Below are 144179 nucleotides of genomic sequence, written 5' to 3'. Positions count from 1 at the left end.
AGATGTGGTATGTTTGATGGAAGGTACAATTCTGAAAATGAAGTTATTTATAAAATTTTGGCCATTCAGATTTGCGAAAGAAACTGTGGTGTTGAGAATTTCATTATTTCTGTCCACATCCACAGTAAGAAACAGATTGACTCTGGGACCACTTCACTAGCACACCGGCATGGGCACAGATGGCACGGTTTCACATCATTATCTCTTGTGACATTTGATTAGAGTTTGTCTCTTACCAGCTCCGCCACCATTCCTGTTCCACAGGGCACATCCAAAACCAGCGCACTGCTTCGATCTTCCGAATATACTGAATTGAGGGTTTCCACACCATGACTGGGAGCTTGGTAATCCATCACACTTACGTCCTGTGGAGAGACAGAGATTTTGCTAATGAGGTCCGATGGTTAAAGGATTTTACCCTGTGCAATCCATACCTTGCAGTTAAGGATGGTAGGAGGAGGACTAATCTGGAGGCCACAAATTGCTGGAGTAACTCAGCTAGTCAGGCAGCATCCCTGGAGAACATAGATACCTGACATTTGGGGTCGAGACCATTATTCAATCTGGAGTATGCAATGGGGTGTCTGAAAACCATGGTGATGTTGCAGATAAATAAGCCGATAAATAGGCTGCCATTCTCTGAATGGGAACATTTCAAATACTCTTAAAATTGTGGAAATGTCTACCAAAGTGCTAGTATAAATTCAATGGGCTGAATGGTCACCTTCTGCTTGGCAATATTATTTGTGGCAAGATAGGGCGGCACGGTGGCACAGCAATAGAGTTGCTGCCTTACAGCACCAGAGACCCGGGCTCAATCCTGAGCACGGGTGTTGTCTGTACGGAGTTTGTACGTTCTCCCTGTGACGTGCGTGGGTTTTCTCAGAGATCTTCGGGTTCCTCCCACACTCCAAATATCGACAGGTTTGTAGGTTAATTGGCTTGGTATAAATGTAAATTATCCCTAGTGTGTGTGTACGATAGTGTTAATATGCGGGGATCACTGGTCGGTGCAGACTTAGGGGGTCGAAGGGCCTGTTTCCGTGCTCTATCTCTAAACTAGACTAAACTAAACTAAATATGACTGCATATCAAGTTAGAGAAATGAAGCAGATAACAAAACAATTCAATTGGAGAAAACTTAGGGAAAAAGTTTCCAAAAGCAGGACATTTTGTTCATCATTGACATTTGTACAAAAGAGTAACTGGCATTATAGAGGATACATGGTGAGGCCCTAGGAACAGTGGCAAAGTTACTGCACAGTTGGATGGCGAGAGTCTTAGCCCCTAAAGTAAACATGTATAGACGTTACCTTTTCATAGTTCTCTGCCCAAGAGTTGTAAAAATTAACTTTCTCTTCTGTGTCCATGTCACTGTATAATGTGAGGAGGTTCTTGGTAGCAGCAGCCACATTGACTCCATCCTTATTCATCCTAAAACAATTAAAAAATCCTTGTTGGTAATATCCAGTTATGAGGGATTAAAATGAGGTATACCTTCTGATGGAGATACAAAGAACTGCAGATGCTGGTTTGCAAAAAAAGACACTAAGTGCTGGAGTAGCTCAGTGGGTCAGGCAAGTATCTCTTGAGAACATGGATAGGTGACATTAAGGGTCAAGACCCTTCTTTAGAATTCATGTTCTCCAGAGATGCTGCCTGACCTGTTGACTTTCTCCAGCACTTGGTGTCCAACTTACCCTGCTGCAGTACAAAGATTGAAACAGCACAGATACACCCTGCACCAAAACAATGTGCAAAGATTGAAACAAGACAGATGGACTCGGCCCACAAATGCTGCAAAGAGACTGAAACATGGATCCTACATACAAATATTGTGCAAAGTGTTGCCCCTCAGTAAAACAGCGCATGAATGTTAAAGCACGCAAGAAGGGAAATGTATAATTTTAACTGTGCTGCTAGAAGGCAACTGATTTTAATCTGTATATTGATTGAACTAATCAATCCGGCAAAGATATCAGGTAGAAACAGAAAATGTAAGGATGGCACAGTGACATAGCGGTAAAGTTCCTGCTTACAGCGCCAGAGACTCAAGCTCGATTCTGACTACGAGTGCTGTCTTTATGGAATTTGTACGTTCTCCCTGTGATCGCGTGGGTTTTCTCCAGGATCTCTGGTTTCCTCCCACATTCCAAAGACATACAGATTTGTAGGTTGTCTGGCTTCTGTAAATTGATCTTGTGTCCCTGCTCAGCACAGACTCTGTGTGCCAAAGGGCCTGTTTCCACACTGTATCACTACACTAAACTAAACTACACTGCAGTTGCTGGTGAATACACAAAAAGGGACACAAAGTGCTGGAGTAACTCAGCAGGTCAGGCAGCATCTCTGGTGACGTTTCGGGTCGAGAACCTTCTTCAGACTGAGAGTCAGGGAGACAGAAACTAGAGGTCTGAAAAGGTTCAGAACAAATTAGAGCCGGCACCGATGACCAAGGAAAGGTAGCGCCAACGGTGGTCCATTGTTGGCTGTGTAAGAGGCAATAATGAAGGGATATATAGATGCAAATAGTAGGCAGCAAGCATGGTTTCCAGAGAAACAAGACTGCACCCTGATCTCCCACACCTGATAGGAGGCAAATTTTTATACTTTGTGCCAAATACGTATGACTTTACTGATGCAAATTACAGAAGTACTCGAGGACGATTTCCAATTTGCAAGTTGAATCAGTAGTGAGAAAGGCAAACGCATTTATTTCGAAAGGACGGTTATAAAAACAGGGATGCAATGCTGAGGGTTTATAAGGCACTGGTCAAACCGCATTTGGAGCATTGAGAACTGTTTTGGGCCCCATATCTGAGGAAGGATGTGCTGTCATTGGAGAGGGTCCAGAGGTGGTTTACGAGAATGATCCCAGGAATGAGTGGGTTAACATATGATGAGCGTTTGATGGCACTGGGCCTGTACTCGTTGGAGTTTAGATGGATGAGGGGTGACCTCATTGATTCTTACCGAATAGTGAAAGGCCTGGATATAGTGGATGTGGAGGGTATGTTTCCACTGGTGGGAGAGTCTAGGACTAGAGGCCATAGCCTCAGAATAAAAGTATGTACCTTAAAGAAACATAGAAACATAGAAAATAGGTGCAGGAGTAGGCATTTTGAGGTTAATCAATATTCATGCCACTGGATTGTAAACTGCCCAAGCTGTTCCACCGGGTCTTGTGTGTCCAGCCGTGCGGCCTGCCAGGACAAGTGATCAGGAATATTGAGTGAAGTTAGACGATGAACCATGATCTTATTGAAAGGTTGAGGAGTTAATTGGCCCACTTCTGCTCCTATGTTTCTACATCAGTTCGTGATGCACCGTGGGGCATTGTTGAAGTACATTAGTCATAGCATTTTGCAGCATAAAATCAGGACCTTCAGCCCACCATTGTCTATACGACCACCATGCCCATTTGTCTCAGTCTCAACCCTGCCTTTAGAGATACAGCGCGAAATAGGCCCTTAAGACCACCGAGTCCACGCCGACCAGCAATCACCCCATACTGAGCAATCGACAGGATGCTGGCCATGGCCACAGTCATGGTCATTCTGTCCAACGCTTCCTGAACACTGTGATATCTCAGCGAGGGTGAGGTCATGTAGATGAGGTGACCACGCTATACAGAGATGGGAATGGACCAGATATACACATCCACACATATTATGTCAAGATGAGAATGGGTCAGATACACCCATGTACAAGTGCTGTAGAGAATGAAGTAGCTCAAAGACTTTAAAGAGATTGAAACAGATCGACCGATCCACAAATATTGTGCGGAGATTTTAAAAGGACAGATAGATCTCATTCATAAATATTGCACAAAAATTGATACACTCTGCCAATAAGATTGAAATTAGTTCTGGCTTGCTGCACACTTACTGAGCCCTTAATGACAAATGCCACTGCACAAATAGCAAAAAAGGAAATCTGCTAAATGTAACTGTGGGAACCTTGATTGAACCAAGGTCACTTACAAAACTCTGGCCTCTATATAACTTTAGTGGTGACAATGCTTCTCTAGAGTATTAGACCAGTAAACCAACCTTAAACTCTATTTGTTGTTTCAAATCTACCACACAAAAGATCCCAAGGCTTCGACGTGAGATTTAGGATGTGAGAAACTGAAGCAGCTGGTGGGAAACCAACATGGTCTGTAGAAAGGTCTCACCCGAAACATAAGTCTCAAGATGGTTCTCGACCCGAAACATCACCTATTTCTTTTCTCCAGAGATGCTGCCAAGTTACTCCAGCTTTTGGTGTCTATCTTTGGATCCTGAAACTGTGAGGCAGCAGCACTAACTCATGTTTATGCAATCTCTTTTATGTCTTGTTTGAGTCGTTGTTGAGATGTTTCCACCTGTAAGTTTAGGTTTAGGTTTGTTATTGTCAAGTGTACAGTGGTACAGTGAAAAGCTTTGTTTTGCATGCTATCCAATCAGTCAGATATTACTATAAATAAATACAATCAAGACAAACTCAAGTACAATGGGTAGAGCGTAGGAGAAGGCACAGAGTGCAGAATATAATCCTGAGCAATCTGGCATAACAGCTCCAAAGACAAAGTTCAATGTCCACAAATAGTTGAGGTGAATCAGACTGTACCTAGCCTGTGGAAGGACCATTCAGAAGCCAAATAGCAAGAAGATGGTCCTGAATCTGGTCGTGTGCATTTTCAACCTGCTGTATGTTCTGCCCAACGGGAGCAGGGAGAAGGCATAACCCGAATAGATCATGACTGAATTGGTGGTTCTGGCACAGAACCACCTCGATACTCTCAGAATTGGTGGTTCTGGCACAGAAGAGGAGTTGAGGTCAGCTTAGATCAACCATAATCATATTGAATAGTGAGGCAAACACGATGGGCCAGGTGATGGACACAAAGTGCTGGAGTAACTCAGCGGGTCAGACAGAATCTCTGGAGAAAAGGAATAGGTGATGTTTTGGGTCAAAACCCTTCTTCATGAGGTGGCCTATTCTTGCTTCCCTTTTCTTGTATGTTTTTTCTGTTCTCAATCTTAGGAACATTTCCTCAGGATCCTTGCAGGCTGCCTCTACTGAGATATGCTACATGCAATACTCACTGCTCACTGCAGGAATACAGGAGAGTAGAGCCAACTGGATGGGAAAGCCCACTGTTAACAACTGTGACCTTAGCATTCACCCGACATTTGGCTACACGTTATTCCACATTTCTGCTTCTCATATTCTCTACCCTTACGTCTAGACTTTTCTCTTCTTTTATCTGCTTCCTGACCCCCACCCACAAACTGGGGACACCCAACATCTTTACAACCATGTTTTTCTTTCTTTTATAAAACCACCTGCAGGCACTCTATTCCATGTGTTCTGTCAGGGGATAAACCTTTCCCCTTGGTCCACTCTGGTCATTTCTCTATTTTCGTTACACTCTCTGGTTCATAATGCATGTTCTGTACATATATCCTCGGAGTTCATTTTACATGGCTTCTCTTAGCATTCAGAATTACCCATATTACAATACTAACTCTTACACAGGTACCTGACTTACTCATACAATGAGACTCAAACCCACACTCAAAGTCCTCGAACCTGAACAACCAAATGTCATTCACGTTTATTCCGGCTTCGGCAGCGCCCTTCGCCCACCTGGATTCAAGAAGGTACTCGTGGCAGAAAAGACACGATGTAAGAGAAATCCTTACCTTTTTATTTAGTGCCGGCTGTCTCAGTTGTTACGAGAGCTGTGTTTGCACGAACCCTAGTCGGTGGAAGAGATTGTGATCTCGTCTGAACCTCCAAAACTGTCGGAATAAATTACATGAGATGCGAGTGACTATCAAACTGCAGCTACTTTATTTGCTATAATGTGTCAGACAAGGGGAGCAGTCAAGCAAGAGACTGTTCTGCATATTCAAAGCATATAGTATATTTATACCATTTTTGATAGCAGAAGAGCAAGGTTAGTCAAGTGCATTTTTTTTACATGGTTAACTATTGTGATCCAGCATTCTGTAATTTTCCACTGGAAACAGATATGTTCATCTACAAGGAAGATCAGAGTGGGTCTATGTGTAGCCTTGAGCTCACTAACATCCTTCTGTTCAGCAGGTTTATTTATTTTAACTCTATGGGTCGCCATTAGCAAATTTGCAGATGATACAAAGCTGGGTGGTAGTGTGAACTGTGAGGAAGATGCTATGAGGTTGCAGGGTGACTTGGACAGGTTGTGTGAGTGGGCGGATGCATGGCAGATGCAGTTTAATGTGGATTTGTGTGAGGTTATCCACTTGGGTGGTAAGAATAGGAAGGCAGAGTATTATCTGAATGGTGTCAAGTTAGGAACAGGGGACGTACAACGAGATCTGGGTGTCCTAGTGCATCAGTCACTGAAAGGAAGCATGCAGCTACAGCAGGCAGTGAAGAAAGCCAATGGAAAGTGGGCCTTCATAACAAGAGGAGTTGAGTATAGGAGCAAAGAGGTCCTTCTGCAGTTGTACAGGGCCCTAGTGAGACCGCACCTGGAGTACTGTGTGCAATTTGAGGAAGGATATTCTTGCTAGTGAGGGCATGCAGCATAGGTTTACTAGGTTAATTCCCGGAATGGCGGGACTATCATATGTTGAAATACTGGAGCGACTACGCTTGTATACACTGGAATTTAGAAGGATGAGAGGAGATCTTATCGAAACGTATAAGATTATTATGGGGTTGGACACGTTAGAGGCAAGAAACATGTTCCCAATGTTGGGGGAGTCCAGAACAAGGGGCCACAGTTTAAGAATAACGGGTAGGCCATTTAGAACTGAGATGAGGAAAAACTTTTTCAGCCAGAGCGTTGTGAATCTGTGGAATTCTCTGCCTCAGAGGGCAGGGGAGGCCAATTCTCTGAATGCATTCAAGAGAGAGCAAGATAGAGCTCTTAAGGATAGCGGAGTCAGGGGGTATGGGGAGAAGGCAGGAACGGGGTACTGATTGAGAATGATCAGCCATGATCACAATTGAACGGCAGTGCTAGCTCGAAGGGCCGAATGGCCTCCTCCTGCACCTATTGTCTATTGTCTATTGTCACCTGAAGCAATTACCTGGAGTAAAGTTTAATTCCCACAGAAGCAATTATTGCCCATGTTGAAAGACAAAATGGAAGAACAGCTCAGTTCTTCCCACAATTCCCATAGAAGGAATGCGTGGAGGTAGAGGAGAAAAAGGTGTGGGTCCAGATGGGGCACAAGGGAGACCAATGGGGACAAAGAAAAGGTGGGTGTGGGAGTAGGGGGAGTGGGGGTTTGCTTGTTAGAAGTTACCTAAAATTGGAGAATTCAATGTTCATACCTTGGGTTGTAAACTACCCAAGCAGAATATGAGATATTGCTCCTCAACACACAATAAGGACAATTTTACCAGGCCGATTAAACTACAAACATTTTTGGAGTATCGGAGGAAATCGGAGCACCCGGAGTAAACCCACACAGATCACGGGGGGAATGTACAAACTCCGTATGGACAGCCCCCGTTGTCTGTAAGGCAGCAACTCTACCGCTGCATCATTTGTTCCCCATTTGCACCATTTGCAGCCCAATTATTCGACCAAACCCAGATATTCTCCTACATTCACTGCTTAAAGATTAAGCTGACTGAATTATAACATAGTTCTTCACTTATAGTAAACACATGTAAATGTTTTTAAAAGTTCCACATAAACACCAGAACCGCTGAAATATCTCCATAAACTGACCAAGCTACCACATGTGGGGATGGTAGTTCCACATAATACTGCATGTGAAGGAAAGAAAGATTCTCCATTCATCGAACTTACTTTCTTCAAACCTATTGCTTTTATCAGCAGCGTTGGTGATAACTGTCTGATGGGGGTCCAGGTGTGATAATACTTCATCAGTGCAATGTCATGAGCAAACACGGAAACACCTTCGCCTTTGCTTCTTGTCTTGTCCTTTTACATCAACAACATTATTTAAATGCTACATCGCTCAAGGACCTGTTGTAAATAGATAAGATTGAATTGTGTGTTTAATGCTCAAAATGGCGGCACTGTGCAGCAGCTGCGGCTCACCTGCAGTCCGTTTGTCTTTTTTGTTTTTTCGTTGTTTCTTTGTCTTAATTGTCGTGTTTAGATGTGATGTAGTGTTTTTTGTGGTTGTGTATTATGTGGGGAGGGGGGGATGGGGAACTGTAAAATTGTCTCTTCCGAACGGAGACCCGACCTTTTATTTTGGGGTGGTGTCTCCGTTCCCGCTGCGGCCTACCATCGGCCAAACACCTGGAGCTGGCGGCCTCCACCTGGGACCACCTGGGCTCTGGTTCGCAGAGCCCGCAGACCGGACGTACCATCTGCGGAGCTGGCTGCCTTCGGAGGCTGTGGTGGCGCTGCGAGTGCCACTGCGACTCGCCTTCGGATGCTCCGGAGGCTCCGGCTGCGGGCCGCGTGGATATTGGAAGCTTGCAGACCCTGCCTTAGTTGGGGGCCGACATTGGGAGCTCCGGCAGGGGTAGAGTCTTTGCCCGCCCCGAATTGCGGGACTTGGGTCGGCTCGCCGCGGACCTTTCACCGTCCGTCTAGGCCTGGAACAGGCCGCGGGATTTTCGCTGCCCGGCGGGGGCTTCAATGTCGGGAGCCCCGACCGCCCCGACGTGGCAACTTCAACAGCCTGACCGCGGGAGAAGATGGCAGGGGAAGAGGAAAGACATCCTGGCCTTCCATCACAGTGAGGAGGTGACTGGAGGAGACTCACTGTGATGGATGTTTCTTTTTTTTTGTTTTGTGTTGGTTTGTAATTGTGTGTGTTATTACTTATTTTTATTGCTCTTATTGTTGGACTGTGGGTAACGGAATTTCGTCCAACAGAGTTGGGGGTTTTTTATGACAATAAAGGTTATTCTGATTCTGATTCTGACCTTCCCTGACCAAATTTACCTTTTTGTTGACTCCAGTAGAAAGAGAAATGGGGCTTGATAAATAATGGGAAGCCATACTATCTCCTATCACCATTAAACAAAAGAGGGCTTTAAAAGAGTAAATCAATTTGTTGAGTCTACCATGGCAAGGTACAAAGACCTCAAGCAGTGGAAGATGTTTATTTTTTGGATGCTGGGCCACATTAACAAGTTTTGTTTCCAGGCAGCAGATTAGTATGCAATTACAAGGGAATTTGAAATGGTGAGGCTTGGTGTGTATACACTGACTGATGAATAGCTTTACATTTCAGTCGTATCATCAGCAACGTCATTCATTTTAATAATAATAATAATAATGCATTACATTTATATAGCGCTTTTCAAACACTCAAAGACGCTTTACAGGGATTTCTAGAACATAGAGAAGTGAATAAATAGATAAATAAGTAAACGAGCAGAAAAAGGAGACAGAAGGTGAGGTGACCTTCAGTGGTTGAAGGCAGTGCGGAACAGGTGGGACTTCAGTGATGTTTTGAATGTGGTGAGTGAGGAGGAGTCTCTGACGGTTTGGGGTAGTGAGTTCCATAGGGTGGGAGCAGCAATGGAGAAAGCCCTGTCCCCCCAGGATCTGAGTTTGGTCCGGATGGGGGGGGGACAGGAGATTGGCAGCAGCAGAGCGGAGGGTGCAGGTGGGAGTGTGCCTGTGGAGGAGGTCAGTCAGGTAGGATGGGGCCAGGTTATGGAGGGCTTTGTAGGTCATGAGGAGGATTTTGTATTGGATTCTCTGGAGGATGGAGAGCCAGTGGAGTTTGTAAAGGACGGGGGTGATATGGTCACGGATCGGGGAGTGGGTGAGTAGACGGGCAGCGAAGTTTTGAATGTATTGAAGTTTACTGATGATTTTTGAGGGTGAGCCATAGAGGAGGCTGTTGCAGTAGTCCAGACGGGAGGTGATGAAGGCGTGGATGAGGGTTTCTGCAGCTGTGGAGGAGAGGGATGGACGGAGACGGGCAATGTTTTTGAGGTGGAAGAAGGCTGTCTTTGTGATGTTTTTGATGTGTTTGTCGAAGGAGAGGGTTTGATCAAAGATGATTCCAAGATTCCGGATGTGAGGGGAGGTGGATACTGGGAGACCATCAATATTGAGGATGAAGTTTTGGGTGGATTTGGTGAGCGTTTTTGGACCAATGATGATGATTTCAGATTTGTTGCAGTTGAGTTTGAGGAAATTTGATTGAAGCCAAGATTTTATTTCAGTGATGCAGTTTGTCAGTGTAGAGTGTGTGGTGGTGGAGATTGACTTGGTGGAGATGAGGAGCTGGATATCATCGGCTATTTTGCTATTCATTCTGTTCACTTTTATCAGTTAAAGGAACACCATCCCCATGCAAAGATCGCAATGGGATGATTTCTAAAATCATGCAACAGTCCCTTTGTCCACCTTGTACCACTCTGTACCTTTAGCTTTCCCTCTAAATTAGTCACTGTGATTTAGGAATATTTTGCTAGTCGTTCATCTTCGCTGGGTCATACTCCCGAAACTCCCTGTCCGGCCGCACTGTGGAAGCACCTTCTCTAGAAGGACTGCGAGACGGAAGCTTATTACTATCTGAAGAAGCTTCACCTATCCATGTTCTCCAGAGATGTTGCCTGACCCACTGAGTTACTCCAGCACTTTGTGTCCTTTTATTATTATCTTGTCAAGGAATGAGAAATGATGACAAATCCAAAAATAATAAAAGATTTTTAAAATAGCCTTATCACAGCTGAATGTGAACAAAACCTAATCTTGGCAATCATGTGGTTAATAGTGCAGTTACACAAAGCCCAATCTTTTCGTAGAGTTCAATAGAATTCCCAAAGATAGACACAGAAAGCTGGAGTAACTCAGCAGGACAGGCAGCATCTCTGGAGAGAAGGAATGTGTGAATGGGTTTCAGGTCGAGACCTTTCTTCAGACCCATCAATTTCCACCATGCTTTCATTCTCTGTTAATCTCTTATCAAAGGACGAAACACAATTTAGACAGGTCTATTGTTAACATTCAAGCTGCCATTCAGAATTATTTCCTGCATTGTGATCTGCACATCCTACTGAGGCCTCAGAAAAGCCACCAGCATCCACAAAGACTCTTCACACCCATGCAACAGTCTGTTCGAACTTCTACTATCGGGCAGACGATACAAGGCCTTCTACGCCCACACCTCCAGACTCAGGAACAGCTTCATCCCCAGGGCCATAGCTGCTATGAACCGGTCCTGCTGAGCCGGATGGTCACATCGCACAGCGAACCGGCACAGATCTACTTGCACTTTATTCTGTTTTAAAACTGTTCTAATTTGTTTAATTGTTTAAATTAATACTGACTAGCTAATTAATTTATTGCGTCTTATGGGAGGCTCATTCCCAATCTCGTTGTACTCCTGTACAATGACAATAAAGATATATTGTATTGTATTGTAATGCAAGGTCAAATAAACAGACCAAAGTTCAACTGTTTTACTGCACTTGACAACTCAGGTGAAACAAAACCTGATATTTACATGTTAGTTCCTTTCTGTCGTTCTTTCTCAACATCAGTAAATATCTAAACCAAGCTGTTATTCTATGTTCATTTGTCAGAAATCTATTTGACAGTGTGGGTATTGATGTTGGCACCAACATTTAGTGTCCATTCCTAATTGTCCCTGAGGAGATGGTATTGGCGGTAGGTTGCCTTCTTGAACTGCTGGAGACCGTGTAACAATGGTGCTCCTAGGATGTGGACCTATGACTGATGTAAAAATGGTTATCAATGTCCATATCAATTCTGTTGCATGAAACAAAATTCTGAAGGAATTAATGGGCCAGGCAGCATCAGTGGAGGGAATGGGAAAGTGATATTTTGGGTCTGAACCCACCTTCAGACTGATAGAGTAGGGGGGGAGAGAGGTGAAGACAGATGAGCCTGGCACAAAACCTGGCAAGTGATGTGGGTACAATTGAGGGGGATGATTGGTAGGTGTGTGGAGTAAGTGACAAAGGCTGGAGGTGAAAAGGAGACAGAAGGGTATTAGCACCCTTGCCACTCATGTGCCCCCTGGGGTGATATCCCTTCCCTCGTTCGAGGGGCATCTCCATTACCCAATGTACAGTAGAGAGTATATTGACTGGCTGCGTCACAACCTGGTTTGGCAACTTGAATGCCCAGGAGTGAAGAAGACTGCAAAAAGTGGTGAACATTGCTCAGTCCATCATGGGTTCTGACCACATCACAATCTAAGGGATTTATAGGAGTCCAAGAGGCAGCCAGAATCATCAGAGACCCACACCACCCTTGCCACATACTAATTTCACCCCTGCCATCAGGAAGAAGTACAGGAGCCTGAAAACTGTAACCTCCATGTTCAAGAACTGCTTCTTTCCTACAGCCATCAGGCTATTAAACACTACAAACTCCAAATAAGCTCTGAACTACATAATTTTAATTAAAATTTTATTAAGCAGACTCATGGTCCATTAGAATACACATACAGTACACAGTATATACATATAAAATTAAATTAAATTAGAAAAGGCAACAATACCAATGTTTCCACATAGGTGACAGGTATCTCACGGCACTGAAACCAGGATTTACCAGCAGCACAATGATGGAATTCTGAGAACCATTCAATCGGCATATAAATTTAAACATGAGATTCCTCAACAGGGCATGAAACGTATTGACTCCTGCACTACAAAACAGTTCACTTGCACTGCACCACCTTGGCTTTCTAAGCAATATGCGCATGCAGTCATTATAGGCAACCTTAAGTTTATGGATGCTTGACTTATTAAACTTTATCCACAAAGGAGCAGTGTAAAGAGGAGTACGGTATGCTCTAAACAGGTTTATCTTGACATTTCCTGAGCACCAGTGGAATTTCCTAACCAACATGTTAGCTTGTGCATACAACATGCGGCGCTGTCTATACATGTCCTCATCATCAGACATTTGATCTGTGATGACATGTCCCAGATACTTAGCTTTACAGCAGACAGATAGAACCTGCCCTGACAGGTAAAATGATGGGAAGACTAGATCTTTGTCCCCTTTTACTTTACAAATCATGACAACGCTCTTTTTAGCATTGTATTTCACGTCAAATTGGACACCATACTCAGAGCATATATTCAACATCTGCTGAAACCCAGCACTGCTAGGAGAAAAAACCGCCAGATCATCGGCATACATAAGATGGTTTACCAGGGTGTTACCAATCATACATCCTGTTTTACAGCCTCTAAGCTGGTCAGATAAATCATTCATGTACACATTAAAGAGGGCTGGTGAAAGTAGCCCCCCCTGGCGAACCCCATTACCAACACCAAATGGTACAGAGACTGCATTACCCCATTTGACCTGCATGCTCTGGTTGGCGTACCAATATGCCAGGACCCTAATTATACTGTTAGGCACTCCTCTTTGACTCAGTTTTTGGAACAGCTTATGATGGTTGACTCGATCAAAAGCTTTAGAGGCATCAATAAAACCAATTAACACAGAGGAATTCTGCCTTCTATACATTTCAACCATTTCCTTCAGGACATAGATACATAAATCAGTACCATGCTTAGCCTTGAAGCCAAACTGGTTGTCTGTAGTACCCAAATAAAAACATAATCTATAACATAACATAGACTTGGGGGCATTGGTTTTGTCTTTTTGCAGTATTATTATTTGTTTGTTTTTTATGTGTATGTATTTGTGCGTGTGTGTGTATATATGTATGTACATGTGTGTGTATTTATATATACATACACTGAACTTATTTTCCCCATTTATTATATTGTTTACAGTGTACTAAGTTTACATATTCTGTTGTGCGGCTGCAAGCAAAAATGTCATTGTTCTATCTGGGACATATGACATTAAAACACTCTTGACTTGGAAGGACCCTAGTTGTAGTCCTCCCCCCCACAATGCTTTGGTTGCACCAAGCTTCAGTGTGTCTCTCAGCACATATTCCTGCACTCTGGAATGGGCCAGTTGCCTCTACACTCTGCTAAATGCAGACAGATCCTGATGTCTTCAGCTTCACTACAGTTTCTGCAAGAAAATTGTGCCTGGAGTGTTTGTGTATCCAGAGAACCACCCCTCACAATACAGTGGGGCAGAAGGATATATTGGGCATCTAGATTATTTTTTCTAAAGATTTGAGCATATAAAGATAAACTATCTTGACTCCAAAAAGATGTTTGCATATTCCTCACTCGTATCTCCTCGGTAACCCGCAGCTCCGCCCTTGCTCCCCCCACCCCCCACAAAAGAGAGTCCCCCTCGTCCTTACCTTCCACCCCATCAGCCATCGCATACAACACATACAGTAATCATCCGTAATTTCCGCCACCTCCAACTGGCCACATTTTCCCATCTCCACCCCTTTCCGCCTTCCGCAGAGACCGTTCCCTCCGCAATCTCCGGTTTACTCATCGCTTCCCACCCAAACCACCCCTCCCCAGGTACCTTCCCCTGCAACCGCAGAAGATGTAACACCTGTCGCTATACCCCTTCCCTCGACTCTGTCTAGGAACACCAACAGTCCTTTCAGGTTAGGCTGAGGTTCACTTGCACCTCCTCCAACCTCATCTACTGCATCCATTGTTCAAGATGTGGACTCTGATACATCGGCGAGAACAAACGCAGACTGGGCAATCGTTTCGCGGAACACCTTCGCTCAGCCCACGTGAACCAACATGATCTCCCGGTTGCTGGACACTTTAATACTCCTTCCCATTCCTACACAGACCTTTCTGTCCTCAGTCTTCTCCATTGTCAGAGTGAGGCTAAATGCAAATTGGAGGAACAGCATCTCATATTTAGCTTGGGCAGCTTACATCCCAGTGGTATGAATGAATATTGATTTCTCTCTTTTCAGGTAGCCCTGGCATTCCCTCTCTCTCTCTATTCCTCCCCCACCCAAGTCACACTAGCTTCGCTCTAAGTGCATGGGTTTCTTCTGGGGTTCTCACATCCCAAAGACATGCTTTAATTGGCTACTGTAAAATGCCATTAACACAGATGAGTAGCAGGATTATTGAGGGAAATTGATGCAAAGTGAGAAAGAACAGGTTAGGGCGTAAAAACAGAGAAAATTATCAACTAGTTTACCAATTTCATTTGCTGATTTAAATTAGCAGCCAAATCCCTCTTGACCTGAAACATTGCTTATCCATGTTCTCCAGTGATGCTGCTTGGCCCACTGAGATACTCCAGCACTTTGGTTTTTTTTTGTAAATCACCATCTGCAATTCTTTGTCCCTCATTCTCTTTCCGGTTTAGATTATTCACCATTTCGCCCATCGTCTTACTGGCAACGCCTACGCCCTTGAGCAAAGGAAATGACAAAATGTTGTGGACACAGGTTGTGGGCCCGGTCCATCGTGGGCACTGACCTCCAGTGCCGGATTAACATAGTAGCAAAAGTAGCATTTGCTACGGGTCCCGCACTTTCGAGGGCCCCGCACTAAATGCTTGCAAGCTAAATACTTGAAATCGGCATCTAACTGAGGGGCGTCGTGTTGCGCGCGCCGCTCCCCAACCGCCGCGGTTTGAATGTGTTGGTGGGGCTGCACGGACCAATGGGCAGCTAACGCCTCACCACTCAACCGCCCAGTCTCTGGCTCTCTTACTCCACACACTCCCGGCCTCACCCAAACACCTCCCTGCCTTCTGTACATGCCCTTTAAGCTCCCTTGCGTCCACGTCTCTGCACAGTTTTTTTAAATCCTACACTAATCGCTGAAAATATGCAGATGTTTCTTTGCATGGAACATAGAACCTAGTACAGTACAGTGCAGGATGGAAACAGGCCCAAATGCTCACCAGCGATCAGCCGTTCACACTCGGCCTATGTTATTCTGTCTTCTCATCCACACCCTACGCACCAGGAAGCAATTTACCAAGACCAATTAACCTACAAACTACACGTTCTCCCTGTGACCACGTGGTTTTCTCTGTGTGCTCTGGTTGGCACGGACATTGGTTGGCACGGACTCGGTGGGACTGTTTCCACGCAGTATCTCTGAAAATAAGGGGCCAGACATTTTAAACTAAGGTGCATTGAAATTTCTTCTCACAGAGGTTAGTATATATTTGGAATTCTCTGCCCCAGAGACCGCTGAAAGAATATAAAGTGGATGTTGATACATTTTTGAAAGATTAGGGGATTGTGGGGGTCTGGCACAGAGGAGAAGGGAAGCAGTATGGGTTGGGAGGTTAAAACCGGCGCCCGTGAATTGCCACCAGCGTGTGCGTGAGTGGTGGAATCTGGAGGGGATCGATGGGGATTTAGGGAAAATAAATAATGGGATTCATTTTAGTTTAGTTTAGTTTATTGTCACATGTACTGAGGTACAGTGAAAAGGTTTTGCTGCACGCTAACTAGTCAGCGGAAAGACAATGTAGGGGAAGTGTGAACAGGTGGTTGATCAGCACAGACTCAGTGGGCCGAAGGGCCTGTTTCCTTACCACATTCCTCTATGACCTGTAAGGAGGATATTGGCCCCATCAAGTCTATGCCAGCTCCCATGCAGAACAATCCCATCAGTCCTGTTAAGGAGAACTCTGCACAGACACCACCTCCTGGAGTCAGGATCAAACCCAGGTCCCTGGACAGTGAACAGAGGCATCAACTACTGTGGCACCATGGAGCACAACGCTCATTCTATGGCGAGTCTGGAGGCTCGTTCTTTGTTGAAGAAGTTTATTGCGACAGCAACATTCGATTACAAAGTATAACGAACGAGATTACAGACAACCATTAATTCTAACTGTTCACTTCGAAGAACTCTCCTAACTGACTGGTTTTGGGCGCCAAAACCACACGTGACGTTGCTGTCCAATCAGCGGGCTCAACTCTCTGGACCAATCCCTACGGTCGCACTCACACGTGAACTTGCTGGCCAATCTGAGGGTTCGACTCCTAGGACTAATCTCTATGGTCGCTACAATTCCATCAATGTGGCATTGTGGACTTGGCACTGCCAGGGTGAATGGTGCCTTCTAATCCTGCATGACTGGAACAACAAGCAGACCAGGATCAGCAGGTTATAACTATACCAGTGTGAAATGAGGTGTTCTTTGGTATTTTATAATGGGATGAGATGTTGGAAAAAGTGTTTCACTTGTCTCTCTGCCTCTCTCTCTGCCTCTCTCTCTGCCTCTCTCTCTGCCTCTCTCTCTGCCTCTCTCTCTGCCTCTCTCTCTGCCTCTCTCTCTGCCTCTCTCTCTGCCTCTCTCTCTGCCTCTCTCTCTGCCTCTCTCTCTGCCTCTCTCTCTGCCTCTCTCTCTGCCTCTCTCTCTGCCTCTCTCTCTGCCTCTCTCTCTGCCTCTCTCTCTGCCTCTCTCTCTGCCTCTCTCTCTGCCTCTCTCTCTGCCTCTCTCTCTGCCTCTCTCTCTCTCTCTCTCTCTCTCTCTCTCTCTCTCTCTCTCTCTCTCTTCCCCCCCCCCCCCCTCTCAATGTGCACCCCTCATGACCCTGCCTGATCAACCATTGGCTGAAGAGAGAGAGAGAGAGGGAGGGAGAGAGAGAGAGAGAACACACAAGGAGGGACTGAACCCACACACAGAGGGAAAGACTGATCGCCACAACTCTTTCGAGACCAGGACTGAGCTGCCGGGGCAAGCCTGAAATCACCAGCACCATCTCACATGCGCTCTGATGGCAAGGGACAGGGCCCCCATGTAGTCCTGGACTGTCCTGTCACTGTAAATAAAACCTACCACGTGAGTTCACCCTACCGCGAGTGTCGGTGTGGTCACTGCCAAAACCCGCAGCATCCCCATTGCCATCGTTGCAACGTATCTCATTGACACATGGAAGGCTGCAGCTTTGAAAGTGGACCATTCATAGAAACGTAGAAAATAGGTGCAGGAGTAGGCCATTCGGCCCTTCGAGCCTGCACCACCATTCAATATGATCATGGCTGATCATCCAACTCAGTATCCCGTACCTGCCATCTCTCCATACCCCCTGATCCCTTTAGCCACAAGGGCCACATCTAACTCCCTCTTAAATATAGCCAATGAACTGGCCTCAACTACCTTCTGTGGCAGAGAATTCTACAGATTCACCACTCTCTGTGTGAAAAAAACTTTCTCATTTCGGTCCTAAAAGACTTCCCCCTTATCCATAAACTGTGACCCCTTGTTCTGGACTTCCCCAACATCGGGAACAATCTTCCTGCATCTAGCCTGTCCAACCCCTTAAGAATTTTGTAAGTTTATATAAGATCCCCCCTCAATCTTCTAAATTCGAGCGAGTACAAGCCGAGTCTATCCAGTCTTTCTTCATATGAAAGTCCTGTCATCCCAGGAATCAGTTTGGTGAACCTTCTCTGTACTCCCTCTATGGCAAGAATATCTTTCCTCAGATTAGGAGACCAAAACTGTACGCAATACTCCAGGTGTGGTCTCACCAATGACCTGTACAACTGCAGCAGAACCTCCCTGCTCCTATACTCAAATCCCCTCGCTATGAATGCCAACATACCATTCGCTTTCTTCACTGCCTGCTGCACCTGCATGCCTACTTTCAATGACTGGTGTACCACGACACCCAGGTCTCGTTGCATCTCCCCTTCTCCTAATCGGCCACCATTCAGATAATAGTCTGCTTTCCTGTTCTTGCCACCAAAGTGGATAACCTCACATTTATCCACATTATACTGCATCTGCCATGCATTTGCCCACTCACCTAACCTACCCAAGTCACGTTGCAGCCTCCCAGCATCCTCCTCACAGCTAACACTGCCACCCAGCTTCGTGTCATCCGCAAACTTGGAGATTTTGCATTCAATTCCCTTGTCCAAATCATTAATATATATTGTAAATAGCTGGGGTCCCAGCACTGAGCCTTGCGGTACCCCACTAGTCACTGCCTGCCATTCTGAAAAGGACCCATTTATTCCTACTCTTTGCTTCCTGTCTGCCAGCCAGTTCTCTATCCACATCAATACTGAACCCACAATACCGTGTGCTTTAAGTTTGCATACTAATCTCATATGTGGGACCTTGTCGAAAGCCTTCTGGAAGTCCAGATATAACACACCCACTGGTTCTCCCTTATCCACTCTACTAGTTACATCCTCGAAAAATTCTATGATTCGTCAGACATGATTTACCTTTCATAAATCCATGCTGACTTTGTCCAATGATTTCAACACTTTCCAAATGTACTGCTATCCCATCTTTAATAACTGACTCTAGCATTTTCCCCACTACCGATGTTAGACTAACTGGTCTGTAATTCCCCGTTTTCTCTCTCCCTCCCTTATTGAAAAGTGGGGTTACATTAGCTACCCTCCAATCCTCAGGAACTACTCCAGAATCTAAAGAGTTTTGAAAAATTATCACTAATGCATCCACTATTTCTAGGGCTACCTCCTTAAGCACTCTGGGATGCAGCCCATCTGGCCCTGGGGATTTATCGGCCTTTAATCCATTCAATTTACCTAACACCACTTCCCGACTAACCTGGATTTCACTCAGTTCCTCCATCTCATTTGACCCCCGGTCCCCTGCTATTTCCGGCAGATTATTTATGTCTTCGTTAGTGAAGACAGAGCCAAAGTAGTTATTCAATTGGTCTGCCATGTCTTTGTTCCCAATGATCAATTCACCTGTTTCTGACTGCAAGGGACCTACATTTGTTTTAACTAATCTTTTTTCTTCACATATCTATAAAAGCTTTTGCAGTCAGTTTTTATGTTCTCTGCCAGTTTTCTTTCATAATCTATTTTCCCTTTCCTAATTAAGCTCTTTGTCCTCCTCTGCTGGACTCTGAATTTCTCCCAGTCCTCTGGTAGGCTGCTTTTTCTTGCTAATTTGTACGCTTCCTCTTTTGTTTTGATACTATCCCTAATCTCCCTTGTTAGCCACGGATGCACTACCTTCCCTGATTTATTCTTTTGCCAAACTGGAATGAACAATTGTTGTAGTTCATCCATGCGGTCTTTAAATGCCTTCCATTGCATATCCACCGTCAACCCTTTAAGAATCAATTGCCAGTCTATCTTGGCCAATTCACGTCTCATGCCCTCAAAGTTACCTTTCTTTAAGTTCAGAACCGTTGTTTCTGAATTAACTAAGTCACTCTCCATCCTAATGAAGAACTCAACCATATTATGATCACTCTTACCCAAGGGGCCACGCACATCAAGACTGCTTACTAACCCTTCCTCATTACACAATACCCAGTCTAGAATAGCCTGCTCTCTCGTTGGTTCCTCTACATGTTGGTTGAGAAAACTATCCCGTATACATTCGAAGAAATCCTCTTCCTCAGCACCTCTGCCAATTTGATTCACCCAATCTATATGTAGATTGAAGTCACCCATTATAACTGTTTTACCTTTGTTGCACGCATTTCTAATTTCTAGTTTGATGCCATCCCCAACTCTACTACTACTGTTAGGTGGCCAGTACACAACTCCCACTAGCGTTTTCTGCCCCTTAGTGTTTCGCAGCTCTACCCATATCGATTCCATGTCCTCCAAGCTAATGTTCTTCCTTTCTATTGCGTTGATCTCCTCCCTAACCAGCAACGCTACCCCACCTCCTTTTCCTTTCTGTCTATCCCTCCTGAATATTGAATATCCCTGGATGTTCATCTCCCAGCCTTGGTCACCCTGGAGCCATGTCTCCGTAATCCCAACAATATCATATCTGGTCACGTGTGGCGGCGCCTAACGGCTGCGGCTCGCTGGCAGTCTGTTTGTCCTTTGTCCTTTTTTGTTTGTGTGTTGCTGTTGGGGTGTTTTGTTTTTGGCTGTGTATGTGTGGGGGGGGGGGGATCTTTCTTTTTTTAGGTCTCTTCCTCGGGGCGAGGCTCGGCCGCGGGACTTAACAGCGCCCTGTGCGGCTCGGCCGCGGGACTTAACAGCGCCCAGTGCGGCTCTGCCGCGGGACTTAACAGCGCCTGGTGCGGCTCGAACGCGGGGCCTTCCATCGCCGGGTGTGGCTCGGCTGCGGGATTAACAGAGCCCGGTATGGCTCGGCCGCGGGGCCTTCCATCGCCCGGCGCGGCTCAGCCGCGGGATTTTCCATCGCCCTGTACGGCCGTAGGACTTTCCAGAGCGGCGCGGCTCGGCCTCGGGACTTTTATCGCCGGTGCGGCTCGGCCACGGGGTCTTCCATCGCCCGGTGCGGCTCGGCCGCGGGATTAACAGCGCCCGGTGCGGCTCGGCCACGGGGCCTTCCATCGCCCGGTACGGCTGCGGGACCTTCCATTGCTCGGCCGCGGGGCCTTCCATCGCCCGATGCGGCTCGGCCACGGGGCCTTCCATCGCCCGGTACGGCCGCGGGACTTTCCAGCGCTCGGTGCAGCTCGGCCACGGGGACTTTCCATCTCCTTGCGGGGGCTGTGCGGGTCGGTCGCCTCAGTAGGGGTCGAGCTGTCTGTCCGTGGGAGGGGCATGGGAGAAGAGAGAAGAAGTTTTTTTGCCTCCATCACAGTGAGGGGGTGTTTGGAGTCGCCGTGATGGATGTTTGTGTTGGGGTTGTGTGTCTTGTGTTTTTTGTTTTTTTTGTACTGCTGGCAAATTAATTTCGTTCGGTAAAACGAATGACAATAAAAGCTATTCTGTATTCTGTATTCATTAATAACTATCTGCACATTCAACTCATCCACCTTATTCCGAATGCTCCTTGCATTGAGACACAAAGCCTTCAGGCTTGTTTTTACAACACTCTTACCCCTTATACAATTATGTTGAAAAGTGGCCCTTTTTGATTTTTGCCCTGGATTTGGCAAGAACTGCCTGCCACTTTGGATCTGCATGCCACTTTTACTTTTCACCTTGCTACCTATTGCTTCTACCCTCATTTTACACCCCTCTGTCTCCCTGCTCATGCTCCCATCCCCCTGCCACATTAGTTTAAATCCTCCCCGACAGCACTAGCAAACACTGCCCCAAGGACATTGGTTCCATTCCAGCTCAGTTGCAGACCGTCCTGTTTGTACTGGTCCCACCTCTCCCAGAACTGGTTCCAATGTCCTAGAAATTTGAATCCCGCCCCCTTGCACCATTTTTCAAGCCACGTATTCATCTGAAATATCCTCCTATTTCTACTCTGACTAGCACGTGGTACTGGTAGTAATCCAGAGATTATTACCTTTGAGGTCCTACTTTTAAGTTTATCTCCTAGCTCCCTAAATTCACCTTGTAGGACCTCATCCCGTTTTTTTACCTATATCGTTGGTGCCAATGTGCACCACGACAACTGGCTGCTCACCCTCCCCCTCCAGAATGTTCTGCAGCCGGTCAGAGACATCCCTGACCCTTGCACCAGGGAGGCAACATACCATCCTGGAGTCTCAATTGCGGCCGCAGAAACGCCTATCTATTCCCCTTACAATTGAATCCCCTATCACTATTGCCCTTCCACTCTTTTTCCTCCCCTCCTTTGCCGCAGAGCCACCCACGGTGCCATGAACTTGGCTGCTGCTGCCTTCCCCTGATGAGCCATTCCCCCCAACAGTATCCAAAATGGCATATCTGTTTAGGAGGGAGATGACCGCAGGGGACTCCTGCACTACCTGCCTACTGCTACGCTGGCTAGTGGCCACCCGTTCCCTTTCTGTCCGCTTAACCTTTACCTGCGGTGTGGCCAACTCACTGTACGTGCTATTCATTCAACCCATTGTGTCCATTATTTATTTCATTTAGTTTTTATTCCTTTGTTGTGCTATCCATCGAGCATTGTGTTTACAAACCTGTTCTGCTGCTGCTACAAGTATGAATTTTATTGTTCCGTTTCGGGACATATGACAATAATTCACTCTTGACTCTCTTCCACTTCCCAGCTGTCAACCCATCGAATTGATTTGTTTTTTTGAGTGCTCTTCTGATTAATTTTTTAATGGGACTGGAGATTCTGTCTCCACCACCCTTTCAAACTGAGAGTTCCCGTCCCCCATTATTCTTTTGTGCAAATATATTTTCATTAAATTCTTTTATCAATTAATTTAGATCTATAACTCTCCCTCGGCTGTGATGGCTGGGCCTTTAGACTTTACTTTGGACTTTAGAGGGACAGTGCGGAAACTGGCCCTTTGGCAAACCAGGTCCACGCCGACCAGCGTTCACCCTGAACGCTAACACTATTCGCTAACGCTAACACTATTTGCTAACGCTAACACTATTCTACAAACTAGGGCCAATTTACAATTTTACCAAAACAATTACTCTACAAACCTGTACGTCTTTGGAGTACACCTGTACACAGAACTCAAATAATGGCCTAACAGTATAATGTCTTGTAATGTCATATACTGTTTCAGCATATCTCTGCTCTTATAATCATTATTTCAACCAATAAAAGCAAGAATCCCACATGACTTCTGAACCACCTGGTCTATGTGTCTAACAGCCTTGAAGGATTTGCATGCTACGATCACTCTGTTTCTCTGCACTTCATAGTATTCCACCATTTATAGTATGTACCCTTCCCTTATTTTCCTTTTACCTCACACTTACATGGAACACAGAACAGCACAACACAGGAACAGGCCCTCAGTCGACAATGTCTGCTGAACATGATGTCAAGATCAACCCTTATCTGTCTTCACATGATCCATATTGCTCCAATTCCTGTAAGTCCTTATCCAAAAGTCTCTTAAACGCCACTATCGTTTATAGCTCCACCACAATCCCTGGCAGGCACTCGCCGCCCTCTTGTGTACAAAACTTGCACTGCACATCTCCTTTAATCTTTGCCCCTCTCACCTTAAAGCTCTGCCCTCTAGCGTTTGACAATTCCATCCTGGGAAAATGGTTCTGACCATCTATCCTGTCTACTTATCCAGAATGAATTTATTTTGACTACTTTTGTACTACTCCACATACCCAATATCATATTCCCATACCCAAGCACATCCTCGATTAGCACATCCTCGATTAGCAAGTGTACAGAAATAGTCCACCGAGCCGGCATGCAAGAGGCACCATGCAGCTGATCGAGCCCCCTGCCTGACCTGGGATCCTGCTACGCTCACCTGGCTGAAGTCAATGAGCTGGTGTGTGTCCCAGACTGGTTGCTGGTACTGAGGCCAAGAATATAATTGTGCAAATACTAACCGTTAATGCTGGTGGGGCAGGGGGGTTTCCGCAGTGAGTTTCCCCACTTCTGTTACGTCAGTTGAAAAGACAGCACAGTTAGAGCACAAATTACACCTCGTAAAGGCCGAGTTACTGTAATCGTTTGTGCTTGTTCAAAATGACATAACACTAGTAATTGACTCAAGCCATAAAACTGGGTAGAAATCAGACTCTCGGTCTGAAAAAGGGTCTCAACCTGAAACATCACCTATTCCTTTTCTCCAGAGATGATGTCAGACCCACTGAGTTACTCCAGTATTTTGTGTCTATCTTCGGTGTAAACCAGCATTTGCAGTTCCTTCCTACACAATTATCAGTTTCCACTAACTTTGTCCACTTGAAGGCTTTTAAAATAAAACTTTTCTACAAAAGCATAAAAACAGGTATGTGTAATTAGTAGCCTGTTCTGCATAGATTTTATAAATCATCTTCAGTAATCTGAAGTCAGATGATTTGCCTAGATTGATTAACGTTGCTTACTTATGTAATAAACACAATTTATCATATTAACAAGACTGAAACATTTCCACTCAAATTTAATGAATAATACATTTAAAATGTTGTTTTTAAATGACACTGTAAAGTATTGCCTGATTGTACTCTTCATGGAGAATTTTAAGTTGTGAGGATGTGCTAATTATATTAAGCAGAAACATGTGCAAAATCAAAAAGAAGAGCTTCAAATAATATAATATAATATAATATAATATATAATTACTAATTGTTACTTTAATAATAGTCTTAATTCAGCACGGTGCATGAACTAAAAACTTAAATGAGAAAGGTACCTCGGGTCAAACCATATTAACCAGTAGAGGTTTATAATACACAAGATGGCGCCCAAGCCAGATGACTCTCTTCATGCTGGTCCCAGAAGTGGATCTGCAATCATTCATTACAATCGCTCCACTATTTTAAACCTCTACTCCAATAGCTGTACACTCATTTGTAATTATGTATAGTCTTTCCACTGACTGGTTAGCAAGTAACAGGTTACACTACATTTTATGTATACAATATCTTATGTAAAATAAACCTCTACTTGTTAATACGTGTGTTGGACAATACTGGAAGAATAATTCATCTTTGGATGCCAGCATTAAATGTGTAATTTTCTGTTGGACATTGGTCTCACAATTCATTGAAGTGAATGAATGTAAAAGTGTGCAGTTGAGTGGAAGTTGACAACCAAAGTTAATTCCACTCCAATATTTATGTTCAATAAAGTCTTTGTCAACTTTTCACTCACAGGCAACAGTTGGTTAAAATTAAATGCCAAAAAATTCCTCAGAGCTGTTTCTGCTGGGATTGTCTTAGTGAAATGCACTGGAAACCTCCCGCTCCATCATAGTTCAGTAAGTGGGGTGTGTGTGAAGGGGGATAGTGGGACAGCTCAGCAGAACTTCCTTAAGATAGTTGGTGAACTCATCTCATAGATGTCCCAGTCAACACATGTATGAGGAGGAATAAAATTCCCCAACTTGGGAAATACTTCATGCAAAATAATTGTGTTGAAAGGTGCAATATATATTGTCTATAAATATGTTGTGGATAGGATGGGATTCTGTTTCTCCGAACAGTTGACCTCTGGATGACTGAAGGTGGGATTTTCCTGGCCCTTATCTTCTGCCTTGTGTGTCTTCTCCTTGACGTCTTTAACCTGTGGGCATGGAGAAAGAAACGCTGAAGAAGCAAGATCACAGACCATCACGGAGGCAAGACAGGTAGATGGGGTAATTAGAAGCCTTTTGGAAGCAACATTTCCATTTATTCAATCATTTGGAAATCTGCAGCTCCTTCCTACACTGGAAATCTGCCCAAAAACAGCGCCCAACCAAGGCGAATCTTGGTGTGTTAGTCACAGCAGTGGATCTGCAATCAGGCATTACACTCGCTTCACTCTTTTAAATCTCTACTTTAACTATGCTCTTCTTGATCTCCTCTCAGGTCTGTCCATTCTCCGACTCCCAGGACCAGAAGACATACCACAATGACTCTTGGTGCCATGAGGACCCGCCCTCATTGGAGACCCTCGGACTTTCTTTGATCGGACTTTACTGGCTTTATCTTGCTTTTTATCATTTATGTAATTCCCTTCATCATGTATCTGTACACTGTGGATGGCCCGATTGTATCCATGTATTGTCTTTCCGCTGATCGGTTTGCACGCAACAAAAGCTTTTCACTGTACCTCGGTACACGTGACAATAAATTAAACTCAAACTCAAACTCATCTCAAACTGTTGACTGTACACCAGCAGGAATTTTCTGAGGTTCTTTTCAAGAACTACAATCACTTCTATAAAATCCCAGTTCACTTGCTATCTCTGGGAGTTCTGCCGATCATCCCCTGAAGTGACGACAACGCATTGAGAATAACAAGGAATGTTTTCAAAGGCAGCTCAAAATGTGGGGTGATCTGCAGTATCACAGATTGCCTGCAGGTGGCAGTGCCACACCATAATGCTTGCGCTGAAAGGACATGAAGGATGCAGGTAAAGGCCTTACAGTGGGAAGAACAAATTCCACCACGCAATAGGTTCATGGCTGTTCCTCTTTCTTGGGTCTACTTTCATGCTCAATCTCCATATTATAGGATTTAGTCTCCAAACATCTACTAAATCTTGATCATAAAATCACTGTGTCATATAGCGTGGTAACAGACCCTTCGGCCCAACTTGCCCACACCTACCAACATGTCCCATCTGCACTAGTCTCACCTGCCTATGCTTGGCTCATATCCCTCTAAACCTATCCTATCCAGGTTTCTTAAACGCTGTGATAGTACCTACCTCAACTACCTCCTTTGAAAGCTTATTTTACATACCTATCACCCTTTGTAGAAGAAAGTTGCCCCTCACGTTCCTATTAAATCTTTCCCCCTTCATCTTAAACCTATGTCCTCTGGTTCTTGATTCCCCTACTCTGGGTAAAAGACTGGGAAATGGTGTTGAGGTGGAAGGGTGAATTGACAGTGGGCCTGAGGAGCAGCTTGGCCCGTTCTTGTCCCTATGATGTTATGATCTAAGTTCAGATGAGCATTTGACCAAATGTTGATTGCATGAATGAAGAGAATAAATGCAGTGCAATTGGCCGGCCCACGAGAGCCTCCACTTAATCGCTCACCATCATCATCAGTTTGTGGCAACATGAGTTAGTTCACACTCTCCCGTTCACATTATAATAATAATAATAATGCATTACATTTATATAGCGCTTTTCAAACACTCAAAGACGCTTTACAGGGATTACTAGAACATAGAGAAGAAAATAAATAGATAAATAAGTAAACAAACAGAAAAAGGAGACAGAAGGTGAGGTGACCTTCAGTGGTTGAAGGCAGTGCTGAACAGGTGAGACTTCAGTGATGTTTTGAATGTGGTGAGCGAGGAGGAGTCTCTGACGGTTTGGGGTAGTGAGTTCCAGAGGGTGGGAGCAGCAATGGAGAAAGCCCTGTCCCCCCAGGATCTGAGTTTGGTCCGGATGGGGGGGGGACAGGAGATTGGCAGCAGCAGAGCGGAGGGTGCAGGTGGGAGTGTGTCTGTGGAGAAGGTCAGTCAGGTAGGATGGGGCCAGGTCATGGAGGGCTTTGTAGGTCATGAGGAGGATTTTGTACTGGATTCTCTGGGGGATGGGGAGCCAGTGGAGCTTGTAAAGGACGGGGGTGATATGGTCACAGATCGGGGAATGGGTGAGTAGACGGGCAGCGGAGTTTTGAATGTATTGAAGTTTACTGATGATTTTTGAGGGTGAGCCATAGAGGAGGCTGTTGCAGTAGTCCAGACGGGAGGTGATGAAGGCGTGGATGAGGGTTTCTGCAGCTGTGGAGGAGAGGGATGGACGGAGACGGGCGATGTTTTTGAGGTGGAAGAAGGCTGTCTTGTTGATGTGTTTGATTTTTATTGCTTCAACCTGGATCTCCCAGTACCTCCTCCCCTCTTCGCTAGATTGAACAGCTTTGCACTAAGGTAAAAATCAACTCCAGGCAGTAAGAGGCTCAGAGTCTTTCGTCACAAGAGAATATCTAGTAGGGCTAATAACTCCACTGAAAATGTGCCTGGAGTCTCGAGATACAGCAAGGATACAGGCGCAAAGGCCCACAGAGTGCACGCCAACCATCAATCACCCGTTCACACTAGTTCTATGTTATCCCACTTTCACATCCACTCCTTACACATTAGGGGGAAGTTTACAGAGGCCAATTAACCTAACAAATCTGCACATTTGTTTGCGATGTGGGAGGAAACCAAGCACCCAGAGGAAACTCAGGAGAACGTGCAAAGTCCACACAGAGAGCAGCCGAGGTCAGGATTGAACCCAGGTCTCTGGTCCTGTGAGTCTGCAGCTTTACTAACTGTGCCACAATGCTGCCTACATGGAGAGCAGAATTTAACCCCACATCCCTGTTGAGTACCTCTGAGTGATCATCCTTGTTGGTAAAGTAGGAGAAGCACACCAGACTCTTCCTTGTGATCAGGAGCCTCTCATCCACCTCCTGCTTGCTTCTTCCTGTAAGAAATAGTTCCAAGATGCAGAGTGCATCAATTTACTGAGAAAAACTAAAACATCAGCTCCTAAAACTTACATCCATGATGATCAGGGCATTAAACAATTCCTCTCTGCGATAAACCATACAAATGCAATAGTTAGAGCACGGCTTCGGAAAGTTTTTAAAACAGGGCTTTTATTTAACCTATAAAGTGGCGTTATCTTCATGGGAACATTTTTCGCATCTTCTCCAAGACTTAGGAATTTCAAAGTTATACCTATTAAAGATGAAATGTGATACCAGCAATGTGACTTGAACTCATTCCTGTTGGGACGGTGATGGGAAATTCATGCTGAGCTTGAATCTCCAGCACGTTTCTTTAAAAATCTGGTGCAAAGTATAAAGTTCTCAGGGTGACTCCAAAACTCTTAGCATGTTTCCATAAGCAAGGAACGTGTAGGAAGGAACTGCAGTTGCTGGTTTAACCCGAAGATGGACACAAAAAGGAAGAAGGGTCTCGACCTGAAACGTCACCCATTCCTTCTCTCCAGAGTTGCTGCCTGTCCTGCTGAGTTACTCCAGCTTATGTGTCTGTCTTCCATGAGCAAGGAATTTGTTTCATGTTTAGAGTTCAATGGGTGTCTGATACAAAATACAAGAGGTCTATCATTCCCAATGAGACCTGATGCAATGTGCCACATTCCAAAATCATTCCAGCTGGGATGGATGTTTAGTTCAAAGTCCAGAGCTTCAGTTTAGGAATTTTTGTTTAATTTAGAGATACAGCGAGGAAACAGGCTCTACCGAGTCCATGCCGACCAGCGGTGCCCACACACTAAAACCATCCCACACACTAGGGACAATTTTACAATTATGCCAATTAACCTACAAACCTGTAAGTCTTTGGAGTGTGGGAGGAAACCCACATAGGTCACAGGAAGGACATACAAACTGCGTACAGTACCCATTGTCAGGATCGAATCCGGGTCTCTGACACTGTAAGGCAGCAACTCTACCGCTGCGCCACCGTGCCGCCCCACAAATACAAATATCTCTATCTGGTTGGCACCATTTGGTTGTTCATTTTTTTAAATGCATGCAGAGATCAAAATGTTGTTATGCCCCGTTAATAACAAGTTGCTTGTATAGAATGCACCAACCTGTTAGCAAGCTGACGATGAGCCCAAGAATCAAAACAATCAAGGTTGCTAATGGGCTCAAGTAGAGATAGGAGAGTGAATACCACGTGTTGGCGATTCCTGGTCTGAAATCGAAGAAGTGAGTTGTATTGAAATATGGCAAAGACCTCAGATGGAAAAGACTGTGTAGGAAATGTGAACAAAAAATGTAATAAAGAGAAATTTGCCCAAAATATTCTCCCAAGTACTGAGCCTTGGTTCCTATCCAAGTCAAGCCACCGGGTCTTTGGAGATACAACCTAAAATGACAACTATTTATTTGCCTAGGAAAATAACTGCAAATGCTGGTACAAATCGAAGGTACCACAAAATGCTGGAGTAACTCAGCAGGTCAGGCAGCATCTAGGAGAGAGGGAATGGGTGACGTTTCGGGTCGAGACCCTTCTTCAGACTGATGTCAGGGGGGCGGGACATCCCCACCAGTCTGAAGAAGGGTCTCGACCTGAAACATCACTCATTCCTTCTCTCCAGAGATGCTGCCTGTCCTGCTGAGTTACTCCAGCTTTTTGTGTCAATCTCTGGAGAGGGAATGGTTTTGAGATCTACCACCAGAGGTGAAGGCAATTGGAGTTGGCACTTGTTAGCACTGGAACTCATTAACTTGAATATTATTATTGACCACCCAGTCAATCAACGATGGTTTGACAAGAGGAAGGGGACAAGACTGGTGATATTTGGGTGTGTACAAAGAAATAGGGCATTGGAAGTGTTCTCATATCCAAAACCCATCTACCTGTTAGTTTAAGAAGATAGACACAAATTTCTGGAGTAACTTAGCGGGAAAGGCAGCATCTTTGTAGAGAAGGAATGGGTGATGTTTCAGGTCGAGACCCTTCTTCGGACCTGATAACTTTGTTTAGTTTAGAGATACAGTGTGGAAACAGCCCCTTTGTCCCACCGATTCCACACCAAGCAACACTAGTTCCATGTTATCCCACCTACACACCAGGGACAAGTTACAGAAGCCAATTAACCTACAAATTTAGACGTCTTTGGAAAGTGTGAGGAAACCGGAGCACCCGGAGAAAACCCATGTGGGAGAATGTGCAGATTCCACACAGACAGCACCTGAGATCGGAATCGAACTCAGTTATCTGACGCTGTGAGGCAGCAACTCTAGCGCTGTGCCACAATGCCAAACCTTGTACCACTGTGCTGCCCAAGGAAGATGGGAATATTAAACCATAGAAAGCAGAATTTTTATAAAAGGGAGAAGATGGAGAATAGAATACAATTTTAAAAGCAAATTCAAAATACATCCCTTAAAGTCATAGAGTCATACAGCATGGGAACAGGCCCTTCAGTCCAACTCATCCATGCTAACCCATCTGAAATCTGAAGACCTATTAACTCTATGTGTTGAACAATCTAAATCAGCTGTTACCTGAAGTCCGGCTCTGCAACATGGCTCATTGTTGTCCAAGTGCTTACGGTCGCTGTCCCCGTGGGCTCAGTGACGTTGAATAGACACCCCTCGATGCTGAGGGACAGGGGCTGTGTTTTCTCAGCAAGTGGAGGGTAGATCTGCCCTCCGATCCCAATCCAGAGCGTCAGCACAAGGCTGACAACGAGGCCAGATATCGCACCCTGCCATAGAATACAACAACTTCCATTTACATGGCTCCTTACACATCGCCCAGGAGCATTTGAGGCTGAGCAACAGGAGATGTTAGGGAAGAGCACCATCAGATGTGGTAAGAGGTGGGTTTTAAGGGATATCTTCAAAACGAGGAAACGGAAGAAGAAAGGAATTCTGGAACTTGTAAATTATCAGGCTGATTTCTGTCCACAAGGAAGGTGGGAATACTAAACGAAAGAAAGTTGACTTTTAAAAAATGGAGAAGATGGAGAGTAAAATACAGTTTAAATAGCAATTTTAATAGAACAAGATCACATCAACAATAAAAGTGTTAACTCCTTTTTAAATTAATTCTTCGGATCTGCGAGATTCTTTGGATTCCTTACTTAGTGACATGGGGTTCTAGGAATGTTTGGCACTGGGAAAGGTCCATTAAATATTGGTTTAATCTAGAGATACAGCACGGAAACAGGCCCTTCGGCCCACTGAGCCCGTGCCGAGCAGCAATCCCTGCAAACCAATACTATCCTACACACAGTCAGGACAATTTACAAGCCAATTAACCTACGTCTTTGGAGTGTGGGATGAAACCAGTGATCCCGGAAAAAACCCACGCAGGTCATGGGGAGAATGTAAAAAATCCGTACAGACAGACAGATCCTCAATCCATATTCAGGATCGAACCTGTGTCTCTGCCGCTGTGAGGCAGCAACTCTACCACTCCGTTACCGTGGTGTTCAACAGGCCAACAGTTTTTTTGTTGAGGCACACTGTTGCTAAATTCTATTGTGTATTAGGTGCAGGTTGTGGAGGCCGGGAAGGTTAGCTGGATGTTGGATTAGATTGCAGGTTACATTGACCGTTTGCATTTGTACATAAGGGCCAGAGGTTGCGAGGAAGCAGGTACTATGGGGATATCTCTTGGCCCTTTGGTTTGACATGATGTTTGTAGGTATTGGGCACAGGAGGCAGATGTACCCTGGAAATGTCAATGGGAATTTAGTACTGTCTACCCTCGTTATTCCAGACCTCTTTATACCAGATTTTAGTGGTTATAGTGGACGGAGGGACCCCACAATAATCTGACACTACGGTCTCTTTATGAACACAAGCTGCTAGTTACACTGTGGGAGGCTATGGAAATTAACAAGTAATTGATTAAAACGACACTTGTGCAATGATACTCTATTAAACAATGTAACAAACTGCCTTGAGTGCTTTTAGCTTGCAGTAACAAAATTACATTTTTTGTGAAATGAACTAATTTGAAAACAACTTGTTACCCACTTACTTGGTTATAGCGGAAAGTCGGCAATAATGGACACTATTCCCCCCCCCCCCCCCCATGTTTCATTATAATGAGGGCTACCTGTATTGACATTATTACTTTCTGGTCATAGTTACTGGTGAGGATCATTGGCACAATGATAGACACAAAATGCTGGAGTAAGCATCTCTGGAGAAAAGACACAATGATGATGATTGGCACAATGATGATGGTCGCCCCTCAAATTCATGACCATCTTGGCTTCTTCTCCTGGCCCTCAGTGTGACACATGTACCACTGCTAGCTCTGTACATCTTGGATATTCCTGCCTGCTTGCTGGAACTTTTTGCCACTCAGCACCTAAACAGAAGCAGGTGAACATTGCTCTCTTTGAAGAGAGAGCTTCTGTAACCTCACTTAAACAGTGAGCTAACAACCAATATCAACAGCCAGGAAGGAGCTGGAGGTATATGTAATTTGCAAGCACTATCATATTGAAAGTTACGAGCAACAGGTATGGGTTTCCTTTGTGGCTGCAGGGTGAGACAGATCTTCATGAGGCCTTCTGAGAACTGAAGCCATCACTCCCCCATTAAGATAAAGTGGGAAAATGTTCCTAGAAAACCCTCAACCCTCTCCACCTCTGCCTCCTCACAGTAATACTGAAGGTTAGCAGGCACGACCAGCAAAGCCAGGAAGTGAGTGATCTCAACTAACTGTAGCTTTCCTTCAAGTCAGGGGTAATGGGGAGAAGGCAGGAGAATGGGTTTGAGAGTCATGATTGAATGGCGGAGTAGACGATGGGCCGAATGGCCTAATTCTGCTCCAATCACTTATTGTGAACTTATTATTATTATTATTAGCCTTTTGAGACTCCAAAAGTCACACGACTGGCTGAATCATTTAGCCAGAATTTCACCAGCCATTCTATAAGTGGGTGAGTCAGGCAGACAATTTAAAAGCGAGTTGATATCGGAAACAAAAGATGCCTTGGAGCCCAGATTTCTCCCAGGTACTTACAGTTGAATTGGCGCAAGGGAATATCATGCCCAAGAGAAAGAATCCGAGCAGTGGACCTCCAACAACCCCAAATATTGTGAGGGCAGCCTGGAAAACAGGAGAAGATGCAGAACTGTTACATTTGTACTTCAAGTGGAACAGAGGCACTTCAAATGCTCTCAGTGATACCAATGAACAAATACTGGCAGCATCCTGTTTGGATTTTTCTCCGTCTTTCGTAACATTGGAATCGATCTGTCGACAAATAAGATAATGGAATATGGTAAATGACAAGAGCTGGGAAATATTTAGATGGGTAACCAAATTTTTTTCTCTTGTATTAGTTTAGTTTAGACATATAGCGTGGAAAAAGGCCCTTCAGCCGTCTTAGTCCGCGCCGATCAATGATCACAGCAGAAGAGTAGCTGCCTTACAGCACCCCAGAGGCCCAGGTTCGATCCTGACCTCGAGTGCTGTCTGTACAGAGTTTGTACATTCTCCCTGTGACCACACGGGTTTCCTCCGGGTGCTACGGTTTCCCCCCACATTACAAAGACATGCAGGTTTATGCAACAAAGTCATTGGTTGGCGTGGACTTGGTGGGCCGAAGAGCTTATTTCCAGATGCTTATTAAAGAGAATTCCAAGGCATTTTATCTATCTATTACTGAAACTCTGTGTTGCAGTGAGGGATGTGTGGATGTTTGTGAGGCTGTGAGGATGTTTGTGATTTTGTCTGCCTGTGATATAACCGTATTTGTCACATGTAGGGGGCAACAATATTAGGACCACCTTACTCGCCTTTGCACTGGGGACCCTTTCATCCAAGTCTCATTCAAATTGGTCTTATATTTTTAAAGTTAGAGAGATTTTAAAGTTTAAAAATCTGCTTAGTAAACTGAGCTAAACTGGCAAGTGTAAGAAAATAACTGCAGATGCTGGTACAAATCGAAGGTATTTATTTCACAAAATGCTGGAATAACTCAGCAGGTCAGGCAGCATCTCAGGAGAGAAGGAATGGGTGACGTTTCGGGACGAGACCCTTCTTCAGACTGATGTCAGGGGGGGGGCAGGACAAATGAAGGACATAGGTGGAGACAGGAAGATAGAGGGAGAACTGGGAAGGGGGAGGGGAAGAGGGGGACAGAGGAACTATCTAAAGTTGGAGAAGTCAATGTACATACCGCTGGGCTGCAAGCTGCCCAAGCGAAATATGAGGTGCTGTTCCTCCAATTTCCGGTGGGCCTCACTATGGCACTGGAGGAGGCCCATGACAGAAAGGTAATACTGGGAGTGGGAGGGGGAGTTGAAGTGCTCAGCCACCAGTAGATCACAGCGTGTGACATCACAATGGGAGGGGGGGGGGAGACGACCCATGAGGGAGGGGGGCGGGACCCGCCAGAGTGACGGCAGTGCCGGCCAATGAGGATTTTCTAATTTTAAAAAACGGCAGTTGAGCCTCAAGAGGAAAAAGACGTTGACTTCATTCCGTTGTCCGGCTCCCGCTTGTGCTGTCGTTGGTCAACTCGTACCGATAAGAACCTCTCTCATTTCTTTCGGGGGAAAAAACGCGTTCTGATTTAAAGAAAGAACTTTTTATTTTACAGATGACATTTATATGATTTTAAAAAAACACTTTTTCATTTAAAAAACCCCGAAAATATGAACTTTTTCATTTAAAAAAAAGCCGTAAAAAAAACTGTGTTTCAAAGAGTAGAGGCTTTATTTTACAGTTGAGATTTATTTGATTTTTCAAAATTCATTTTAAAAGAACCGTTACAAAAACCCCCCAAAAATTTCCATTAAAAACAAACCTGTTAAAACACCCATTTGCTTCACAGAGTAGACTTTAAAACAAAGCCGTTACAAAAAGTTGACAAACCCGAGAAAAGACCCGTGCGCAGTTGGGCGAGGAGGGGGGGGGGCGGGAGCGGGAGTGACGGGAGCAGCGGCCAATGAGGGGGGGGTGTGACGAAAGGATGGGGGACTGGAGTGGGTGGGGGGGAGGGGGCGTGGAGTGGGGGGGTGGTGGAGTGGGTGAGGGGGAGAGAGGGGATGTGGTGGGGGGGTTGGAGTGGTAATAGAGTGGGGGAATGGAGTGGGTGGGGGAGGGGGATGGAGTGGGTGGGGGAGGGGTATGGAGTGGGTGAGGGAGGGGGGTATGGAGTGGGTGAGGGAGGGGGGAAAGGAGTGGGTGGGGGATGGAGTTGGTGAGGGAGGGGGAATGGAGTGGGTGAGTAGGGAGGGAGGGTGGATGGTGTGAGGGAGGGGGTGTGGCGTGGGGGGGAGGGGGCATGGAGTGGGTGAGGGAGGGGGAATGGAGTGAGGGGGAGGGGGAATGGAGTGGGTGAGTGGGGGGGGAGGGGATGCAGTGGGTAAGAGGGGGGAGGGAGGCGGTTGGAGGGGGGGATTGAGTGGGGGGGGAGGGGATGGAGTGTGTAAGTGGGGGAGGTAGGGGGTAAAGTGTGTGAGTGGGGGGGATGGGAGAGAGGGATGGAGTGGTGAGTTGGAGAGTGCCGGAGAGCCCCCAAGAGTGCAGGGCGGGAAGTGAGGAGGGGCGGATGAGAGGGGTTGAGGGGGATGGTGGTTGAGGGGGGGGCGAGGGGGTGAAAAGGGCATTGAGGAGGGATTGAATGGGGAAGGAGAGGGTGCTACCCCAATGCAGGAGAGGTTTGGGCTCAACAGATGGCCGCCAGATCCGCACGTGCATGTTTGGGGGAGGGTTGCCATTTTGTGTTCAGCTCCGGCGCGTGCTCAGTTGGGGGAGGGTTGCCATGTTGTCTTCAGGTCCGACCACAAGCTCAAAGCCCGATTGGTCCGGGTCCCACGTGGGGGGAGTGCCAGCGCTCCCCACTCTGATTGGTCGACGGGGCATCCTGATTTGCTCCTGCCGATCACCCCCACGTGGGGTCCATTGATTGGCTCCAACCTCCCGCTCGATGCCCGAATGGTCTGGGTCCCACGTGGGGGGTGCGCCGACGCTCCCCGCTCTGATTGGCCCAGGTCTCCATGTCGGGTCGAATGATTGGCTCCGACCTCCCGCTCGACGCCCGATTAGTCCTGGTCCCACGTGGGGGGAGCGGCTTATTTCCGCTCAATGCAACTGCCGTTGCAGTCAAGCTGACGCCGCTGCTGAATGAGGGCACAGTCTCAAGGATCTCCAAGAGAGGATTTTAACCATAAAAAGCAAAAATATTCCAGATAAGATTTGTTTTATTTTTTAGAAAAGAACGCCATTTATTATAAAGAACAAATGCGATTTTCCCATGTAACGATGGGAACCCAACAAGGTTATGGGCCCAACTCTTGGTCTAGTATGTACGTTAAGGTAAATGTAAATTTACGGGTTCACTTCGCCTAGTATGTACATTATGGTAAATGTAAAAATTGTCCCAGGTGGGTGTAGGGCAGTGTTAATGTGCGGGGATCGCTGGTCGGCGCGGACCCGGTGGGACAAAGGGCCTGTTTCCGCGATGTATCTCTAAACTAAACTAAACTAAAACAAGAGAGTAAGCGGGGAGATGGTTGGACCTTCAAGGATAAAGAAGGGAATGTCAAGAGTCAAGTGGCAAGAGTGTTTTATTGTCTTAGGTTCCAAAATAGAACAATGAAATTCTTTCTGGTAACAGCACAACAAATATGTAAACATAGTACTCTGTAAACACCATAATAAACAACACAATTTCAGTATATATATATTTTTAAAACTTGGAGTCGATGTAAGCAAGGTATTAAATGAAAACATTGCTTTGATATGCACCAAGGAGAGGAACATGGAGAATACTGAGATCAGTGTGGAGTAGACTAATATGCTGGGACATTGTGACATCAGCAAGGAGGTGGTGTCGGGCTGTTCAACAACATTAAGGTGGATAAGTCTCCAGGCTTGATGGGATCTAGCCCAGGTTATTGAGAAAGATAAGAGAAGAGGCAGCTGGGACCTTGACAAAGAGTGTAGGAAGGAACTGCAGATGCTGATTTAAGCCGAATTTAGACACAAAAAGCTGGAGTGACTCAGCAATACAGGCAGCATCTCTGGAGAGAACAGGGTACAGGCAGCATCTCTGGGTGACGTTTTGGGTCAAGACCCTTCTTCACCCGAAACGTCACCCATTCCTTCTCTCCAGAGATACTGCCTGTCCCGCTGAGTTACTCCAGCCTTTTGTGTTTACCTTGTCAAAGATCTTTGTACCTTCTCTAGCCAAAGGCGATGTCCCTGAGGACTGGCGAGTAGACAATATTGTTCCTTTGTTTAAGAAAAGAAAAATAAATAATCCAGGAAATTACAGGGTGGTGAGCCTCACTTCATTGTACAGAAACTATTGGAGAATATTCTTAGGGATTGAATTTACTCATTTTTGGGAGAGAAGTAACTAACTGGGGACAATTAGCATGACTGTGTGGGTAGATCATGTCTTACAAACTTGGTTGAGTTTTTGGGGAGGTGACAAAGGTGAGTGATGAGAGTAGGTCCATGGATATTGTCTACAGGTACTTTAGTAAGGCATTTAGAGGGTGCTGAATCTGTGGAATTCACTGCCACGGAAAGGTGTGGAGTCCAAATCAATGGATATTGTTAAGGTGGAGATTGATAGGTTCGTGGTTAGTACGGGTGTCAGGGTTTATGGGGAGAAGGCAGGAGAATGGGGTTGAGAAGGAAAGATAGATCAACCATGATTGAACCAGAATTGAGAGTAGACGGTGCATTGATATTGCTTTCCTGTCATGAAAGTTGCACTGTTCACCAGGAGCAACAATACTCTTGATTACGAACGCTAAAATACATCAGCTTAAAGGTATAAAGGTTCTTTGTAATGCAGCTGAATCCTACCTGGAGCACACTTCCCATCAAGGAGGATAACGCAGCCATTCCAATGCAGATGAGTCCAAACATGACACCTAAGAAAGTACACAAACAATGGGCGCTCTTTTAGAAAGAAGGTGAGGAGGAACTTCTTTAGTCAGAGAGTAGTTAATCGGTGGAACTCATTGCCACAGAGGGCTGTGGAGGCCAAGTTAGTGGATATTTTTAAGGCAGAGATAGACAAATTCTTGATTAGAACATGTGTCAAGGGCTATACGGAGAAAGCAGGAAAATGGGATTAGGAGGCAGCAATCAGCCATTGTTGAACGGCGGAGTAGACTTGATGGGCCGAATGGCCTAATTCTACTCCTATAATTTGTGAATTTGTATGGAATTGTATCACCTTGGTAAATCCAGCCTGTCCTCACTCAAGACCACTGATTTGAAATGTTCTTAGAAAAATAAGATGGCTTTCAATCCACTGTTGAGCTCCTCGAATCAAGTGTAGAGGAAAGGGTTTTTGAATTAAAAGGTTGGGATTTTTAACCCTAGTTTTGTCCGATCGTCTCATCTACTTTGTGAGACAAACTCCTGACAGGAGTGTCGCAGCTGATAGATAGAGCTGCTGCTTCACAGCACCAGAGACCTGTGATCGATCCTGACCTCGGGTGCTGTGTGCACGGAGTATGCACGTTCTCCCTGTGACCACGTGGGTGTCCTCCTAGTGCTCCGGTTTCATCCCACATCCTAAAGACGTGCAGGTTTGCAAGTAAATTGCCCCCTAGTGTGTAGGGAGTGGATGAGAAAGTGTGATGACATAGATCTATGGTCGACATGGACTCGGTGGGCTGAAGGGCCTATTTCCATGTTGTATCTCTAATCTAAACTAAACTGAACTAAGATTGTTAACATAACGGACGTGCCTTTGCTGTCCCCAGAGAAGACCAGGGCAAAACTCCATGTAACACGTCAAGGAGTGAGCAGTGACATTGTAGGCACCTTTGTGCATTCTGAGGGATTGCACAGCACCTGCAATAGAAGCTCAGGGGGTACAGCTGACCACCTCAGGGAAGGTAAGTTGCTTTCAGGTAGTAAGGTATCTCTAACCAGGAGGGAGTAAGATTTTGAAGAATAAAAGGCCTGGATCGTGTGAATGTGGAGAAGATGTTTCCACTAGTGGGAGAGTCAGAATAAAAGGACATATCTTTAGAAAGGAGATGAGAAGGAATTTCTTTAGTCAGAGGGTAATGAATCTGTGGAATTCATTGCCACAGACGGCTGTGGAAACCAAGTCAATTGACATTTTTAAGGTGGAGATTGACAGATTCTTGATTAGTAAGGGTTATGGGGAGAAGGCAGGAGGATGGAGTTGAGAGGGAAAGATAGATCAGAATCAGAATAACTTTTATTGTCATCCAAAAAACAAGTCTTTTGGACGAAATTCCATTACCTACAGTCCAACAATAAGAGCAATAAAAATAAGCAATAACACACACAACCACAAACCAACACAAACAAAAAAAAGAAACATCCATCACAGTGAGTCTCCTCCAGTCACCTCCTCACTGTGATGGAAGGCCAGAATGTATTTTCTCTTCCCCTGACGTCTTCTCCCGCGGTCAGGCTGTTGAACTTGCCACGTCGGGGCAGTCGTGGCTCCCGACATTGCAGCCCCCGCCGGGCGGAGAAAATCCCATGGCCTATTTCAGGCTGCGCCGGATGGTGAAAGGTCCACGGCGGGCCGACCCAAGCCCCACGATTCGGGGCAGGCGAAGACACTGCCGCTGCCAGAGCTCCCGATGTCGGCCCCAGGGACCTGCAAGCTTCCGATATCCATGCAGTCCGCGGCCTGCAGCCGAAGCCTCCGGAGCCTCCGAAGGCGAGTCGCAGCCACACTCGCAGCGCCACCACAGCCTCCGAAGGCAGCCAGCTCCGCAGATGGTGAGTCCGGTCCGCGGGCTCTGCGAACCAGAGCCCAGGTGGTCCCAGGTGGAGGCCGCCAGCTCCAGGTGTTTGCCCGATGGTAGGCCGCAGCGGGAACGGAGACACCACCCAGAAAAAAAGGTTGGGTCTCCGTTCGGAAGAGACTATTTTAGTTAAGAAGATTGATGAATGAAGTGCTGATATACACTTCACACACAGTGAGTGAAAACAATGCCATTTATATTAGGTTACTAACAGCCATAATGTCTCACTTACTGAGTCCCTTTGTGATCCAAGTCAGTTTCTTCTCCGACAAGTTGAAGTTAGGTTTGAGGATGTCCTCCACTGTGACAGCAGCAAGTGCATTGATGCTGGAGGAGACTGTACTGGAGCGATCAATGGGAAAGAATCAGTGCCAGGAGACAAGAGGACAAAGTACCAGAGACAGGTCAATGGGCAGGAGTCAGTGTGTTGATGCGAGAGAGATTAATACAGTCAGAGAGTCATAAAATCATACATTATGGAAACAGGCCCTTCGGCCCAACTATCCCATGCTGATCAACATGCCCATCTACACTACTCCCACCTACCTCCATCTAGTCCATATCCCACTTAACCTGCCCTATCCATGTACCTGCTAAATGTTTCTTAAAATTGCGTCAAAAGTTAAAAGTCCCTGCCTCAACTATCTCCTTCAGCACTCATTCCATGCACCCAGTACCCTATGTGTAAAACAGTTACTGCTCAGGTTCCTATAAAATCTTCATTCCCTCATCCCTTAAACCTACTGTATGTCCTCTGGTTGTCGATTCCCTTACTCTGGTCAAAAGACTGTGCATTTAACCAATCTATTCCACTCACGATTTTGCACACCTCTATAAGATTCTGCCTCGTCCTCTTGCACTCCAATGAATAAAGTCCTATCCTGCTCAACCTCTCCCTAGATTCCTGGCACCATCCTTGTAAATCTTTTCAGCACTCTTTCCAGCTTGACAACATCTTTCCTATAACATGGTGACCAAAACTGAATAGAATACTCTAAATGTGGCTTCACCAACATCTTATATAACTGCAACATTACCTCCAAAATTCTATACACAATATGCTGACTGGCAGCACATTGGCGCAGTGGTAGAGTTGCTGCCTTACAGCGCTTGCAGCGCCGGAGACCCGGATTCGATCCCGACTACGTGTGCTGTCTGTTTATATGACCGCGTGACCGTGTGGGTTTTCTCCAAGATCTTCGGTTTCCTTCCACACTCGAAAGACTACAGGTATGTAACGTAATTGGCTGGGTATATGTGTAAATTGTCCCTAGTGTGTGTAGGATAGTGTTAATGTGCGGGAATCGCTGGTCGGCGCAGACTCGGTGGGCCGGGGCCTGTTTCTGCACTATATCACTAAACTAAACTAAACTAAACTGACTGATGAAGCCCATAGGCAGGAACCAAGGCCAAGAATGCATAGGAAAGTAACTGCAGATGCTGGTTCAAATTGAAAGTAGACACAAAATGCTGGAGTAACTCAATGGGTCAGGCAGCATCTCAGGGGAGAAGGAATGGGTGACGTTTCGGGTCGAGACCTTTCTTCAGACTGATGTCAGAGGAGGGGGTGGGACAAAGATAGGATGTAGTAGGAGATAGGAAGACAGTGGGAGAATTGGGAAGGGGGAGGGGAAAGAGAGGGACAGAGGAACTATCTGAAGTTGGAGAAGTCAATGTTCATACCGCTGGGGTGTAAACTGCCCAAGCGAAATATGAGATGCTGTTCCTCCAATTTACGCTGGGCCTCACTATGACAATGGAGGAGGCCCATGATAGAAAGGTCAGACTGAGTGTGAGAGGGAGTTGAAGTGCTGAGCCACCAGGAGACCAGTTTGGTTAAGGTGGACTGAGCGAAGGTGTTGAGCGAAACGATCGCTGAGCCTGTGTTTGGTCTCGCCGATGTAGAGAAGTTGACATCTGGAACAGCGGATACAATAGATGAGGTTGGAGGAGGTGCAGGTGAACCTCTGCCTCACCTGGAAAGACTGTTTGGGTCCTTGGATGGAGTCGAGGGGGGAGGTAAAGGGACACCTGTCCGAGCGGTATGAACATTGACTTCTCCAACTTCAGATAGTTCCTCTGTCCCTCTCTTTCCCCTCCCCCTTCCCAGTTCTCCCACTGTCTTCCTGTCCCCTCTACATCCTATCTTTGTCCCACCCCTTCCGCTGACATCAGTCTGAAGAAGGGTCTCGACACGAAACGTCACCCATTCCTACTCTCCTGAGATGCTACCTGACCCCCTGAGTTACTCCAGCATTTTGTATCTACCTTCAAGGCCAAGCATGCTGTTAGATTATATTCTGCACTCCGGTATTTTGCTCTTTGCTGGGGTAAGACTCTGGCAATGATTTTTTGGGGGTTGAGAGATAAAATTGCTGGAAAGGAGAGATGTTTGGGGCGGGTTTATACCCACTCTATTCTTCTCTATATTCATGTGTAGTTTATCTGAGTAGATTAGATAGCATGCAAACAAAAGCTTCTCTGTTATTTTTTCTCTTTGCTCTACCTGTTGTATTTGTGTTTGGCTTGATTCTATTCATGTGTAGTATTCTCTAAATTGGTTAGAAAGCACACAAACAAAAGCTTTTCACTGCATCTTGGTACACGTGACAATAATACAGCAAAACCTAAACCTGAATCGGGACATTGGAAATGAAGCCAGTTCGACGGAGGCAGACATACCTCAAAGTCCCACTGTATGCAGCTGCAACAAAGAGTCCCGGAACTCCAGGATAATCTCCTAGAAAATCCATCACCAGATATGGGAGCAACTATAACACAGGAACATATCACAATTAGCGGCCGTACAGTAAAGCACATCTTCAGGGCATTCTGCCTGTGCATTGTGATGCAAGATATTATGGGGAATATAGTCTATTCCAGTTTGCACATGGAATTCTACTTGGCTGTGAAACCATTCCAACCCACATGTACATTCCAGATTGGAGGAGAACCAGGATAGATTGGGAGGGATTGGGGCGGAGGACAGGTTTCTACTGACATTGTTCAGATTTTTTTGTTGAGGCTCCACAGAAACAAAACTAGGTTAAGCGCTGCAGATGGGATCGGGGGAAGGGGAGGAGGATTTGAGGATTGATTTTTGAGGATCGAGTTGAGGATTTAAGGGGCAATACTTTCCATGCAGAGGCTGATGACGATATGGAACAAACTATCAGAGAAGGTGGTAGAGGTGGATACAATTACAATCTTTAATATTCTCTAGGGACAGGAAAATTGATAAGAAAAAGTTGAGAGGAATATGTGCCAAATGCAATCAAATTGGATTAGTTCAGGAAGGCTCCTCAGATGAATTGGGCCGAATAACCTGTTTCTGCACTATGTAATCTCTGATTTGGGTCAAATAAAGGAGAAAGCCAGAGACAAGTTCTTCTTAGTGGAGGATGTACTTAGGACCAGATCCTCAAATAGGCATTAGGACCTCAATTTTCATAAGCATCTCAAACATTAGAAAGTAGTCCATTTCCAATTTGGCATTTGTATTTATTGGAGGATGATCAGGTGCAACAGATTGCAAAACAATTTTGTTTCTTCCTTTCTTCTTTCTTGCATCCAATAATCGGTACAAATACGTCCAATTTCTCACAGAGCAGCAGCGATAAGTAGTCTGAACATTGCTGTGGACTTACCTGATCTGCAGCTCTGACTTGCTTTGCTGTTATTGGGTCACACTGGTAATAGATGGAGTACATGGTCAATCCACTCAGCACTGCGCACACAGTTGTCAACCAGAGGCCAACCATGTTGAGGTAGAGAGATCTGGAAGAGTTCAAACAACCAGCCTGAGAAATGGTAGCTTCAATGTGTGGAAGAGGCACATCTCACACATGCTGGGGATATATTGCTTGTTCAAGCACAATATATAACAATAAAACTTATTGAGCGATTCCGGGGAGACCACCTTGGGTAATTCATATCCAGCCCTGGAGACGCCACCTTCAGAACTTGCACCACCAGTTCTCAGTGCGAATTTAGCCTTTCAGCCATCTCTCTTTCATCCAGCCCTTACCATGCAACGCTCAAAGCCCCAAGTGCCCATTAGTCCATACTGACCATAGATGTCCTGTTCACACTCGTTCTATTTTTCCCACTTTTGCATCCACTTTCTACACCTCTTAGGCCCACCTCGGTCAAGGCTGACCATGGTGATGCATCCTAGTTGTTGGCTGCTTGTTCCAAACCTCGGCTAGAGAAACGTCGCCTGTGGCTGAAGAGACCAATGCGGGAGTGACAGTCTTTGTCGCAAAGGTCACATTTGTGTGTGATCTCTGGTCTGTTGAAGTTGCTGCATTCCTTTCTGCGTGCCCGCTTGTCTGCCCACACCTGCTCAATTAATACAGGCAGGTGTGGGCTGTTACTTACAGTTTAGCTTCATACATGCTTCTGCAGGCAATGTACCGCTGGACCTGAGACTGATTGATGCCGTAGATCGCCGTCCACATGAAACTCCCACCAACCACAATTGTCCAGAATGTGTGACGTCTTAACGGATCTGGGTCAAAGCTATGAAGAGAAAAAGGCACAGAAGTGAGGAGCCATGATGTGGACTTGTTTTAAACCAAGAAATTAATTGCAATTAATTGTGGAGGCCAAGTCAATGGATATTTTAAAAGTGAAGATTGGTGGATTCTTGATAAATAAGGATGCCAGGGGCTAAGAAGGGAAGGCAAGAGAATGGGGTGAGAGGGAAAGATAGATCAGCCATGATTGAATGGCGTAATAGACTTGATGCGCTGAATGACCTAATTCTGCTCCTATAACTTATGAACCTATGATATGGTCCTCAGAGGTATTGGGGTCATTGAGTTATACCGCATACCCATACAATCGCAATTTACAATGGCTGATGAATCTACCAACCCATATGTCTTTGGGATAAGGAAGGAAACTAGAACACCTAGAGGAAATTTCAAGAAGTATAGTGGAATTCAAGCCCCAATCAGCATCAATGCTGCCGAAGTGAAAATGGCTGAGAGCTTCAAGATCCATGGCATAAAAATGACCAACGAACTGCTATGGACCACCTACACTGAGGTAATAGTGAGGGAACCACACCAGCACCTCTACTTCCTCAAGACTAACGAAATCTGGCATGTCTCCAATGACGATTACAAACTTCTACAGATGCACCACAGAAAGCATCTGGCTGGTAGCATCCCAGGTCTCAATACTATTTCCAACTGTTTCACCCGGAGGGCTCCATCCTATCTCAATACTATTTACAACTGTTTTTTTCTGGAGTACTCAATCCCATCTCAATATTGTTTCCAACTGTTTCACCTGCAAGGCTCAATCCTATCTCAATACTATTTCCAACTGTTTCACCTGCAGGGCTCAATCCTATCTAGAATGAACCCGGTCCCTGCCCCTTCACCACCACCTCCAGTCCTACCCAAAGGTCTTGAACAACTTTATAACTTCTGCTATCTCAAATGTTGAGCATCTCTTCAATCTAACTCCTGTGTCTCAATTCAAAATCTTTCCCAGCCTCATAAATGAGGCCATGTCTGCATCTCTTCAGGAGGTGACTTATGGGTGTAGTCAGAGATGTCTCAACCTCAATCTCTCACACGTATTTGGAGTGGAGGTATGGACAAAACTTATCTTAACTTTTTCACACACAGGTGGGTCAAGATTATATAAATCGTCGGTAATTCTGACAATTTTCTCAGGTTTCCGTAGGTAGTTTGTATGTTCTCCCCGTGACCTGCATGGGTTTTCTCCAGGATCTCCAGTTTCCTCCCACACTCCAAAGACATACAGATTTATGGTTAATTGGTGTGGTATAATTGTAAATTGTCTCTAGTGTGTGCAGATTAGTGTCAATGTGCGGGGATCGCTGGTGGGCGGGGACTCGGTGGGCCAAAGGGCCTGTTTCCGCGTTGTATCTCTGAACTAAACTAAACTAAACTAATTTGACCTGCCCCAAACATTTTTCTTTTCCAAACATTTTATCCCCCAGCTTCCAAAAATCATTGTCAGAGACTTACTCCCAGAAGTTGAGTCTGCCTCCTTCTTGAGAGATATTCCAGATCCGTTGAAATCCTCCTTGGACAACCGAACCTCGGATTATCACAGCCAAAAAGCCCGAGATCATTATGAACATCTGGAATACATCCGTCCATACCACGGCCTTTAGACCACCCTGTAAACACAAGATACAATCGGCAAGGCATCTTTGTTGAATCTACAACCTCAGCAAAAATACCTTTTGCTCAACATTGTTTCATCTGATAGAGAATGTAATGTGCACCAATGGCTTGTGTTTCTACATAAAATTACTTGCGTATCAGCGGGACAGGCAGCATCTCTGGAGAAAAGGAATGGGTGACATTTCGAGTCGAGAAACCTCTTCAGACTTCTGAGGAAGGGTCTCAACCAGAAACGTCACCCATTCCTTCTATCCAGAGATGGTGCCTGTCCCACTGAGTTACTCCAGCTTTTTGTGTCTATCTTCTTTTATTTATTTTCATCACCAGTTAGGTGTGATTGTAGTCACACAACAATGGGGCAAAGAGATTTAATGGATAACTTTCTCTAAAATGCACTTGTCACCTATCTATGTTCTCCAGAGATGCTATCAGACTTGTTGAGTTACTCCAGCATATTATGCTTTTTGATAAACCACCGAGCCAGTGCTGACCAGCGATCCCTGCACACTTACGCTATCCTACACACCAGGGACAATTTACAGTTGTACTAAGTCAATTAGCCTACAAACCTGTATGTCTTTGGAGTGTGGGAGGAAACCGGAGCTCCCGGAGAAAACCCATGCAAGTCACAGGGAGAACATACAAACTCCGCACAGATAGCACCTGTAGTCAGGATTGAACCCGGGTCTATGGGACTGTAATGCAGCAACACTACCACTGCATCAAAGGCAATGCTCATGCTGTGTATGTAATATGCAGCGAGCTAATGGGAAGCCACTGACAGAAGTCAATGGTAAAGGTATGTGAAACACTTTTAATGATCGAGGGATGAAGACAAAGCAAATGTGATAAGATTGGACATGGATTCCCAGAAATTGGATCATATAGTGCCACATTTTTGTATGCTGCATGACCCAGTTTCTGTGAAAAAATTGTCAACATAAATTGGGAGTCACCACAGTGATTCCAGAGTTTGGGTTCATCGTTCCGGCATCCATTATTTAACTGATGTGTAATGTACAGACCTCAGACATATGGCGAGGCCATGACACAGCTGGATGACACCGAGGTGGCTGATCCACCTCAAATGCTGCTGGCTTGGTAATGAATACAGTGACTAACATGTAGTACAGTGGCTTAACTGGTGGTGCTGCTATCTCTCAGTGCCAGAGACCAGAGTTCGATCCTAACCTAGTGCTAACTATGTGGAGTTTTCACATTCTCCCTTAGGCTGCGTGGGTTTTCTCCAGGTGCTCCGGTTTCCTCTCACATCCCTAGGACATGCAGGTATATGGGTTAATTGGCCTTTGTAAAAATTTCCTCCAAAGTGCAGTGAGAGTATGCAAACGTAGGATAACATCGATCTAGGGTGAATAGGTCAGCATGGATTTGGTGGGCGTGTTTCCATGCTGTATATTTAAACTTTAAAAATCATGACAGTCTTCATAGCCACTGACACCAAACATGGTGTGAATATTACTTCTCCATTAGAAACATGTTCAACCAATAACTCGTTATAATTTCGTAATATACAAGAACAATGTAATTATTCACTTCCCTACATTCCCCAAAGCACAAAATGACGAGTACCTGCTTCACTATGAAAACGAGTACCTGGTTCACATAAAAACAAACTTTTAATAAAAAATTTGCTTCAACTAAGACACCCCTTTCTAGCCCAGCACATGGCTGTGTGACTGTTTTCCAACCCAATTAAATCAACCCCATGAACACGCCCTAACCAACAGATTCTCTCCAACACACCCACTATATGCACCCTCACCAGTATATCTCCACCAATCTCCCACCAATACATCCTTGATACTCACCCCTACCTACACAAATCTCTACCATCATACCTCATCATATCATCATCATTGGTCCAAAAACGCTCACCAAATCCACCCAAAACTTCATCCTCAACATTGATGGTCTCCCAGTATCCACCTCACCTCACCTCACATCCGGAATCTTGGAATCATCCTTGATCAAACCCTCTCCTTCGACAAACACATCAAACACATCACAAAGACAGCCTTCTTCCACCTCAAAAACATTGCCCGTCTCCGTCCATCCCTCTCCTCCACAGCTGCAGAAACCCTCATCCACGCCTTCATCACCTCCCGTTTGGACTACTGCAACAGCCTCCTCTATGGCGCACCCTCAAAAATCATCAATAAACTTCAATACATTCAAAACTCCGCTGCCCGTCTACTCACACACACCTCGATCCGTGACCATATCACCCCCGTACTTTATAAACTCCACTGGCTCCCCATCCCCCAGAGAATCCAGTACAAAATCCTCCTCATAACCTACAAAGCCCTCCATAACCTGGCCCCATCCTACCTGACCGACCTCCTCCACAGGCACACTCCCACCTGCACCCTCCGCTCTGCCGCTGCCAATCTCCTATCGCCCCACATCCGGACCAAACTCAGATCCTGGGGGGACAGGGCTTTCTCCATCGCTGCTCCCACCCTATGGAACTCACTACCCCAAACCGTTAGAGACTCCTCCACACTCACCACATTCAAAACATCGCTGAAGTCTCACCTGTTCAGTACTGCCTTCAACCACTGAAGGTCACCTCACCTTCTGTCTCCTTTCTCTGTTCATTTATTTATTTACTTATTTATCTATTTATTCATTTCCCTATGTTCTCAAAATCTCTGTAAAGCGTCTTTGAGTATATGAAAAGCGCTATATAAATAAAATGCATTATTATTATTATTATTATACCTGAAGTGCACTGCACTATGTCCACCACAAACTGACATGCCTCCAGAAAGTAACTCATCCTCAGTACCGTAGCACAAAAGAACACTCTCTCGGCATCCCCTCCATTACAAAACTCCAACAAATTTCCCCAGTACACACCCCAATAACATACTTTCAAAACATATCCACACCCATCCGCATCGATCAACAGTCCTCTAATGCAAACCTCCACCATTATGCCTCTATTATTCTTCCACGGTTGGATTTGAACCAAAGCAAATATAGATTAACAAGTAAGCACTTCTGAGCCAACATCTCTCCATAATTCCACCTCCCATAGATCCTCACCAACATAGCACTACCAATGTAGCCGTTCTTCATACAAACACACCTATGCAAAAACACCTACCTTTGTGCAAGTAACTTTTAAATTTATACCAATGTGCCTATACCAATCCACACACTTGAGTCAAAACACCTGTCTTACACACATATCCTTGTGTTCCAAAGTCTGAGAACAATGATATTGGTATTAAAATAGCAAAAAGTGATGACACATGGCATTATATATCAGTAATACAATGACTGCCCACCTATTCCACCATACAGAGGGCACAGTTGCGCGAACAAAAGTCTCAACTCTAAAAGACATATCTAATAGGAGTAAACTTACCAGAGTACAATAGAAGGTGCAGACAAGCCCCGTAGCTACAAGAACTCCCCAGAGATTGAATCCAGTTACTGATAAAACACAAAAGGTGTTCCAACTTAGTGCAAGGGATTAATCTACCTTTTGCCAGTGGTCTTTTTACTTAGTAAAATGAAATCTCGTCATAAATTAAAAAATTACATGGCTGTAATCCCAGCAACAAGTTGGAGACAATGAGAAACAAGGCAGATGCAGCTAGTAACAACGTGCAGAAGGATCAAGGAGTTTAAAGAGTGGATTGGAGAGATTTGCAGAGATGGATGGAAATCTAAAGACAAAAAGAAAGGTGGAGAGACTTCCAGACATGGAGGCAGAATGAAAGACAAAGGAACATGCAGATATGTCAAAAGGGAGCTATATTGAACACGAGGGGAAGAGAACAATATAGAACCAGAGTTTAGTAACATGTTTTGATGAAAGGCCATTAACCTGAAAAATGAACTATATTTCTCCCACCACCAATGCTGTTGTTATTTCTACTTTTGTTTCACATACTAATGTTCACTACATTTTTTCCTTTTGCAAGAATTTAATATATAATTTTCTCATTTTTATTTAATGCAGAATGGGTAACATTTTGGGCGGAATTGCCTAAAACGTATAGGGTGCTTGCAGATCTCATTTTTTGTTTGAACTGGCACCGATAATAGCGGAAGCAAAGACTGCCGAAATGACAATAAGATAGGATTTGAGGTCTTGAGCAGCACAGTGGCGCAGCTGTGGAGTTTGCTGCCTCACAGTGCCCAGAGACCCAGGTTCGATCCTGATTATGGCTGCTGTCTGTTTGGAGTTTGTATTGTTCTCCCTGTGACCTCATGGGTTTTCTCCAGGAACTCCGGTTTCCTACCACACTCCAAAGACGTACATGTTTGTAAGTTAGTTGGCTTCGGTAAGAATAGTAAATTGTCCCTAGTGTGTAGGACAGTACTAGTGTACAGGGTGCAGATGGTGGGCCGATGGGACTGTTCCCATGCTGTATCTTTAAACTAAACTAGACTGGCAAAGCGCCGGAGGAACTCAGTGGGGACATTGATCAGTCTGAAGAAGGGTCCTGGCCTGCAACATGGTCTGACCATTCCTTCCACAAATGCTGCATGATCTGCTGAGTTTCTCCAGCGCTGTTTTTTGTTCAAGATTTCAGCATCTGCAGATTTTTTGTATCTCCATTTGACGACTGACGACATGGAACTCTGCAATGTCACACATAGCTTGCTTATTTTTTCGAATAATTAATATAACAGAATTAAACAGTGAATTATGTTGAAGTACACTGGAGAAAAAATTAAACACATGTATGAAAAATAAACTGATCCGAGCCGAGGGAGTATAAAGAAGGAATGTTGATTATTCACATTGGAGATGGGAAAAATAATTTTACAGTAAAGTTAGAGAATAGTAAGAGAACAATTTGCATTTATACAATATATATAACATAGCAAAACCAGTTCACAGAAGCATTACCAAACAAAAAAATTATACTGAGCACAGAAGATAACATTTTAATTCTAAATACAGGAACAAAATTAAGGATATTATAGATTTACAGCTAATAAATTAAATGACAGACAGTCTGAAGAAGGGTTTGGACCCGAAACGTCGCCTATTCCTTTTCTCCAGAGATGGTGCCTGACTCCAGCATTTTGTGTATATCTAAATGACAGCTCAGTCTGACGAAGGGTTCCGACCCGAAACGTTGCCTGTCCAATCTCTCCCATATGGTGCCTGACCTGCTGAGTTACTCCAGCACTTTGTGTTTCACGAAATGACAGACCATCTGTCACGAGTGACAAGATAATACTCTGTACCTAATCAAAACACAAGGTGCTGGAGCAACTCAGCAGGTCAGGCAGCGTCTGGGGATGGAATGAATAGGCGACGTTTTGGGTCGGGACCCTTCAGGTTGATCTATCGGTTATCCCTACCCTTTGTGTTTTGCTCAAGATTCCAGCATCTGCAACTCCCTGTGTCTCCATCCACTGTTCTTACATTTGTCCCATATAAAAACAGAAGAATGTGAGTGACTAATTCTAGACAGGCGGTTCTCACTGTGGTTAGGTTTTAGATGACGAGCTGTCATGAATCTACACTGTGTCTTGTAAGGCTTAGTGTTGTTAGTGTTTGGAAGTGTTGAAACAATAACAATAGTCGTTAGTCATGAGTGATGCACAGTGATACACAAGGAGCTGGCTCTGAAACAATCAGGATATTGTGAGGGAGACCTGGGGCAGACATGTTTTGGAGTTGGTTTACAGCACACGGTACTCACTCGGTGACTGGGGTAAGAGAGACAGCTTCTCCTTGCTGCCTGTCAGAAGACAACTAGCCAGCCACCCTCTCAGCGTCCCCTCCTAGCCCCGTTCCTTGCCTTGAGTCTGGTGGGTAGCCGCTCTGTTCAGCTATCCAGCCCCCTGTGGCTGAAGGGCAGATAGGGGGTGGGGGGCGGTAATGTTGGGTGGAGGGGGCTGAGTGGGGTGCAGGGCTCTCCCTGCGTCTCTGGTTCGGTCAAGGAAACCAGCAAAATCAAGGACGAGTCTCACCCCGGTCACTCCCTCTTGTCCCCTCTCCCATTAGGCAAGAGGTACAGAAGTGTAATAAGGCACACCTCCAGTTTCTTCCCAGCTGTAATCAGGCAACAGAACCATCGTATCACCAACTAGAGAGCGGTCCTAAGCTTCCATCCACCTCTTTAGAGATCCTTAGACTGTCTATAATTGGACTTTACTGGATTTTATCTTGCACTAAACATTATTCACTTTATCCAATATCTGTACACTGTGGACCGCTCAATTGTAATCATGTATAGTCTTTCCGCTGACTGAACAGCACGCAACAAAAAGCTTTTCATTGTCTCTTGGTACATGTGAGAATAACAGGACACCAAACTAAACTATAATTCTGTAACATTATCCTGCACTCTGGTATAGTCTTAAACTAAAGTACACTAAACTAAATTACACTACAGTAAACACTCCCAGGGTAGGGAAAGCAGTGCCTCCGAATAATATTGCCCATTATCACCCAAAAAAGGCAGAGGTATTTGGGGTAAACAATTATATTGTGCTAGAAGCTGGCCCCGTTTTTTTCTTATTGTATACTAATTGTTTCCCAGCTTTCTCCCACGTCAGTGAGGAAAAGTGAGCTGGAGGAACTCAGCAAGCCAGGCAGCATCTGTGGAGGGAAATTGACAGATAATTTACTGGGTCAGATATTTCTTCAGAATGATTGAGTAGAGGGGAGAAAGCTGGTGGAAAGAAGTAAGATGAAGGGGTGAGGTAAGGACCAGCAAGCAGTAGGTGGATAGACAAAACTGCTGGAGTAATTCTGCGGGTCAGGCAGCATCTCTGGAGAAAATAAATAAGTGACATTTTGGGTCGGAACCCATCTTTAGACTTAAAAATAGAGAAGGCCAGAACAAAATAGGTCCGGCAACAGATGACTGTGGAAGTGTGTAGTCCATAATGGCCCGTTGTTGGCTGGTATTGTCCAAGATGGCGCCCAACCCAGGCGACTATTTGCGTGCTAGCCACAGAAGCAGATCTACACACTCATATTACAATCACTCCACACTCTTAAATCTCTCTTCCTACAGCAACATTTCTTATTTTAACTAAGTTCTTCTTAAACTCCACTCAGATCGGACTTTGCTGGCTTTACCTTGTACTAAACACTATTCCCTTATCATGTATCTTTACACTGTAAATGGATTGATTATAATCATGTATTGTCTTTCTGCTGACTGGTTAGCACGCAACAAAAGCTCTTCACTGTACCTCGGTACACGTCACAATAAACTAAACTGAACTGAAACTATTAACCACAGGGATACAAGGATGCGAACAGTGGAACAAGTAGGATGATCAGGGTGGGGGAGAAAGAAATGCAAGAGTTAATTGAAATTAGAGAAATCAATGTTCTCTGCCACAGAAGCCAGTGGAGGCCAATTCACTGGATGTTTTCAAGAGAGAGTTAGATTTAGCTCTTGGGGCTAAAGGAATCAAGAGATATGGGGAAAAAGCAGGAAAGGAATACTGATTTTGGATGATGCTGGCTTGAAGGGCCGAATGGCCTACTCCTGCACTGATGTTGCTATGTTTCTAGGTACATGGGGAAGCAGAGGGTACATGACATTGGTGCAATATTCATGCTAGTGGGTGGTACGCTACCCAAGTGGAATGTGAGGGGCTGTTCTTCTAGTTTGTGTACAGCCTCACTCTGACAGTATAGGACAGCTATAGATATATTTGGAACTTTTAGATGCTTTAACAGTATATCTGTACTTACTCTGATTCAATGCCAATGCAGGGGCATAAATGACAATGCCAGTGTAGAGCACCTGCAAAAAGATATATGGCATCATTAATCAATATTTTCATCTACAGCGGTATTTGATATGAAATCAGTATCATTGACTTTAATGAGTTCACAAAGCCTCACTAGATTGTGACAGACTTGAGCGAAGATGAGAAATCGGAACAATGCATGAGGAATTGGCTACAATCCTCTCGTTGTCTCATAAGTTTGTAAGCCATAGGAGCAGAATTAGACTATTCAGCCCATCAAGTCGTCTACACCATTCATTCATGGCTGATCTATCTTTACCTCGCAACCCCATTCTCTTATCTTCTCCCCCAAACCCTTGACACCCCTACTGATCAGGAATCTGTCAATCTCCGCCTTAAAAATATCCAATGACTTGGTCTTCACAGCCGTCTGTGGGAATGAATTCCATAGATTCATCGCCCTCTGACTAAATAAATTCCTCCTCATTTCCTTTCTTAATATATGTCCTTTTACACGTAGTCTCCTCACTTGTTCTTTGGAAGGCAACACCTCTCATTATCTGATGTATGTGTTCAGTGTTTTTGAGTGACATGGGGCTTTGGAGTGTGAGATCAACTCTGGAACCTTTACTGACTTTCCTTCCACCATCCCAGGCAGAGGAAGATAAAATCATTGGCACCACCGGGCAGCAAAGTTGTGGCAATGAGCTTGCCTGAGTTCTCAATAAGTCTCAAACCATCCAGAGTAAAACAGTCTATTTGACTGTCTCCATTAGTCACCTTTGTTTTGTTTACTAATGATGCACAGTATCTTCAAGGTGTTCCAGTTCTCAGCATCATGTCCAACACTGGATATTCTAACACAAAGAAAGTTGGACGGGTGCTCTGGAAAACTACAGCTTACAGGTCCCCTTCTAAGTCACACACCTTCCTACGTTATCAACTCTGTTTCTCCAGGAAAGGCTGCAGTGGTTCAAGAAGACCTCTAACCATTACCTTCTCGAAAGATGGCTAAAAAATGCTGGTCTTAAGTGCAATGTCCCAATCCCGAAATGTAAATAAAAAAGTTTTGGAAATCTCGTGACTTGGAATTATATGGACAAATGTAAAATGGGAGCTCAAAAATGGTACTCACTGTTAGAATGATGTAGAGAAAGGCCCCAATGTACCGAGCTGCTTTGTTGTATCTCAATCCTAAATACTAGAGACAAAAAACACATTTAATAAGCTGCATTGAATTGACACATAAAACAGGTACGTGAACTGTAACCTGGACTCTGTGAATGGAATGAAACCGGCATGCCAATGCCACGTTGCTGGCTTGTTTGCACAGAAGGCTAATTTGTGAGATGATGCTAATTAAGGTTAGTAGGTTACAAAGCAGGTGCTGGTAAATGGGATTAGTGTAGATGAATACTTGACGGCACAGACTTGGGCCAGAGGGAATGTCAAATGTGAATGTAGCTAACAAAAGTAAAAAGGAAGATGCAGTGTGGTTACATCGGTACAATGTGGCATTCTATAATGGAGCCGCTACCTTACACTTACCGATCTCTGGAGCATACTTAATCTTTGGAGCTTCAGTCTGACAGAATCTGGGAAGGAGTATGCTGCTCCAATAAGCGGGTTCGGTATCTCAACTGTGCATGCACAGGTCATAGGTCATTCAGGATAAATATTCTTGCCCGCTGAGCTGCTGCGTGTATACAGACCTGCGTTTCATCCGTATTTTCCAGTTTTGCTCTTCGAGGTAAGAAAATACTGCTTTCAAAACTATTAACTAGGTGTATTTATGGTTCATTTGTACAAATCTACGATGATTTTGCTGGTTTTCCTGCTTTATGCTTCAGTGATGAAGCGAGATCGTGATGATGAATAACAAACACTTTTTATTGTTTTTGTTTTGGAGGGGGGGATGAATGAAATGAAATGTATGATTTCTTTAACTATCAATAGACTTCTGAATGAGTTCTGCATGTACATGTGTAAGTAAAGTTGTGTAGTACAAAACTTAGTCAAGAGTGTCCTGACTAATCATGTTTCTTCTGATTCCCATAACATTGGATAATTTTAATCAGTATTTGATATTCTAATTTTCTGTTATAACCTTGTGGTTGTATAAATTAGTTCAATATACTTGCACCATTTTCTTTTGCATTGTAACTTGTAATGGTATGTAATGGTATGTAATGGGCATGCTTACAGAACTCTATCTGAATTAACATATGATTGACTTTGTTATTTATTTTGTTTTATATGTAACTGGACAAAGCCATGCGCATTTGTGCAATTTTGGGCTGTGGGAGTAGCACCCGAATAAGTGGATGCAGAATGTGTGTGACAGCCACGAATGTAAATTTGCAACGGGAAACTGTTTCTGCCCAACTCCCTTCAAACTCTAGGAAAAAAAATGCAGGTGCTGGTTTAAATCGAAGGTAGACACAAAATGCTGGAGTAACTCAGTGGGTCAGGCAGCATCTCAGAAGAGAAGGAATGGGTGACGTTTTGGGTCGAGACCCTTCTTCAGAAGTCTGAAGAAGCGAGATACCGAACTCGCTTATTCTCTAGTTAATAGTTTTGAAAGCGATATTTTCTTACCTCGAAGAAGTAAAACTGTAAAATACGGATGAAATGCAGGTCTGTATACACGCAGCAGCTCAGCCAGTGAGAATGTTTATCCGGAATGACCTATGACCTGGGCATGCTCAGTCTAGATACCGAACTCGCTTATTCTAGCCTCTCGATTGTAATTGTCTCACCACTGACACCTTTGTCTTCTCTATCTCTAACGTGCTTTCAGGTTATCTCATTGACCAAACTTTTAACGACCTGCTCTACTTTTTCCTTCATTTGATGTCAACTTTGGAATGACTAACCTGCTGCAAAGGGTCATTCTTAACCATGTTCATATATTTATTGAAGGATTGTGGCCATTGGTTGTCATTCTTGGTTGGATGTATAAAGCACCTATCAACAGTAATCTCACCTGCATCCCATTTATCTTCTCAAATTCCATTAAATCTTCCTTCCTCCTGATTTTCCTACTACCTTCCTACTTCAGGAGCAATTAACCTACCAACCAGGTAAATGGGAGGAACTGAAGTAGCCAGGCAAAAACTATAACTCAGTCATAGGGAGAATATGTAAGCTTCACACAGACAGAATCCAAAGTCAGGATCAAACCCGCATCTCTGGAGATGTGAGGTTGTGACCTTATTAAACATCAGAATATGTACAAGGGATCGAATGACCTACTTCTTTTTCTTATGTTCTGACAAATCTGGAGAAGTGGCTCCTTGTCCTCAAGGCCTGGAAAATGCCCAGCAAAGCAATTTAATCTTGGATGGATTTTACTGGCGATCTTTGTCACTAGTGAAATTGCACAGTGAAACAGGAATGGGAACTTCACTGCATGCTTTATGTTAGCAGCTCTGATATTTCTTTTGTATCAGACAAGCCGCAAATTGTGTCACTGATTGTGCAATGCCTCCACTTCCTGGAGTAACCTGATGCTTTCGGTTACAGTTGCGAGTGGCATTACAAAGTACAATTTTAAAGTACATTGCGTTACTTGGCTGCAACTTGTGTCCATCTAAAGAGACAGTCTGTTGATGTCAGGAGATCAAACTGTGCAGCTTCAGAATCTGCACCTGCTGGGTAAACTATTTCTAGGGTACACAGGGTGTGTTCAAACGACAGGTGATCTTGTCTCCAGCATTCCGACGTGTAGGAAGGAACTGCAGATGCTGGTTTACATCGAAGATAGACACAAAATGCTGGAGTAACTTTGCGGGACAGGCAACATCTCTGGAGAGAAGGAATGGGTGACGTTTCGGGTCGTTGTCACCTTCCCCTGAGCCAGCAATGAACCATTCTACACTTCCCTGTTCATCGTCTGTTTTGATCTGTCATTTTCACATCTTACCCTTCCATGTCTCAAGTCTCTCTCTCCCCTGACTCTCAGTCTGAGGAAGGGTCTTGACCCAAAACGTCACCCATTCCTTTTCGCCAGAGATGCTGCCTGTCCCGCTGAGTTATTCCAGCATTTTGTGTATATCTACAGCATTCAGCTCTTGAGACTTTCATTTAATGATTGGCTCTACTGAGGGTGCTCTGTGCTGGATAGCTTGGCAAGTGTAAAGGGACACAATGGGTCAAGGTAGGCAATGGGTTAAAGTGGACTCAATCAGATACAGATCAACTGAAGATGGAAGATGATCTTTGAGCCTGGGTCAGGGGTCTCACTGAAACCTTGTTAAAACTGGATTATACCAGTCTCAGATCAGATGCAACTAAAGTGATATTAAGTTAGCTCTTTTCCTCAGCCAACAATGGGCCATTATGGGCTCCACCCTTTCTTGGCCTTTTCTACCTCCAGTTCACCCACCCCCCTCTACTTTCAGCCTCAAGAAGGATTCCGACCTGAAACGTCACCTGTTCCTTTCATCAGAGATGCTGCCGGACCTGCTGAGTTGCTCCAGCGTTGTGTGTCTATCTTAAGTTAAGTAGGCAGTATCCAGTATCAGGCCTGGATACTGCCGATCGACCACTCCACAGACTCCAGGGGAGGGGAAATGGAGATAAGGGATAGTATAAAAACTGATGTTGGCTTTGTACCTGAGAGCATCTGCCCTGGGACACGTATCTCCTGAATTGGCCAGTTTGTTGTGAAAATAAATACTGAAGTCCACGTGAAGTTTTCTGTCCCTGGCATGACAATAACCATCTTCCAATCTCTGATGTGCCTACTCCCACAGGATCTTCAGTGACACACTACTCTTCAATCTATCATCCAACATGTCCGCACTGAGGTTCATAAGTTCATAAGTTCTAGGAGCAGAATTAGGCCATTTGGCCCATCAAGTCTATTCCACCATTCAATCATAGCTGATATATCTTTCCCTCTCACTGTCATTCTCCTGGCTTCTCCATATAACCCCTGACACCTTTACTAATCTGTCAATCTCCGCCTTAAAAATATCCATTGACGGCCTCCACAGCCATCTGTGGCAATGACTTCCACAGATGAACCACTCTCTGAGTAATCTCTTTTCTAAAGGTGCGTCCTTTTATTCTGAGGCTATAGCCGCTGGTCCTAGACTCTCCCACTAGTGGAAACATCCTCTCCACATTCACTCTATCCAAGCCTTTCACGATTCGGTGAATTTCAATGAGGTCCCTCCTTCATCCTAAACAGTAGTGAATACAGGCCCATTGCCTTCAATGCTCATCATATGTTAACCCAATCATTCCTAGGATTGATGCCATTGGATGTGAAAAACTTTGGCCACACACTTGTGCGTGAGGTGGCCGTAGCCTTGTTGAACCTCAATGTCCTGCCTCTGGCAGTAGGTCTCTGCAATGTTTCCAATTTGCTCCTCACTCCAACATCAGAGGTTCCCAGGTACTATATTCTCAAAGGGATGAATTCATTGACTTCTCGTCCAGGTTATATCTTAGGCATTGGGATTTACCAGCAATGCTGCCATCTTGCATGTGCAGTCAGCCATTGGCTGCAGTTCCATGCCCATGAGGGCCCTCAGTAATAATAAGCACCCTTTCAGTACCCCGATTGTTTTCTGCTTCCTCAATCTGAAGCAACCTCCTGCCAGACTCTTCCAGTGGTAGCCCCATTGTTTCCCAAACTCTCCTGGTTTACAGAACCTCCTCCTTTGCCAGAGTGAAGCCATGTGCAAGATGGAGGAATAGCACCTCATTTTCCACTTGGTAGCTGACGACCAACATTCATGAACATTGAATTCTCCAATTTTAGGTAACTTCTAACAACTTCCCCACCCTGCTTCTTTTTTCTCCACTCCCACCACCCCCCACCCTCACCCCTGGCCCCACCTGGACTCGCACCTATTTCTCCCCTCCCCCACCACCACATTCCTTCCTCTGGCTTCACAACTCGTGACTCCTGGGTCAGAAGCAGTTTCGTCCTAACAACCATCAGGCTATCAAACACTACAAACTGTCAACTACAAACTGCCTTCACTGCACTGGGGACTTGTGTCCGTTGTTTTTGTCTTGCAGTTTATCATTTGTTTTTTTCTATATTGAACTTTTTGTTGCTTATTATAGTGTCTAGTGAGTACTATGTTTACATAGCTGTTGTGCTGCTGCAAGTAAGAATTTCTTGTTCTGTTTTGGGACATATGACAATAAAACACTCAACTCTCTTGACTCTTGACTCTTCAATCCTTTTATCTCACACCTTCTGTTTTAATCTCTGACCTTTGTGACAACCATCTGCCTGTCAACACCCACCCCCCTCCTGTGTTCACCTGTTACCTGCCACCATTCGTTCTACCTCTCCTTTGTCCCAACTTTCTTTGCATCTCCCCCTTCAATTAGTCTGAAGATGGGTCCCGACCCGAAAAGTCATCGAGCAATATTCTCCAGAGATGCTGCCGTTGTGACCCATTGAGTTACTCCAGCGCTTTGTGTCCCTTTTTGTAAAAAAACAGCACCTACAGTTCCTTGGTCCTATTCCTTACTGCCATGTTTAGCTTAGTTTATTGTCATGTGTTCTGAGGTACAGTGAAAAACTTTGTGTTGCTTTTATCTAATGAATTCTTGCACTTGAGCCCACAATGGCCCATTGTCGGCTGTGGAAGAAGGCTGACTTATGAATCCATGAGCTCTCCCCCCCATCCCTCCCCTCCCTTCCCCCCTCCCCTCCCCCTCCCCACTCCCCCTCTCCCCCCCTCCCCTCCCCCCTCCCCCCTCCCCCCTCCCCCTCCCCCTCCTCCTCCCCCCCTCCCCCCGTCCCCCTCCCTCCCCCCCTCTCCCCCTTCTCCCCCTCCCCCCCAACCCTCCCCCCCCTCTCCCCCTCCCTCCCCCCTCCCTCCTTTCCTTCTGTGTGGCAGGCATAGTGTGCATTGTTGTTGTCTGTTTGCTATGGGAATGTGCTTTCAAGGTCCAGTGCTCTCTTTGATTGCTCTGCAGTGAGATATCAACGACAGCATGCATCAGAACTTGGTTGTAAGATTTGAGAAGTTTTCCCTCATTTGGAAAGCAACACCAAACCAAAGAGCTGCAGTTTGGACATTTTAAACGAGAGACTGGGGCTGATAGCGGAGAAAGGCTGCGGTCAGATTACCAAAGGATGTCACAATCCGTGGGTCCTAAAATGGCCGCAGGACCACGTGACCAGCCACAAAAAGTAAAAACCTTACAACCCAGTCTCTATGTTTCTGCAAAGCCACGGCCAGAACAATGGATGGGTATTGGCCATGCAGAAACCTGCGAAACCAGGTCGAAGTCCAGACACTGGGGCGCTGACATCAGCATACTCACAATGCCCCAAGCCGACCTAAACAGTTCATCTCGTTAAGGGGGCACAATAGCCCATAGAAAACTACCTGGTATAACAGTATAACAGTATAACAACACTTTATTGTCATTCGGCATAAATACCGAACGAAATTTCAGCAGTCACAAGACACAGCAAAAAAGAAAAGAACACAGGACACCCGACCCCAACACAAACATCCATCACAGTGACTCCAAACACCCCCTCACTGTGATGGAGGCAACAAAACTTCCCCTCTCTTCCCCCGTACCCACGGACAGGCAGCTCGACCCCTACCGAGGCAACGGACACGCACAGCCCCCGCAAGAGGATGGAAGGCCCCGCAGCCGAGCCGCCCCGGGCACCGAAACGTCCCGCGGCCGAGCCGCACCGGGCACTGAAACGTCCCGCAGCCGAGCCGCACCGGGCACTGAAACGTCCCGCGGCCGAGCCGCGCTGGCGATGTTAAGTCCAGCGGCCAAGCCGCGCCGGGCACTGAAACGTCCCGCGGCCGCACCGGGCGATGTTAAGTCCAGCGGCCGAGCTGCACCGGGCACTGAAACGTCCCGCGGACGAGCCGCGCCGGCAATGTTAAGTCCCGCAGCCGCGCCGGGCGATGGAAGGCCCCGCGGGCGAGCTGCGCCCCGGTGATGGGAAACCAGTTAAACCCATCACCTCGCAACGAAATACCAATTAACACCGTCTGGCCATCCCCGGTATCCCCGGACATAAGCGCAGATCAGAGAAAGAACTCATACATATCTTTTTGAACAAAGAGATTCCAAGATCTGGCGGGAGATAGGACGGGTCAGAATAGTATAACTGGCCACTACTTTTGGGTTTTAAACTCAAGTCAAGAAGCGCGGAGAAAACCGGGTTCCAAGAAACGGACGCAAGAAGGAAGTCAAACGAATGCAGGAGGAAGAAACGACAGGCAAGAAGAACGGATGCAAGAGAGAGGAACAGGCACGCAACTCGAGGAGAAATACTGAAAAACGAACAGCCAGTAACCCCAGTAATAGCCCCATGGTGAGCATGCACCCCGATCTTGCATATCCTGGACATAGTTTAGTGTAGAGGGGAGGGTGGTTTGAATAAACGTTGGGTGTGTAAAGAAATATGTGTTGGTCAATGTTGCGATGTGTCGTACGTTCCCCATCTTACAGTCGTGTATATGTCTTGTAGAACTGTGTGTTTAAGAATTCAGCGAAAAAGGTATTCGTGTAGATGTCTTGTAGAACTGTGTGTTTAAGAATTCAGAGAAAAAGGTATACGTGTATATGTCTTGTAGAACTGTGCGTTTTGTGATTCATAAGTCAAAGGTATTCATGTGATTCAATATGTGTTTAATAGATATGTCATATAGCAATGTATAAATATTCATGGACAATAGTCCCAAGCGCTAAATAAAAGCCTTTTCATTTAAACCCTGGTTTTCAAATCTGGTCTGGTTGAATTTTCTGCACTATAAAAGCTCCTGCATCTAAGTCCAGTGTCTAGAACCGTAGGGGGTGAGTGGGTCGAACCACTCACGGGGAACCAGTGTACACGGCCTGGTCAAGGGATCAGAGCAAGGCACGGGGACCTTAGGTCGGGAAATAGCTCGGCGCAGAAACCCCTTACAGATAATGGCGACCACGAAGGGACACTGGCAGCAGGATGATAGTGTGCCGGAAAAAGATTTGAAAACTAGGGACGTAATGGACGAGCGCATTGCGGACTATGTGTTTAGCAAGGTGAATATCACCAAACAATGGATGTGTGTTTTATTAGGTGACAAGCGCCCACTGGATGCAGCGATCCGGTGGACGGCCAGTAAAGCCCACAAGAAAGCTGTGGAAAAGGCGGTCTGGCTGACCTGCTATAAAAGGCAGGTCCAGCTTTTGGACCGCGTGGTTGTGGCACAGGCAGCCCAGATCAGGGACCTTCAGGAGGAGGTAGAGGAGAAGGCTGCGGGTGGGAACCAGTTGATAGAGGCTCTGGACTCTTTAAACAAGGAGCGCCGGGTCGTGACTAACCGCCACGAAGCCAGGGTAGAGCTGATGGAGTGTCAGATCACTGAGGCTATGCTCAGTGAGGGCAAGCTCAGGGAGCAGTGCGCTTCCCTGAGCCACCAGCTGGAGACCCAGGAAGAGAACCTCAAGGGGGTTAGGGCAGCCTACAAAATGGTTTTAGAGGACAGGTCGGAAGGGGCTGACCACGGGGCCTGCCTGCAGGAGATAGAGGGTCTGCGGAGTGCTTTAAATAAAGCAAGCGGGCTGGTCTGTTTGATGAACCCACCCCGCGGGCCAGTCACTAGCGGGTGCGAAGGTCCCGGTTCAGGTCCCCAGAAAGACCGTGGTGGCTTCAGCCCCCAAACTCCGCGATCCCCCTAGCTATGAGGCATCCTGGGAAAGGGGTAGTGTAGGGGAGAGAGAGAGAGAGGAGCTCCTGGTAGAGGACTCGGCACCGGCGCCCATGTGCCCGGTCCTGGAAACCAGACGGGGACCCGCCGCGCTGAATGGGGACGCCGGACCCATTCAGAGTGAGATCGTGGTACCCCACAGCTCCTAGCAGTTAAGAGCTATGATCGGGCATGTAACAAAATTGTCCGGATCAGGGGACCCTTCGCTGCATTTCAGGGAGATAGAACAAACCGCCGCAATCAACGGACAAAATTGTTGCTGTTCTCCCTGGACAGCTCGATCCTCCAATGCCTCTCAGATGAGAGTAAAAGAGGGACCAGGACCTACGATCTCCTGCGGGACGAGGTCCTGGAAGTCTTGGAGGTGGGCGATGAGGGTCCATTTGCCCGATTGGGGAAGACCCTCCAGATGGAGGGAGAACCTCCAAGGGTTTTTGCGGCGCGACTGTGGACAGTATACCAGAGCAGTTGCCCGCACGTCCCTGCGCGGGATGACCTGGTCGGGAATGGGAGAGCCCAGTGGCTCCGATGCTTGGTGTCAAACAGCCTGGCAGCCGTCAGGGAGCAGGCGAAAGCCTGGTTTGATCCCACAAATAGCACGGAGGAGGCAGTTTTGGACGGTCTCACGGTAGGGTATAGAAACACCCGGAGTACGACCACCCGGCTAGTAAAAGGGAAGGTGCACGTAGCGGAGGCTACTGCACCGGCCCAAAAGGGGTGGCGACAGGAGGGTAACCCTACCAGTCCAAGTGTTTTAAGTGCGGTAAGGTGGGGCACTGGCGGAAGGATTGCAGGGCCCACATCAAGGAAGACAGGGTTGGCACCACCCTGCGCGCCGATGTCCCAGTTAAGCCCGAGATCATCGAAACGATGATCGAGGTGATGCGGTCCCTCATGGCCGCACAGGGGAAGGTGGCAGTTGCTACCGGCTCCCCGGGTACGGGGGGGACACTGGACATTCCCCAATGACATCAGCCCGCACAGCCTGCCTATCTGTGTCCTCTCCACTACGATGCATGGAAGAGGCCGCTTGTGGAGATGGTAGTGGAGAGGCAAAGGGGCAATTATCTGTTGGACACGGGGGCTTCATGCACCATGGTCCACACAGAGGAACCCTTTGACTCTCCCCTGTCCACAGGGGTCCCTTTCGCATTGGCGGGGTTCACGGGGAAGGAACAGGCTGGCACACGTTCCATCCCACTGTCCGTTCATTTGGGGGCACTCCGCACCACATGGGAGTGTATCCTAATGAAGTGGACAGAAGGGGGTGGGAAGGGGATCATTGGATCCGATTTTTTAGTAAGCCATGGGATCCTCATGGACTTACGGAACCACTGCCTTTGGGTGGACAAGGGCGGTAAGGGTGAGATAATGGTGATTAGGGGAAAGGAGGGGAAAGGGACTCTGTGCACCATGAAGCCGCCCGAGGGTTACGACCTCGAGTGCATGGTGGCGGAGGTCCCGGCCGAACTACAAGAGTGTGTGGGGAGCAACCTGAACGCGTTTGCGACCCACAAACACGATTGTGGTAGGGTAGTGGGGTTCGAGGTCAGCATAGACGGGGACCCCATGATCAGACCCCAGAGGCAGTACAATTTCCCCAAGGAGGCAGAACCCGATTTGGAGATAGCCATATCTTCACTGGTGCAGCAGGGCGTACTGAGGCCGATAGCCACACACGTGAACTCTCCATTGTGGCCGATTAGGAAACCGGATAACTTATGGAGGGCCACGGTGGACTACCGGGTCCTCAACAGTAATATCCCCGCCTGCGCACCCACGGTGGCAGCAGTTGCCAACCTCATAGGAAGTATCCCAGCATCCGCGACCACGTTCACGGTGCTGGATATTTCCAATGGGTTTTGGTCCATTCCGCTGCGGCGGGAGGACCAGTACAAGTTTGCCTTTACTTTTAAAGGGCAACAGTACACCTGGAACTGCTTACCACAGGGTTTCCACAACAGCCCCAGCATTTTTCACCAGTGTATGGTGGATAGCCTGAGGGAGTTTAGCCAGCGCCACCAGGTCGTGCAGTATGTGGACGACCTCCTTTTGTTCACAGACACAAAGGAGGAGCACGGTCCACTGCTGGCCGAGCTGCTAGAGCTGCCGGCGAGGAAGGGGTTTAAAATAAATCTGAAAAAGGCACGGATCGGTCTGCCAGAAGTAAAATTCTTGGGTCTGACCATCCGCGCTGGGGAAAGGGCCATAGATCAGGCTAGGAGGGAGTCAGTGCAGGAGTTACCGATTCCCTATACAGTAACAGGTGTGAGGTCTTTCCTGGGACTGACCGGGTATTGCAGAGACTTCATCGAGGACTACGCGGCCACCGCAGCCCCGCTACTCCGACTCCTACACAAGGGAGTGGAGTGGTCTTGGGATGAGGGTTGCCAGGCCGCATTCGAGAAGTTGAAAGGGGATCTGCAAACCGCACCAGCCTTAGGAGCCATAGATGGGGAGAAAGGGTTTTCTCTGGAGGTGGCAGCCAGTGGGGACAGCCTGAGTACCGTGCTGCTGCAGGAACGGCACGGTAGGCTGCGACCAGTGGTGCTCACCGATGTGGAGAGGAGTTTCTCCAATTGCGAGAGGCACCTTTTAGCCACGCATTGGGCTGTGAAGAGGGCTTTAATCTTCACAGGTACCTCTCCAATCACTCTCCTCACCCATCACACACCCACCCACCCAGATGCTTCTGGATGGAAGGATCAAGGATGGGACTGTCAGCAGCGCCTGCATCGCGCGCTGGACCCTCCTCCTTTCACAGATGAATCTAAAGATTGAAGGTCTGTGCGAGCCAAAGCTCGCGGCAAATTTAGTATATCCCGGAACGGCCCATCGGTGTTCCGTGGAGGGGGTCTGGGACGTCGACATAGGTCTGCGGGCTGAGATCCATCCCACAGGCCGGGAGATCTATGTGGACGGCTCCAGTACGGTGTCAGCTGGCGAACGACTCACGGGATTTGGAGTTTATGACCCCAAGGCAGGCATTGCCTTGGCAATTAAGCTCCCCAGTCTCATGAGCGCGCAGCAGGCCGAGCTGTCCGCAGTGGCATACGTTATCACCCACCCAGAGAGGTTCCCAACCCCGTACACGATCTGCTCGGACAGTATGTTCACCTGCAATTCGTGTACGGAGTACCTGGCCATCTGGTCCCGTCGCGGATACACTTCCTCAGACGGGAGGCCTTTAACTGTTAAACCCCTGCTAGAGCAGATTTTGGCCGCAGTAGGGGAGAAAGGGGAGGTTTTTATCCATAAGGTGAAGGCCCATTCCGCCACAGAGCCCCAGGGGGAGGGCAGCAAGCAGGCGGATGCCCTGGCCAAGGAGGGCGCCCGCAGTGGCATTTTTTGGGACCCCTATGGGCAGATAGGCAGATAGCAGCGATCCAGGGTAAGGAGGGTAACGTCGGGATCCTGTTTTAAAAGCCGTCCTCAGCGCTGTTAGCGAGGGCGAGCAGGTAGAGGGTCTCTATGGTAAGGCGACCCTCTCCGTAAAAGAAGGCATGCTCTTCCATGCCGAACAGTGGGTTGTGCCACAGCAGCACAGGAGGGAGTTCCTCCAGCTGGCACATGAGGGTCCAGGGGCAGGGCACCCCAGACCGGAGGTTACGTGGCAGCGGGTAGAGCAGGCGGGATGGTGGCCGGGGCTTAGGGACGAGGTCCGTTAGTTCTGTGCCAGCTGGCTCGTCTGTGCTGCCAATAACCCAGACCCCCAGAAAAGGAAAGCGCCCATGGGACACGTCAGGAGGGTGGAGGGACCATGGCAGTCGATCCAGATCGACTACATCGGGCCCTTGCCCACCACCCAAGGAGGCTATAAGTACTGCCTCGTCTTCATTGACGTGTTCACAAAGTGGGTGGAGGCTTTCCCCTGCAAGGCAGCTACGGCACTGGGTACTGCTAAGATCCTGGTCCGGGAGGTGTTCTCACGGTGGGGGCTCCCTCGTTTCGTGGAGTCCGACCAAGGGAGTCATTTCACCGGGCAGGTAATGCAGAACACCCTCATGCTCCTGGGCATTGAGGGGAAGTGGCACGTAGCCCACAATCCCCAGTCATCAGGGATTGTGGAGCGCATGAACCGGACCCTGAAAGAAAGGCTGAGGAAGGAGGCTACGGGCTCGCCCCAAAAATGGGCGGAGGTCCTGCCCCTAGTCCTCATGGGGATCAGGGCAAGCCAGTCAAAAAGCACGGGATATTCCCCGTACGAGCTGATGACTGGCAGGGTTATGCGCACTCCCACCCATGTTCTGGCCCCGGTGCTCACGGAGGGTCAGTTTGAAGAGGTTAAGAGGGACAGGTTTGTCCAGAACCTCTTCGAGCATCTAAAGCAGGTCCACGGGCAGGCGGCTGGGAACATGGGAAGGCAGCACCTGGGTAACAAGCTGTTGCTGGAGCCGCGCAAGCTGCAGGAGTGGGAGGTAGGAGAACTAGTGATGGTTCGGAACTACGCTAGTGAAGATGCCCCGGCGGATTAAGTGGTTCCATGTCAATCAATATAAATTGTACAGGCCGGGGGCACAGGGGTCAACCACAGGGGCCAGCCCTGTGAGTGGGGACTCAGAGCCAAGAATGAGGCAGGCCACGCAGACAGGTAAGGTTTCCTGCATGAGGGGGGAGGACATTCTCCAGGAATGGAGAGTCTCGCGTTTTGGGTGGGATTCGGACGAGGAAGAGCCTGATCAGCTCGACCAGGGGCTGGATCCCATTACGGAGGAAGAGGAGTCGGAGGGGGACAACAGTAACGTCCCCGACTCAAGCACCAGGAAGGCGGGGGTAGCGGGCGGAGGCTCACCACCTGTAGATACAGGAAGAGTGAGGCCGGATGCCGCGGGTGTACCCAGCACCAAGGGAGCAGAGCTGGATGAGGCGGGGCCAGGGTCGGCAGCTGCGGGAGGTACCCGAGCTGCGGCACGGCAGGAACCGATCCTCAGCCAGGCTGTCCAGGGGGGGCAGTGCCTAAGGTGATCCTCTGTAGGTCCAGCAGGAAACCCCAACGTAGAAAGTTTTGGCCAGAGGTCAATCACGCCCCGAGGTACGGGAGCCAAGTAAGGAGGAGGGAGCTTACGTCCCGGAGGGGGCCTAGCCCCCGCCAGGCAGCGACAGGCTGCGGAGGATCAAAGGTGGGAGACAGCGTGGTGCAGCCGCAGGAGACGACCCGCTGCAGCCCTGACAGGGATTAGCTGAGCCGCCCGGGGAAGGCGGCGCTGTATTATATTTTAGGTAATATAGATAAGGATTAGGTAATATAGATAAGGATTAGGTAATATAGATAAGGATTAGGTAATATAGATAAGGATAGGTATTTTAGATAAGGATAAGCTATTTTAGATAAGGATAAGTATTTTAGATAAGTTTTGTGGGGATAGTTAGTTGTAAATAAAGTTGATGCGTCCAGGATGTGTGGGTGTGGGTGTGGGGTGCAGGTTGGGGGTCAAGAGACCCGCCCGCAGAGGCGTTAACAAAGCCAAGCGCTCCCCAAGAGGCTGGCTATACCATTCTTCTTTATCTGTTTTCTGGAGTGGAAGGAGGCACTCGTATGGTGGATCGTTGCCACGGCGATCGGATGTGGGTGGGCCTATCGGGGCCGCACCAAGGACATCATCGTCTACGGCTGCTCCGGGGACACGGCTCCCATCGCGACCGATGGGACTGGAAGGAGAGAAGCGGAGGAGACCGCAGTTCACTTCCATGAAGGCCGGTGGCCGGGGTGGCTGGGATCGAACTCTTCAGAGTATTCCAGCGCCCCAGGTTTTGCTTATCGGGACACTTCGTTATTGTGCCCGAGAGTCAAGATCATCGCCCAAAAGATCAGCGCCACCGTTGGCAAAAGGATCTGCCTGGTATGCACGGGGAAGGTCCCCGCGAGCAGGCGGTGGTGGCTGAGGAAAACGAGCAGGACAATGGCCAACTCCACTGTTGAGTGGGAGAGACTTGACAACGACACTCACAGGACTATTTCTGGGACTAAAGAACAGTTGAGTGTGTGTTGGGACAAATGGTGGGAACCGGATGAGGGGATTTATATGTGAATGTGGGGTTCGAGGTATCGCTGCCCCACGGGCAACAGCATATTTTTCCAGAGACAGTGGCAGGATGACGGTAAGGGGATGAGGTGGGATGTTAGCTCGCGGGCTTGTGGGGTCACCCTTTCCCCGATCCCGGTAAACGCCACTGAACTCATCACACGACCACGCATAACACCTCCCACAGTTCCACTGGTAGTAGCACAGGAGGGTGAGTGCCCAAAAACCACTAAGGGGCCCGGGAATGGCCTGGTACTGATACCGACTGACCAGGTATTGTACCAGGGGGTGCACTACGCGGTAGCCTCGGTGATCTTAAACCTCACCGAGGTGCGGTTGCCGGGGTGGTGCCCCAGGGAAACTGAAAGACTGTACCAGGTGCTACTGACCAACATGTTCCGGCAATTTTACGAGTTCGACCTTGCCAGTGTGGTCAAGGAGAGCTTGTATAGCCAAGAGCCGGAGGACTGGGGTCAGATGGGGAGGCATAGGAGGGGTGTAGTGAATGATGTATTTACGGGCTTTAACACCGGAACATCTGTGGTCAACGCTCTAGATACCATGGAGCTCCAGACCCAGATTAACAGGTTAAAGTCGCAGTTAAAAGGCATCCTCACGGATGAGAACAAGGTCGTCGGGTCCGAGCTGCATGAGGACCAGGCAATGACACTACACCTGCGCGAGATAATTGCCGAGCTGGAAAGGCATGCCGGCACGGTGAACGCACTGATTAGGGAAGATCGGAACGCGTCCGATCAGGCAGCGCAAAATGAGGTATGCATACTGTACGGGGCATGGTTGCTGGGCGAGGGCCGCAGCAACCTCGAGAACCTAAAGGGAGGATTGGTCCCGTCCTGAATCAGTAACAAACACCTACAGGCGCTGCTACCCTTTCAGAATGCGCTCACCCCGTGCCAGCTCAGGTTAGCGTCGGAGGCATACCCTGTTCCCGTAGATTGTGGCCAGTCAAACCACACAGTCATGGGAATAGTGGTGCGGATGCCAGTGTTGGGCAAGACGACAAGGCCCGCACCAGTGTACAGGGTGGAGAACATTGGAGTCATTCAGGGGGCAGCCCATATTCGCTATGCAGCGGTCCCATCGCACGTCATCCGCTGGGAGCAGTCGATGACGGGTACTGACCTCTCGGGGTGTCCGAGCCGGGGAGCACATATCATATTGTGTCCTCAGCACTTGAATGCCTTTTCGGAACAGCAATGCGGGTTCAGGACTGCTGGCGCGAAGCCTATGAATTGTACCATGGAGGCAATGGCACAGAGCCATGTGCCCTCACAGGTGGCATACATAGGGGGTGGTACCTATTGTGTTACCACTGCAGCGCAGTACTATCGACACGGACAGCACGGTTCGTGTCCGGTAAGAGACAGCAGCTTCTGTTTTAAACCCAGGGCAGAGGTTCAAGTGGCACAGCAGCGAATTGTCCCCATTCCTGAACCCTCCACGGTTCACCTAACTGTACAGGAAAACTTCACCGACCTGCAGCGATTTGTAGCGCATTTCGGGTACGCCATTCCCCCTCTCCCCGAACATCTCACAACCCTGTTAAAGGCAGTCGCCGTGTCGCAAAGACACTTTTACACCCTGGAGCAAAAGACAGTAGAGATAGGGTCCGAAATATTAGACATCGTGATTCCACCATGGTGGGACCTGTTCACCAATATCGAGGTCCCGTCTTGGGTTAGGATAGCGTCACACGCATTAGTCGTGATACAAGCAGGGATAGTATTATATTTATCATGTGTAAAATGTAAAAGAGGGCAGCACCTCAATAACCGAGTACATCAAGGGGAATGGAGAGACCGTTACGTGCGGGTGGGCGAGCAGGACCCAGCCGCAAGCTGCTAGAAGGACGGGCCCCTCCGCACCGAGTAAACTATGTCTTTATATTGTCCTCTTCGAATTTGTATAAACTGTGTTTTTGTATTGTCCTCTTCGAATTTGTATCAAGAGTGATTGTGAAGGAATGTACAAAATGTATCGTTTTGCTGTTGTGTTGTTTTCATGTCCTACATTAAAGCTGACACCAGTAGGAGGATGGCGGAGGCATCGGCCTGGGACAAGGTGTAAGTGTATATGTCTGACATGAAAATGTACATACTTCTAATATAGTTTTTGCCCGGGACACGGGCAGTAAAGGTCAACCTAAAAGATGGGGGCTGTACTTTCGCAATGAAACACTAGTTTAGTTAAAACCTCAGGGGTCTGGATGTGGAGAATCGGGAAAACATTGCTCAACCACATTATTTAATTGATTCGATAAGCTGGGGTTATGCAAATCAACAGGAGGGACTGTAAGATTTGAGAAGTTTTCCCTCATTTGGAAAGCAACACCAAACCAAAGAGCTGCAGTTTGGACATTTTAAACGAGAGACTGAGGCTGATAGCGGAGAAAGGCTGTGGTCAGATTACCAAAGGATGTCACAATCCGTGGGTCCTAAAATGGCCGCAGGACCTCGTGACCAGCCACAAAAAGTAAAAACCTTACAACCCAGTCTCTAGGTTTCTGCAAAGCCACGGCCAGAACAATGGATGGGTATTGGCCATGCAGAAACCTGCGAAACCAGGTCGAAGTCCAGACACTGGGGCGTTGACATCAGCATACTCACAATGCCCCAAGCCGACCTAAACAGTTCATCTCGTTAAGGGGGCAGAATAGCCCATAGAAAACTACCGGGTAGGTGATGGGAAACCAGTTAAACCCATCACCTCGCAACGAAATACTAATTAACACCGTCTGGCCATCCCCGGTATCCCCGGACATAAGCGCAGATCAGAGAAAGAACTCATACATATCTTTTTGAACAAAGAGATTCCAAGATCTGGCGGGAGATAGGACGGGTCAGAATAGTATAACTGGCCACTACTTTTGGGTTTTAAACTCAAGTCAAGAAGCGCGGAGAAAACCGGGTTCCAAGAAACGGACGCAAGAAGGAAGTCAAACGAATGCAGGAGGAAGAAACGACAGGCAAGAAGAACGGATGCAAGAGAGAGGAACAGGCACGCAACTCGAGGAGAAATACTGAAAAACGAACAGCCAGTAACCCCAGTAATAGCCCCATGGTGAGCATGCACCCCGATCTTGCATATCCTGGACATGGTTTAGTGTAGAGGGGAGGGTGGTTTGAATAAACGTTGGGTGTGTAAAGAAATATGTGTTGGTCAATGCGATGTGTCGTACGTTCCCCATCTTACAGTCGTGTATATGTCTTGTAGAACTGTGTGTTTAAGAATTCAGCGAAAAAGGTATTCATGTATATGTCTTGTAGAACTGTGCGTTTTGTGATTCATAAGTCAAAGGTATTCATGTGATTCAATATGTGTTTAATAGATATGTCGTATAGCAATGTATAAATATTCATGGACAATAGTCCCAAGCGCTAAATAAAAGCCTTTTCATTTAAACCCTGGTTTTCAAATCTGGTCTGGTTGAATTTTCTGCACTATAAAAGCTCCTGCATCTAAGTCCAGTGTCTAGAACCGTAGGGGGTGAGTGGGTCGAACCACTCACGGGGAACCAGTGTGCACGGCCTGGTCAAGGGATCAGAGCAAGGCACGGGGACCTTAGGTCGGGCGAAAGCTCGGTGCAGAAACCCCTTACAGGTCTGGTCTCTCGATTTAAAGGGTTAACTGGAAGATTAGATTGCAGAATTCTTGGCAGTAATCTGAAATAGCTGGAGGTAATCTTATCAAGGTCATTAAAATGACTAGGATTTCATCAGGTAGAAACAATTCACCTGAAATAAAACTGCTAATGCCAGGGTTTATCAACCAGGCAACATCTTGGGTAAAGGAAATATTTGAAAGTTAATATTTTCTTCTGATGACCTTTGATCAGAATATTGCTGATGATGTGTCATCAACCAGAGACAGTAACTCTGCCTCAGTCACCATAAACATTACCGAGTATTTCAAATATTTGCTTTATTTCAGGGTTTCAGCGTGCACAGTGTGTTCCTTTGAAACACTTTTCTCATGCTGGGGATGATAGAACTAGGAGCTGAGAAACAGAGCTGAATCATTCAGGAGTGAAATCAGAAAGCACAAGTTCAAGAGTCCAGAATCGAGAGTGTTTAAATGTCATATGTAAATGGAACAATGGAATTCTTACTTGCAGAATCTTAACAGACCCTTAAACACAGTACTTATAGATAACATAATAAATTAAAAAATTGATGAATTAAAAAATATATATTGCTTAAACCCCAAAGTCCTTACTGCAACTAAGACAGTTTATAGTTCAGAGCTTAATTATGGTTTATAGTGTTGAAAAGCTCATGGATTCATCCCTTTGGGAATTTAGTGGCTTCACAAGCTTTGGGAGTAGAATTAAGCCATTCGGCCCATCAAGTCTACTCCGCCATTCAATCATGCGTGATCTCTGCCGCCTAATCCCATTTTCTTGCCTTCTCCCCATAACCCCCAACACCTGTTCTAATCAAGAATTTGTCTATCTCTGCCTTAAAAATATCCACGAACCAAATATCCAATACCTAGAGCTCACGATTTTCAGACTCGTGTACCTTCTACCCGATGGCAGGAGTAAATTGAGAGCATGGCCAGGGTGGTGTAGGTCCTTGATGATACTAGCTGCCTTTTTAAGGCAGCGTTTCCTAGAGATCTCTTCGATGGTGGGGAGGTCATTATCCATGAGGCACTGGTCAGTGTCCACTACATTTTATTAACCCCTCTATTCCTGGGTGCAGACTGTAGGGCATTGGAGACAATGCTATCAAGTGGCTCTGACTCACCAATATTCTGGAATACTATAGGGTGTTGGAGACATTGCTATCATATGACACTGACTCATCAATTAACTGGGAGTCTGCAGGGGTTGGGACAAAATGTCATCAAGTGACACTCTCTCACCATCTACTCAATCTACTCATTGAAACTCAGATTGGGTTCATCGGAGATATTCAGCTGCAGATCTCAAAACAGCCTTGGAAGTCCCAACACCATCTCCGCAAAGGAGGAATGGGGATTCAGTGGTGACCTTGCCAGCTTCTTCATCTTACAAAGAAAAGTGCTTTTCCTGAATCTCCCCGAACATCTTCAATGATTTGACTGCATGCTGCTGCATCTTATGCCGTTTTGGTATGCAACTTGGTTCCTTTGGCCTTCTACATTGGAACTGTAGCAGCAAAGGTGACTAAGGTGCCTCGCTAAGGCCACCAGCGTAAGCTCGGACAAGTCGCACCCCGGCCTCTCCCTCTTCTCCGCTCTCCCTTCAGGCAAAAGGTAAAGAAGTGTGACCATGTACATCTCCAGATTCAGGGACAGTTTCTTCCTGGCTGTTATAAGGCAATAACATCCATCCTACCAACAACTAGAGAGCAGTCCTGAGCTACTATCTACCCCATTGGAGACCCTAGTACTATCATTGATCTGACTTTAATGGACTTTATCTTGCAATAAACATTATTCATGTTATTCCCTTTATTGTGCATTCATACACCGTGGATAGCTCGATTGTAATCATGTATAGTCTTTCCACTGACTGGTTGGCACTCAACAAAAGCTTTTCAGTGTACCTCTGTACATGTGACAATAAACGAAACGAAACTAAACTAAATTAAACCTCCTATGTCATAAAACGTTATAAAAATGACTATATTGGAAAATAATTTCATTTGGTGTGAACTGGCATATCAAGAGGTGTGTTATAAAACATCTTTTAAAACTAAAATGTTGGGTTTGGAGGAGAACATTCCCAGAAATTTGCAGGAGCAGGGAGTGGCAAGATCACAGAGGAATTTCAAAACAATGAGAAGCAGGGGCAGCACTGCACCAACTTGGCAAGAACAGCGATGACGCGTAAACAGAGCAAGACCTTGTATGATTAGCAACGTTCTGGATGAATTCTAGTTTAAAGACCGTATCAATTAACAAAGGGAGCACAGAAATAACAAAAGTCTGGAGGAAAGTTTGAAGAAGCTGGTTTTGTTTTTGGCTTACCTCATAGGTGCTGGTAATGTTGAGCCTGTAGAAGATGGGCAGAAAGATTTCAGCACTGGCAATGGCAACTACTGTGTAGCTGATGCAGAAGACCAAGAAGATGGCTCCGTAGCGATAAACCTCTGATGGTGTCCCAATCACAGTGACGGCTGACATGAAGCTGGCAGTGAGTGACATGGCAACAGGTAATGCCCGCATCTGCCTCCCTCCCAGCAAGAACTGCTGGTTGGATTGCTGCCTCCTGGCCTTAATCGCGTGATAGATTCCAATGGACACGGACACCAGCAACATGAGAATGAACACCACATAATCCCAGGCGGCGAACTGAGCCACGGGCTGGCCAGGGATAGACATTTTCCAGGCAGGAGCAGAGCGAGAGACCGGTGGTGCAAAGAAAAAGTAAAACAAACTCTCCAAAGTTAAAATGAAGCTCTTACCTCCGTGAAATTTTGAAAACGAAATAAAAAAGTTAAATCAATCCCAAAGAAAGGAATTCCGTGAAAAGTTTCATTTGAGGAAAGTAAGAGTACAGGTAAAATGGATAAAGAAGTGGAACAAACTCGAAGGAAAGAGAAGGAGACAGAGAGACACACAGCTCATTACACACGGCGAATACCAAATGCACAGATCCAAGCGAACCTTTGTACTGCACCTGAAAGATTGATCATCCGACTTCCTTTTGAAGCTGTTCACAATGAAAGCATTGTCTAAGCATTGATTCATAGCTGGCCCGATACTCTGAGGTCTTGACTTACGTGAGTAAATACCCCTTGCTAATTATAATTATTATATTGTCATTGAGGTGGTGTTGTCTAATTCACAGTTTGTTCATTCATATAAATATTGAGACTCCTGTTCCAGGAATTGTAACAAAAGCTCAGGGGGGCATGTCCTCCCTGTCTTACCCCTGTGAACATACCTGCTGTCTAATTGTCCTTTAATACTTATCTTTCTCTGTGATAGACGTCCGAACTTGGTCCCTCTGCCAGTGCCATCTGAGTCCTTTCCCCGAATGCCTCTTTCATTACTTCTGAAGATAATGATTTATATTCCCTACGGTCCCCCACCCAATGATATTAAGCACAGTGACTGCACCCACTCCATTATAACCCAGACGACAGAATGTCAGTCTCTTCTGACACATGTTCCCAAATATACCACGGAAACAGAGCATTGTTTAAAAAACTTTTGTTTAGTTTAGAGATAATAGTGTGGAAACGGGCCCTTCAACCCACCGAGTCGGCGCCAACCAGTGATCACCCATACGTTAATTCGCTCCCACAGACTAGGGATGATTTACAGAAACCAATTAACCTGCAGACCCACAAGTCTTTAGAATGTGGGAGGAAACTGGAGCACCTGGAGAAACCCACTCGGTCACAGGGAGAAAGTGCAAACTCCGTACTGACAGCACCCATGGTCAGGATCGAACCCAGGTCTCTGGTGCTGCAAGGTAGCAACACCACTGCTGTGCCACTGTGCCGTTTCCAATGGCCTCACATCTATATAATAAAACTGTTTGTTTGTTTGTGACCGAACTTCAGCCAAAACTGTACCAGATAGCACGACATTTTTAGGCCCACCTTATTCACCATCATCGCTTTAATGGTAAAAATGGTAGTTTTATTGAAATTGGTGTTATATTTTTTAAGTTATTCACATTTTAAAGGTTTTAAAAACCAGCGCATCTTCCTCTCATTTCTGGATCTCACTGTCTCGATCACAGGAGAAAGACTATTGACTGATGTTTATTACAAACCCACCCACTGAAATTGAATTGAATTGAATGGCCCTTCAGCCCACTGGGTCCATGCTGACCATCTGTTCAAACTAGTTCTACGTTATCCCACTTTCACATCTGCCATCAGGAAGAAGGTATAGGAGCTTGAAAACTGTAACATCCAGGTTCAGGACCAGCATCTTCCCTGCAACCATCAGGCTATTAAACCAATTAAACCAGAATATGCTCTGAAGTTTATTATTGTTAATATTATTATTTTGAGGTTGGAGGAAACCACAGCACCTGGAGAAAACTCACACGGTCACAGGAAGAATGTGAAATAACATTTTGGGTCGAGACCCTTTTTCAGACTGACAGTCAGGGGATGGAGCGAGGGATGAGGATGTGACTTCAAGAAATATAAGTCGCCTAAATATCAACAATAGAAGAAGAGAACGGTATAACAAAAACTAAAGTAAAAGAGGACTTTGAACATTGTTGGTAAAAGAGCAAATTGACTTATAGAACCATAAAACGAGGAAATTCTATTAGATTTAGGTTTATTCTTATCACGTTTACTGAGGTTTAATTAATTAATGATTAATTTTACTGTTTGCCTCCTTATCACCTTCCCCATAGCCAACAATGAACCAGTGTACATTTCGTTGACCATTGTCTGCTTTGATCTGTCCTTTTCACACCTTACATGCTCTTTTTACCCTTCCATATCTCTAATTTCCCTGTCCACTGACTCCCAGTCTGAAGAAGGGTCTCGACCCAAAATGTCATCCATTCCTTCTCTCCAGAGATGCTTCCTGTCCCGCTGAATTACTCCAGCATTTTGTGTCTCTTCACAGTAAAAAGCTTTGTTTTGTCCATTCAAATCAGATAATACGATACATAAAAACAACCAAGTCAAATGAGGACTGCGCCAGCCATTGAGAACACATTTACACTAATCCCTTTTCTAAACTCCTTACATTCCCGTGAACTATTGGTCAAGGGGCCTGCTTTGGCGCTGTGCAACTCTATGACACTGGTGGCAGAAACGTAACCTGAATTCCTACAAATGGAGGTAATAAAAGAGCCACCAGAATATTCAAGATGGATTTCAAAATGGTTTTATTTAATTAGTTGAGGTGATAACTTTGAGGAAAGAACAAAACAGGAGACATTGGTTTTACGGTACTTGTAATTTTTCACAGTTTTCGGAATCCCTTCAATAAGGAGTCCATAATATATTGATGACAAAGTTCAGGGAATGAGGAAATCAGGGGATATGATGGATTGCTGGCTGGCTTCAGAACAGGAAACAAAGAGTGAAAATGTATAAATGTTCAGACTGTAAGGTGGAGAGTAGGGAGCAAGGATCAGTGCTGAGGTTGCTGCTGTTCATAGTTTGCATTAATGATTTATGTACCGAAGCACAATTATTAAATTTGTAAATTGTGTGTGTTTGTGTGTGTGTCTATGTAGGTCTGTGTGTGCATCTGTGTGTGTATATGTCCATCTGTGTGTGCATATATGTATGTGTGTCTGTGTGTGTGCATCTGTCTGTGTGCATGTGGAGGGGCAGTGGGTGTATGTTCGGGGTTGCAAATGGAAGGACAGTTAAACTGAGAAGGATGTCAACAAATTCAGAGAACACATTAATCTGTTAGGAGAATGGGCAAGTAGATAACAAATGATGCTGCTATGTCTTAAGGTCCACTTGTAAACCAAACAGGAGGTGCTCAATGTAACATAGTTACAAAGAAATTCAGTGGGGAATTGATTAAGAAGAAACTTGTTTCCCAAAAGTGTCATGGAATGTGGAATTCTCTACCACAAACAGAGGAAGTCGAATAGTGTAGACAGGTTGAAGGACCTCACATGTGAGGGAGATGGGATAGAGAGGAATAGTGATAGAGGGGATCATGAGAGTGGGGAGAAAGTTGATGTAGAAAATAAATGGTGGCAGGAACAGCTGGGCAGCGTAGCCATATACTTCTGTGCCAGATGTGTAATCTCTTCTGGTTATTTCTTCCTGAAGACAGATACGGTTCCATCAATGTATTCTTCAGACATTCCTGTGAGCAGCATGCCCTTTTGCCACTTCTCTATATATCGTTTCACAACCTCCTCCCACAGCCCTTTCTTCAGTAACTCTTGGATGGAAGCAAGCAGTTTACTCCTGTGATCACTCACATCAGCCTTCATTGTGACACAGATAAGCCCTCCTGAAAGAAAGACCAGCAGTCGCAATTAAAATAAATAATGGCATCACACCTTGCCGAAGAAAAGATGTCCTGTGTTCAGGCTTGCAGTCTGCCTGACTAGAATCTGTCCAACAGCATGTAGTCACAGCAGGGGACACTGTGGATGGACCCAGGTCCCTACAGTGCAGCTCAATGTGGAGTGACCTTGACCCCCACAGTATGGGGCAGTGTGGAGTGACCCTGCTGTAACACCAGGTCCCTACAATACAGCTCAACATGGAGTGAAATAAAAAGGAATTGCAGATGTTGGTTTGTACCAAAGATAGACACAAAATTATAGAATACCTCAGCGGGTCAAACAGCATTCAGGAGAAAATGGACAGGTGACTTTTCAAGTTGGGACCTTTCTTCAGACTTCTTCAGATAGAAGAAGGGTCCTGACCCGAAATGTTTGTTTGACAGAACTTTTTTTTCTCGTTTATTACATTGTTTACAGTGTAATGTTTACATATTCTGTTTTGCTGATGCAAGTAAGAATTACATTGCTTTATCTGGGACATATGACAATAAAACACTCTTGACTCCCTAGACTCTTGACCTGCTGAGTTATTTCAGCATTTTGTGTCCATCTTCAGTGTGGAGTGCTCCTGCTGTAACTCCAGCACCCTAGAGTGCAGCTCAGTTAGAGTGATCCTTCTGTAACACCAGATCCCTTTTGTATGGGTCAGTGTGAAGTGGCCTTGCCATTTTGCTCTACCAGTTAAACATGGCCTGTATGTTTTATTTGGGTTGTGTGCTCCTTCCTTTGTTTGTTCTAATGATACCACTTCATTTGTGGGACCTTTCTACTGAGTAGAAACAAGGAATTGCAGGTGATTGTTAACATTCTGAAGGAGTACTGGATTAGCTCAGCGGGTCAGGCAGCATTTCTGGAGAACATGGAGATGTGACGTTTTGGGTCAAGTCCTCAAACATCACATATCCATGTTCTCCAGAGATACTGCCTGATCTGCTGAGTTACTTCTGCCCTTTCCGACCTTTGTACTGACCTGTTTTGGTGATTCTCAGCAATTCTGGAAGGATTTCCCACGGCAGATGTGGCTGGGACAATCCACCAACAACCATCACAACATCGTAGGTACCTGCAGGATATTTCAACAACAAGCAGATGTGCAGCACAGGAAGTGCAAAGAGGACAGAGATTTATTCACACAACATCTGAAAGAAATGCATATGCTCTTAGAAATTAAATTAAATTAAAGCCTGACCTGTTGAGGTACTGCCTGCGATAGACATAAAACGATGGCATAACTCAACGATTCAGGCAGCATCTCTGGAGAAAATAAGTGACGTTTTGGGTCCAGATGCTTAGTTTTAGTTTTAATTTTAGATTTAGAGATGCAGCGGGAAAACAGGCCCTTCGGCCCAACGAGTCCACCCTGACCACCAATCCCCATACACTACCACTATCCTACACACACACAAGGGATAATTTACAATTTTTTTCCAAAGTCAATTAATCTACAAACCTGTATGACTTTGGAGTGCGGGAGGAAACCAGAGCACCCAGGGAAAACCCACGTGGTCACAGGAAGAATGCACAAACTCCGTACGGACAGTACCCATAGTCAGGATCGAACCCAGATCTCTGGCACTGTAAGGCAGCAACTCTACTGCTGCGCCACCAGGCCACCCTTCTTCAGATTAAGAGTCAGGGGAGATGAAAACTAGAGGTATGAAAAGGTATACAACAAATCAGAGCCGGCACCATTGATCCAGGAAAGGTAGAGTTCACAATGGTCCCTTGTGGGCTGGGGAAGAGGTGATAACGAAGGGATAGGAACAGTGAAACTAGCAGGACAACTGGGGGGGGGGGGGGGGGGGAATGAACAGAGAGGGAATGCAAGTGTTACTTGAAATTAGAGAAAGCAATATTCATACTGCTGGTAATGCCTTTGCTTGGTGTTGTGAAGGATGGACCATTCCATTCATTGATGCATAGAGCTAGACAGCATGGAAATGGGCCTTTCAACCCATCAAGGGATAGCACAGTGGCACAGCGGTACAGTTGTTGCCTCACAGCTCCAGAGACCCGGGTACAATCCTGAGTACAGACGATGTCTGTGTATGCTTTCTGAGTTTGTATGTTCACCCTGTGAACACGTGGGTTTCTTTCAGCTGCTCCGGTTTCCTCCCACATTCCAAAGACATGCAGGTTTGTAGGTTATTTGGCTTCTGTAAATTGTCCCAAGTGTGTAGGATGTAGGCGGCACGGTAGCACAGCGGTAGAGTTGCTGTTTTACAGCGAATGCAGCGCCGGAGACTCAGGTTCGATCCTGACTACGGGTGCTGCACTGTAAGGAGTTTGTACGTTCTCCCCGTGACCTGCGTGGGTTTTCTCCGAGATCTTCGGTTTCCTCCCACACTCCAAAGACGTACAGGTATGTAGGTTAATTGGCTGGGTAAATGTAAAAAATTGTCCCTAGTGGGTGTAGGATAGTGTTAATGTACGGGGATCGCTGGGCGGCACGGACTTGGTGGGCCGAAAAGGCCTGTTTCCGGCTGTATATATATGATATGATAAAATGGAGATAACACTAACCAGCCTCTCCCTCATCCTATTTTACATTTTCAAATTGCCATCGACCAGCGCAACTATTCGGCTCATTCTGGGTGATGATGGACTAACTACCTTTAAGCCAAAAAGCAATTACAGATAAGGTGGAAGATAGACACAAAAAGCTGGAGAAACTCAGCGGGACAGGCAGGATCTGTGGAGCGAAGGAATGGGTAATGTTTTGGGTCGAGACCCTTCTCTCTGTGATTCCTACAGATAAGGTGGTGTTAGCTCAGATACTTCATGAACACTTCTCAATGTTTTGCCTCCATTCACTGAGTTTGTAGGTTAATTGGCCTTTGCAAATTGGCCTTAGTGTACAGGGAATATATGTGAGCCATAGAACCAGTGTGAACAGGTGATTGATGATCGGCATGGATAAAGTGGGCTGATGGGCCTGTTTCCATGCCAAATCTTTCAATCATTCAATTGTGTCTACGTGGGATTTCACGAGACGTCCCAGTTTCTTCTCACATCCCAAAGACATGTGAACTGATGGGCCACTGTAAATGGGGGTGGTTATTCGGATGGTAAGGGGAAATGGCCAGAAGGAAAAAATCAGAGGGAGAATGTGATTATTCTGTGAGCCGCCATTGACTCAGTGGGTTGCACGGCCTCCTCTTATGTGTAAGAAAATAAGGAAATAATTAATTCCTTATTCAAAAAAAAGATGAGAAACAATTTCCAGATAAAAAAATTAACACAGAGTTCCATTAAAGTTAGATAAGTCTGACTAAGCATCTCATTCCTTGAAGACAAGAAGATTTCTTCAATATTGGGCACAAACTATGCTCAAAATTATTCTACAGAATAAAGGTGCATCTTTCCTGGATTTCCATTAAAACAGATTATATCAGTCATTTACCTTCTTTTACGGGCAGCTGTTTATCCGCAGTTATCAGACAGTGCATCAGCTTCTGGTACATTCCTTTGGATTCAGATATCTTCAGCATTTCTTCACTGCAATCCATTCCATGGAAGTTCTTGAAGCCCAGTTTCTGCATCTGAAGGAACCAGAATTTTCTTCACTTCACCTTGCCCAACATGCCAACAAGTCCCAGCTACACTAGTCCAACCTGCCCGTGTTTGGTCCATATCCCTCCAAACCTGTCCTATCCATAAGGTATCACCCATAAGATCCATAAGATGCTGGAAAGTTGAGCAAAATCAAAAACAGACTAATGGAAGAACTCAGCAGGTCAGGTGGCATCTGCGGAAGGAAATGGACAACTTGCGCCCATTGAACTTATTTTCTCATACCTCAACTCTATCTTATCCCCTCTTGTCCAACCCTTTCCCACCAACATTCAGGACATCTCATACGCTCACCAGAACTGGAACAACTTTCAATTCCTTGGCCCCCATTACCAGTACAACCGAGATGTAGATGGGAAAGAGGAGGACAATATTTTAGGTCAGGATCCTCCTCCGGACTAATGGAATAAGGGGGAGATTGCTGGTGGAGAGAAGTGAGCGGAAGGGGTGGGATCAGAGTTGGTAAGTGATAGGTGGATGCAGGTGTGGAGGGGTTGATTGGTAGATGTGTCAGGTAGGGGAGAGAAGGGTGGAGATGGTAACCAATACTGGAGGTGATAATTGGAAGCCACTGGGTGGAATAAATGGAATGCTTATAATTTAATTCCCCATCATTTGGAATGGAAAGCGTAAATGCACAATTGCCTTTTACCCAGAGTAGGGGAATCAAGGACCAGAGGACATACGTTTAAGATGAGGGGGAAAAGGGTTAATAGGAACCTGAGGGGTAGCATTTTTATACAAAGGGTGGTAGTTATAGAACAAGCAGAGGGAGGAGGTAGTGAAGGCTGGTGCTATCACAACATTAAAAAAAACATTTGGATAGTTACATGGATCGGACAGGTTTAGGGTGATATGGAACAAACACAGACAGGTGGGACCAGTGTAGATGGAGTAAGTTAGTTGGCATGGGCAAGTTGGGCTGAAGGGCCTATTTCCATGCTGTTTGTCTGACACTATGACTATCAGGAAAGCCTGAGAGATCAACAATTTTTCTTTTGATCTTTCTCAGTTTCTTTAAATCAAAGCTCTGGTCATGAGCCTTCCCACTATGCCTGTCTTTTTGTTGAACATTCTTTGTCCAAATGCATGCTGGCACCTCTCCCCAAATCTTTCTCCACTGCATGATGACTGCATTGGGCTGCTTCTTGCACCCATGCAGAACTCGCCAATTTCATCAACTTCACCAGCTCCCCTCTTCCTTACCCGCTCCCCTTTCTTTCCACTCCTTTCCAACTGTATATCACCCATCCCTCCTTAATTCATGTCTCTCCGTTTCCTATCTTCTCCCTACCCCCTACCCCATTCCCTTCTACTCATTATCTCTCCCTCACGTTCTATGTTGCATTCCCCACCTTCGTTTCTTATCTGATTCCAACATTTACAACCTCTTGTCTTCTCTCACTTATCATCTCCAGTGTTGGGCACTATCTCACCTTTCTCTCCTCCATCGGAACTCATCTACCAAACAATTCCTCCTCACCTCGATCCACCTCTCATTTGCCAGCTCTGGGCCCAGCCCTCCCCCTCACCTCTCTGCCAGCTCTCACCTCTCGATGGCGGGACTGTCATATGTTGAAAGACTGGAGCGACTAGGTTTGTATACACTGGAATTTAGAAGGATGAGGGGGGATCTTATCGAAACGTATAAGATTATTAAGGGGTTGGACATGTTAGAGGCAGGAAACATGTTCCCAATGTTGGGGGAGTCCAGAACCAGGGGCCACAGTTTAAGAATAAGGGGTAGGCCATTTAGAACAGAGATGAGGAAAAACTTTTTTAGTCAGAGAGTTGTGAATCTGTGGAATTCTCTGCCTCAGAGGGCAGTGGAGGCCAATTGTCTGAATACATTCAAGAGAGAGTTAGACAGAGCTCTTAAGGATAGCGGAGTCAGGGGGTATGGGGAGAAAGCAGGAACGAGGTACTGATTGAGAATGATCAGCCATGATCACATTGAATGGCGGTACTGGCTCGAAGGGCCGAATGGCCTACTCCTGCACCTATTGTCTATTGTCTATTGTCTATTGACTCCATCAGTCTGAAGAAAGATCCCGACCTGAAACATCATCTGTCCTTTTTCCATTCATGCTTGCAATCTGACCTGCCGAGTTCCTCCAGCAGTCTGTTTTTGTGCCTTACATCTGATGCTATTACCAGAGAAGATCACTGTGGAAACTGCTGAATGGTTATTAAAGCTTAAATGGTTAGAGTAATTGAACTAAAGCAACACACTATTGCCATCCCAGTTTGACCTCCTTAATACTCTCTCGCATTAACTCTGCTTCTCTCTCTACAGACACTGTCTGCATTGCTGAATATTTGCAGCAAGCTCTGTTTTTAGTTCAGAATTCTAACATCTGCAATGGTAGCTCTGAATCAACACGGGGACATTTCCAATAAACAACACGACTTCTAGACATGGCATGCTAGATGAAAGGTACAATTCTGAAAATGAAGTTATTTATAAAATGTTGTTCATTCAGATTTGCGAAATAAACCTTTGTGTGTGGTCGTGGTGTTGCGAATTTCATTATTTCTGTCAATTATCTACAGTATATTCTGTCAAGTATATACAGTAAGAAACAGATTGACTCTGGGACCTCTTCACTAGCACACCTGCATGGGCACAGATGGCTTAGTTTCGCATCATTATCTCTGTGACATTTGATTAGAGTTTGTCTCTTACCAGCTCTGCCACCATCCCTGTTCCACAGGGCACATCGAAAACCAGCGCACTGCTTCGATCTTCCGTATATACTGAAATGAGGGTTTCCACACCAAGACTGGGAGCTTGATAACCTATCACACTCGTGTGCTGTGGAGGGAAAAAGATTTTGCTCACGAGGTCCGATGGTTAAAGGATTTTACCCTGTGCAATCTATACCTTGCAGTTAAGGATGGTAGAGTTGCTGCCTTACAGCACCAGAGACCCGGGCTCAATCTTGAGCACGGGTGTTGTCTGTACGGAGTTTGTACGTTCTCCCTGTGACCTGTGTGGGTTTTCTCAGAGTTCTTCGTGTTCCTCCCACACTCCAAAGACCTACAGGTTTCTAGGTTAATTGGCTTGGTATAAATGTAAATTGTCCCTAGTGTGTGTAGGATAGTGTTAATATGCGGGGATCGCTGGTCGGTGCAGACTCAGTGGGTCAAAGGGCCTGTTTCCGTGCTGTATCTCTAAAATAGACTAAACTAAACTAAATATGACTGCACATCAAGATAGAGAAATGAAGCAGATAACAAAACAATTCAATTGGAGAAAACTTAGGGAAAAAGTTTCCAAAAGCAGGACATTTTGTTCATCATTGACATTTGTACAAAAGAGTAACTGGCATTATAGAGGATATGTGGTGAGGCCCTAGGAACTGTGGCAAAGTTACTGCACAGTTGGATGGCGAGAGTCTTAGCCCCTAAAGTAAACATGTATAGATGTTACCTTTTCATAGTTCTCTGCCCAAGAGTTGTAAAAATCAACTTTCTCTCCTGTGCTCAGTTCACTGTATAACGTGAGGAAGCTCTTGGTAGCAGCAGCCACATCGTCTCCATCCTTATTCATCCTAAAACAATTTTTTAAAATCCTTGTTGGTAATGTCCAGTTATGAGGGATTAAAATGAGGTATACCTTCTAATGGAGATACAAAGAACTGCAGATGCTGGTTTGCAAAACAAGACACAAAGTGCTGGAGTAGCTGAATGGGTCAGGCAAGTATCTCTCGGGAACATGGATAGGTGACATTAAGGGTCAAGTCCCTTCTTTAGAATTTGTGTTCTCCAGAGATGCTGCCTGACCTGTTGACTTTATCCAGCACTTGGTGTCCAACTTACCTTGCTGCAGTACAAAGATTGAAACAGCACAGATACACCCTGCACCAAAACAATGTGCAAAGATTGAAACAAGACAGATGGACTCAGCCCACAAATGCTGCAAAGAGACTGAAACATGGATCCTACATACAAATATCGTGCAAAGTGTTGCCCCTCAGTAGAACAGCACATGAATGTTAAAGCACGCAAGAAGGGAAATGCATCATTATAACTGTGCTGCAAGAAGGCAACTGATTTTAATCTGCATATTGATTGAACTAATCAAACCAACAAAGATATCAGGTAGAAACAAAGAATGTAAGGATGGCACAGTGACATAGCGGTAAAGTTCCTGCTTACAGCGCCAGAGACCCAGGCTCGATTCTGACTACGAGTGCTGTCATTATGGAGTTTGTACGTTCTCCCCGTGACTGCTTGGGTTTTCTCCAAGATCTCTGGTTTCGTCCCACATTCCAAAGACATACAGATTTGTAGGTTGATTGGCTTCTGTAAATTGACCTAGTGTCCCTGCTCAGCATACACTCTGAAGGCCAAAGGGCCTGGTTCCACACTATGTCACTACACTAAACTAAACTACACTACAGTTGCTGGTGAATGCACAAAAAGGGACAAAGTGTTGGAGTAACAGCAGGTCAGGCAGCATCTCTGGTGAAGTTTCGGGTCGAGAACCTTCTTCAGACTGAAAATCAGGGAGACAGAAACTAGAGGTCTGAAAAGGTTCAGAACAAATTAGAGCCGGCACCGATGACCAAGGAAAGGTGGAGCCCACGATGGTCCATTGTTGGCTGTGGAAGAGACAATAATGAAGGGATATATAGATACAAAAAGTAGGCTGCAAGCATGGTTTCCAGAGACACAAGACTGCACCCTGATCTCCCACACCTGATAGCAGGCAAATTATTATATTTTGTGCCAAATACTTATGATTTTACTGATGCAAATTACAGAAGTGCTCATGCAGGATTTCCAAAATTTAAATTTGCAAGTTGAATCGGTTGTGAGGAAGGCAAATGCATTTATTTCAAAAGGACAAATATAAACACAGGGATGCAATGCTGAGGCTTTATAAGGCACTGGTCAAACCGCATTTGGAGTATTGACAGCTGTTTTGGGCCCCATATCTGAGGAAGGATGTTCCATTGGAGAGGTTCCAGAGGAGGTTTACGAGAGTGATCCCAGGAATGAGTGGGTTAACATACGATAAGTGTTTGACGGCAATGGGTCTGTACACATTGGAATTTAGATGGATGAGGTGGGACCTCATTGAATCTTACCGAATAGTGAAAGTCCTGGATATAGTGGATGTAGAGAGGATGTTTCCACTGGTGGGAGAGTCTAGGACAAGAGGCCATAGCCTCAGAATAAAAGTATGTACCTTAAGGAAACATAGAAACATAGAAAATAGGTGCAGGAGTAGGCCATTCGGACCTTTGAACCTGCACTGCCATTCAATATGATCATGGCGGATCATCCAGAATCAGTACCTTGTTCATACTTTCTCCCCATATCCCTTGATTCCATTAGCCCTAAGAACAATATCTCACTCTCTCTTGAATACATCCAGTGAATTGACCTCCACTGCTCCCTGTGGCAGAGAATTCCACAGATTCACAACTCTCTGGCTGAAAAAGTTTTTCCTCATCTCTGTCCTAAATGGCCTACCCCATATTCTTAAACTGTGACCCCAACCAGGACTCCCCCAAAATGGGGAACATTTATCCTGCATCTAGCCTGTCCAATCCGTTAAGAGTTTTACTGTATATGTTTCTATAAGATCTCCTCTCATCCTTCTAAATTCCAGTGAATATAAGCCCAGTCAATCCATTCTTTCATCATATGTCAATTCCGCTATCCCGGGAATTAACCTGGTGAACCTATGCAGCACTCACTCAATAGCAAGAATGTCCTTCCTCAAATTAGGAGACCAAAACCGCACACAATACACCAGGCGTTGTCTCACCAGGGCCCTGTACAACTGCAGTAGGACCTCCTTGCTCCTATACACAAATCTTCTCGCTATGAATGATAAGAGGAGGATTTTCATTAGTTTGAGGTTGGTGAATCTGTGGAATTCATTTCCACAGAAGGCTGTGAAGGCCATCAATTTATATTTTTAAGGCAGAGATTGATAGATTCTTGATTAGTATGGGTGTCGGGGATATGGGGATAAAGCTTTAGAATGGGGTTGTGGAGGAAAGATAGATAGGTCTGCCATGATTAAATGGCGGAGTAGACTTGATGGGCCGAATAGCCTAATTCTGCTGCTATCATTTATGAACTTACAAACTTATGAACCGTCTATATTTTATATACCCGGTGAAGAGACCGGCTGAACTGGCAATCATTAACACAGAAGATGTTTGTAAAAGATTACAATCTGCAAATACAGCAACTTGGTGAACACCCAGAATCGATAAAGAATGAGACTCCACTTCTGGGAGGCAAACAGTTTTTTGTTGGCATCCATCCATCAGTGAGAGATGATGGTGCGGCTTTGACATTATCCTGAGACTTGACAAGCTGGTCAGGAAGGCCAGCTCTGTCCTGGGTTGCCCCCTCGACTCAGTACAGGCGGTGGGAGAGAGGAGGATGATGGCAAAGTTAACATCGCTGCTGGACATCGACTCCCACCCCATGCAGGACACTGTCAATGCACTGAGTAGCTCCTTCAGTGACAGACTCCTTCACCCCAAGTGCGTGAAGGAGAGATATAGGAGGTCCTTCCTTCCCGCTGCTGTGAGACTGCACAACCAGCACTGCTCCCACGAATCGACGAGACAACGGTAACAGTTAAGGAATACACAGAAAACTGATGACAATTTATCCTTGTCTTTACTTTTATTTATAAGTAGACCAAGTGGACCCACAACTCATTGGGTTGCCATTGTGACGTGGGAAAATTGTGCTTTTTTCTTAAAAATAAATAGCTTTGTAAAAGAAAACTATCTCAATGAAAATCACGATTTTTCATTCAAATTGTGTTTTTTTCTGCATTTGTCTAACACCCTCCCCTCCCCTCCCTCACTCCATCCCCTCAACCCCCCTTCTTCCCCATCCACTACCCCCTTCCTCTCCCACCCCCAGTCACCCACTCCATCCCCCCTTATCCCCCCCTCCATTCTTAGGGGCTCTCCGGCGGCGCCACCATTCCTGCCCGTCGGGTTTCCATTGTGACGTGCAACATGGAGGTATTACTGCGCATGGGCGGCTGACGGGCACAGCAAGTGGAAAAGAGATTTATTAAAGTTTAAAATATGAATAACAAAATATAACAATTTGAACGTTAATAGGATTTCTTGATGCAAGAATTTTCAACATCAGCATCATTTCCCCTTTTCACAACAGGAAGGAGTTGTCGAAAATCGGCACAACAAATGGTAAGAATGCCGCCAAAAGGCTCGTCGTTCTTTTTGCATAGATCTCGAAGAGTTCTGTCCACCGCTTCATAGCTCTCCCTCCTAATCATCGGGCACTCATCCCAAACAATCAGTCTCACACTCCTGATCAAATGAACCATGTTGGAGTTCTTCTCAATGTTGCACATTGTATTATCGGTCACTTCGATGGGTATCTTGAATCGGGAATGTGCAGTTCTTCCACCAGGCATCAATGTAGCTGCTATACCAGAGGATGCTACAGCAAAAGCAACATCAACTTGACCTCGAACTTTGGAGAGGATCAAATTGGTGAGAATTGTTTTTCCCATTCCTGCTGGTGTATCAATGAAAAACATTGAAGGAACATTCCTTTCCAAGCAGCTGCACACATGGTCATACACTGCTCTTTGCTCAGCATTCAGCAGAGACTCCTTCTCTTCAACAAATCACTGTTGTTCAGGGTTATTGTGCTGCAATTCACGCAGCAATTCTGGATTGTCACCATCAAGGTTCATCCTTCCATGTCTTGGTAGTGGCACATGAAAGTATCCCAGTGTCTTGTTGTAATTCACAAGCTTGTCTTGAATATACAACAGAGCCTGATCATGATGCCTCTCATCAATCATGATATTTGGATCATCAATTGTTCTCCGTTCTCTTTGAAGGTAATCTTCAGACATTGAATTCTTGAAGCAATCCCATAATTGTCGAGAAGTGTTGATCTCAGCAATCGTCAGCATACAAACAAATCTCTCATTGCTTCGAGGAGTCTTGTCCGCTCAGTATCTTCCATCGTCTGTTGCCAATGGTCGTCAGTTTGCAACAAACCTCTTTCTATGCAGACGTCTTTGAAGGAAGGAAGAATATGTCCGTCATGTGTCCTCGTTGAATCAAAGGATACTGGTCCTTTTACATGAGGGCGAAGCAGTCTCAAATAGTAGAGGTCGCCACATCTTGGAGAAACGGTATACATTTGTCTCAGAATGTTGGCTTCAAAAATACCTGGAAGAATTTCTACTTCCCAACCTTCCTTCTTTGCCATTTCTTATTGTTCCATGTGTAAAATCGGGGTACATCAGCGTAGTACAGTGTTCTTGCAAATTGATCTCGAGAACACAATTCCATGAATTCAGTTAAAGTTGTTCTCATGATATCCTCATTTCTCACCAGCCGACCAGCATCGACTCTGATGAGGACTCGTTGTTCTTGTGGTTGATGTACCTGGAGTCGAATGACAGCAGGACATCTCTCATGAGTTGAAAATCCAAGGATTGATCCCACTGCTTCCAATGGGCCAATGTATCTGCCAGTAAAGTACTGTGCAATTTCATCATCCCTGTTAACTCCAAAAACTGCTTGATTACTCCCCTTCAAAGTGTACTTGAACACGTATTTGACCAACTTTCCAGAGGAGCATATCTCAATGCTGATGTGACATTTGAACAACTTCAAGAGATGAGCATTACAGGGCACCACCCATTCAGAAGTAATAGGTCAATCCCGGCGTCCTTCTTGATGTCCCTGAAAACCTCCCATATCCAGAGATCTTCTCCTGTACAGAGGATGTGACTCAGCTCCACACCTTGTGCTTTCGATAAACGGCTTCAGGAATCTCTTTCTGCATCTTCCATTCTTCCAACATGGAGAGGTGTGGTTGCTGTATGGTTCATGAACAGACCTCCCAACATTTGACTTTACAAATTCATAATTTTGATGTGCAAAATTCAGAATTTTACATCAAATTCCTAATATGGCACGTTATGCAACTTTTCAGCAAAAAAAGTATTCACGCCGAATGCACATACGCGTTGTGCTTCATTCATGTGTGAAAAATGACTATTATTTCCAACAGTCTGTAGTTCTTGGACTACATGTACAATGTCAGGCCTACCATGAGTATTGTAGGAGCCATTTTGCAGTTATTAGCTATTTTTGCTTATTAATATCACTACCTTGTATTCTGCTGTAGTTTGGACACTATAGAGTTAATGCAATGCTTACGTAGGGGCTGGGCGGAGCCAGAGTACGGGCAGTTGGGTACGTGCGGGCATAGTGGGTGAGCTGGGAGGTGCTGACAGAGGGTCAGCTAGAAGCTCCGCCAAAAGATTTATCAGCCATGATGTAATCGCCTGTAAGTTTTATTAACTAGAAGATTAATACAAACTGTGTCGAAGTTATATCTGGCAATTCGTAACGATCGCATAGACTGTGGTAAGATATGGAATTTTACCTAGCAATTAATAACCAGTCGATGACAAGAGATATGCCAATATGTTTATTGCACCTTCAAATAAAGAAGACTAACTATTAAACATCTGGGAGGATCTCTGTTATTAGTTGTTCGAGTTATTACGCTTATCGCTGACCCGGTCTATGCAAATGGCAGCTTGGGAGCTAATTGAGATAGACGAGAAACCGGCCGCTACATCGCGTAAAATTCCTTCTTAGCTGAAGCGATCAGCTTGAATCCACTCCTTTGGAAAGTTCAGAGAACTTGCCTTCACTAGAGACGAAATGTGAGGTCTTATCTGAACTGGAGTGATTCATCGTGAAATCTGCCTAAGCTGGAACGATTTATTGGAATTGACTTTTTGGAAAGTTCAGAAAGCTTGTCTTCGCAGAAGGCGAAGGCTACGAGAGCTTCCTGACCAGTGAGAGATTTATTGCCAAAAGCAGATGCGTTATATCTGTCTCTAATAATTATTGAAGAGAATTAGCTCTTGAAAACTGACTGTGGGAAAAATCTGCAGAAATCGGGGTGCGGCGAGGCAAGGTGAAACCCAGTGAGGCAGGGGCCCGGCAAGCGGCGAGGCGAGGCCCAACAAACGTCGAGGCGAGGCCCGGCGAGCGGCGAGGCAAGGCCCGGTGAGCGGAGAGGCCTGGCAGGCGGTAAGGCGAGGCGAAGCGAGGCCTGGCAAGTGGCAAGGCGAGGCGAGCGGCGAGGCAATGCGAGCGGCGAAACCCGGCGGGCGGTGAGCCGAGGCCCGACGAACGGCGAGGCGAGGCCCGGCGAGCAGTGAGGCGAGGCCCGGCCCGGCGAGCGGTGAGGCGAGGCCCGGCGAGCGGTGAGGCGAGGCCCGGCTCGGCGAGCGGTGAGGTGAGGCCCGGCTCAGCTAGCGGTGAGGCGAGGCCCGGCCCGGCGAGCGGTGAGGCGAGGCCTGGCCCGGCGAGCTGTGAGGCGAGGCCCGGCCCAGCGAGCAGCGAGCAGGGAGGTGACTCGAGGCCCGGCGAGCTTCAAGGCCCGGCACCCACAAGCCTAGCAGCGAGAGAGGCCCGGTGAACGGCGAGGCCAGGACTGGTGACGCTGGGCGAGCGGCGAAACCACGCAAAAGGCGCGGCGAGGCTGGGTGGGGCAAGCGGCGGGTCAAGTGTCAAGGCATGTGTTTCTGGGAAAATGTGAGGCAAAATCGGAATGGCAGAAATGAAATCAGAAGGTGGAAGCTTTCTGCCAAATTCAGAAGGGTTCGGAGGTCTGCATGACCTCGGAGGTCTTCCTCCCTCTTGGCATGATATTAAAAAGAGATAGGTATTGATCAGGTGAGGGGAGGGGGGATAAAGGGGGTGGAGGGGGATGGAGTGTGTGAGTGGGGTTTTTTAAAACAACCTTAACTCAATTTCAGTTAATGTAGGGGAGGTTTGGGGGAGCTTTTAAGGGGGGGGTTATCTTTAACAGCTCAGCAGCAAATAAAATCTTTATACAAAAACTCTTGTTTGTTTGTTCCGGAACTACAGCCAAAACGGTACACAATAGCACAACAACTTTAAGCCCACCTTACCATCGTCCCGTGGTCTTATTGGAAGAAGTTTCTTCGAAATAGGTGTTATATTTTTTTAAGTTATTCACATTTTAAAGTTTAAATCTATCGCCTCGGGAGGAGGGTGGAGGGGCGGGGACCCCGGGGCATAGTGGTGGCCATGATGGAGACTCCCGGGGTTTGGAGCGGCGGCGGTGACACTCACCCTACTTGGGCCGCGGAACCTAACGGGCGTCTGGCGGGAAGTGGGATGATGAAAATGATGACCTTCCCCCCCAACTGGCAGCCATCTTATGTAAGTGTAGGCGCTGGTCTGGCGGCCATCTTAGATGAGGACCAGCCCCAACTGCGCATGCGGTGGTTTTTAAAACCTTTAAAATGTGAATAACTTAAAAATATATAACACCAATTTCAATAAAACTTATTTTTACCATTAAAACGACGACAGTTAATAAGGTAGGCCTAAAAATGTCATGCTATCTGGTACAGTTTTGGCTGAAGTTCGGTCACAAACAAACAAACAAACGAGAGTTGTAGCATATAGATGAATGATCTCTTGCTATCCACTTTGGTGCTGTAACACTGTAAATTTCCCCAGTGTGGGACAAATAAAGGAATATATTATTATTATTGGAGAGGGGAATGTTTCATCTATGGTTGCATTTCCTGCTGTGGCTGACTAGGTCTATCCTTGACAGGGAGACCCTCCCACAAGTAAAGGTGTCTCTGGCCATTGGATTAGGGAGTGTGCTGCTGTTGTTGTTGATCACTTAACAATGATCAGAGATATTGTGGTTCTCAATCCCCCTTGACTTCCATTGACCTCCAGGTTCAAGAACAGCTTGTTCCCAACAACCATCAGGCTCTTGAACATTACAACACACTAAACTATGAACTGTGGGCTGTCTTGGTTGCACTGAGGACTTTTTTGTTCTGTTATTGGGATTATTATATATTTTTGTCTATTATATGTTGTCTTTCATTGTTGTGGAAACAAGCCTGTTATGCCGCTGCATGTAAGAATTTCACTTTTCCGTTGTTGGCATATATGACAATTAAACACTCTTGACATTTGATTCCTGATTAATTATTATCTTGCAATAAACCTGTGGCCTTCGTGCCTCACCGTATCCATTATTTTCCAAGCTCAGTTTGGCAGCAACAAAGGTTTCAAAGGTTTCAAAGGTCTTTTATTGTCACATGTACCAACTAAGATACAGTGATATGCGAATTACCATACAGCCAAACGAAAAAAAAAGCAACAAGACACACAACTACATAAAAGTTAACATAAACATCCACCACAGCAGATTCCCCACATTTCTCACTGTGATGGAAGCTCCCGCGTCAAGGGATCGAAACTCCCACGTCAGGACGGTCGAAGCTCCTACGGCTTGGAGTTCCCGATGTCGGTCTCTGACCAGAGACCGCGAGCTCCGTGATGTTAAGTACACAAGCACACACGTTTGGAGCTCCGAGGTCGATCCCTGGCAAAGGGATCACGGGCTCCGCGATGTTAAAGTCCCGTAGGCACCCGCGGTGGAGCTCTCAAAAGTCGGTCTCCTGCAAAGGCCGCCAACTCCTCGATGTTAGGCCGCAGTGAGGACGGAGATACGATACGGGAAAAAAACGCATCCCCATCAAGGTAGGAGATTAGAAGAAGTTTCCCCCAATCCCCCCCTCCCCCCGGCTACCCACCACTTAAAACAAGCTAAAGAACACTAAAAACATTTAATACATATTATTAAAACACAAAGAAGGAAGAGTCAGACAGACTGTTGTCGAGGCAGCCATTGCTGGCGCCACCCGGTGGACTCTGTCCGAGGGACTGAATTGTTTCTATCATGACATGTTAATGTGTAGTGTACTGTTCTCAATGAACATGCCTTCAAGAGACTGCCATTACAAGCTACAGCTGCACACAAACCCAGGGCGGCACAGTGGCGCAGCAGTAGACTTGCTGTCTTACAGCGCCAGAGACGCGGGTTCGATCCTGACTGCAGGTGCTGTCTATATAGAGTTTGTACGTTCTTCCTGTGACTGCGTGGGTTTTCTCCAGGGGCTCTGGTTTCCTCCCACACTCCAAAGACGTACAGGTTTGCAGGTTAATTGGCTTCGGTAAAATTGTAAATCATCCCTAGTGTGTAGGGTAGTGCTAGTGTATGGAGTGATCACTGGTCGGCGAGGACGATGGGCCAAAGGGCCTATTTCCTCACAGTGTCTCTGAAGTCTAAAGTCTAAAGTAAAACAAGTGCTGCCTTTCCTGGCCATTGTGGAGTGTTTGACACAAGTCAGGCAAGAACGGGTGTCTGTGTCTGAGGTTCAGAGGCCGGGAGGGAAGTTGCTGGGATGGTCGGATCTCACTGATTGAGAGACCTCAGGAGGCCTGGGGTCAGTTAGTGTCAGTAATCAGGACAGGGGATGGTATTGGTGAAGAGTCAAGGGAAAGTGAGACACAGAGATAAGGAAGCGTAAGGTGTGAAAACAAGACAAAAAGGATGAGGTTCAAAGAAAATGTAGAATAGATCTTTCGACCTGACGACTGTGGCATTCAGGGTCCAAAGTTTGCTGCTCACTGCTGCATTTAAAAAAGTCACCTCAAATCCACATTGAGAGGACAATCAACCCTAAGGGAGAGAATTCCACCATCAATCGAATGCAAAATACATTGATGCATTGACAATAGGTACAGGAGTAGGCCATTCATCCATTCGAGCCAGCACCGCCATTCAACGTGATCATGGCTCATCATCCACAATCAGTACCCCGTTCCTGCCTTCTCCCCATACCTCTTGATTCCACTAGCCCTAAGAGCTCTACCTAACTCTCTATTGAATGTATCCAGTGAATCGGCTCCACTGCCTTCCGAGGCAAAGAATTCCACAAATTCACAACTCTTTGTGTGAATTTTATTTTCCTCATTTCAGTTCTAAATGGCCTACCCCTTATTCTTAAACTGTGGCCTCTGGTTCTGGACTCCCCAAACATCCGGAACATGGTTCCTGCATCTAGCATGTCCAAACCCTTAATAAATTTATATGTTTCTATAAAGATCCCCTCTCATTCTTCTAAATTCCAGTGAATACAAGCCCAGTCGCTCCATTATTTCATCATATGTCAGTCCTGCCATCCCGGGAATTAACCTCTCTGTGCAGTGTGCTGGTCGGAGATCACAGATGATATTTTCTGACCGAAAAATAAAGGTGTAGGCAGAAGCCAAAGCTTATTGTGCCTACCCTTAATACGTAACAAAATATAATTTGAAAAAACACAACATCATAGGTCAGAAGCAGATAAACAAAACATAGAAAGAAACACAAATATAGTCAAGAACCATGATTTCTGTCATGTCAGTCATTTCTCAATGCTGATCACATATTTTGTATTTTTCAAATATAATATTTTTGAACATTTTCTTGAATTTACACATATTACTACACTCTATTATTGTCAAGTGTACTGTGGTACAGTGAAAAGCTGTTTTGCATGCTATCCAATCAAGTCAGATATTACTATAAATAAATACAATCAAGACAAACTCAAGTACAATGGGAAGAGTGAAGGAGAAGGCACAGAGTTCAGAATATAGTTCTCAGCAATCTGGCGTAACAGCTCCAAAGACAAAGTCCAATGTCCACAATTAGTTGAGGTGAATCAGACTGTACCTAGCCTGTGGAAGGACCATTCAGAAGCCAAGTAGCAAGAAGCTGGTCCTGAATCTGGTCGTGTGCATTTTCAAGCTGCTGTATGTTCTGCCCAACGGGAGCAGGGAGAAGGCAAAACCAGAATAGATCGTGACTCTCAGAATTGTTGGTTCTGGCAGTGAGGCTAGCTTAGATCAACCATAATCATATTGAATAATGAGGCAGACACGATGGGCCAGGTGATAAACACAAAGTGCTGGAGTAACTCAGCGGGTCAGGCAGCATCACTGGAGAAAAGGAATAGGTGATGTTTTGGGTCGAAACCCTTCTTCAGCCAGGTGGCCTATTCTTGCTTCCCTTTTCTTGTATGTTTTTTTGCTCTCAATCTCAGGAACATTTCGTCAGGATCCTTGCAGGCTGCCTCTACTGAGATATGCTACATGCAATACTCACTGCTCACTGCAGGAATCCAGGGGAGCAGAGCCAGCTGGATGGGAAATCTTTACACTCTCTGGTCCATAATGCATGTTCTGTACATATATCCTCTTGGAGTTCATTGTACATGGCTTCTCTTAGCATTCAGTACTACCCATATTATAATTCTAAGATTCTTACTAACTTTTACACAGGTACCTGACTTACTCATACAATGAGACTCGAACCCACACTCACAGTCCTTGAACCTGAACAACCAAATATCATTCACGTTTATTCCGGCTTCGGCAGCGCCCTACGCCCACCTGGATTCAAGAAGGTACTCGTGGCAGAAAAGATACGATGTAAGAGAAATCCTTACCTTTTTTTTAATGCCGGCTGTCTCGGCTGTCACTAGAGCTGTGTTTGCACGAATCAAAGTCGGTGGAAGAGATTAGTGATCTCGTCTGAACCTCCAAAACTGTCGGAATAATTTACACGAGATGTGAGTGACTATCAAACTGTTATTTGATAGTCAACTATCTAAAAGTTATTTGATATAACTTGTCAGACAAGGGGAGCAGTCAAGCATAGACGGTTCTGCATATTCAAAGCATGTAATATATTTATACCATTTTTGATAGCAGAAGAGCAAGGTTAGTCACGTGCATTATTTTTACACGGTTAACTATTGCGATCCAGCATTCTGTAATTTTCCACTGGATAAACAGATTTGTTTATCTACAAGGAAGATTAGAATGGGTCTATGTGTAGCCTTGAGCTCACTAGCTTATCCTTGTGTTCAGCAGGTTTATTTATTTTAACTCTATGGGTCACCTCAACCAGGCATTTTTAGCCTATCTATGAACGGTACATTCACTGGAGTAAAGCTTGATTTCCACAGAAGCAAATACTGCTCATGTTGAAAGACAAATTGGAAGAACAGCTCAGTTCTTCCCACAATTCCCACAGAAGGAATGCGTGGAGGTTGAGGAGAAATAGGTGTGGGTCCAGGTGGGGCACAAGGGAGACCGATGGGGACAAAGAAAAGGGGGGTGGGGGAGTAGGGGGAGTGGGGGTTTGCTTGTTAGAGGTTCCTAAAATTGGAGAATTCAATGTTCATACTTTGGGTTGTAAACTACCCAAGCAGAATATGAGATATTGCTCCTCAACTTTGCATGTGGCCTCACTCTGGCAATGGAGGAGGCCCAGGACAGAAAGGTCAGAATGACACATTTTAGTTTAGTTTAGTTTAGAGATACAGCGTGGAAACAGGCCCTTCAGCCCATCGAGTCTGCGCCGACCAGCGATCCCAGATACTGATACAATCCTACACACAATAGGGACAATTTTACCAGGCCGATTAACTACAAATGTCTTTGGAGTGTCGGAGGAGATCAGAGCACTCGGAAAAAAACCCACACAGATCACGGGAAGAATGTACAAACCCCGTAGACTGGATCGAATCTGGGTCTTTGGCGCTGTAAGGCAACCATTGCACGATCGTGCCGCCCAGTTATTCGACCAAACCCAGATTCTCCTACATTCATTGCTTAAAGATTAAGCCGACTGAATTATAACATAGATCTTCACTTATATTAAACACGTGTAAATGTTTTTTAAAGTTCCACATAAACACCAGAATCGCTGAAATATCTCCATAAACTGACCAAGCTACCACATGTGGGGATGGTAGTTCCACATAATACTGCATGTGAAGGAAAGAAAGATTCTCCATTCATCGAACCTACTTTCTTCAAACCTATTGCTTTTATCAGCAGCATTGGTGATAACTGTCTGATGGGGGTCCAGATGTGATAATACTTCATCAGTGCAATGTCATGAGCAAACATGGAAACACCTGCGTCTTTGCTTCTTGTCTTGTCCTTTTAGGTCAACAACATTATTTAAATGCTACATCGCTCAAGGACCTGTTGTAAACAGATGAGATTGAATTGTGTGTTTAATCTTCCCTGACCAAATTTACCTTTATGTGGACTCCAGTAGAAAGGGAAATGGGGCTTGTTAAATAATGGGAAGCCATACTATCTCCTATCACCATTAAGAAAATGAGTAATTGGCTTTAAAAGAGTAAATCAATTTGTTGAGTCTCCATGGCAAGGTACAAAGACCTCAAGCAGTGGAAGATGTTTATTTTTTTGATGCTGGGCCACAAAACAAGTTTTGTTTCCAGGCAGCAGATTACTATGCAATTACACGGGGATTTGAAATGGTGAGGCTTGGTGTGTATACACTGACTGATGAATAGCTTTACATTGCAGTCGTATCATCAGCAACGTCATTCATTTTGCTATTCATTCTGTTCACTTTTATCAGTTAAAGGAACACCATCCCCATGCAAAGATCACAATGGGATGATTTCTAAAATCATGCAACATGAAACAGTCCCTTTGTCCACCTTGTACCACTCTGTACCTTTAGATTTCCCTCTAAATTAGTCACTGTGATTTAGGAATATTTTGCTAGTCGTTCATCTTCGCTGGGTCATACTCCCGAAACTCCCTGTCCGGCCGCACTGTGGAAGCACCTTCTCTAGAAGGACTGCGAGACGGAAGCTTATTACTATCTGAAGAAGCTTCACCTATCCATGTTCTCCAGAGATGTTGCCTGACCCACTGAGTTACTCCAGCACTTTGTGTCCTTTTATTATTATCTTGTCAAGGAATGGGAAATGATGACAGATCCAAAAATAATAAAAGATTTTAAAAATAGCCTTATCACAGCTGAATGTGAACAAAACCTAATCTTGGCAATCATGTGGTTAATAGTGCAGTTACACAAAGCTCAATCTTTTCGAAGAGTTCAATAGAATTCCCAAACATAGACACAAAAAACTGGAGTAACTCAGCAGGACAGGCAGCATCTCTGGAGAGAAGGAATGGGTGAATGGGTTTCAGGTCGAGACCCTTCTTCAGACCCATCAATTCCCACCATGCTTTTATTCTCTGTTAATCTCTTATCAAAGGACGTTACTGCACTTGATAACCCAGGTGAAACAAAACCTTGTGGGATCCGCACCGCACCGCACCCAAAGAGGACTTGGCCTCCTCCGCCAAGTTGGTGTACGGGGCCCCCTTGACAGTTCCCAGGGAGTTCATCCCACCGGCGCAGGGTCGAGTGGAGCAGCCTTCAGACGCCCTGCAACGTCTTCGGCAGATGGTGGGCAGGCTGGCACCTGTGCCCACGTCACGTCTTGGGACCTTCCATCCACACGTCCCTGCTGCTCTGGAGGACTGCCAGTTTGTGTTCCTGCGCAGGGACGCTCACCGATCACCTCTCCAGCGGCCGTACGAGGGCCCCTTCCGGGTCCTGCAACACGGCTCGGCCACATTCGTTCTGCACATGGGGGGTCGCAGCGAGACTGTTTCGGTCGCACGGCTGAAGCCGGCACACGTGGACATTGATCGGCCTGTTGCCGGTTGCGCAGCCCTGCCCGCGCGGTCGCCCCCCATCTACGTTACCCCCGCCAGTGTCTGCTACGACCCCTCCACCTGTCGGTCGGTCGCCGGTCCCTGCGCCGGTCGTGGTACGCACCCGGGCTGGTCGCCTCGTGCGCCCTCCTGTCCGTTTTGTATCTCCGGTTCTTGGGGGGGGGGGGGTCCTGTGACGGTCTCTGGGGATCAGGCCACTCCTTGGGTCAGCCCTCTCGTCACGTGACGGACAGGCGTAAGAGGTTAAAAGCCAGCCCGTTGGGAGGCGTGGCTCATCCCTAGGTGGACTACGCTATGAGCAGGAGCTCACAGCCTAATAAAGACCTTTATCTAAAACTGCCTGGCATCCTGCCTTTTCTCTGGCCTCCGCCAGGCCACTACACTCTGATATTTACATGTTAGTTCCTTTTTGTTCTTTCTCAACATCAGTAAATATCTTGTAGCGACCATAGAGATTAGTCCTGGGTGTCGAACCCTCAGATTGGCCAGCAAGGTCATGTGTGGGTGCGACCGTAAGGATTGGTTCAGGGAGTGAGACCGCTGATTGGACAGCGTCGTCACGTGTGGTTTTGGCGCCCAAAAACCAGTAGTTGAGAGACTTCTTCGAAGTGAACAGTTAGAATTAATGGTTGTCTGTAATCTCGTTCAGTAAACTTTGTGATCAAATATTGCTGTCGCAATAAACTTCTTCAACAAAGAACGAGCCTCCAGACTCGCCATATTGGTGACCCCGACGTGATCCAGCCGATCATTTATCATGAGTGAACAAGACGCCTCGTCTTTGGCTCCTACGCCCGGCACACCGCAGCTAAGCGCGGTCAGCGTTCACTTTCCGTTGTTTTGGGCACATCAACCACAATCTTGGTTTGTCCATGCCGAAGCCCAGTTTCACTTAACAAACATCCCAACGGACGCGACAAAGTACTACTACCTCGTCAGCGCTCTACCGCCAGAGACGACCACGCGGGTGATGCGGTTCATCGTCAACCCTCCCGCAGAAGACAAGTACGAGGCACTGAAGGTACTCTTGTTATGAACCTTCAGATTCAGTAGGCATGACCGAGCTAAGAGGCTTATGCACCTACCGGATCTCGGAGATCGGCTGCCGTCCGTTCTCATGGCTGAAATGTTGGCGCTAGCAGGTGAACACACGGAGTGCCTCATATTCGAGCAGGCATTCCGAGAGAAGCTTCCCGAAGATGTCAAACTCATGCTCACAGATTGTTCTTTTAAGGACCCCATGGCATATGCAGAGAAAGCTGATGCGCTCATGGCGTCCAAATCAAAAAGAAGCAGCTCGATCAACAAGGTCTCGGCATCAGCGGGCGAGCCACAGCGGCAGCAAAATGGGGCCGCGTCTCCCGCCAATTCTCCAAAAGCACGCCAAAAGGATCCGCACAAGCGCGGCTGGAGTTATTACCATCTACGATGGGGTGGAGAATCCCGCAACTGCCGCTCACCTTGTACCTTCTCGGGAAATGCTTCGGCCAATCGTACATAGAGGCGGTTGCGATGGGCCAGAACCGACGCCTCTACGTCCGAGATCGATTCACGGACACAGAATTTTTGGTTGACACGGGAGCCATAGTCAGTATCGTACCGCCGACCGACCTCGAGATCAGATCGGGTAAGACAGGTCCTGACTACTGCAACAGCCTCCTCTATGGCGCAATCTCAAAAATCATCAATAAACTTCAATACATTCAAAACTCCGCTGCCCGTCTACTCACACACACCTCGATCCGTGACCATATCACCCCCGTACTTTATAAACTCCACTGGCTCCCATCCCCCAGAGAATCCAGTACAAAATCCTCCTCATAACCTACAAAGCCCTCCATAACCTGCCCCCATCCTACCTGACTGACCTCCTCCACAGGCACACTCCCACCTGCACCCTCCCCTCTGCCGCTGCCAATCTCCTATCCCCCACATCCGGACCAAACTCAGATCCTGGGGGGACAGGGCTTTCTCCATCGCTGCTCCCACCCTATGGAACTCACTACCCCAAACCGTTAGAGACTCCTCCACACTCACCACATTCAAAACATCGCTGAAGTCTCACCTGTTCAGTACTACCTTCAACCACTGAAGGTCACCTCACCTTCTGTCTCCTTTCTCTGTTCATTTATTTATTTACTTATTTATCCATTTATTCATTTCCCTATGTTCTCAAAATCTCTGTAAAGCATCTTTGAGTATATGAAAAGCGCTATATAAATAAAATGCATTATTATTATTATTACTAACCTCATCGCGGTTAACGGCAGCCCCATCCGCACATATGGTACGCGGACAATGTCCCTGGCTTTCGGCATCTGCACGTACGAATGGCCATTCATTATCGCGGACGTCAGCCAGGCGATCCTAGGCGCAGATTTCCTCTGGGCCTTTTCACTAGTCCCCGATGTCTGCGGTAACGACCTTCGACCCTCCGCCAGCAGCGATGAGTCCGCCGCTCCGCCGGCCGCCACCCCGCCCAGCCCGACTGTCCAGGCCGTCGTCGCGGCCCCCGACCCGTATGCTGAGGTCCTGGCGGAGTTTCCAGAGCTGCTCGTCCAACGGTTCGACGCCCCTTCTGCCCGGCACGGCGTAGTCCACCACATCCGCACCGAGGGCCCCCCCATTTTCGCTCGGGCCAGGAGGTTACCGCCCGACAAGCTGGTGGCGCAGGCAGAATTCAGGAAGATGGAAGAAATGGGCATTGTCCGTCAGTCCGACAGCCCGTGGGCCTCGCCGTTGCATACGGTCTCCAAAGCATCTGGGGGGTGGAGACCATGCGGCGATTGCCGGCGCCTCAATGCCGTCACCACGGCCAACCACTACCCCATACCGCACCTCCAGGACTTCTCGTCTGGGCTGGAAGGTGCCGTGGTGTTCTCCAACATCGATTTGGTGCGGGGCTACCACCAGATCCCTGTGCGTCCGGAGGACATACCAAAGACTGCCACGATCACTCCATTCGGGTTGTTCGAATGGTTGCGTATGCCTTTCGGTTTAAAGAACGCGGCACAGGCCTTTTAGCGACTCATGGACCGTGTTGGTCGAGATTTGCCTTTTGTTTTCATTTATTTAGATGATATCCTGGTCGCCAGCCCCCATGGCCCTGACGGTTGATGTGTCTGACGTGGTGGTGGGAGGGGTTTTGGAACAGCAGGTGGGTGGCCTTTGGCAGCCCTTGGCGTTCTTGAGCCGGCAACTGAGTTTGGCTGAGCTGAAATATAGCGCCTTTGACCGAGAGCTTCTGGCTCTCTACTTAGCTGTCCGTCACCTAGAAGGCCGCCCGTTTGTGGCCTTTACGGACCATAAACCGTTGACTTTTGCTTTTTCCAAATTGTCCGACCCTAGGTCGGCCCACCAGCAGCGGCACCTAACTGCCATCTGTGAGTTTACCACCGATGTCCGTCATGTCGCGGGTAAGCTTAATGCCGTTGCTGACGCCCTGTCTCGGCCTGCTGTTTCACCCATTTCAGCGGTAGACTGCGAGGTGGATCCCCAAGAGCTTGCGGAGGCACAGCTCCTGGCACACACCGCCTCGGCATACCAGTCCACCACTTCAGGGTTGAAGTTGGCTCAGGTGGCCTGCGGGCTGGCGGGCACAAAAGTCTGGTGTGATGTTTCCCTTCCCCGTCCCAGGCCGGTAGTGCCGCCCTCCCTTCAGCGCCGGGTGTTTGATGCCATTCACGGGCTGGCGCACCCGTCCATCCACTCCACCTCTGCCTTAGTGGCCGCTCGTTTTTTGTGGCATGGCCTGCGAAAACAGGTAGCCGCTTGGGCCCGTTCCTGCGTTCCCTGCCAGACCGCTAAAGTGCAACGCCATGTCCAGCCCCCGGTACAAGAGTTTGCGGTCCCAGCGGTCTGTTTTTTCCATATTCATGTGGATTTAGTTGACCTTTACCTTCCTCCCGTGGCTACACCCATCTGCTCACGGTGGTGGATCGATTCACCCGGTGGCCGGAGGCTTTCCCATTATCCGATACCTCCGCTGCCTCTTGTGCCAGGGCCCTGGCCCTCCATTGGGTGGCCCGTTTCGGTGTTCCGTCCGTTATTACCACCGACAGGGGGCCACAGTTCACCTCTACCCTCTGGGCCACGCTAACAGAGCTGTACGGCTCCCGGTTGCAACACACCACGGCGTACCACCCACAGGCTAATGGGCTCATGGAGAGATTCCACCGGCAACTTAAGGCGGGGATGGAGGGCCCGGACTGGGTAGACCAACTTCCCTGGGTCCTTTTGGGCATCCGGACCGCTCCTAAGCAGGATCTCGGTGCTTCGTCCACGGAACTAGTATATGGCTCGCCACTTCGAGTGCCCGGAGATTTGCTGCCAGAGTCCTCTGGTCAGCTGCCATCAGTTCCGTCGGTTTTGGCATCACTCCGGTCACGCGTGGGTTCCCTGGCTCCGGTTCCTACTTCGCGTCATGGGTGTTTCATGGTGCATGAACCGCCTGCCTTGAGGGACTGTGAGTTTGTGTTTCTGCGTAGGGATGCCCATTGTTCCCCGTTGCAGAGGGTCTATGAAGGGCCGTTCCGGGTTTTGCGTAAAGGGACGGTCACCTTCACCTTGGACGTGGGCGGCAGGAGTGAGCTCGTCTCGGTGTCCAGGCTCAAACCTGCGCACTTGGATCCGGACAGCCCTGTCCTGGTCGGCCAACCGCCTCGACGGGGCCGTCCTCCTGCAGTTACACCCGGTCCAGGACCCCCCGCTCCTGTGGTTCCGGCTGCCCCTCTCCTTACTCGTTCTGGTCGCGAAATCCGGCTCCCTGCTAGGTTCCGTACCTCGGGTTCTGGGGGGGGGTCATGTAGCGACCATAGAGATTGGTCCTGGGTGTCGAACCCTCAGATTGGCCAGCAAGGTCATGTGTGGGTGCGACCGTAGGGATTGGTTCAGGGAGTGAGACCGCTGATTGAACAGCGTCGTCACGTGTGGTTTTGGCGCCCAAAAACCAGTAGTTGAGAGACTTCTTCGAAGTGAACAGTTAGAATTAATGGTTGTCTGTAATCTCGTTCAGTAAACTTTGTGATCGAATATTGCTGTCGCAATAAACTTCTTCAACAAAGAACGAGCCTCCAGACTAGCCATAATCTAAACCAATATTGACTGGCTGCATGACGACCTGGTTTGGAAACCTGAATGCCCAGGAGTGAAGAAGACTGCAAAACGTGGTGAACATTGCTCAGTCCATCATGGGATTTATAGGAGTCGCTGCCTCTAAGAGGAGGCCAGAATCATCAGAGACCCACACCACCCTGGCCACATACTAATTTCACCCCTGTCATCGGGAAGAAGGTACAGGAGCCTGAAAATTGTAACGTCCAGGTTCATGAATTGCTTCTTTCCTACAGCCATCAGGCTATTAAACATTGCAACCTCCAAATAAGCTCTGAACTACATAGACTTGGGGGCATTGGTTTTGTCTTTTTGCAGTATTATTATTTTGTTTGTTTTTTATGTTAATGTATTTGTGCGCGTGTGTGTGTGTATATATGTATGTACATGTGTGCGAATTTATATATACATACACTGAACTAATTTTCCTCATTTATTATATTGTTTACAGTGTACTAAGTTTACATATTCTGTTGTGCTACTGCAAGCAAGAATGTCATTGTTCTATCTGGGACATATGACATTAAAACACTCTTGACTTGGAAGGACCCTTGTTGTAGTCCTCCCCCCCCCCCCCCCCCCCCCCCCCCCCCGCAAGGCTTTGGTTGCACCAAGCTTCAGTGTGTCTCTCAGCACATATTCCTGCACTCTGGAATGGGCCAGTTGCCTCTACACTCTGCTAAATGCAGACAGATCCTGATGTCTTCAACTTCACTACAGTTTCTGCAAGAAAATTGTGCCTGGAGTGTTTGTGTATCCAGAGAACCACCCCTCACAACACAGTGGGGCAGAAGGATATTTTGGGCATCTAGATTATTTTCTCTAAAGCTTTGAGCATATAAAGGTTAACTATCTTGTCTCCACAAAGGTATTTGCATATTCCTCACTCGTATCTCCTCGGTCCCCCTTGACCCCTGAGTCGCAAAAGAGACCCCCAAGTCCTTACCTTCCACCCCATCAGCCGTCGCATACAACACATACAGTAATCATCCGTAATTTCCGCCACCTCCAACTAGCCACATTTTCCCATCTCCACCCCTTTCCACCTTCCGCAGAGACCATTCCCTCCGCAACTCCCTGGTTAACTCATCCCTTTCAACCCAAACCACCCCTCCCCAGGTACCTTTCCCTGCAACCGCAGAAGATGCAACACCTGTCACCATACCTCCTCCCTCGACTCTGTCCAGGGACACCGACAGTCCTTTCAGGTTAGGCTGAGGTTCACTTGCACCTCCTCCAACCTTATCTACTGTATACATTGTTCAAGATGTGAACCCTTATACGTCGGCGAGACCAAACGCAGACTGGGCAATCGTTTCACGGAACACCTTCGCTCAGCCAGCATGAACCAACATGATCTCCCGGTTGCTGGACACTTTAATTCTCCTTCCCATTCCTACAAAGACCTTTCTGTCCTAGGTCTCTTCCATTGTCAGAGTGAGGCTAAATGCAAATTGTAGGAACAGCATCTCACATTTCGCTTGGGCAGTTTACAGCCCAATGGTATGAACTTTGATTTCTCTCACTTCAGGTAGTTTTGGCATTCCCTCTCTCTCTATCCCTCCCCCACCCGAGTCACACTAGCTTCTCATTTTCACCGTACAAACAGCTTACAATGGCCTGTTTCCTTTATCGTCGTTACTTTACGCATATCTTTCATTCATTGTTCTTTATCTCTCCACATCACCGTCTATATCTCTCATTTCCCTTATCCTTAACCAGTCTGAAGAAGGATCTCGACCCAAAACGTCACCCATTCCTTCTCTCCAGAGATGCTGCCTGTCCTGCTGATTTACTCCAGTTTTTTGTGTCTTTCTTCAGTTTAAACCAACATCTGCAGTTCCTTCTTACACAATTCATGTTCTAGTTTAAATAAGGGCATTATGATGGTGCAACTAGTATTGGGGTTATTTATTTATTGATTTTTTGTTCATTTTCTGATATTTATGTGCACTACGTTTATAGGCCCTGTTATGGTGCTACAAGAAGTTTCATTGTTTCATTGAGCCACATATGATAACTACACACTCTTGACTGTTGTCTGGTTTAAATTAGCAACCTGCTCCCTCTTTCACTCATTGTTTAAGTTATCAACCAAATTTCTAATTTTTTCACTGGTGTAAGTTAATCAGCCGCGCTCCCAGTTTCCTACTGATTTCATATATCCACTAGCTCATCTGTCCTCTCGCGGGTTTAACTTTCCACTAGCTCTTCTGCTCTCTTGCTGGTGTGCATACTCAGTCTGTTGTTGCTGATCCATCAGTTGGTTTCTCGTCTTGAACATTGTCAATTGTCTCTGCGTGGATTTTATCAGGTTGATAATTTTGTTGAAGTTTTCAATTTTAGATACAATCTTCCAGACCAGATATTCTTGGGACGGCACAGTGGTACAACTAGTAAATCAGCTGCCTCACAGCACCAGAGACATTGGTTCAATCTTGGCCAGCAGTGCTATATGTGTGGAGTTTGCACGCTCTCTCTGTGACTCCATGAGTTACCTCCAGGTGCAGGGCCATTTTTACAGCATTATGGGCCCCCAGGCAAAGCAGTGTACTGGGGCCCCTACCGTTACTCTCCCCCACCCCCCTTTCCCTACCAGCCCCCCCCTGTCGTGCCGGCGAAAAGCACTTACCGAAAAGCACTTAGCGATGGACTTAGGGTGCTACATTGTTGCGAAAAGGACTTACAGATCACTGTGAAAAGCACTTAGTGACCGAAAATGTTGCGAAAAAAGCACTTATTGAACCTACATTTTTAAAGTAGTATTTATTTATTGCAAGTCACTTAACATACACAGATCAGCATGGGGCCCCTATGCTCGTGGGCCCCCGGGCAAGTGCCCATCAGGCCCATGCGTTAAGACGGCCCTGTCCAGGTGTTCTAGTTTCCTCCCACATCCAAAAGACGTGTGGTTGGTAATTAATTGGTTAATGTAAATTGAACCCAGTGTGTAAATGTGTTGTAGAATCTAGGGAGAGTTGATGAGAAAATGAGGAGAATAAAAATTGAGATTAACTTAGGTCTAATATAAATGGTTGGTGTGGACTCGTGACAAAAGGCCTGTTTCCATGCAGTATCTCTCTGTGACCAATGCTGTGAGTCAGTACAGAGAACTGAATATTTACCATCAAAATTACTTAATCTTTTAAACTCTTAATCTGTTTCAATATCTGGCCTTCACTCTCATTTGCTCAGTGAATTAAACTCCAGATCTCTATCTCTCAGGTTATTGCCCTGTGAACTGGATTATTTCGAAAGCAGAAGGAAGCTGGTAGTTAATTTAAAACAGTGAAGCATGAATACTTGATGCGATAAACTAAACGAGTGAAGGACTTAGTAAGCTGGTTGAAATTTTTTTAAAGATAATTGCAGTGAAATGTTTCAAGCAGGAGAAAAAAAAATCACAGAACGTGTTAAGTTTAGACCAGCAGCAGAGAGAAAGATTACTGTGAGAAAATGTTTTAAAACTGCATTTGCTGCAAACCTGAAATGAAAACAGAAAAAAATGGAAATACTCAAAAGGCCTGGCAGAATCTATGGAAATGTTTTAGATTAGACAGCTTTCCCTAGAACTAGAAAAGAGAAGCCTAGTTTGTTTTAAGAGGATTTGGCAGGAATGAACAAGACAAGGGGGATATCATTGTTAGGATGAGGCCAGAGTTGCTGTGTTGATACACAGTGGATGAAGCCATCTTGTTTTCTTCTTGTTTTGAACCAATTTGTTTTGTTTATTTATTCTTCAAGATTCTGGCATTGGTGCTGAGCACCATTTTGAACCATTGCAGCCCTTCGAGTGAAGGCAGACACTCAGTGCTGTTGAGCTGTGAGTTATGGAATCTTGATGCATTGTGGCCCGGTTTGGCAACTCAGATGCCCAGGAAAGAAGATTACAGAGAGTGGTAGACACTACCTGGTCCATCGCAGTAACTGACCTCCCCACCATCTATTGCAGGTACTGCCTCAAACAGGCAGCCAATATCATCAAAGACCCAAACTACTCTGGCCTTGCTAAAATATTGCTCATAAACGGGAAGAAGGTACAGGTGCATGAGAACCATAACCACCAGGTTTAAGAAGTTTCTTTCCAACAATCATCAGACTACACACACTAAACCCAGCAACTATAAACTTCTATGAACCGTCTTTGGTTTTTACTAAGGACTTTGTTTTTTTCACTAGTATTACTGCTATTAATTTATTGAATTTAACAAAAATTATTATATAGTGCTTGTGCATATTGTGTTTATGAACCTGTTAAGCTGCTGCAGGTAAGAATTGTTGTCAGCGCGAAAGACAATTAAACTCAGTAGTCCCTTGAAACCAACGACAATGAAGAAACTGCAATACATTTCCAGATCAAGGTGGTGGGAAACTTGAAGAGGAACCAGCAGATGGCGGCATTTCCATGCACCTACTATCCTGGTCTCTTGGTGGTATATAGAGGTACTGATAGGTGAGTAATGACAGTGCATTTTGTAGACGGTACACACCAGAGCCATTCTGTGGAGGGAATGAATGTTTAGGGTGATTATGGGGTTCCAATTAAGTGGTTCATTTGTTTGGTGTTGCTGGAGTTGCACTCACCCAGGCAAGGGACGAATATTCTATCTGCTAGAAGATGGAAGGACTTTGGGGTGTCAGAGGGTGAGTTACAGTTGTCTGAAAAAAAATCTGAAGGGACCAAGTGATATACTCATTTAGCACACATCTTGACTATACTTTCCACTGAAGTCACAGTGGGAGGCACATATATGGACATAGACACCAATGGCGTGAACTGCCTATTTTTGTACGACACTTTTATATAAATGTTGATTTATTACCACATCCACTGGATTATAATAAATGGTTGCTAGTGTGAAAATGATAAGCAGAGGAACGCTGAAACATCAGCACTATGCTGACATTATTAAGCTAATTGTTAATTTTTATTAGATTCTGAAATCATTTTGGGGTAAAGGTAACAACTGTGGAAATGCAGGATGTGAGGTGAGCACTCATCATGTTAACAAGGATGCTTAAACGTAGTGAGGATGAGGGGGTTTCCAATCAAAATCTTAATGGTAAACTAATGGCACCACGGGAGAAGAATGAGGAGGAGATAAGACTTTTCTTTGCCTTCCATCACAGTGAGGGTGTGCCTGGAGCAATCACTGTGATGGCTGTTTGTGTTAAAATTGTAGTTGTGTGTCTTGTATTCTTTATTGTCTACTGCCGGACCCTGACGTGAGAGGACGCTGGCGCTATTTGTTCGCCGCTTCTCCGTCAGGACAGTTTGTTTGTTTGTTTTTATGTCTTGACTGTATTGTAAAGCGTCTTTGAGCATTTGGAAAAGCGCTATAAAAAATAAATGTTTATTATTATTATTATTATTTTTTGGATTAGTCACTGGATGATGTGGTGGGGAAAGAGACTGGTGAGGTGCAGTGATGGAGAGAGGGGCGGTGATAAATGGAGCTGGTGGTGACTGGGGAAGGAGGGTGTGCTGTGTGTCCGATCACTTTATGTCTCCATGTTACTTCCTGATCTTATGATCCAAGATCCTTTCTCACTGCTTTCCTAATGTCATCATTCATAATGATGCTATTTCACGCAACACCCTTCCTCACTTCCATTCTACCTAACTTTTCAAACCATCAAGAAAGAGAACAAGGTGAAAGAATAAGATAGGAGCAATGAAGAGTGGGCTTCTCTGGATATGTTGTCAGTTTGCTTCTCTCCCCTGGGTTCAAGTAGGAATCTACTGAATGAGATCTCAAACAGAGTGATCCTGGTGCCCACAAACAACAGGGTATTGCCACCATTTGGACTTTGGTAGGGTTACCATTGTGCCAATGACTGCCAATGACTTCAGCATACAACAGACTTCATACTCTATGGAACTACCATCGCCCGCTTCCCCATTAGCATAATCTCTGGAGATTGTCATCGATCAGAAACGGATCGGTTTTTAATTGCTATGGTTGCAAAAGGTTCTTGTTGAAGATTCCTTAATTTTTCTCCAAGAAATTGAACTCCCGATCTCTAGGCTGCCTGCAAGGAACAAATCAAGATTGCAAGAGAAGTACTCACGTCATTTCCGGTATAGATAGAAAGATATTGAAGAATGTTCATTACCTGTCTGGGTGTGCCCTGGATTTACAAGGATTTCCAGGGGATCACGAATCATGGACTATCCTTGCCTGGCCCCGGAGACTCTCCTGAGAGTTCTAAACTCTACATATAGCACAGGAGCCATTGAACTCTGAATGTGCAAGTCAACCATTAGAAGATACTTCTCATGATCTTTGCCTTGTGCTTTCTGCAGTGCCCACCTTATTTCAACTGCCAGGCCGCATGGATTACTGGTGATTTAGGACAAAATGTATCCTTTAAATTCTGCGCTTCTAACTCGGAATAGTGGTGCAGATTGTTGTTACAATCTCAACCACTGGACCACTAGGAGTCCAGTTGAAATTGCTTTAGGGTCCTCAGGATAGAAATCTCACTGTTGAAGGTTTCAAACCTCGCTGTCATCTGCTGTATGTTCCACAACTTGGCCAATGACATCCTCCACCCAAGGATCTCCAGCAGTAAGATAATTAGGAGGGCGCAGGAGGTTGGTGAGAAGGGCAGCAGCAGGCTGTTGCCAAGACTCGAGGGATGGAGCTATAGGGGGAGGTTGAGCAGGCTAGGACTTTATTCCTTGGATCGTATGTGGATGAGGGGTGATCATATAGAGGTGTACAAAATCAAAAGAGGAATAGATCGGGTAAATGCAGGGTCTCTTGCCCAGAGTAGAGAAATTGAGAACCAGAAGAGATAGGTTTAAGGTGAGGGGAGAAAGGTTTAATAGGAACCTGAGGAGTAACTTGTTAACACAACAGTTGGTGGGTGTATGGAACGAGCTGCTGGAGGAGGTAGATGAGGTCGGTACTATTGTAGCGCTTAAACACCATTAGATGGATATGGATAGGATAGGTTAAGAGGAATATAGGCCAAACACAGGCAGGTGGAATAAGTGCAGATGGGGCTTGTTGGTCGGCATGGGCAAGTTAGGCCTGTTTCTGCACTGTATGATTCTATGATAGGCAGAATGGGTAGCCCAGTGAGTGAGGGTGGAGAAGGACATCAGCACAAAGTATTGTACAGAGGCCCTCTCTGTAAATATTAGAGCACCCAATTTGAGGACCCGCAAAATGGTGCTGCTTCATAACTGCAGCGGTACAGTGAAAAGATTTGTTTTGCGTGTTATTCAAACAGATCAGATAATACTATAAATAATTACAATCAATTCAAACTCAAGTACAATAGATAAAGCAGAGGAGAAGATACGGAGTGCAGAATACAGTTATCAGCAATGTAGTGCAAAGGTTCCATAGACACAGTTCAATGTTCGCAATGGGGTAGATGTCTACAATTGAGAAAGGTGACCATTGTAAATTGCCCCTGCTATGACATGAATGTTAGAATTAGAGTAATAAGGCCATAGAGCATGGAAAAATGCCCTTTGGCCCAACTTGCCGATGCTGACCAAGTTGCCCCATCTACACTAGTCCCACCTGTCTTTAGTCAATATACCACAAAACCTTTCCTATTCCTATACCTGTCCAGTTGACGGGAATGCAGGGGGAATAGATTACAGGGAAAGATATTGGGGAAAAGGGAAGGATGGGACTGCTCTATGACCGGGCATAGACTTGTCGTAAAGGAAACATGAAAATATGGACCCTTTTCTATGGGTTCTACATCCAAGCTGGGTGATAACAACACGGGAGATGTTGGGCCACCTTAGTTTTGGTGTGCAAAGTGCGTAACGGTACCTCAGTGAGATGTTACTGTGATTTCACTAACTGCTGTAGACCTCAGGCACAATCACCTCTGCAAGCCTCGGGATGACTTCTGAAGCCTCAATTTTGTTATAACAGAACTCTTCACCCCAGACTCCACCAACTGGATCCCCAAACGTTCCTGTGAGTAATTGATGGGTCCTTTACTGATGGCGGGTGCAGAACCTGTTCCTGATGTTTAGATGTGGTCTCCTGTCTGCAACCAACAATCTGTAGTAATTCAATGCAAGTGACACAGTTTACAGCTTCATGCAATGATCGGCGTCATTCAAGTGTCTGCAAACTGCAGCTGTGTGCCTGCAGAAAACCACAAACAAATGTGGTTTTCAACGCAGCTGTTGTTTATACATCAAAGTTGCTTTTCATACACGTAGCTGTTCTGTTAAAACATTTCCCGTATATCAGATTATCATGCAACCAGGACCACAAAGAGGGAAACTGATCAGTGCAGCCCCGCGCCTTTACTGGAAGCTGGCATCATCAGGTGGCTGTGGATAGAGCAGAGTGGAAGTCTGTGACATATCTTTAAAACACCTGCACAATGCAATTGACCTGCCAGGCAAGTGGACATGAGTGTGAGAATCGAAACTGGTTCATAGACTCACACTGAACACAATGGCCTCCTCTGCTTCTCTGACAGAGGCAGGAGTGGGTTGTATGCAGTTATTGGAAGAAAAATTGGGTTAATTTTAATCCTCACAAGGGAGGGTGCTTTAGGCGCCAGGGTGTCAGTTCCCCTTTTCAGAGTGGGACCACATAGTCTTGCTGTTGTCTGTATATGACTGATGTACAAATGTCTACAGAATGTATGTCATAGATACAAGCTGCTCTGCAATGGCTGGTGTGCAAATTGATATGTAATGTAAGCCATGTGATGGAGGTTGGACAAAGTCTTACTCTCTCTGAATGATGTACTGAAGCGCTCCTTAAGTGTGAAGGTTACAGAGTTGCTCCATATGGTTAAAGAAAGTCCCCCTTCCCTTGATGAACCATTGTTTTGTTCAATACATCTGTTTTGTTCAATATCTTGGTAGGTGATTTGAATGAAAAACTTACTTGTAAAGGGGTGTGACATGTTCCCTCACAACCTGATGCTGCTGTGAGGCATGTCAAAAGACTTTCTCTATTGCCAACTAACCTAGGTGTTGATTAAAAATAGTGAACAAAGGATTCTCCGTTCATTGCGTCAACCGATTGTTAGACAAAAACATACTATTCTTGTCTGCAAAACTGCTGGGAAAGTTTCCCAGTGTTCCCAGTGTTAGTTCAGGTACAAGTTTCTTCAGCGGTTTCTTGACCTAACTGGTATCAGATGAAGTTTTAATACCAGTTTCCTTTATACTAAGTATGTCAGATCCTGCTGGTGGGAATAGGATATTAATGATGCCCTTGACTCGGCAACTCCTTAATGCAATACTGAGGGTGGAGGCTTCAATTCTTGTATCCATCCAGCTATTTTCTGTAGCTCAAAAGGTGATCTACACTGTTGCTGATGGTGCAGGACAGTTAATAGACTGCCTTTGTTGATGCTCCATCTAGCTTCATGAACATTCCTTTGCAGCAGCATGTGATACAATACAGTGTGTCACAGAGGTTCCTCTAGAAGCATATCACTGAACAATCTGCAGCAGGTACCTGGCATTTCCATCACCTCCAGCTCACATAGCACCCTGAAGGAAGTACTGGAAATATATTGCCATTCCTTCATTGTTGCTGAGATGGATTGTATCAATTTGAGAGGCCAGCTCCCTACCATCTTCTCACGGCAGCCAGGGATAGGATTTCAATGCTGGAATTCTCAGCAATCAAAGATTCCACAGACATTGATGGTGTAGCCACTGCCTCACAGCACCAGGGACCTGGTTTTGATTCTGATTTCAGGTTGTCTGTATGGAGCTTACAAGTACTCCCTGTGACCACGTCAGCTTCCTCTGGGTGCTCCGGTTTCCTCTTATATCCCAGAAACGTGCAAGTTCATATGTCAATTGGCCTCTTAGAATTGCCCCTGGCGTGTGTGGGGAGAGGATGAGAAAGTGGGATAACATGGAACCAGTGTGAATGATGGTGGGCTAAAGAGCTTGTTTCTGTGCCCAGTCAATGTATCTATATATGTGTGTGAAAGCAAAGATCATGTGGTAACTAGCAGAGCTAATACCGACTTTCACCTATTTCATTACCATACAGGAACCTCAAAGGATTGTATCCTTTGTAAAGCATGTCAGGACTAATATTTTGACTAATATTCTTGAAAGTGGGTGGCAACAGAGTAATTCCTTTTGAACCAACACTGATAACCCTGATCATATCCTTAACTTAGACACATAGGTATGAACTTTACGGAGAATGTGTAAGACAATTGAGAACTTCCCTGCCTCACTTCTTCCAGCACCAAACTAAAGCCCCTGTGCACTCTGCTGGCCCTATGGCTATCATCTAATTCCACAGGGCCCAAGTGATCACTCCGCTGTGCACACCATCCCTTTGCAAATGATTCCGAATTGCTGAAATGTACTTACTAATTGAAACTTTATTTGTGCTAAATTAAGCAGAAAAAAACTGGTTTAATTCATTGTAAAAAACAAAGTCAAGGAGAAACTTAGCGGATTAGGCAGCATTTGTGGAGGCCTCTGTTTCGGCCCGTGATCCTGCATCTGGACTAGTGCAGGGTTACGATCTGAAACATTGACTATCCCTCTGTCTCCACAGATGTTGCATGATCTGCTGGTGTGATCAGTTTGATTTTTTTCTAATTCCAGCTTTGCAGTCTTTTTGTCTCCTCAAAATTTTTATAGTTATCTCTATTTATTCTCTTCAAAATGTATAGCTCCATTTCACTTGACTGGCAGATTACCATCAATCTAAATTAGAATTTCAACCTTATTCTTAATTGTTAACTGTATGTTTGTGTTGTCATTTGTGAGCAGAGCACCAAGTCACATTCCTTGTATATGCACATACATTGCCAATAAACTTATTCAATTCAATTCAATTATTTCTGTTACCAGACTTGGTGTTCTGGAGGCCATTACAATGGCAGTGAGATTAAAAGACAGGGTCAGTAATGACCAGAATCAGATGCACTGTTTCCATTCACAAAAGATCCTTTGATTGAAATACTTACATAAAAATTGAAGTTGATACTCTTGCATTACTCCAAAGACGTACAGGTATGTAGGTTAATTGGCTGGGTAAATGTAAAAATTGTCCCTAATGGGTGTAGGATAGTGTTAATGTACGGGGATCACTTGGCGGCACGTACTTGGAGGGCCGAAAAGGCCTGTTTCCGGCTGTATATATATGATATGATATGATATGATTATTAATTCCCACTCTGGCCTGAACAACTATTGGCCATTGCAAATTGAAGCTGGGAGACGCTATGCGCAGGGATGCAGGGTGAAACCTCCTTGGATGAGCCACGGCAGTGCAAGAAAGCTCCTAGGATGTGTCGTGGAGCAGAACAAGAATGGACCCGGCATGCCGCCAAGAACAATGGCTGCAGAGAACAAAGATTCGGCGGGCCGCAAAGAACAAAGTCCTAGCAGGCCGCCACAAATGAAGCCCATGGCCGCGTGCATGGATGGATCCGGCAGGCCGCTGACTGCAGGAGAAGCTTGGAAGATGCCAAGCTTGGTCACAAAGACCGGAGAGTCGAGGAGGAGAAAGCCGCTGGTGACGGACGCAATGTGTGGGTCGGTGGGATCGCCACCAGTGCCTGCAAGGTCATCCGCAGGAGGAGCCCCTCGGGGCAGAGAGGCAGTCAAGCGAGGAGAGGGACATTGGTTGGCGTGCTGTGTTGGTCGAGGGCAACAGAGGAGGTCCTGCATCTGCCTGGGGCTTATCTGGGCTCTCCTGGATCAGGGGCTCTCCAGTATTTCCAGCCTGTGGATCGGACTTTTTCTTTTTCTTTTGTAAATGGCGCCAAAATATGGCGAGAGGTGTAAGAATTTCACAGTGCAGTGCATACTTGACACTAAAGTAAAATTGAATCATTGAACCTTTCATTCCCAAACCTTGCACTCTGAGGGTGAGGGGGATTTTTAATAGGCAGATGGCTGGGTAAAGGCCAGAGATGAAAAGATGCTCGAGATTAGGTTAGAAATGCAAATTGTGAAACCAGAGGAAGGAATATTGGTGGAAGGGGAGGGGAGAAATGTATACGCGCCCAGATGAGGCACGGGGAATGGGGAAAGGGAGGGGAAGGGGGGGTTGAGGTTAGTTACCCAAAATTGGAGAATTCAATGTCATATCATTGGGCTGTAATCTATTCAAGCAGAAAATAATAATAATAATAATAATAATAATAACAATAATAATAATAATAATAATAATAATAATAATAACTTTTATTTATATAGTACTTTTCATGCAATTTAATGCAGCCCAAAGTGCTTTCCACAAAAACAAACACACGTCTGAACAAAGATACAATTTAATACAGTAAGGACATAGCATGCAAAGCACAGATTTATATAAAAATATAAAATGTAAAATTGGGAGTGTAAAAGAACAAAGGAAGTAAAATTTGTTAAAAGCTTGAGTTAAAAGATATGTTTTTAACTGCTGTTTAAAAATCTCAACTGAGTCGGCGTCCCTCATTGCCCTGGGTCGGGTATTCCACAGATTGGGGGCGTAGTTGAAAAAGGCTGCTTCCCCAATTTTCTTACTGCTGTGGCATTGAGTGGCTAACAGGCCAGCATCAGAAGACCTGAGCGCTCGAGTAGGGGCTTACTTAAGGAGGGACTCTGTAAGATATGCTGCTCCCAAGCCATTTAGGGCTTTGTAGACTATAAGGAGGACTTTATAGTCTATTCTGGATCTTACAGGGAGCCAATGAAGGGAGTATAATACTGGGGTGATATGTTCCCTTTTCTTGGTATTTGTTAAAAGCCGGGCTGCGAATGAGCTGTAACTTGTTGGTAGATTTTGAAGGCAGACCGGTAAATAAGACTTTACAGTAATCAAGTCTGCTTGATATGAAAGCATGCATGAGTTTTTTACAGTCATGTTGAGTTAAAAAAGCCATACTTTTGCAATATTTCTGAGGTGATGGAAAGCACGTTACCTTTACAGGAAACTTCGTTTTGTTTAATTTAAAATTACAGCGTAGAACAGGTCCTTCGGCCCACTGAGTCCATGTTGACCAGCCATTACCCAAACACTAATTCCATCCTACACCCTAGGGACAATTTACAGAAGCCAATTCACCTACAAACCAGCAAGTTTTTAGAATATGGGACGAAATCGGAGCACCCTGAGAAAACCAATGCGGCCACAGGAAGAACATACAAACTCCGTACAGACAGAACCCGGAGTCAGGATCAAACCCAGGTCTCTGGCGTCATAAGGCAACAACTCTACTGCTGTACCACTGTACCACCCAAACTCTCTGCAAAACAGGAATGTTCAGACTCTGCCGAGAGAAAGTGGTCAATTAGCCATGGCCACTGTAGGATAATGTTTAAATACTGAATGTTGAGGTTGGAGATAGCACCACAGAATTGTCTCCATTTTACAACTCAACTCATGCTGTAGTCTAGGCAGCTGGGTGCAGAGGTGCCTAACTAGTCTAAATCAGAACTAAACAATCCAAAAATCATTCTCAGAGCAGAAAACCAGCAGAACCTGAAGCTATGGTGTCTTGTCTGTCACATGGAACTGCTGTAGACCTGGTAGTTTGTGCTCTTGTTCTGCTCAGTCTGCACCCCTCTCGTGATTCAGGAAATAGCAGGTCCTCCAGGATGCAAAGTAGTAGTTGTCCAGTCAGCCTCCATCTTCAGTCTAGACTGTTTCTTGCTGAAACGTGCACAAAATGAGTAAAACTATTCTGCTAACTTTTACATTTAAATTTCCAACATTGTAGTCTAAATTAGGATTTATAAAGTTGTTTTTTAAAAAGCTGGTGTGTGTAAGGATTACCAGATTGTTGTAAAACCTCATCTTGTTTATTCATATATTTTAATAGGAGAGGCCTAAGCGAGTCTCCAATCCACAACAATACCAACTTGAATCTAACTTGCCCGCTGAAGTGATCACGCAAACTGCTTAATGGCACAAAAGTGCTGGAGGCACTGCTGGCTTAGGAATGAAGCCCAGCACCAGGTTATTGGGCCAAACACAATGAGCACTGACCCTCAGCTTCACCAATAATCCCCAGCAATACACACATTCCAGGAATTACAAAAAGCAATCCTTACCCTGCTAAAGGTTTTTAGCTAATACATTGCTACATCATATTCATATTATCCAGGATTATGCATATAAGAGTGATGAGGGAACAGAGGTCATTTTGTAATTCAGCACAGAAGCAGGTCCTTTAGCCTACACTGTCCATGTATAAAGAAGCAGACATCATATGAAGGGAAAACTCAACTTTCTACCTACCTGGTCACTGAAGCAGATGCCAACACGTATCCTGGAGGTACTGGCTCCCAAAGCCTGTGATCTGCTTGATCTGATGGACGCAGATCACCGCAACCTTTGCAGTAAAATCAAGTGTAAAAGCCAGCTGCATAATCTCAAGGTTCTCCTGCGGTCCCTTGTTCTTTACCTCTTCTTTGATGTATTGGTCTGCTAGTTCCTTGAAGGCATTGTAGCTAATGTTTGTGAAGAAAGTGGAGAGTTGCGAACTTTCGTGGAGCTGCAAAGTAGTCGTCTGATTAATTCAGCATTCGATGACATTGTGAATAATTACAGGTAGTATAAGAAAATAACTGCAGATGCTGGTACAAATCGAAGGTATTTATTCACAAAATGCCGAAGTAACTCAGCAGGTCAGGCAGCATCTCAGGAGAGAAGGAATGGGTGACGTTTCGGGTCGAGACCCTTCTTCAGACAGATGTCAGGGGGGCGGGACAAAGGAAGGATATAGGTGGAGACAGGAAGATAGAGGGAGATTTGGGAAAGAGGGAGGGGAAGAGAGGGACAGAGGAACTATCTAAAGTGGGAGAAGTCGATGTTCATACCACTGGGCTGCAAGCTGCCCAGGCGAAATATGAGGTGCTGTTCCTCCAATTTCCAGTGGGCCTCACTATGGCACTGGAGGAGGCCCATGACAGAAAGGTCAGACTGGGAATGGGAGGGGGAGTTGAAGTGCTCGGCCACCGGGAGACCAGTTTGGCCAACGCAGACCGAGCGCAGGTGTTGAGCGAAGCGATCGCCGAGCCTGCGCTTGGTTTCGCCGATGTAAATAAGTTGACATCTGGAAGAGCGGATGCAATAGATGAGGTTGGAGGAGGTGCAGGTAAACCTCTGTCTCACCTGGAAAGACTGTTTGGGTCCTTGGATGGAGTTGAGGGAGGAGGTAAAGGGACAGGTGTTGCATCTCGTGCGGTTGCAGGGGAAAGTGCCCGGGGATGGGGTGGTTTGGGTAGGAAGGGACGAGTAGACCTGGGAGTTACGGAGGGAACGGTCTCTGCAGAACGCAGAGAGGGGAGGGGATGGGAAGATATGGCCAGTGGTGGGGTCCCGTTGTAGGTGATGGAAATGTTGGCGGATGATTTGTTGGATCCGCTGGCTGGTGGGGTGGAAGGTGAGAACGAGGGGGATTCTGTCCTTGTTGCGAGTGAGGGGAGGGGGAGCAAGAGCGGAGCTGCGGGATGTAGAAATAATTACAAACCGCTGCCAAGTTTATATCTGGATTACTAAAAACCAAAAGGTAGTGGAACTGGTGGGAGAGAGAGGAAATCAGAGCAAAGAGAACGGAGAGAAAAGTCCCAAAAAGGGTTGGAATTCAAGAGCTATTGAAGTCCGAGATCTTGGAATTTTGAAAGGAAGGGAAAATGTAAACAATTACTGCATTGAATAGGATTGTGGACCAAGACAGCTTTGAATGAGTCAGTATTGTTACAGCGAAATTAGGACTGATACATTCTGATAAAGGATTTTTGATCAGAAACATTAACTGTATCTCTTTCCACAGACGTTGTCTGACCTGCTGAGTTTATCCAGCATTCTCCGTCTTTTCATCTAAACAGGTTTCAGAGATGATTAGGGTACAGCAATCATAGTGATTCAATTGGGAAGGCAATTCCACAGAATTATATTTTGCAGACAATATTGCAGGCTCTTCCATCACCATCTTTGTGCCAATGATAACAGGAACCCAGCAGAAATGGCAGTACCATGTTATAAAGTTGAGAAGGTGTAGACTTGGGATTCCTCACCATTGAACCTGTATCTCATGAAGTTTTATAGCAGCAGCAGTACAAACATAGGTAAGACAATCTGTTCCTGACTACCATCCAACCACCCGCCCTCTCCCCAAAAGGATTCCTTTGCGTTGAATGATACTTGGAAGAGGTTCTGAGGTTGATACGGCACTGTTTGTACTCTCAGTGGGATCCATCAGCAACAATGACGTGGTAACATAATGCAGATGGAACTACCTAAGTTATCACTGTCAGAACTCAGAGACTGAGGGGGATGGAAGAAACAATGTAAAGAAAAAAGCCTACTTTACCAACGTCAGCGATAGATAGTGCTCATGAAATGAATAAGGAATTTCAGGATAGCCAATTTTAAGCCAAGCTAAAGCAGAATTTGTGGACATGGATATTAGTGAAAGCTTCATCTCAACTGATATATATTTACAAAAAAGACTGCATGCAAATAGAAGACGTTGGATATGGACACATATCTGTACATATCTAACAAATCCTTTCCCAACATGCATTTCCTTTGAATGAAACATGACTTCATCATGAATATAAAATGCTATTATTCATTATAATTCTATGTTTCTCTATTTTCTTCTCTCCGGTTCCTACATTGTTAGCTACGGCCTAGGTGAAAACGAGATATAAATAATGAGACTCAACAAGATGACTTTGAAGCTGGTATGACTTGGGTGGAGACGGATGGAGAGAGCGTGGATGCAATAGTTACTTGAAGTTAGAGAAATCAATATTCATACCGCTGGGGTGTAAGCTGCCCAAGCGAAATATGAGGTGTGGTTCCTCCAATTTGTGTTGGGCCTCACTCTGACAATGGAAGAGGCCCAGGTTAGAAAGGTGAGTGTGGGAATGGGAAGGGGAATTAAAGTGTTTGGCAACTGGAATATCAGGTAGGTATGGGTGGACTGAACAAAGGTGTTCAGCGAAACGATTGCCCAGTCTACATTTGGTCTCGCCGGTGTATAAGAGTCGACACCTTGAACAACGAATACAGGAGATGAGGTTGGAGGAGATGCAAGTGGACGTCTGCCTAACCTGAAAGAACTGTCGGGGTCCCTGGACCGAGTCGAGGGAGGAAGTACAGGGACAGGTATTGCATCTCCTGCGGTTGCAGGGGGAAGTATCTGGTGAGGGGGTGGTTTGAGTGGGAAGGGATGAGTTAACCAGGTAGTTGCGGAGGAGCAGCCTCTGCGGAAGACGGAAAGGTAGAAACCCTGGTTTCAAAGAAATTGCTTTCTAACCAAAGTAGATAGAGTCTTTCTCTCAGAATGGAAATGCCAAAGACTTGAGGGGAACAAAGGTGGAAAGCTCAAAAGAGATTTGCGAGGCAAATTCTTTGAAAAGAGAGTACTAGGTGCCTGAAACATGCTGCCAGAGGAGTGGTGAAAACAGATAGGATAGCAACATTTAAGAGGCATTTAGACATGCACATGAACAGGCAGGGGGTGAAAGGATACGGGCCACGTGCAGGCAGCTAAGATTTGTTTAAGTTGGCATCATGGTCAGCATAGGCATGGTGGGATGAAGGGCCTGTTCTTGCATGGTGATGTGCTGTGCTATGTTCTAGGTTCTGTTTCCTGCACTCCTTTGAATCTTATTGGGTTCACTGCAAATTTGATTAAATGTCTACACTTAAACATCTTAAAATCGTTATTAGAGTTGTGTCAGAGCATTAATTGGAATAGCATCCAATAGTCCAGAAAATCTGCCTGCCCCACACAACCAAAGTCCCAAACATGCTAGAATGATGCAGTTATCCTTTATTAACGAAATGCTGTATCAGCAGCAGCTTTTATTACAATGCATAGGAACATCCACTCTTACCAACCACACACCATCTAAAATTCAACAACTTCCCCATCTCTATGGTAATAGTAACTTCATCAAATGATTGTGTTAGACAATAGACAATAGACAATAGGTGCAGGAGTAGGCCATTCGGCCCTTCGAGCCAGCACCGCCATTCAATGTGATCATGGCTGATCATTCTCAATCAGTACCCCGTTCCTGCTTTCTCCCCATACCCTCTGACTCCGCGATCCTTAAGAGCTCTATCTAGCTCTCTCTTGAATGTATTCAGAGAATTGGCCTCCACTGCCCTCTGAGGCAGATAATTCCACAGATTCACAACTCTCTGACTGAAAAAGTTTTTCCTCATCTCTGTTCTAAATGGCCTACCCCTTATTCTTAAACTCTGGCCCCTGGTTCTGGACTCCCCCAACATTGGGAACATGTTTCTTGCCTCTAACGTGTCCAACCCCTTAATAATCTTATATGTTTCGATAAGATCCCCTCTCATCCTTCTAAATTCCAGTGTATACAAGCCTAGTTGCTCCAGTCTTTCAACATATGACAGTACCGCCATTCCGGGAATTAACCTAGTAAACCTATGCTGCACGCCCTCAATAGCAAGAATATCCTTCCTCAAATTTGGAGACCAAAACTGCACACAGTACTCCAGGTGCGGTCTCACTAGGGCCCTGTACAACTGCAGAAGCACCTCTTTGCTCCTATACTCAACTCCTCTTGTTATGAAGGCCAACATTCCATTGGCTTTCTTCACTGCCTGCTGTACCTGCATGCTTCCTTTCAGTGACTGATGCACTAGGACACCCAGATCACGTTGTACGACCCCTTTTCCTAACTTGACACCATTCAGATAATAATCTGCCTTCCTATTCTTACCACCAAAGTGGATAACCTCACACTTATCCACATTAAACTGCATCTGCCAAGCATCCGCCCACTCACACAACCTGTCCAAGTCACCCTGCAACCTCATAGCATCTTCCTCACAGTTCACACTGCCACCCAGCTTTGTATCATCTGCAAATTTGCTAATGGTCCTTTTAATCCCTTCATCCAAGTCATTGATGTATATTGTAAATAGCTGCGGTCCCAACACCGAGCCTTGCGGTACCCCACTAGTCACTGTCTGCTATTCTGAAAGGGACCCATTTATCCCCATTCTTTGCTTTCTGTCTGTCAACCAACTTTCTATCCATGTCAGTACCCTACCTCCAATACCATGTGCTCTAATTTTGCCCACCAATCTCCTATGTGGGACCTTGTCGAAGGCTTTCTGAAAGTCGAGGTACACCACATCCACCGGCTCTCCCCTGTCAATTTTCCTAATTACATCCTCAAAAAATTCCAGTAGATTAGTCAAGCATGATTTCCGCTTCGTAAATCCATGCTGACTCGGAACGATCCTGTTACTGCTATCCAAATGCTCCACAATTTCGTCTTTTATAATTGACTCCAGCATCTTCCCCACCACTGATGTCAGACTAACTGGTCTATAATTTCCCTCTCCCTCCTTTCTTAAAAAGTGGGATAACATTAGCTACCCTCCAATCCACAGGAACTGACCCGGAATCTATAGAACATTGGAAAATAATCACTGGCCTTTCGTCCAGAAGGCTCACTACCACTTCCTGAAAGGAAACAACTATGGACCACAAATTTCAGTATTACCAGCAATGCCTTTACTCAGAATATGAAGAAAAATATTTCACACATCTTACCTGTAAATCAATACGATCACCAACATTTTGGAGTAATTGGATAATTTTCCAAGTGCGATCATCTGATATACAAAAAATAACATGGAATATAATTAATACCATTCATGGGGAATACAGCATTGAGAAATTAGGGCGAGATCAGAAACCCAGATCCTTTTGATCTCCTGAAGATAGATACAAAATGCTGGAGTAACTCAGTGGGGCAGGCAGCATCTCTGGAAAGAAGGAATCGGTGATGTTTTGGGTCAAGACCCTTCTTCAGACTAAGAGCCGGGAGAGAGGTAGTCTAGAGATATGGAAGGGTAAAGTGTGAAAACGGCAGATCAAAGCAGACGATGATAAGGAAATGTAGAATGGTTCATTGTTAGCTGAAGGGAAGTTGACAAGGAGGCATATCTATCTATCTATCTATCTATCTATCTATCTATCTATCTATCTATCTATCTATCTATCTATCTATCTATCTATCTATCTATCTATCTATCTATCTATCTATCTATCTATCTATCTATCTATCTATCTATCTATCTATCTATCTATCTATCTATCTATCTATCTATCTATCTATCTATCTATCTATCTATCTATCTATCTATCTATCTATCTATCTATCTATCTATCTATCTATCTATCTATCTATCTATCTATCTATCTATCTATCTATCTATCTATCTATCTATCTATCTATCTATCTATCTATCTATCTATCTATCTATCTATCTATCTATCTATCTATCTATCTATCTATCTATCTATCTATCTATCTATCTATCTATCTATCTATCTATCTATCTATCTATCTATCTATCTATCTATCTATCTATCTATCTATCTATCTATCTATCTATCTATCTATCTATCTATCTATCTATCTATCTATCTATCTATCTATCTATCTATCTATCTATCTATCTATCTATCTATCTATCTATCTATCTATCTATCTATCTATCTATCTATCTATCTATCTATCTATCTATCTATCTATCTATCTATCTATCTATCTATCTATCTATCTATCTATCTATCTATCTATCTATCTATCTATCTATCTATCTATCTATCTATCTATCTATCTATCTATCTATCTATCTATCTATCTATCTATCTATCTATCTATCTATCTATCTATCTATCTATCTATCTATCTATCTATCTATCTATCTATCTATCTATCTATCTATCTATCTATCTATCTATCTATCTATCTATCTATCAATCTATCTATCTATCTATCTATCTATCTATCTATCTATCTATCTATCTATCTATCTATCTATATATTTTTGGAAATGACCTGAACCGTACGTAACATCGATTGCGGAAAAAAGGGAAACCGTAGCGCGACGGTTTTCACACCGCCTCAATCGCCAATCTCGCGCTCGCTCGGCCGTGATATTTTCATTTAATTTGGTCGCGTGTTTTTTAAGTTACAGAGGTTTTAAAGCGCTGCCCCCCCCTTTTTCAGGGGGGCGCTGCGGTGCAGATTTAGTTTTCAGCTTGTGGCTTGTGACCGCTACATTTGTTTCGAAAAGTTTCCAGAAAAGGATTTAGTTTTCAGCTTGTGACGGCTACATTGTTTCGAAAAGTTTCCAGAAAAACACTGATTGTTTTGTTATTGCAAGTCAAGTCAAGTCAATTATATTTGTATAGCACATTTAAAAACAACCCATGTTGACCAAAGTGCTGCACATCTGATTAGGAAGAAAAAAAAAAAAGGTTATAGTGGTCACTTGACATACACAGATCAGGAGGACGGGCCCAACGGGTAAGAGTGGGGCTGGGGGAGGAGAGAATGGGGGGTGTGGGGACGGGCCCAACGGGCCCGCTTTGAACGGGCACACTTCTTGTTTATAAATATGTTTGTATGCTGGGTTTGTGTATATATCAGTGATTGCGGCAAAACTGTAAACCGTCGCGTCACGGTTTTTGCACCGCCTTGATCACCAACCTCCCGTCTGACCGGCCGCGATATTTTCATTTAATTTGGTCGCATGTTTTTTAAGTTACATAGGTTTTAAAGCGCTGCCCCCCCTGATTTATCGAAGGTTTTACAGAAGGGGGGCGCTGCGGTGCGGATTTAGTCTTCAGCTTGTGACGGCTACATTGTTTCGAAAAGTTTCCAGAAAAGCACAGATTGTTTTAAAGTCACTTGACATACACAGATCAGGAGGACGAAAATGGGGGGTGTGGGGACGGGCCCAACGGGCCCGCTTTGAACGGGCACACTTGTTCTAGTATACTATTAAAACTCAGATCTTGTTTATATTTTTTTTTGGGGTTTGACCTGAATATTTGATATGTTCGCGCGTAACAGCGATTGCGGCAAAACGGTGAACAGTAGCGTGATGGTTTTTGCACCGCCTTAATCGCCAACCTCCCAAACGACCGGCCGTGATATTTTCATTTGATTTAGTCGCGTGTTTTTTTAAGTTACAGAGGTTTTAAAGCGCTGCCCCCCCCCCCCTTTTCAGGGGGGCGCTGCGGTGCGGATTTAGTCTTCAGCCTGTGATGTCACAATGCCCCTGTGAGATGAGCTCGAGCTGACCCCCCTCCCCCCCCCTTCAGCGTGTGATGTCACAATGGACAAGCAGCTGCTATTGGGTGTCTACTCTTTACAAATTTACATTTTTTTATGAGAAGCACTTGGTCAAGTCAAGTCAATTATATTTGTATAGCACATTTAAAAACAACCCACGATGACCAAAGTGTTGTACATCTGAATAGGTACTAAGGAAAAAAATGAGACATACAGTGGCACGCAAACAGTTCATAGCACCTCCTCAATGAGCCTCAAACGCTAGGGAGTAGAAATAGATTTTGAGCCTGGACTTAAAGGAGTGGATGGAGGGGGCAGTTCTGATGGGGAGAGGGATGCTGTTCCACAGTCTAGGAACTGCAACCGCAAAAGCTCGGTCACCCCTGAGCTCGGTCCCCCATCCACGAAGGGGGACTGGGGAGGGGGACAACAGGGGTCGTTGCGGAGGGGGCTTGGTGGTGGGGGAAAGAGGGGTACTGGGAAAAGGGGAGGTCCCCCTTCCCCCCTCAACCCCTTCCTCCCCCCTCCTTCCCACCTCCATCCCCACTCCCTCCCCCCCTCCTCCCCAACTCTCTCCCCCCTCCGTCCCCACCTCCCTCACCCCTCCCCCCTAACTCCCCTCCCCCCCTAACTCCCCACCTTCCCTCCTTCCCTCCATCCCTAGCCCCCTCCCTCCACCCTTCCATCCCTCTCCCCCTCCCCCCTCCTTCCACCCTCCCTCCCCCCCTTCCGGTTACAATGGAAACCCTACGGGGACGGGCCCAACGGGGAAAGAGGGGTACTGGGAAAAGGGGAGGTCCCCCTCCCTCCCCCCTTCCCCCTCCCCCCTTCCCCCTCCCCCCTCCCTCCCCCTCCCTCCACCTCCACCCCCTCCCCCCCTTCCTCCCACCCCTCCCCCCCTTCCCCCTCCCCTCCCCCCCTCCCCCCCTCCCTCCCCCTCCCTCCCTCCCTCCCCCTCCCCTCCTCCCTCCCTCCCCCCTCCCTCCCCGCCTCCCGGTTACAATGGAAACCCTACGAGGACGGGCCCAACGGGGAAAGAGGGGTACTGGGAAAAGGGGAGGTCCCCCTCCCTCCCCCCTTCCCCCCTCCTTCCCCCTCCCTCCCCCTTCCCCCCTCCCTACCCTCTCCCTCCCCCTCCCCTCCCTCCCTCCCCTACCCCTACCCTCACCCTCCCCCCTTCCCCCCTCCCCTCCCCCCTCCCTCCCCCTCCCCTCCTCCCTCCCTCCCCCTTCCCTACCCCCCACTCCCCTCCCGGTTACAATGGAAACCCTACGTGGACGGGCCCAACGGGCACACTTGTGCTAGTCTATATACTAAAACTCTCGTTTGTTTGTTTGTTTGTAACTGAACTTCAGCCAAAACTGTACCAGATAACTGTAACAAACGACATTTTTAGGCCCACCTTATTGACCATCGTCGCTTTAATGGTAAAAATGGTAGTCTTATTGAAATTGGTGTTATATTTTTAAAGTTATTCACATTTTAAAGGTTTTAAAAACCAGCGCATGCGCAGTTGGGGCTGGTCCCCATCTAAGAAGGCCGCCAGACCAGCGCCTACACTTACATAAGATGGCCACCAGGTAACTGCCCATGCGCAGTTGTGGGGGGGGGTGGTCGTCATTTTCGTAATCCCACTTCCCGCCAGATGCCAGTTTGGTTCCACGGCCCAAGTGTGGGGAGCGTCACCGCCATTCCCGCTCCAAACCCCGGGCATCTCCATCATGGCCGCCGCTCCGCCCCGGGGTCCCCGCCCCGCCATCGCCGCTGCCGCTGCCCGAAACCACGGGCGTCTCCATCATGGTCGCCGCTCCCGCTGCCGCTCTAAACCCTGGGCGTCTCCATTGCTGCCACCTCGCTGAGCCCCGGAGCCCGCGCCCCGCCATCACCACCGCCGCTGTCGCTCTAAACCCCGGGCGTCTCCTTCACCGCTCAGCCCCGGATCCGCTGCCGAGCAGTTAAAGGTCAAACTAATTAGACCAGGCGGACCTGCTGGGCCCAAAACCCTCCCGCATTCGCGCAGCGCCCGGCCCCCCCCGACCCCCTCTCCTCTCCCCCCCTCTTCTCCGCCCCCCTCTCCTCTCCCCCCACTCTCCTCTCCTCTCCGCCCCTCTCCTCTCCCCCTCTCCTCTTCCCCCCCTCTCCTCTCCCCCTCTGCTCTCCCCCCTCTCCCCTCCTCTCCCTCCCCTCTCCTCTCCCTTCCTCTCCTCTCCCTCCCCCCCTCTCCTCTCCCCCCCCTCTCCTCTCCCTCCCCCTCTCCTCTCCCTCACCCCCTCTCCTCTCCCTCCCCCCCTCTCCTCTCCCTCCTCTCCCCTCCCCTCTCCTCCCCTCCTCTCTCCTCTCCCCTCTCCCCCCTCCCCCTCTCCCCCTTCCCGCTCTCCCCTCCTTCCCCCCTCTCCCCCCTCCACCCTCCTCTCCCTCCCCTCTCCTCTCCCTCCCTCCCTCTCCTCTCCCTCCCCCCCTCTCCTCTCCCCCTCTCCTCTCCCTCCCCCTCTCCTCTCCCTCCCCCCTCTCCTCTCCCTCCCCCCTCTCCTCTCCCTCCTCTCCCCTCCCCTCCCCTCTCCTCCCCTCCTCTCTCCTCTCCCCTCTCCCCCCCTCCCCCCTCTCCCCCCCTTCCCCCTCTCCCCTCCTTCCCCCCTCTCCCCTCCTTCTCCCCTCTCCCCCCTTCCCTCTCCACCCTTCCCCCCTCTCCCCTTCCAACCCCTCCTCCCTCCCCCTCCTCGCTCCTCCTTCCCCCTCCCTCCTCCTCCCCCTCCTCCTCCCTCCCTCCTCCCTCCCCCCTCCTCCCTCCCCCCTCCTCCCTCCCCCCTCCTCCCTCCCCCCTCCTCCCTCCCCCCCTCCTCCCTCCTTCCCTCCTCGCTCCCCCCCTCCTCCCTTTCCCCCTCCTCCCCCCTCCTCCCTCCCCCCGTCCTCCCTCCCCCCCTTCCTCCCTCACCCCCCTCTCCTCTCTCCCCCTCTCTCCTCTCTCCCCCCTCCACCCTCCTCCCTAGGAGATAGATTTAAACTTTAAAATGTGAATAACTTAAAAAAATATAACACCTATTTCGAAGAAACTTCTTCCAATAAGACCACGGGACGATGGTAAGGTGGGCTTAAAGTTGTTGTGCTATTGTGTACCGTTTTGGCTGTAGTTCCGGAACAAACAAATAAGAGTTTTTGAAAAAGATTTTATTTGCTGCTGAGCTGTAAAAGATAACCCCCCCATAAAAGCTCCCCCAAACCTCCCCTACATTAACTGAAATTGTGTTAAGGTTGTTTTAAAGAACCCCACCCACACACTCCATCCCCCTCCACCCCCTTTATCCCCCCTCCCCTCACCTGATCAATACCTATCTCTTTTTATTATCATGCCAAGAGGGAGGAAGACCTCCAAGGTCATGCAGACCTCCGAACCCTTCTGAATTTGGCAGAAAGCTTCCGCCTTCTTATTTCATTTCTGCCATTCCAATTTTGCCTCACATTTTTCTGGAAAACACATGCCTTGACACTTGCCCCGCCGCTTGCCCCACCCAGCCTCGCCTCTTGCCTGGCCTCGCCGCTCGCCCGGCATCACCAGTCCGGGCCGAACCTCGCCATTCACCGGGCCTCTTTCGCCACTACGCTTGCGGGGCCAGGCCTTGCAGCTCGCCAGGCCTCGAGTCGCCTCACCGCTCGCCGGGCCTCGCCTCCCCGCCCGCCCGGGCCTCGCCTCACCGCCCGCCCGGGCCTCGTCGCCCACTGTGCCTTGCCACGCCGCCCGCCGGGCCGTTGTGATTTGTTGTTGAAGACCACTGGAGCAAGTATTTCTTCAATGAAATTAGGTATGTGCAGTTTTAAATGAAACTCTTTCTTCATAACTTAGTCATACATTTTATGACCATTATTCTTTTATTCAATATCAAGAGAATAGGGATATGTACGGAAAAACCAAAATAGAAAAAACAAAACAAAACAATTTTTTCTTTGTTGTAAAAAGCATTTCTGTTCAATAACCTTTCTATAAATACCAGAATATACTCATGGTAGGCCTGACATTGTACATGTAGTCCAAGAACTACAGACTGTTGGAAATAATAGTCATTTTTCACACATGAATGAAGCACAACGCGTATGTGCATTCGGCGTGAATACTTTTTTTGCTGAAAAGTTGCATAACGTGCCATATTAGGAATTTGATGTAAAATTCTGAATTTTGCACATCAAAATTATGAATTTGTAAAATCAAATGTTGGGAGGTCTGTTCATGAACCATACAGCAACCACACCTCTCCATGTTGGAAGAATGGAAGATGCAGAAAGAGATTCTCGAAGCCGTTTATCGAAAGCACAAGGTGTGGAGCTGAGTCACATCCTCTGTACAGGAGAAGATCTCTGGATATGGGAGGTTTTCAGGGACATCAAGAAGGACCCGGGATTCACCTATTACTTCTGAATGGGTGGTGCCCTGTAATGCTCATCTCTTGAAGTTGTTCAAATGTCACATCAACGTTGAGATATGCTCCTCTGGAAAGTCGATCAAATACGTGTTCAAGTACACCTTGAAGGGGAGTAATCAAGCAGTTTTTGGAGTTAACAGGGATGATGAAATTGCACAGTACTTTACTGGCAGATACATTGGCCCATTGGAAGCAGTGGGATCAATCCTTGGATTTCCAACTCATGAGAGATGCCCCGCTGTCATTCCACTCCAAATGTACTTCGATTTTACACATGGAACAATAAGAAATGGCAAAGAAGAAAGGTTGGGAAGATAGTGGAAGATCTTCCAGGTATTTTTGAAGCCAACATTCTGGGACAAATGTATACCGTTTCTCCAAGATGTGGTGACCTCTACTCCTTGGGACTGCTTCTCCATCACATAAAAGGGCCAGTATCCTTCGATTCATCAAGGACACATGACGGACATATTCTTCCTTCCTTCAAAGACGTCTACATAGAAAGCGGTTTGTTCCAAACTGACGACCATTGGCAACGGACGATGGAAGATGCTGAGCAGACAAGACTCAGTCTTCAGTCTTCAGACAAGACTCGGTCTTCAGTCTGAAGAAGGGTCTCGACCCGAAACGTCACCCATTCCTTCTCTCCTGAGATGCTGCCTGACCTGCTGAGTTACTCCAGCATTTCGATTTGTACCAACATCTGCAGTTATTTTCTTATATTAGACAAGACTCCCCAAGCAATGAGAGATTTGTTTGTTTTGCTGACGATTGCTGAGATTAACACCTCAACAATTATGGGATCGCTTCAAGAATTCAAAGTCTGAAGATTACCTTCAAAGAGAACGGAGAACAATCGATGATCCAAATATCATGATTGATGAGAGGCATCATGATCAGGCTCTGTTGTATATTCAAGACAAGCTTGTGAATTACAACAAGACACTGGGATACTTTCATGTGCCACTAACAAGGCATGGAAGGATCAACCTTGATGGTGACAATCCAGAATTGCTGCGTGAATTGCAGCACAATAGCCCTGAACAACAGTGATTTGTTGAAGAGAAGGAGCCTCTGCTGAATGCTGAGCAAAGAGCAGTGTATGACCATGTGTGCAGCTGCTTGGAAAGGAATGTTCCTTCAATGTTTTTCATTGATACACCAGTAGGAATGGGCAAAACAATTCTCACCAATTTGATCCTCTCCAAAGTTCGAGGTCAAGTTGATGTTGCTTTTGCTGTAGCATCCTCTGGTATAGCAGCTACATTGATGCCTGGTGGAAGAACTGCACATTCTCGATTCAAGATACCCATCGAAGTGACCGATAATACAATGTGCAACATTGAGAAGAACTCCAACATGGTTCATTCGATCAGGTGTGTGACACTGATTGTTTGGGATGAGTGCCCGATGATTAGGAGGGAGAGCTTTGAAGCGGTGGACAGAACTCTTCGAGATCTATGCAAAAAGAACAATGAGCCTTTTGGTGGCATTTGGAGGGGAGGGGAGGGTGTTAGACCAATGCAGAAAAAAACACAATTTTAAAGAAAAATCGTGATTTTCATTGAGATGGATGTTTTTAAAAAAAAAGCCATTTATTTTAAAGAAAAAGGTGCCACAATGGCAACCCAATGAGTTGTGGGCCCAACGGGTCCACTTGATCTAGTAATCATTAAAATTAATCAGGACAGCGAAACTAGTCAGATAACTAGGATTTGGGAGGTATGGAGAGAGAAAGAAAGTAAGGGTTACTTGAAGTTAGAGAAATCAATAATCATACCGCTGGGTTGCAAGCTGCCTAAGCAGAATATGAAGTGCTGTTCCTCCAATTTGCATTGGACCTCACTCTCAGTGGAGGAGGCCCAGGACAGAAAGGTCAGTATGGGAATGGGAGGGGGTGTTAAAGTGTTTAGCAACCGGGAGATCTTGTCGGCCTATGCGGATTCAGTAGCCAGTAGCTATTGTGCATATGTCATTGATTGACACTGTGTCAAACACTCACCAGACTCATCCAAGTTCTGTGCTTCTAATAATTCTGCTGTTCTACTTTTTCGTCTCTCTTTATTTTCTTCACTGGACTCCAAAGCCCGCACATACTGCTCGACTTCCTCAGACACCTGCTCATATAGATACTCGGTGTCTTGTTCTGGAACACACAAAGGTCACACACAATAATTTTACGTTAGTTTGTTCCTTGTTTATGAAAGTACTTGGAAATGCAGTGGCTACAGGAGGGCTTTGTATCGAAACCTATGATGCGAACATTTATTGTATCTTTTGAGTTTAGTTTATAGTCACGTGTACCAAGGTACCGAGAGAAATAGGGATGCAGTATTTTCAAGGAAAAGCAGCACCTCAATAAATGAAGGGTCTCGACCCGAAACGTTACCCATTCCTTCTCTCCCGAGATGCTGCCTGACCTGCTGAGTTATTCCAGCATTTTGTGAATAAATGTGTCTACATCCTTGGAAGTGCCCAAATGGTCAATGGTGAAATGTCATAACACCAGATTAGACAGGCACACTCTACAGGTCCTTCCCAGTCAAGGCAGGATTCTGTTCCTGAAAAATGTTTGCACGCTGAATTGTTTAGAAGTCAGAAACACAGCCGTGAACCAAATACCCACATGACAGACGATACCTGCAGCCGGCAAATCCATACCGCTGGTCTCTCAAATGCTCATTTGTGTGTACAAACGTACACAAGTTGGGCATTTGTAAGTGGGGAGGACCTGTGAATGAAAGTTGGAGGTTGACCTTCAGTCCAGTAATTGTCAACGACTGGTTTAATAAAGTTGATTTTTGTTTGATCTGGGATAATGACTTAAAAGAGTGATCAGTGCCATTGAGGCTTTTAAAGTGATTTGCAGTCCCACTGTATGTGTGCAACCAGACAGCTGTGTATAAACCATTCACTTGCTAAGTAAATCTTACCTCTGTGAACCACAATTGACTAACAAGTTGACCTTCTATACAGAGATAAACCAAAGAACATCACACAAACATGAGGAACAATTCATTGGGAAGATTTAAAGAAATTCATCATCCAAGTTAAACAACAACAAATGTCACTGTGTAGGAAGGAACTGCAGAAGCTGGTTTATACCGAAGATAGACACAAAATGATGGAGAAACTCAGCGGGAGGACTCCGAATCGAAACATCACCTATTCCTTTTTTCCAGGGATGCTGCCAGACCCGCTAAGTTACTCCAACTAATGTAGTTGTGTTGTGAACAACTACATAACTGGATTTTTTTAGGAGATTTAGGGATTCATTTCATTGTAAAAATTAGTATTCACAATGGCAAATGTTGAATTTTATCAGTTGGGTAGTGCACGATATTGATCTGTTCTGATTGGCAGAAAACTGATTTGCCGCAGTTGTAGTTTGTTGTCTTGCAAGCAGGTTATAAAATATTTGGTCTACATATGAAAATGAATGATATCATTGAACTTAGGAGGATATTTTGCATAGTGTTATTGGAGGAGATTACAACAATGAACATGAGTGCTTGGTGACTATCACTCTGCTCAAATATCACTGCATTCAGTAACTAAAGCTGTTATTTATGTTCAGCGACTATCATTCTATTAAAATATGAATTGCATTTAAGTTTGTTGACTAATGTTAATGTAATCATGAAGGAGGGCCTCTATGTCAAAAGATTGAGGAAAGTCGGTATATTGATGAATGCTCTGATGAAACCTCTACAGGCGTACAGTAGAGAGCATATTGACCAGTTGCATCACGGCCTGTTTTGGCAACTTGAACGCCCAGGAATGAAGGTGATTACAAAAAATAGTGAATACTGCCCAGTCCATCAGGGGTTCTGACCTTCCCACCATCAAAGGGATCTATAGGAGGCATTGTCTTAAAAAGGCAGCCCACACCACCCTGGCCATGCTCTCATTTCACTTCTGCCATTGGGAATAAGGTATAGGAGTCTAAATACTGTAATTTCTAAATACTGTAGGTTAAACTCTCTGAGCTGCATTGGTTGCAGTTGGAACTTTGGGCTTTGTTTTGTTTTTTGCACAAAATTTTATGTCTTAAAAAAAAATGTTTATTATATTCTTATTGAGAGCTGTGTTTACAAACCTGTTGTGCTGCTGCAAGTAGGAATTGCATTGCTCTGTTTTGGAATATGTGACAATAAAACGCTCTTGAGTCTTGCTATGTGCATCTGAATTATAAACCATTATGATTAATCCCTTTTAAAGTAGCTGGCTTTAATACATATACCATTAAAAAAAAACTGCCCCGAGGTTCTATACAAGTATAATAATAATATAATATTCATTTATTGTCATTGCAACGAGTACAACGGTGCGTAAAAACATATATGCAATAAATGCAAAAACAAATAAATACAATTATATTAAATACAATTATATTAAGTACAAAAGATTTTTTAACAGTGTTGCCTAGTGCAGAAGGTAGTGTTCAGTTCTCGTATGGCCCTGGGGTAAAAACTGTTCTTAAGTCTGTTTGTTCGGGATTTGATCGACCTGAAACGTCGACCAGAGGGCAGATGAACAAACAGACGGTGGCCGGGGTGGGATGGATCTTTTATTATTTTGCCTGCTCTACTGAGGCAGCGTAGGCTGAACGGGTGCTCCAGGGAGGGCAGTGAGCAGCCGATGATCTTCTGGGCCGTCGTGATGACCCTCTGAAGGGCCTTCCTGTCCTTTTCTGAGCAGCTGGCATACCATGTGGTTATACAGTATGCCAGCACACTCTGGAACACACAAAGTAAGTGAATTATCGATCAGTTCTGAAGGTCACTGGTCCTGAGGTCATATGACCAGTAGCTTATTGTGCATGCATTGATAATTGCCACTGTGTCACACACTCACCAGACTCATCCAAGCTCTGTGCTTCTAATACTTCTGCTGCCCTTCTGTTGTTTTGCTTATCGTCATTTTCCTCATTGGACTCCAAAGTCTGCTTGACTTGCTCAGACACTTGATCAGATGGATCCTCAGAAACGTGTTCTGGAACACACAAAGTTCACACACAATAACTTTACTTTAGATTGTTGCTCGTCTCTGGAAGTACAATGGAAATGCAACTTAGTGGCTACGGGGAAGCTTGGTATTAAAACCTGTGGTTACTTCGTATTGAAAGCCGTTAGCATGAGAACATTTATTGTGTCTCCTCAGAGGAATATAAGGATGCATTAAAACAGCACATCAGTTAATTTATCTACAAGTCCTTGAAAGTGGCCCCTCGTGGTCAAATGGGTGAAATATCATGAGACCACAGATTGGACTGGCAACACTATACAGGTCCTGCCCAGGATACGGCAGGGTTTTGTTCCTCAGAATTGTTTGTAACCTGAATAGTCAGAAATACAGCCGTGAACCAAATTCCCACCTGGCAGAAGATCCCTGCGGCTGGCAAATCCAGGCTGCCAGTATCCCAAATGTTGATTTGTGTGTACAAATGTGCATAAGTTGAGCGTTTATAAGCGGAGAGGACCTATAATTGAAAGATGAAGTTTGACTGTCAATCCAGTAATTGCCAGTGACTGGTTTAGTAAAATTGATTTTTGTTTGATCTGGGATAATGTCAGATAATGTCAGATAATGACTGCGGGAGAAGACGGCAGGAGAAGGGAAAGACATTGTGGCCTTCCATCACAGTGAGGAGAGGACTGGAGGAGACTCACTGTGATGGATGTTTCTTTTTTTGTGTGTTTTTGGGGTTGTGTAATTTTAATGCCTATTTAATGCTTTTATTGTTGGACTGTGGGTGACTGAATTTCGTCCAATATTGGATGACAAATAAAGCTATCTTGAATCTTGAATCTTGAATCTTGAAAAGAGTGATCAGTGCCGTTGAGGCCTTTTAAGTGATTTGCAGTCCCACTGTAGTATGTGCAACCAGACAGCTGTGTAGAAACTGTTCTCTTGCTGGGAAAATCTCACCTCTATGAACCACAATTGACTAACAGGTTGATCTTCTGCACAGGTACACCTAAGAACATAGCAAAGCACAGGCAACAAATAGTTGGGAAGAATGTAATGAAATTTAATGTCAACGTTTTACAACAACTGATGTAGTTAAGTACAAACAACTGCATGATTGGATTTTAGATAAGATTTAGGGATTCATTTCACTATAACAGGTATATTCACAATGCCAAATGTTGAATTTTGTCAGTTGGGTGTCGCTTGATACACTGTAGATCTATTCTGAATTGCAGAAAACAGATTTGCCACGGCCGTAGATTATGATTAGTTTAGTTTAGTTTAGTGTCACATATACCAAGGTACAGTGAATAGCTTTATGTTATGATGTAAGCAGGTTATAAGATATTTGGTCTACTTATGAAAAGAAATTATATTACTGAACTTAAGAGCGTATTGAGATAGACTCAGATTTATAAATGCTAATCTTTCCAATCCTGAAACTTTCAAGTTGAAAACATCTCCATGTTGTTATGATAACAACATGTAAAAGACAATTGGACAGGTATATGGATCAGAAAGGTTTACAGGAATATGGGCCAACCACGGGCAGATGGAACTACTGTAGATGGGGCCTCTTGGTCCACAAATTTTCTGTTGAACATCTGCAAGTCTACAGTAGGGAGCATATTGACTGGCTGCATCACGGCCTGTTTCGGCCACTCAAAATGCCCAGGACCGAAGGAGATTACAAAAAGTGGTGAACACTATTATGAATACTGACCTCCCCACCATTCAAGGGATCTATAGGAGCCACTGTCTCAAAAGGCAACCAGCATCAACAAGGACATTCAAAAACCTGGCCATGGTTTAATTTCACTTGGATTATTGGGAAGAAGGTACAGGAGTCAGAATACTGTAATGTCTAGGTTCAGGAACAACTTTGTCCCAATGACCATCAGGCTACAGAACACGGCAAACTCCAACTAAACTTGCATGTACAAACTGCATTGGTTGCAGTAGGGACTTCAAGCTATGTTTTGTTTTTGCACTAAATTGGGTTTTATGTCTTTTTTTAATTTTTTGACTCTTGCTATGTGCATCTGAATTGTAAACCATTATAAACCATCCCTTTATAAAGAGTATAAGAAAATAACTGCAGATGCTGGTACAAATCGATTTATTCACAAAATGCTGGAGTAACTCAGCGGGTCAGGCAGCATCTCGGGAGAGAAGGAATGGGTGACGTTTCGGGTCGAGACCCTTCTTCAGACTGATGTCAGGGGAGCGGGACAAAGGAAGGATATAGGTGGAGACAGGAAGATAGAGGGAGATCTGGGAAGGAGGAGGGGAAGGGAGGGACAGAGGAACTATCTAAAGTTGGAGAAGTCGATGTTCATACCACTGGGCTGCAAACTGCCCAGGCGAAATATGAGGTACTCCCGAGATGCTGCCTGACCCGCTGAGTTACTCCAGCATTTTGTGAATAAATCCCTTTATAAAGATCCTAGCTTTAATTCACCATTTAAAATAAGCTTCCCCAAAGTAGCTAACCAGTAGCTTATTATGCATGTGTTGATGATTGCCACTGTGTCACACACTCACCATACCCATCCAAGCTCTGTGCTTCTAATACTTCTGCTGTACCTCTGTTTTTTTGCTTACCATTTTCCTTATTGGATTCCAAAGTCCACTTGACATCCTCAGACACTTGATCAGATGGATCCTCAGAAACTTTTTCTGGAACACACAAAGGTCGCACACAAGAAACTTTACACTGGTTTGTTGCTCGTCTCTGAAAGTATTCTCAAATGAACGTCTGGGGCTAAAGAGGAGCTTGGTATCGGAACCTGTTATTACTTTATGTTGAATACCATTAGCATGAGAACATTTATTGTGTCTCTTCAGAGAGAAATATGGATAAAAACATAGAAAATAGCTGCAGGAGGAGGCCATTTGGCCCTTCGAGCCAGTATCGCACTATTTGCATTTATTTGCAAGTTATTGTATTATTTTCAAGGATGCATTATTTTCAAGGGAAGGTAGCACATTAGTTAATTTATCTACAGGTCCTTGAAAATGGCCCCAATGTTCAAATAGCTGTAATGTAATGAGACCACAGATTGGACTGGCACCACTGTAGAGGTCCTCCCCAGGTTACAGCAGGGTTCTGTTCCTCAGAACTGTTTGTAACCCAAATAGTTTGGAAGTCAGAAATACAGACGTGAACTAAATCTCCACAAGGAAGAAGACACATGCAGCTGGCAAATCCTGACTGCCAGTCTCTCAAACACTCATTTATGTGTACAAATTTTCATAAGTGGAGCGGACCTGTAAACGAAAGATGAAGTTTGATCGTCAGTCCAGTAATTGCCAGTGATGGGTTTAGTAAAATTGATTTTTGCTTGATTTGGGATAATGACGTAAGAGAGTGTTCGGAGCCAAGAAGGCTTTTTGAGTGATTTGCAGTCCCACTGTAGTGTGTTCAACCAGACAGCTGCACAGAAACTGTTCTCTTGCTGGGTAAATCTCACTTTTGTGAACCACAATCGATTAACAGGTTGATCTTTGCACAGGTAAACCCGAAAACATCACACAAACAAGCATGATCAACAATTAATTGGGTGGAATTGAAAGAAATTAAAAATCCACATTATGCACCAACTGATGTAGTTGTGCGAACAAGTACATAACTAGATTTTTAATGGAGATTTGGGGATTCATTTCACTATACAAATGTACATTCACAGTGATAAATGTTGAACTTTATCATTTGGATGTTACTTGATCTGGATCTGTTCTGAATTGCAGAAAACAGATTTGCCACATTCTGTGCGTTGTGATGCAAGCAGGTTATAAAATATTTGAAAATTAATGATATTACTGAACATGAGGATATTGTGAACAGACTCGGGTTTATAAAAGTTAGTCTTTTGATCCTGAAACATTAGTGTTGAATATATCAGCACAACCCTCTACAGATATAGGAAAGATCAGTAATTCCTACAAACCTGAGTGCAAACTATCAGCAATTTCAATGTTAAGTAAAGAATAACTACAACTAAATAAGCCCTTGTCAAAATGTAACTGTAGATGGTTAGATTTTGATGAGAGTGTGCAGAAAAGTAGACTTAAGGGTCCCTTAATATGTAAGGCATTCGGATGATTTGACAGTGGCATTTAGTATGCTAAAACCATTTGAGGGTGTTTCCCACCTTGGGAAATTCTCATACAAACGGATACAACTGTAATTGATACTCTACATCTGAAATTAAAACAAAAACTGAAAATGCTGGAAACATGCAACAGGGCAGTTAATGGTTGAGTTTTGAGACGCTTCATCTGAACTGGGAAATAGTGAAATCAAGTTGGTTTTAAGTTGCAGGGAGGGTAGAGGAAATGGATTAAACAAAATAAATATCTCTGCTAAAACAACGTTAGGATAGGTCCTTAGTAAATGGCATTCCACAAGTTCCGAAGAGGATGAGATTGGATAAACTAGGCCTATGTGCACTATAGTTTGGAAAAATGAAATGGAATTCCATTAAATGGTACAAACATGACAGGGCTAAACAGACTGAATGTGGGATGAAAGTATCCCCCCTCCCCTCCCGTTAAGTAATTTAAAATGAAGAGTCACTATATCAGATTACAAGGAATGGGACCTAGGTCAATGATGAGGAGAAGTTTTATTGACTCGGAATGCATGAACCATGCGGAATTCACGACTGTGGATTTTTCTTTGGGTGGGGAGGGGGACATGTCAAGTGATATCTATGAAGCGAGAAAGACACTTAACATTTTAGGTTGAAGGTCATTTATCAGAGCATTTCTGGTGAAAGGTCATTGACCTGAAACATTAGCCCAGCTTCCCTCACAAACGCTGCCTGGCCCATTGTGTATTTTCTATTTTTTAGTTCAGATTTTCAACATTTGCAGTTTTTTTGTAATAATCATCTCATGAAAATCTATGGCAATGGACACGGGGCACACATTCACCTATAACATTACCACCAGGTGGCGCCGTACAATAGCTGCCTCGCCAACAGTCTGTCTCGTCCCTTTCTTTGTTGGTTTTTGAATATTGTTTTACAATACAATACAATACAATACAATACAATATATCTTTATTGTCATTGTACCCAGGGGTACAACGAGATTGGGAATGCGCCTCCCATACGATGCAATCGTTTAATTAATTTAGACAACAGCAACCCAACGAAACAATTGTAACAGTTTTAGACAGGATAAAGTGCAAGTTGATCTGTGCCGGATCACTATGCGTTGTGACCATCCGGCTTAGCAGGACCGGTTCATAGCAGCTATGGCTCTGGGGATGAAGCTGTTCCTGAGTCTGGAGGTGCGGGCGTAGAAGGCCTTGTATCGTCTGCCCGATGGAAGGAGTTCGAACAGACTGTTGCAGGGGTGTGAAGAGTCTTTGTGGATGCTGGTGGCTTTTCTGAGGCATCGTGTGTTGTAGATGCCCTCCAAGTCTGGTAGCTGTGTTCCGATGGCCCTCTGAGCTCTATGGACTACCCGCTGTAGAGCTTTCCTTTCTGCCTCCGTGCAGCTGAGGTACCACACAGGGATGCCATAAGTTAGGATGCTCTCTATGGTGCAGCGGTAGAAGGTCGTCAGCAGCTGTTGGGGTAGACCAGACTTTTTCAGTGTTCTTAGGTAGAACAGTCTTTGCTGTGCCTTCTTGACCAGTGCAGCAGTGTTATTGGACCATGTT

At 45.8% G+C, this 144179-nt stretch overlaps 2 protein-coding genes and 1 long non-coding RNA gene across 7 annotated transcripts; all 3 read right to left on the bottom strand.

Annotated features, from left to right (window-relative positions):
* Positions 1-236: 236 nt before the first annotated feature.
* LOC144605499 (uncharacterized) lies at positions 237-15818 on the bottom strand. Of its 3 annotated transcripts, none has more exons than XR_013548857.1 (4): positions 15746-15818; positions 5691-5789; positions 1314-1434; positions 237-365 (listed from the first exon to the last, which is right to left on the bottom strand). It is a non-coding gene; the product is annotated as an uncharacterized LOC144605499 (long non-coding RNA). The 3 variants fall into 3 exon arrangements; XR_013548858.1 differs by lacking the exon at positions 15746-15818 and adding an exon at positions 7802-8012; XR_013548856.1 differs by lacking the exon at positions 15746-15818 and having other exon boundaries at positions 5691-6237.
* An 8738-nt stretch (positions 15819-24556) lies between these two features.
* Positions 24557-76394, bottom strand: slc5a8l (solute carrier family 5 member 8, like). 2 transcript variants are annotated; one of them, XM_078420844.1, is made up of 15 exons: positions 75905-76394; positions 55340-55405; positions 54206-54257; positions 49889-49956; positions 46333-46487; positions 44705-44845; positions 43972-44101; positions 43007-43095; positions 40557-40666; positions 38385-38452; positions 33576-33662; positions 31094-31296; positions 29671-29774; positions 28436-28530; positions 24557-25681 (listed from the first exon to the last, which is right to left on the bottom strand). In XM_078420844.1, the coding sequence occupies exons 1-15, from the start codon at positions 76256-76258 to the stop codon at positions 25556-25558; spliced, it is 1848 nt and encodes a 615-aa protein (XP_078276970.1). In that variant the 5' UTR covers positions 76259-76394; the 3' UTR covers positions 24557-25555. The 2 variants fall into 2 exon arrangements, 1 of the variants encoding a protein (XP_078276970.1); XR_013548855.1 differs by lacking the exon at positions 29671-29774 and having other exon boundaries at positions 25552-25681.
* Positions 76395-78729: 2335 nt separating this feature from the next.
* On the bottom strand, positions 78730-99115 carry LOC144605497 (methyltransferase-like protein 27). Of its 2 annotated transcripts, XM_078420842.1 has the most exons (7): positions 98869-99115; positions 96964-97055; positions 86908-87028; positions 86161-86289; positions 83305-83443; positions 80872-80964; positions 78730-79843 (listed from the first exon to the last, which is right to left on the bottom strand). In XM_078420842.1, exons 3-7 carry the CDS (start codon positions 87025-87027, stop codon positions 79641-79643), a joined length of 684 nt encoding a protein of 227 aa, XP_078276968.1. In that variant the 5' UTR covers position 87028; positions 96964-97055; positions 98869-99115; the 3' UTR covers positions 78730-79640. The 2 variants fall into 2 exon arrangements, with proteins under 2 accessions (XP_078276968.1, XP_078276967.1); XM_078420841.1 differs by lacking the exon at positions 96964-97055 and having other exon boundaries at positions 98869-99113.
* Between the last annotated feature and the right edge of the window lie 45064 nt (positions 99116-144179).

This window comes from Rhinoraja longicauda, chromosome 24, assembly GCF_053455715.1.
Source record: "Rhinoraja longicauda isolate Sanriku21f chromosome 24, sRhiLon1.1, whole genome shotgun sequence".
Classification (NCBI taxonomy): domain Eukaryota; kingdom Metazoa; phylum Chordata; class Chondrichthyes; order Rajiformes; family Arhynchobatidae; genus Rhinoraja; species Rhinoraja longicauda.
This window is presented reverse-complemented; position numbering and strand designations above follow the sequence as displayed.

Coding starts and splice junctions, on each gene's coding strand:
- LOC144605497 (XM_078420842.1), bottom strand. CDS start 87,027: ATGAATAAGGATGGAGACGATGTGGCTGCTGCTACCAAGAGCTTCCTC. Junction 83,444..86,160: donor CAGGGATGGTGGCAGAGCTG/GTAAGAGACAAA, acceptor TGGTTCCTTCAG/ATGCAGAAACTGGGCTTCAA. Junction 80,965..83,304: donor ACAGCTGCCCGTAAAAGAAG/GTAAATGACTGA, acceptor AATATCCTGCAG/GTACCTACGATGTTGTGATG.
- slc5a8l (XM_078420844.1), bottom strand. CDS start 76,258: ATGTCTATCCCTGGCCAGCCCGTGGCTCAGTTCGCCGCCTGGGATTAT. Junction 46,488..49,888: donor GCACCTTCTATTGTACTCTG/GTAAGTTTACTC, acceptor TTGTGTTTACAG/GGTGGTCTAAAGGCCGTGGT. Junction 38,453..40,556: donor TTGGATCACAAAGGGACTCA/GTAAGTGAGACA, acceptor GTACTTTCTTAG/GTGTCATGTTTGGACTCATC.